At 40.6% G+C, this 103,896-nt stretch overlaps 2 protein-coding genes and 1 non-coding gene across 3 annotated transcripts; 2 read left to right on the forward strand and 1 right to left on the reverse strand.

Annotated features, from left to right (window-relative positions):
* Positions 1 to 15,227: 15,227 nt before the first annotated feature.
* LOC138073276 (Fc receptor-like protein 1) lies at positions 15,228 to 31,004 on the forward strand. Its single transcript, XM_068964893.1, has 11 exons — positions 15,228 to 15,283; positions 19,619 to 19,639; positions 22,309 to 22,578; positions 24,867 to 25,154; positions 25,298 to 25,576; positions 25,916 to 26,032; positions 27,521 to 27,548; positions 28,798 to 28,880; positions 29,091 to 29,162; positions 29,907 to 29,938; positions 30,892 to 31,004. The coding sequence occupies exons 1-11, from the start codon at positions 15,253 to 15,255 to the stop codon at positions 30,961 to 30,963; spliced, it is 1,293 nt and encodes a 430-aa protein (XP_068820994.1). The 5' UTR covers positions 15,228 to 15,252; the 3' UTR covers positions 30,964 to 31,004.
* A 14,093-nt stretch (positions 31,005 to 45,097) lies between these two features.
* Positions 45,098 to 45,169, reverse strand: TRNAC-ACA (transfer RNA cysteine (anticodon ACA)). Its single transcript has one exon. It is a non-coding gene; the product is annotated as a tRNA-Cys (tRNA).
* A 1,302-nt stretch (positions 45,170 to 46,471) lies between these two features.
* On the forward strand, positions 46,472 to 101,004 carry FCRL3 (Fc receptor like 3). Its single transcript, XM_068994095.1, has 15 exons — positions 46,472 to 46,553; positions 49,093 to 49,263; positions 66,708 to 66,728; positions 67,812 to 68,054; positions 68,519 to 68,761; positions 69,000 to 69,284; positions 70,113 to 70,400; positions 70,933 to 71,208; positions 84,586 to 84,864; positions 85,235 to 85,354; positions 93,311 to 93,338; positions 95,489 to 95,586; positions 95,798 to 95,866; positions 100,740 to 100,771; positions 100,861 to 101,004. The coding sequence occupies exons 1-15, from the start codon at positions 46,472 to 46,474 to the stop codon at positions 101,002 to 101,004; spliced, it is 2,379 nt and encodes a 792-aa protein (XP_068850196.1).
* Positions 101,005 to 103,896: the final 2,892 nt, after the last annotated feature.

Consider the following 103,896-nt stretch of genomic DNA (forward strand, 5'->3'; position numbering starts at 1 on the left):
AAAAAATAGGGAAAATTAGCTTCATAAAAGAGAAGAAGGTGACCTAACAGACACTTTGGTATCTATCATGTCTACTCAAAGAGATTTTGCCTCTGTTTGATCAGTTATCTCAGGTCTTCCTGATTTTCCCCACAGATGAGTATCATGTTCCCTAAACCATGTAATATCAATTGAGTTGGCCAAAAGTTCTTTTGGATTTTCCCATAACATCTTATGGACAAATTTAAATGAACTTTTGACCAACAGAGCAATCTAGAGACCTGCTGAACTGCCTTGACTGAGTCATTGAAAAGCTCTTTTATCCTAAGTAGAGTAGAACAAGGTTGGAATTTCACAAAAGAAACTTTGATTTTCTTTCAATTTTACATTAAAATTTCTTTTGTAAAATTCCAACCAGTAAGACACCTGAGAACCAGTCCTATAAAACAACAGTTGTTGGAGGAGGCCAAGTGATCTAAAAAAGCCAGAAGACAAGGCATGACAGAAGCCTAAAAGGTAGTCTTAGAGGTCTAATTAGAATGTGTCATTAAAGAGGAAATTGAGAAGCTGAAGGACTAGGTTGACACTAGCCTGCTAGCACAGTGCAGAAGAAAAGTGTCCCCTGGCCCGAGAATATGGCTGTTTATCTTGATTTCCGAATGCATATGTGTAAAAATAGTGTATCAGAGCCTGAAGAAATTAGCATAGTGACAGCGACTGAGTGCTCATGAACATTCATGTGTGTTTCTTCTTCCTGGACATGCCGCAAGTCTATCCCAGGTTTGCCTTACTAGATGGTACCTCAGCCAGATTCCTGCCCTTGCCCTGGCAAGGCAGTGGAGTAAAGTGGAAACTCAGCATTCAATGAAAATGTTACCCCTTGAGTATTTTAGGAGTTGCCAGTTGGCATATGCATTATTCCCAAAGAACCTGTCCTGTAACTGGCATCTCCTGACCCTTGCCCCATTCCAGATTCTAACAACTTCCAAACTGCTCAGCATGCACATGCTCACTACACATTTCTACAGGAGTCCTGGGCAGCTGTGGGCCTCCAGGCCTGTGGAGCTGGAGCCAAACACCAAGGCACCTACATAATCTCCAGTAGGGAGGAAGACACTTTTCTCCTGGACTCGAAATTTACCCTGAGGCTGCAGCTGCAAATTGGCCCCACTCAGTCCCCATTTGGACTTGTTTCCTGGTGGTCCCAGGTTTCTCCAGCCACCAGGGATGCCTCCTTTTGTCTAGGTGGGGCCGTTCTCACAGTGGAAAGGATGCCACTTCACATCAAGGCAGTTAACAACAGTATGCCTTCTCCATGCTGTTTCTCTTCCTAACTGACTTGTTAGAGAAGACCCCAAGGTTCTAGGGGAGGGCTTACTGAGAAGCTTAAAAGGAGCCTGGATCTTTGAATGATTATGTGAGTCTCTGAATAGTCATACTCTGCTGACTGTGTTATGAATAAAAAACAGACTTTATTTGTATTGTCAGTGAGATGTTGGGGTGGTTTTTACAACAGTTTAGTCTGAATAACAAAGACATAAATAGTATTTAAAAATATCAGTTGCATTCCTTTAAAGTTCACCAGAAAAACATTTTTTTTCTAAATATCATGCATTTTATTTTAATTAATTTTTAGTCGAGTATAGCTGCTTTATAATGTTAGTCTCTGCTGTACAGCAAAGTGAATCAGCTATATGTATACATATATCCCATTTTTTGGATTTCCTTCCCATTTGGGTCACCACAGTGCACTGAGTAGAGTTCCCTGGGCTTACAGTAGTTTCTCGTTATTTATCTGTTTTATACATAGTACTGTATATATGTCAATTTCAATCTCTCAACTCATCCCATCCCCTTGTTCTTCCCTTGGTGTCTATATGTTTGTTCTCTACACCTGTGTCTCTATTTCTGCTTTTCAAATAACTTTATCTGTACCATTTTTCTCAATTCCACATGTAAGCAACTATTATATGATATCTGACTTGCTTCACTCTGTGTGACAGTCTCTAGGTCCTTCAATGTCTCTGCAAATGGCAAAATTTCATTCTCCCCTACCCCAAATTTCTAATGATCATTTGGTTTCCTCAAAGCCTCTAGATATCTAGTATTCCATGCTAATTAGGAAACATGAAATTTGGCCCACTCATTTTATTTTTGCTATAAATTAACTATAATTAATTAATGTATTTTTATTTTGGTGGTCTTCTGAGTCTCCCTTTTTTTCTAGAAACTATGCGAGGTGCTCATGGAGAATTCTTTGCCAACAGTTTAAAGTATATATCTTAAGACTTTAATTTTTTTTAAGAGCAATTTTGGGATCCCAACAAAACAGAATGGGAGGTACAAAGATTTCCCATCACCTTTTGCCCTCACACATGCATAACTTTTCCCATTCTCTGCATTCCCAATAGACTAGTATATTTGTTAAAAACAGTGAAGCTACAGTGAAATATCATTATCACCAAAATTCCATACTTTGCATTAAGATTCACTTTTGATGTTGTTCTATGGGTTTTGGTACATTTATAAACATGTATTTCCCAATATAGTATCATACAGAACAGTTTCATTACCTAAAAATCCTCATTTATCCCTCACTCTCTTCCCACCCCTAGCAACCACTGATCCTTTTACTGAAAAGCTTTAACTTTTCAAGAAAGTTATATCACTGGAATTGTACAGTATATATGCTTCTCAGATTGAATTTTCACTTAGTGCTATCTATTTATGTTTCTTGATAGCTTATTTCTTTTTAGTACTAATATTCCATTGTCTGCATGTGCCACTGTTTTGTATCCATTTATCTACTGAATTCCATGTTGGTGCTTCCAACTTTTGACAGTTGTGAATATAGCTGCTATAAACATCTGTCTGCATATTTTTGTGTGGCTATAACTTAAGCGCAGGTGACGGCAAGCCAGTGCACTTAAGCACCGGCGCTGGCGAGCCGGCGCACTCAAGCGCAGCCGAGAGGAGCTACCCCACGTCTGAGGTCAGGGGCTACCGGGAGAAGCTGCTTCGCGCCCGAGGCCAGGGGCAGGAACCCTTAGGAGCCACCCCGAGCCTGAGGTCAGGGGCGGCAGCTGGGAGGAAGCACCCACACCCGAGGCCAGGGACGGTGGCCGGGAGGAGCAACCCGAGGAGCGGTGGCTGTGCAGGCACAGGAGGGCCTAGAAGAGGTATCCTACGTTGAAGGTCAGGAAGGGCGGCAGGACGAGATACCCCTCGTCCAAGGTAGGAGCAGCGGCTGTGCCTTGCTGGAGTAGCCATGAAGAGATACCCCATGCCCAAGGCAAGAAAAAACCCAAGTAAGATGGTAGGTGTTGCAAGAGGGCAACAGAGGGCAGACACACTGAAACCATACTCACAGAAAACTAGTCAATATAATCACACTAGGACCACAGCCTTGTCTAACTCAATGAAACCAAGCCATGCCTGCGGGGCAACCCAAGATGAGCGGGTCATCGTGGAGAGGTCTGACAGAATGTGGTCCACTGGAGAAGGGAATGGCAAGCCACTTCAGTATTCTTGCCTTGAGAACCCGATGAACAGTATGAAAAGGCAAAATGATAGGATACCAAAAGAAGAACTCCCCAAGTCATTAGGTGCCCAATACACTCCTGGAGATCAGTGGAGAAATAACTCCAAAAAGAATGAAGGGATGGAGCCAAAGCAAAAACAATACCCAGCTGTGGATGTGACTGCTGATAGAAGCAAGGTCCAATGCTATAAAGAGCAATATTGCATAGGAACCTGGAATGTCAGGTGCATGAATCAAGGCAAATTGGAAGTGGTCAAATAAGAGATGGCAAGGGTGAACATCTACATTCTAGGAATCAGCGAACTAAAATGGACTGGAATGGGTGAATTTAACTCAGATGACCATTATATCTACTACTGCGGGCAGAAATCCCTCAGAAGAAATGGAGTAGCCATCATGGTCAACAAAAGAGTCCAAAATGCAGTACTTGGATGCAGTCTCAAAAACGACAGAATGATCTCTGTTCGTCTCCAAGGCAAACTATTCAATATCACAGTAATCCAAGTCTATGCCCCAACCAGTAATGCTGAAGAAGCTGAAGTTGAACGGTTTCATGAAGACCTACAAGACCTTTTAGAACTAACACCCAAAAAAGATGTCCTTTTCATTATAGGGGACTGGAATGCAAAAGTAGGAAGTCAAGAAACACCTGGAGTAACAGGCAGATTTGGCCTTGGAATGCGGAATGAAGCACGACAAAGACTAATAGAGTTTTGCCAAGAAAATGCACTGGGTGTAGCAAACACCCTCTTCCAACAACTCAAGAGAAGACTCTACACATGGACATCACCAGATGGTCAACACCGAAATCAGATTGATTATATTCTTTGCAGCCAAAGATGGAGAAGCTCTATACAGTCAAAACAAGACCAGGAGCTGACTGTGGCTCAGATCATGAACTCCTTATTACCAAATTCAGACTGAAATTGAAGAAAGCAGGGAAAACTCCTAGACCATTCAGATATGCCTAAATCAAATCCCTTAAGATTACACAGTGGAAGTGAGAAATAGATTTAAGGGCCTAGATCTGATAGATAGAGTGCCTGATGAACTATGGAATGAGGTTCGTGACATTGTACAGGAGACATGGATCAAGACCATGCCCATGGAAAAGAAATGCAAAAAAGCCAAATGGCTATCTGGGGAGGCCTTACAAATAGCTGTGGAAAGAAGAGAGGTGAAAAGCAAAGGAGAAAAGGAAAGACATAAGCATCTGAATGCAGAGTTCCAGAGATTAGAAAGAAGAGATAAGAAAGCATTCTTCAGCGATCAATGCAAAGAAATAAAGGAAAACAACAGAATGGGAAAGATTAGAGATTTCTTCAAGAAAATTAGAGATACCAGGGGAACGTTTCATGCAAAGATGGGCTTGATAAAGGACAGAAATGGTATGGACCTAAGAGAAGCAGAAGATATTAAGAAGAGGTGGCAAGAATATGCAGAAGAACTGTACAAAAAAGATGTTCATGACCCAGATAATCATGGTGATGTGATCATTACTCTAGAGACAGACATCTTGGAATGTGAAGTCAAGCGGGCCTTAGAAAGCATCACTACGAACAAGCTAGTGGAGGTGAAGGGATTCCAGTTGAGCTATTTCAAATCCTGAAAGATGATGCTGTGAAAGTGCTGCACTCAACATGCCAGCAAATTTGGAAAACTCAGCAGTGGCCACAGGACGGGAAAGGGTCAGTTTTCATTCCAATTCCAAAGAAAGGCAATGCCAAAGAAGGCTCAAACTACCGCATAGTTGCACTCATTTCACATGCTTGTAAAGTAATGCTCAAAATTCTTCAAGCCAGGCTTCAGCAATACGTGAATCGTGAACTTCCTGATGTTCAAGCTGGTTTTAGAAAAGGCAGAGGAACCAGAGATCAAATTGCCAACATCCGCTGGATCATGGAAAAAGCAAGAGAGTTCCAGAAAAACATCTATTTCTGCTTTATTGACTATGCCAGAGCCTTTGCCTGTGAGGATCACAATAAACTGTGGAAAATTCTGAAAGAGATTGGAATACCAGACCACCTAACCTGCCTCTTGAGAAATCTGTATAGAGGTCAGGAAGCAACAGTTAGAACTGGACATGTGACAACAGACTGGTTTCAAATAGGGAAAGGAGTACATCAAGGCTGTATATTGTCACCTTGCTTATTTAACTTATATGCAGAGTACATCATGAGAAACGCTGGACTGGAAGAAACACAAAGGTGGATTCAAGATTGCCGGGAGAAGTATCAATTATATCAGATATGCAGATGACACCACCCTTATGGCAGAAAGTGAAGAGGAGCTAAAAAGCCTCTTGATGAAAGTGAAAGAGGAGAGCGAAAAAGTTGGTTTAAAGCTCAACATTCAGAAAAGGAAATCATGGCATCTGGTCCCATCACTTCATGGGAAATGGATGGGGAAACAGTAGAAATAGTGTCAGACTTTATTTTTTTGGGCTCCAAAATCACTGCAGATGGTGACTGCAGCCATGAAATTAAGAGACGCTTGCTCCTTGGAAGAAAAGTTATGAGCAACCTAGATAGTATATTCAAAAGCAGAGACATTACTTTGCCGACTAATGTCCGTCTAGTCAAGGCTATGGTTTTTCCAGTAGTCATGTATGGATGTGAGAGTTGGACTGTGAAGAAGGCTGAGAGCTGAAGAATTGATGCTTTTGAACTGTGGTGTTGGAGAAGACTCTTGAGAGTCCCTTGGACTGCAAGGAGATCCAACCAGTCCATTCTGAAGGAGATCAGCCCTGGGATTTCTTTGGAAGGAATGATGCTAAAGCTGAAACTCCAGTACTTTGGCCACCTCATGAGAAGTGTTGACTCATTGAAAAAGATTCTGATGGTGGGAGGGATTTGGGGCAGGAGGAGAAGGGGACAACCGAGGATGAGATGGCTCGATGGCATCACGAACTCGACGGACATGAGTCTGAGTGAACTCCGGGAGATGGTGATGGACAGGGAGGCCTGGTGTGCTGCGATTCATGGTGTCGCAAAGAGTCGCACACAACTGAGCCACTGAACTGAAGTTTTAAACTCTTTCTGGTACACACTAAGAGCATTTTACAACAATGTTAGCATGATCTCTGTTTGTTTCCAAAGCAAACCATTCAATGTCACAGTAATCCATGTCTATGTCTGCCAGGAGCCAGCACGGAAAACCCCACCCATGACAAAGGTTATGTGGAAGAGACCTAACGGGCAAGGTGAATCAGGACTTTAGGGGTCCCCTGGACCTGCTCAAGCATCTACCCCCAAACCAGAGTCTGTCTGTCTTACTATTCTATGTCTTTCACTAACTCCTCTGATACCAGCGGGGGGGCTATCCCTAACCACCTTTCTTTGAAGGAAATCAACTTAGAGCTCTAGTGAATAAGTCTCCTGGGCATAATGGGTGTGTTTCAATTCAAACCCCTCTAATGGCTCTCTAACTTGCCTGACAGGTTTATCCAGAGTTTTACAACTATGCTTGTGAGGGTTTACACCCTCCCAACTGTGAGAGACATGGGAAGCTCAAATAAAGCCTTTCGAGGAGTTAAAACTATTAGAATGGTACTGGTGAAGGGTCTCATTGTTGAGCCAATGTTTGCTGCCAAATTTTCATATTGTGTGCATTATTAACATAGTTGATATACAGAAATATAAGTAGTGGCCTTGATATTAACAACACTAAACCTTGAGTTTATAAATTCTTTCCCTGTTATAGCCCACAGCACCTTTGCCCTATAGGAATGCTACTTTATCTAGTGTTTTTGGAGAATGGTGCCTGACTTTAGAAAAAACACTTTTAGAGAAAATAAGCTTTCTGGTTTACTAACCTTTATCAGAAGAAAGAGTCGTAAAATGTTAGCAAGCCTCCTGGCCAGAGGATGATGTAAATCACCTAAGGCCTGTGTATACAGATAGGTATACAGAAAAAACGCCTGGTTCTGATAAGGGTCAGGGCTGCTGACCCTGCATGACTCTGCATCTTCCATTATTCTCTATGTACCAACTTAAGATATAAAAGGTCTCTGTGAAAATAAAGTTGCGGGCCTTGCTCACTGAAGCTTGGTCACCCCGTGTCATTCTTTTTTCTCTCCCTTCCTCTTTCCTTTTCAGGTTGACTCCCTGGAGCACAGGGGCCCTCTGAGTTCACTTTCCTGCCTGGGCTTCTAAGGCCCTCTCGAGAAGGTGCCCAAGGTGGGGTGCCTTCGCTACACCGAGAAGGTGCCTGTGGCCTATGTGAACAGAGCAAGTCCTGTGCAGTGGCTTTATTGGCTCTCTGCGTAAACCAAGGAATATCAACCTTTTTCTCCTTTATTTTCTTAACAGCAACATCCATTCTTTCTTTCTCCCACCCCCTCGCCGACGCCATCACCCTGAGGATATCCCTGGACCCAACCAGGGCTGGACCTCGGTATATGCCCTCACCAGTAATGGTGAAGAAGCTGAAATTGGATGGTTCTATGAAGACCTACACAAAGCTAGTGGAGGTGATGGAACTCCAGTTAAACTATTTAAACTGGTCCCATCACTTCATGGGAAATAAATGGGGAAACAGTGGAAACAGTGTCAGACTTTATATTTTTGGGCTCCAAAATCACTGCAGATGGTGATTGCAGTCATGAAATTAAGATGCTTACTCCTTGGAAGAGAGGTTATGACCAACCTAGATAGCATGTTGAAAAGCAGAGACATTACTTTGCTGACTAAGGTCCGTCTAGTCAAGGCTATGGTTTTCCCATTGGTCATGTATGGATGTGAGAGTTGGACTGTGAGGAAAGCTGAGTGCCAAAGAATTGATGCTTTTGAACTGTGGTGTTGGAGAAGACTCTTGAGAGTCCCTTGGACTGCAAGGAGATCTAGCCAGTCCATTCTAAAGGAGATCAGTCCTGGGTGTTCATTAGAAGGACTGATGATAAAGCTGAAACTCCAATACTTTGGCCACCTAATGCGAAGAGTTGACTCATTGGAAAAGAGTCTGATGCAGGGAGGGATTGGGGGCAGGAGGAGAAGGGGACGACAGAGGCTGAGATGGCTGGGTGGCATCACCGACTCAATGGTCATGAGTTTAAGTGAACTCCGGAAGTTGGTGATGGACAAGGAGGCCTGGCGTGCTGCAATTCATGGGGTCTCAAAGAGTTGGACACGACTGAGTGACTGAACTGAACTGAACTGAAGCTTTCAATTCCAATATGTAATTTATACTCACAGTGGATCTCAGTTTGGACTAAGTATATTTCAAATGCTCAAAAGACATTCATTGTTAGTTTCTGCTCTGTTTGATAGCAAGTGTAGACTCTCCGCTGTTTCCTCTATACCTGTGACTATTTCAGTCGTCACTAGTCACACTTCACTGTGTTTTGTTTATATATCTCTCTTCTCTTATTATACTGTGGCTTCCTGACACTTACAAAACACGCCTTAAAAATAATTTCTGTAAATCCAGCATGTATGGTTCATGGCACAGGTTGCCATCTTCAGAGACCAATAAGTAACACTGCTTTTTTACTCACTCCAGTTTGAAACAAACTGAGAGTAGCAGGAGTCATGTAGAGGGGAATCAAACTTCAGCTTACTAAACAATAAAAATTATCTGGAGGGAGTGGCTTCAGTTATGTGACCTCAGTGGGTTCTCTGATAATTCACTACTGTACTAGGTAAGTTTACCTCCCAGCCACAGGCACTCTGGACAGCCATGGGCTTCTGCAACAGGGACAGACTCCTTTTGTATGGATGGTGGCAGATTAGAGCATGATGAAGCCTTCTAACTCAAAGAGAAAGCCCAGGTGGCACCAGGGCAGGCATGAGCAATAGTTTCTCCTAAATTTGTTGATCAAATATTAATAAGTCACATCTCCTTGATACTATTCTTCTTGAAGTATGAAGAGAAAATGTCTCCTTTTTATGAAAACAGAGGAATAGAGGAATAACTGTCCAGAGCAGAGATCCAATAAATAAATGAGTAATATTAATTTGAAGACATAGTCAAAGTGATAATGCATATTTGTAGTACCTGGCCACAAATTTGTTGTGTGACTGTATTAGCTTTTACTATGCTAATAAACCATATCAGTATCTCACAACTTACAGTGTAAACTTTTATTTCTTGCCCTGACTGAGGGTTTCCCTGATAGTTCTGTTGGTAAAGAGTCTGCCTGCAATGCAGGAGACCCCAGTTCGATTCCTGGGTTGGGAAGATCTCCTGGAGAAGGGAAAGGCTATCCACCCACTCCAGTATTCTGGCCTGGAAAATTCCATGGGCTGTATAGTCCATGGGGTTGCAAAGAGTTGGACATGACTGAGTGACTTGTGCTTTCACTTTCAGACTAACTGAAGGTGGCAGGTTGTTGTGTTTTGCTGTGTTCCTCTGCCCGCAGCATGGTTTGGTTTTGGTTATGGGCTGGATTCAGGTTTCCTCTGTCATCTCATTCTAGGAAATAGGTTGAAGGAGCAGTCAAGCCAAACCATGAAACTGCAATTAAGTATCTGGATGCAGCAAATACCTTGTGCATTTAAGTCCTTTAGGCCAATGCATGTCCCATAGCCAAGCCCAAAGCCAGTGAATTAGGGACATCCATTTCTCCCAAAGGATACTTGAGCAAATCACCTGACAATAAGAAAGCATATACAATTCTCTTATGGGTAGGAAGCCAATGGTAGCAGTACTCCAGTCTACTACAGTGACTTGTAACAAGTTCCTTCTCCTCTATGGGCCACATTTTCTTCATCCATAATACATAGGAATGAAATTTCCTTTTTTTGACTGCATGTCTGGGCCCCATAGCTCAGCCAAATTGGTTAAAATTAACCAATACAGCTTCCTCTGCAGAAACTGGTGTTTGTTAGATATGATTCACGAGAACTGCAGACATCTACTCTGCATGGTGGTGTGGTACTTCACTCTCTAAATTCTTGAATTTGAGTTCACATCACCTCTGTGCCCTCATGACTGCTCCATGCAGCAAAAGATGCTGATTTTCCAATAGAAGCATCCTTTTGTGTAAATTCTTATTCTGCTGTTGGAGCCCCAGTGACAGCATTCATTTTCATATTCCTCTCCTTTCTTAGTGGTGTGCCCTTTCACCCAGTGCCTCCTTAATCTGCTCATATCCCCATTGACCTCATTAGAATCTTTGCAGGTGGGCTCATGGTTTTTCATTTCATATAGTATTACATAACTTAAATGTGTGTTCCACTTCTTAGTAGATATGTATGGGTTAATGTTATAAAAATAAACATGTTAGAACTTAATAAATAATGCCATTTTTAAACCCATGGAGAAGAAAGGTACAGATATTTTCATCTGAAGAAAATGTAAAGGCACACATATGAGCACAGGAAAGAGGTGTGAAACAGCACAGAGTACGCAGAAACATAGCCTTATGCTCTGAGTTCAAAGGGCTTCACATTGCTCATTGAACTTTATGCCTTGTCCTGAAACTTTAAACTAGGCGAATTCATCCCTACACAGGCTTTCCCAAATCGATAAACAAAGCTGTGGCACACTTGTTTTGTTTGTGGCAATTTCCTGGGGATCTTTAGTCTAGTCCCAACATTGCTCCCTCTTCCTTCCAGATTTGCACATCATTGACCATTTGTTTCTTTCCTTTTCTGTCAGGAACTTCTGTCCATGGGATTCTCCAGGCAAGAATACTGGAGTGAGTTGCCATGCCCTTCTCAAGGGGACCTTCCCAACTCAGGGATTTAACCTAGTCTCCTGCAATGCAGGCAGACTCTTTACCATCTGAGCCACCAGGGAAGCCCAAATATATGCCTACTCTTTTACAAATTCATTAATTATTTAGGTTATTATTAGACCATTTGTTTCTTTTCTTAATCTTCCTCTTTGCACTAGATACCTGGACTTGGATGTCATTACTGAAAATCATCTTCCCATATCCCCTAATACCTTAGCTTCCACACATTCTTACTCCTACATACTCAAAGATTCAAGAAATGTTGAAAATTATTAAGACCATCCCCATAGAAAAGAAATGCAAAAAAGCAAAATAAATGGCTGTCTGGGGAGGCCTTACAAATAGCTGTGAAAAGAAGAGAAGTGAAAAGCAAAGGAGAAAAGGAAAGATATAAGCATCTGAATGCAGAATTCCAAAGAATAGCAAGAAGAGATAAGAAAGCCTTCTTCAGCGATCAGTGCAAAGAAATAAAGGAAAACAACAGAATGGGAAAGACTAGAGATCTCTTCAAGAAAATTAGAGATACCAAGGGAATATTTCATGCAAAGATGGGCTTGATAAAGGACAGAAATGGTATGGACCTAAGAGAAGCAGAAGATATTAAGAAGAGGTGGCAAGAATACACAGAAGAACTGTACAAAAAAGATCTTCATGACCCAGATAATCACGATGGTATGGTCACTCACCTAGAGCCAGACATCCTGGAATGTGAATTCAAGTGGGCCTTAGAAAGCATCACTATGAACAAAGCTAGTGGAGGTGAAGGGATTCGAGTTGAGCTATTTCAAATCCTGAAAGATGATGCTGTGAAAGTGCTGCACTCAATATGCCAGTAAATTTGGAAAACTTGGCAGTGGCCACTGGACTGGAAAAGGTCAGTTTTCATTCCAATCCCAAAGAAAGGCAATGCCAAAGAAGGCTCAAACTACCGCACAGTTGCACTCATCTCACATGCTAGTAAAGTAATGCTCAAAATTCTCCAAGCCAGGCTTTAGCAATACGTGAACCGTGAACTCCCTGTTGTTCAAGCTGGTTTCAGAAAAGGCAGAGGAACCAGAGATCAAATTGCCAACATATGCTGGATCATGGAAAAAGCAAGAGAGTTCCAGAAAAACATCTATTTCTGCTTTATTGACTATGCCAAAGCCTTTGACTGTGTGGATCACAAGAAACTGTGGAAAATTCTGAAAGAGATGGGAACAACAGACCACCTGACTTGCCTTTTGAGAAATCTGTATGTAGGTCAGGAAGCAACAGTTAGAACTGGACATGGAACAACAGACTGATTTCAAATAAGAAAAGGAGTACCTCAAGGCTGTATATTGTCACCCTGCTTATTTAACTTATATGCAGAGTACATCATGAGAAACACTGGACTGGAAGAAACACAAGCTGGAATCAAGATTGCTGGGAGAAATATCAATAACTTCAGATATGCAGATGACACCACCCTTATGGCAGAAATTGAAGAGGAACTCAAAAGCCTCTTGATGAAAGTGAAAGAGGAGAGTGAAAAAGTTGGCTTAAAGCTCAACATTCAGAAAATGAAGATCATGGCATCTGTTGCCATCACTTCATGGGAAATAGATGGGGAAACAATGGAAGCAGTGTCAGACTTTATTTTGGGGGACTCCAAAATCACTGCAGATGGTGACTGCAGCCTTGAAATTAAAAGACGCTTACTCCTTGGAAGAAAAATTATGACTAACCTAGATAGCATATTCAAAAGCAGAGACATTACTTTTCCGACTAAAGTCCGTCTAGTCAAGGCTATGGTTTTTCCAGTGGTCATATATGGATGTGAGAGTTGGACTGTGAAGAAGGCTGAGTGCCGAAGAATTGATGCTTTTGAACTGTGGTGTTGGAGAAGACTCTTGAGAGTCCCTTGGACTGCAAGGAGATCCAACCAGTTCATTCTGAAGGAGATCAGCCCTGGGTGTTCTTTGGAAGGAATGATGCTAAAGCTGAAACTCCAGTACTTTGGCCACCTCATGCGAAGAGTTGACTCATTGGAAAAGACTCTGATGGTGGGAGGGATTTGGGGCAGGAGGAGAGGGGGACGACAGAGGATGAGAAGGCTGGATGGCATCACTGACCCGATGGAGGTGAGTCTGAGTGAACTCTGGGAGTTGGTGATTGACAGGGAAGCCTGGCTTGCTGCAATTCATGGGGTCACAAAGAGTCGGACACGACTGAGTGACTGAACTGAACTGAACTGATTCCCTTCTAATGCACAGTCTGAGTTACATACAGGCTTCAAGTGTGGAGAACTGGTAGTCCCAAGGTGTGAAAGGAAGAAATGGGAGAGATTACAAATATCCTAATTTTAGGTGAGGGGAGGAACAGTGTTACAAATGCCAGGGTTAGTGATAATGGTGAACTTACCTCAAATGCCCAAAAGATAATTTGCATATGCATATTTCCTGTATTTCACTTATAAATGTTTCCTAGTTTGTAATTTCCCATGATTTTATTTTTCAGTTGTTTCATGCCTGCTTATTGGTACACTGTAAAAGTTTAAATACGGAAGCTAGTATCTTATAAACTGTTGTTGTTGTTCAGTTGCTCAGTCATGTCTGACTCTTTATGACTCCATGGACTGCAGCACACAAGGCTTCCCTGACCTTCACCATCTCCCAGAGTCTGTTCAAACTCATATCCATTGAGTCAGTGGTGCCATCCAACCATCTCATCCTCTGTCATCCCCTTCTCTTCTTGCCTTCAATCTTTCCCAGCATCAGGGTCTTTCCAGTGAGTCATCTCTTCACATCAGGTGGTCACAGCTTTGGAGCTTCAGCTTTAGCATCAGTCCTTGCAGTGAATACTCAGGGTTGATTCCCTTTAGGGTTGACTGGTTTGATCTCCTTGCCCTCCAAGGGACTCTCAAGAGTCTTCCAGCACCATAGTTTGAAGGCATCAATTCTTCAGGGTCCAGCCTTTCTATTGTCCAGCTCTTACATCCATACATGACTACTGACATTTGACAACCGTACATGCTAAGCTGCTTCAGTCATGTCCAACTCTGTGCAACCCCATGGACTATAGCCTACCAGGATCCTATCTCCATAGGGTTCTCCAGGTAAGAACACTGGAGTGGGTTGCCATACCCTTTTCCTGACCCAGGGATTGAATCCATGTCTCTTACATCTCTTGAATTGGCAGGCAGGTTCTTTACCACTAGCACCACCAGGGAAACCAGAGCTTTGACTATATGGACTTTTGTAGGAAAAGTGATTTATAAGCTATCTTATATATATAGGTTGACCCTACAAACCACTGGTCTTCCCAGGTGGCTCAGTGGTAAAGAGCTCGCCTGTAATGCAGGAGATGCTGGTTCGATCCCTGGGTCAGGAAGATTCCCCTGGAGGAGGGTATGGCACCCCACTTCAGTATTCTTGCCTGAAAAATTCCAAGGACAGAGGAGCCTGGCAGGCTACAGTCCATAGAATCACAAAGAGCTGGACACAACTGAAGAGAGTGAGCTGCATGCACAAATCATCACGTGCAACGACTGTCACACATTACCCACAACCTGGGTGACAGCCCATTCGTCCCTGCCTTAGTGACACTTGCGTGTGTAGGGTGACTACAGTTGAGGCTGCTGCAAGGCAAAAGGATGTGCTGATTAGATATGGTTGAGAAGACACACTTACCAAAGATGATAAACATGCCATTTGAATTTCATCAGGACTACTGCCTGAGGAGATGCCCATCAAAGTCAGAATCTGCCTTTAGGAAATTTACTTTGAGTTACCTGAGTTCTTAAAGAAGGTGCTGATGTATTAATATGCCCTGTCTTCAAAATTTGGAAATAGAACCAAACTATAAACAGGAGTGTATTTAATCTTCTTGACCTCCAGAGCAGAGGAAATACAGTGGCTCTCAGGAGACGCTTGTTCCTTCTATTTCTGTACATGTATGCTTCCGATCATGTGACTTCTGATCCTGACTTCCTCAAACTTGTGACAAGCCACAGCCTCTTGACTCTAAGATGAATTCTTTTTTTGATGAGAGAGTCCCTTCAGTTCCATGTCCACTCCCCAACCTGGTCTTCATGTTGCTGAGGCTCCTGCTGTTGATCTGTGGTGAGTAGGACAACTCAGAGAAGGGTATGGGATTCTGTTCCCTAGCACTCTGCCTTCTGAAGCTTTGGGGTTTCTCAGGACTGAGTTTCTGCCCAGTGGTGGTCAGGTGTGCTCAGATCTTTACTCCCCACTGAGGGCTCGGAGCTGGGTAGAAAATCATAGATAATGGAGAGCCAGATTTTGGAAGAAAACTGCCATTTTATTTTTTATCTCATAGCAAGTGTTCATGTTCTGTCTTTCTTTCCTCTATTGATTCTGATTTTGTTCTTGGTGGTTTTGATAGCCACAAAGATAATTCATACAACAAATTGGCCTCTTAGTCCCTTTCCCTTTTATCATCAAAATGATTTCCCTATTTTCTTCCTTGTGTTGTGTGTTAGTCGCTCAGTTGTCTCTGACTCTGCAATCCCGTGGACTGTAGCCTGCTAGGCTCCTCTGTCCATGGACTTCTTTCTCTGGGCAAGAATACTGGAGTGGGTAATTACTCCCTTCTCCAGGGGATCTTCCTGATCCAGGGATCACCTGGGTCTCCCACATTGCAGGGAGATTCTTTACTGTCTGAGCCACCAGGGAAGCCCCCATCCTTCCTTGGCTTCCCCTATTTCTACCATCAAACCCCAGAACTTGTGATTACCAACAACTGTCCCACTTCCAAAGTCTTTGATTTCAGCATCCACCTTCCCATCCAATTACAGCATATTTCCAGCTCACTTTGTCTAATGCTCCATATTCAACATGCCTTCCACTCCCCAGTCTTACTTTTTCATTGTCAATTACTAAACTCTGTGTCCTCACTTCTCAGATTTCATCACAATACTCTCAGATACATCATCACCTCTCTTCCTCATAGTGCTCTTCTGACTAATATTCTTTTCTGCATGCTTTACACCTGTGCCTGAGCAACTGAATGTGACCCAAAACAAAAGGCACAATCCTGCTGCCTTTCTTTCTTTCTAAACGTAGTACACCAATCTCAGCTGGCTATCAGAGCTGCCACACAATCCTCCTATTCTTTTGGAGTCAATGCTCTTCCGTTCTTGATGACCACTTCCTCATAGTCCCTCCTTTCTCCTCAAACTTTTCTCTTGTTGCCCTTAATTTAGAACACTGAGGAAAATAAAAGCAATCAAAAGAAAATTTCTTCATCTTTCCACTGCTGTATCTCTGCCCAACTCTGTATTTACATACTGTGCCTTTTCTCCCCCTATTATGGATATATTTTCCCTCATCCTATTGAAGGCAGGACTCTCCACTTGTGCATTGGGCCCAGACTCCCTGGCTCCATCGTCAAAATGTTTCTCCATCCTGGGCTCTTCCTATAAATATACAAATATGCTATAATACCTTCTATTTTAAAATCATAGAAATGTGACCTCCTTTTGCTTCACCATTCAATGTATCCCTTTATAGTTTTCAGTGAGTTGCTATCTTTACCTGGCATCCTCCCATCCTTTCTTTTTAAAATTGTTAACTTTCTTTGTAGTAAGATTCACTTTTTGATGCATTTTGATTTTTGACAAAGGTCATGGAGTCATGTGACTACCACCACAATCAAAATACAGAACATTTCTATCACATAAAAAATTCCCTCAAGTCCTCAATCCCTTTAGAGTCAACTCTTCCTAACCCTTGGATGTTGTTAAACAGTTTTAGGTCCTTATAGTTCTTCCTTATCCTTTCTTGATTCCACTTCAATCAATCTTTGCCTTTACCACTCCACTAAAACTGCTCTGATTAATATCATCAACGACCTCTATGCTACTTCACTCAGGATTCATTTTTTACTTCTCATTTGATTCAACATCTCAGAACATAGTTGACCATTCCAACTTCTGGAAATATTTTCCCACTCGGCTTCTTAATATTATATTCTGTTGGTTTTCTTTCTAACTTAATACCGGATGCTTTACTGGTCTCAAAATGTTTGACTTTCCCAAGATTGGCATATAGACTTATCTCTATCCATACTCATTTCCCCAAGTTATATACTTTAGTCATTTTATGTGCTATTTTAAAGACCTTTAAATCAAGTTACTTGTTCAACTTGATCTCACTTTTGAACACCTTGCATATATTCAACTACTATCCAACTGTCTAATATGTATTTTAATCTCAACATGTCCAAACAGATCCTTTGATTTACATGAGCCACCACCACCACCACCACCATGGAACTTAACCTATTTCTCCCTACCATTCCTCCAGTTTTGTAAACATCACCACCATTCTTCCTAGTATACTCCTAGATACACTTCAGTTCAGTTCAGTTCAGTTCAGTTGCTCAGTTGTGTCCGACTGTTTGTGACCCCATGAATCGCAGCACGCCAGGCCTCCCTGTTCATCACTATCTCCCGGAGTTCACTCAGACTCACGTCCATCGAGTTCGTGATGCCATCCAGCCATCTCATCCTCGGTCATCCCCTTCTCCTCCTGCACCCAATCCCTCCCAGCATTAGAGTCTTTTCCAATGAGTCAACTCTTCGCATGAGGTGGCCAAAGTACTGGAGTTTCAGCTTTAGCAGATACACTTAATTCCTCTCTTTCCTCTATACTTTATATTCAATCCACAAGTAATTCCTATTGATTCTACCTCCAAACTTATACTGAAATTTGTCCCTATCACAGCACCAGTACTGCCTAACCCGAGCCATCATCCTCACTCTTCCAGACTAAATTCCCACTGATTTTCTCCCTGCTTTTCTTGCAAATCTGTAGTTCTTTCCACAGTGGGACAGTGATTTTACAAGTGTATGTCAAGTCAGAACTGTCCATGGTCCCCAATTACATAATGAATGAAATCAAAGCTAGACCAAGTCCACCAAGCCTTCTGTGACTGGCCCCTTCTTACTTCTCACACAAAAATATCAACCACTCTCCCCCTCAGCTAGATAGTTCCAGGTGCACCTGCCTTCTCATTCTGTCTTGGGCAAGCGCATTTCCTCTCGAGGTCTTTGTGTTTACTGTTTCTCTGCCAGGAATGTTTTTTTCCCAAATATTCAGAAGGCTTGGTCTCTAATTTCATTCATGTTTTTACTCAATTGACATCTATCTAAATAGTCAAAACCATCCCAAGATACTCTGAAACTTTATTTTCTGTTTTATTTTTCATATAGCACTGACCATTCTCTGAGATCATGTTGCATATTTATTTATTTATTTATCGAAGGATAATTGCTTTATAGAATTTTGTTGTTTCTGTCAAACTTCAACATTAATCAGCCCATACTTATTTTATAATTGAATCTCTTCCACTATAATATGAATTCCTTAATGGAAAAGATTGTCATTCAAGGTCACTCCTGCAACCTAAGTGCAATGTACAAGGCCTGACATGCAGTAGGCACTCAAAATTATTTGTTGTATGGATGAGTAAATAAAATGTAATGTTTATGCCAGCCCTCATTGATTCCCTTCTTGTACCTGAGGAACTAATTATTCAAATAAACATTTAATCTAAAACTGTAGGCAACTCAGACTAAACTGGGCTAAAATCTATAATAATAGTGAGATAAAATTTACTGAATGCTAGATGAATTCCAGACATCCTTTTAAGCATTTTGTGGATATCAACTCATTTAACCTTCACAAAACTCTGTGAGGTAGGTTTATTATTATCTCCATTTTACAGGAAACTAAAGCACAGAGAGGTAAAGTGTTTTTCCCAGAGTCACACAGCTCATAAGAGGAAGAGTCAGGATTCAAATCAACATCATCTAGCTACAAAGCCTACATTTCCCCCAGAATTTTCCATTTTTAACCATATGCTATAATATTATGGTAAATTCTTGAGTGATAAAAGAATCTTTGGAGAAATCTGAATTCTTTCTCTGGTCCTAAGCCTCCTCTGTCCTGAAGTTGTCAAATAAAGGGGCATCATGTCTTGGGTATGACCCTGTCCACTCTCCTTACTGATGAGTCAGCAAGTCTTTAGATCTGGGTCATCAGACTTTTGAGAGACGAGGTGAGGATGATGTGCTTGAGGATGGAAGTCACTAAGTAGTTACAGAACAAAGACACCATCTCATAATCACAGATGAGAGAAATACTGGGAATTTTGATCACAAAACAGAACTGTGTGTCATTTTGTAGGCAGGTGATTGAAGTGGAATAAGGGAAAAGGAATAGAGAGAAAGGAGAAAGGAAGCAGGGCAGGGAAGGGATAGAAAAATAAAGTGATAATGAGGGAAAAAGAGAAGGACAGAGAGAAAAAGGAGAGAGGAAGGGCACAAGGAAAGGAAGGTGAGCTGTTGGGCAAATTCTCGGGGGAGTTAAACTTTAGGTATGTTTGGGATTTGCCACCTCGTACTGACGGATCTCTGCTGAATTCTCTCCCAGCTCCACTCTGCGAATCAACTGGTGAGTCTCACTTCCTTTTTCTTTTCCATGATCTGTGGGTTACTTGAACTAGTGCAAGAGGTCTGTGGATGGTTGTCTTGTATCTGGTATACAGATGACAGCAGCTCCCTTGGGCCCAGATTGCTTGTGTTTGTACCAGTCTCTGCATGTGACATGTATGTACTCAGCTGATAGAGCAGGTCTTCTTTAGACAGTCTTTTTTACTGGGACATCTCAGTTTAGGGAGGGTGATGCTGTTTGCACAAGGAAGTCAGGGAGTGCTGAAGACTGACATCACAAGAATCTCTGCTCTCTGCTGAAAGAGCTCCAAAGCCCCTGTGTATTCCCTAGTTGGGTGCACCACTAGAAGACTGAAGAAAATGCCAAAGTCATACCACCACAGAGAACGACATTATAGCCAATGCTCGAGGCACATACAAATTGTAGACTGCTGCCTTCTTCCTATTTCCAGTCGTCCTCTGCAGCCATAACTGTTATCTCAGTGCACTTTCTCTCTCAGACTCTGATTTATGCAAGCTTATTTCATTACTTTGCTCCCAATTCAGTCTTGCTTTTACCAGGCAAGGAGGGAAGGAAATTTCCCCGCAGAAGAAATCTTCCACTAAAGTATGAAGCTGAAGTTCCAATCCTTTGACCACCTGATGTGAACAGCTGATTCATTGGAAAAGACCCTGATGCTGGGAAAGATTGAAGGCAGAAGGAGAAGAGGGTGACAGAGGATGAGATGGTTGGATGGCATCACCGATTCAATGGATGTGAACTTGGGCAAATTCCAGCAGATGGTGAGGGACAGGGAAGCCTGGCATGCTGCAGCCCATGGCATACAAAGAGGTGGACTTGAGTTGGCGACTGAACAACAACAACAACAGGTTTAAAATAAGTTATCCTGCTACTCCAACACAGGCTTCATGTGCAACTAGGAAACACAGGACTTTCTATGCCCAGAAATACTCAGTTACTCATCTGATGTTTGTCCAAGACTAATCACACCTTGTGTTAATGCCATGATGCCTTGCGCCTGGCTCTACTTTTACTCCACAAGTGTGACTCATTGTAGCCTCAGAGGAAATTTAAAGCCACATCCAGGATAAAGAATCAATGCTTTGGCCGCCAGGAATTTGCCAGGTAGTCTCTGTGACTGAGAATTTTCTGAAACAAACTGAACTGCAAGACTGACCTTTGGACCTGTGCAAACTGCCCTGTCGGTGTCGTACTCCATCTTTACCCCAGACACATTCAAAAGAGTGGGTTACAGTTGCCTTTTTTTTTTTTTAATTTTTATTTTTACTTTGTTTTACTTTACAATACAGTTGCCTTTTTAAATTCCCTTTCCTGCCCTTTCCTCTTCCCAAGACTGTGTTGCTCCTCAGTCCTCTGGGGACTACAATTTTCCAAGGCGAGAAAATGATTAAATGCACAGGGTGTTCCATGCCTCAGCACAGGCAAACATTTTGGTATCATGAAAGTGAAAGTGAAAGTTGCTCAGTCATGACTGACTCTTTGTGACCCCATGGACTATCTAGTCCATGGAATTCTCCAGGTCAGAATACTGGAGAGGGTAGCCTATCCCTTCTCCAGCGGATCTTCCCAACCCAAGAATTGAACTGGGGTCTCCTGCATAGCAGGCGAATTCTTTACCAACAGAGCTATTATGGTACCACGGTTGAACTGAACTGTTAAAAGTCCAAGGGTAAAGCATTCTGATAGGAAGGCTTGGAGATTATAGACACTGGACCAGGAATCACCCCTCGGTGATCTAGAACACTTAGCATTTTTACCTGATAAGGAGACAAAGAGGCTTTTCTTAGGAATATTCTTAAAACTTCTCAAAGAACAGAGTCTCTGAAGGTTGGATAAACAAATGCCTATGAGCAAATGCTATCAGGGCTTTTGATATTTCATAAATTGTTGCAACTTGCATAGATAAGGATGTAAGATGAAAGCAGAATACAGCTTTATCCATCTTTAGTTCATCCAGAAAAGAGCCCCTATGGCCAAAAAAAGGATACATGGCTTCTGTAGGGGTTTGTATAGAGGTCCCAGAGCAAGGGGTCTGGGCCACATGGATGTGTGGGTGCAGACTATTTCTTGGCAAGTGCATGCTTGTTCCTTCCATTAGGAATAGCAATAAAAGGGGCAGGAAAGACTAGTAAAGAAATCAAGTTCATCTGAGTATTTCCCAAACTGACTGATCTTCCATGTGTCATATTCTACCTCTGAAAGAGATAATGTGGGTCTGAGACATCAGGGAAAGGGGAACAGAAGAAAATGACAAGTACGGCTTATCACAAGGATAAATGAAATATATTTCCCTAAAACTTCGAGCTTCGCTTTCTCCAATGCCAACTCTAGTGACAGTCATCAGTATCCCTGCATTGTCTCCAAGAGTGTTTTCAGTTCATGGATAGAAACTTCAAAGAATAAGACCCAGGTCAAAGGGAAGGGTTTGCCTTGTGGAAGGAAGTGACACTGTGTAGGGGCAGGATGTGAGCAGCTGTGTGTGAGCAGTTGAAAGCCCATGGGCCATGTCCAGGTGGGGTGGTAATGTGAGAAGTGATCTGTGTGTCCAATGAGCTGGTTCTTTGAGTCTTGCTGAGAACACAAAGTGCCTCTGATCAGGATCTCTGAGCTCCATTGCCCTAGAATATGTTTTTATTTCTTCCCTCTAGAACTGTTTCTGATAGTCAGCCCCTCTCGGCCCATAGAGGGGAACACAATGACCCTGACTTGTAAGACCAAGCCCCCTCCACAGAATTTGGATGCCAAGCTCCAGTTCCTCTTCTACAAAGATGGTCGGGTCCTAGGACTGGCCCGGGATAGCCTCCCTGAATTCCGGATTCCTGCTGTGCGGAAGGAAGACTCAGGGTCCTACTGGTGTCAAGCAAAGATAACATCTATCAAAGTCAAATTTAGCCACAGAGTCCAGATAGAAGTTCACAGTGAGTGCCAGTGGGGACCTCTGCTGGGGTGGGCTGAGACGGGCAGAGACATGAGTCTGGTCTTCCCTATTATGTTCTTCTCCTGCATGCATGGATGCCGTCTGAGGCACATACCTAAACTTCTCTTTATCAGAGTCATTAAAAAAATTTTTTTAGTTGATAATTTCTTAAACTATTGGCTACATCCCACAGCATGTGGTGCCTTAGCTCCCCAACAAAGGATTGAACTCATGCCCTCTGCACTGAAAGGCAGAGTCTTAACCACTGGATCCCCAGGGACGTCTCTTTAACTTTTTTAATTAACAGTTTTATTGAGGTATAATTCACATAGTGCAAAATCCACCCATTTGAAGTGCACAATTAGTTTTTGGGACATTCACAGTTAGCCAGCCTTCACCACGATCAGCTTTAGACCATTTCCATCATCCCCAAAACAAATCCCTTATTCATGATCAGTCAGTCTCCATTTTCCCCTCCTTTCTCCCTAGCTCTATGCAGCCACCCATGGATTCTATCTCCATGGATTTTCCTATTCTGAACATGTCATACAAATGGAATCATATAACATGTTGTCCTTTGTCACTGGCTATTTTCACATAGGCAATATTTTCAAGATTCCTTGATGTTTAGATATATCAATATTTCATTCCCTTTTATAGCTGAATAACATTTCATCGTATGAATATACTGCATTTCATTTATCAGTTTATCAGTTGATGGACGTTTGGGCTATTTCCACTTTTGACTATTATAGATAATCTGCTGTGAACACTCATGCACAAATTTTTGTATAGGTATATGCTTTCAGTTCTCTTAGGTGTAGAACTAGGAGTGGAAGTGCTGAGTTATATGGTAACCAAACTGCCAGACTGACTTCCAAAGTGGCTGAATCATTCACTCCACCAGAACTATATGAGAATCTTAATTTTTCCACATCATAAGGGATATTTTAATAGATGGCACCATAAATGCCAAAGTGAGACATGTGAAGTTACGGTTATCTCTTAATTTACTGGCAATAAACTCAAATAACTTTCAACTTTTAAGCCTTGATTGATTCAACCTAAAAGAATAGTATTTAAAATAGATGTTTAGAAAACATCTTAATATTTATTTTATCAGAGTTCTTTTTTCCCCCAAGTTCTTTATTTTTAAATAGAGTTTATTTTTTAGAGTGGTTTTAGGTTCACAGTAAAATTAAGTGGAAAGTACACAGATTTTCTATAAACCTCCCACCCCCACATATGCACAACCTTCAGTCTTCCCTTATTCCTGCTATTCCTGTTTAAGCAAACAAAAGAATGTTTAGGAAGACCTTACTGTATTTCCTCATTGTGCCGGAGGGTGTGGAGGAGAAAGCTGCATAATACACAGTTCCTGACTGTGAGAAGCTGACACTTGGCTGGCGTCCGAAACAACTAGGTGGTCATGCTGTACAGGTTGACTATTGATAGAGACTGTAGAGAAGGGATAAATCTGACTGAGGTGGTAAGAGGAGGCTTTGAGGAAAAGGCTAAGGGGGAAGGGCTTATGGAAGAGAAGTTGAGGTCTGATTTTGAAAGATAAAAGGGAATTGAAGGTGTTTTGTGATTCTGAACCATGTTATCCCATATCAGGGTTGACATTTCTGACATCCTCTCCCACTCTCAAACAAAGAGGTATCCTAGCTACCATAAGCAAATGTTAATACCTCCCAAAAGCTGCACTTTCCCAAACTTGCTCAGAACTGAACACTGTGGACCTGGATCTCTACAGAAGCCACTGGATAGTTCATATGCCACAGGCCCTGTTCTAGTGCCTCCCACATGTTGTTTAATTAAACCCTGCAACTGTAGGAGGTAGCTACCATTATCTTCTCCATTTTACAGGTAGAAAATTGAGTCTCAGAGAACTTAAGTAATTCAAACAAGCAAGCACACACAAGAAGAGTTGGAACCAACATTCCAACCCAGGCAGTTTGCTTTGTAACCTAGACTTTTAACCATTATACTACTGTGCCTTGAAAAATGGGAGTTTGCAAGATCAGGGTTCTGGTAATCACACCGTTCTAGGCAGGGAGAAGACACTGCATCCTCCATAGGAATATTATGGTGTCTTTCTTACCCTGCCATCATCAACCCAACCAGTGCCAATTCCAAATCGGCAGGACTCCTTACCTGTCCCTCATCCCACCTTTACATAAATTTTTGACTTGACCAGAGGTCTTTGCTTCCAGGACTGTCACAAGTACCCTGTCCCTGAAACCTTCCCTACTCAGGGCCTTCCTGTGTCATCTTGTATTCATGTAGGAGTCCCCATTGGTAACGTGAGCTTGGAGATACAACCTCCAGGTGGACACCTGATGGAGGGAGAGAAGCTGGTTCTTGTGTGTTTGGTCACTGGGGGCACAGGAGATATCATCTTCTTCTGGTTCAGAGGAGCTCGGGGTTTAAGTCTGAAAACGAAGACCCAGCATTCACTGATGGCAACGTTTGAGATCCCTGCAGTGAGAGAGAGTGACTCTGACCAGTATTACTGTGCAGCTGACAATGGCTATGGCCCCAGCCTCAGTGAGCTGGTGAGCATCACTGTCAGAAGTAAGTTCCACTGCCCTTCAGCTAGGCCAGCATGTTCCTCTGGGGCACCCTGAGAAAGTTCACTGGGGTTGAGCCTCTGGGGGCAGGGCTTGGGAGTGTGTCATCATCAGATACCCCCTGTGACAGTCTACTATCTCTCTCAGTTCCAGTGTCTCACCCTGTCCTCACCCTCAGGGCTCCTGGGGCCCAGCTGGTGGTGGGGCACATAGTGGAACTTCACTGTGAAGCCGAGAGAGGCTCTCCCCCGATCCTGTACCAGTTTTATCATGAAGATGTTGCCCTGTGGAACAGCTCAGTGCCCTTTGGAGGAGGAGTGTCCTTCAACCTCTCTCTGACTGCAGAAGATTCTGGAAACTACTACTGTGAGGCCAACAATGGCCAGGTGGCCCAGCGCAGTGAGGTGATACCACTCAACATCACAGGTATAGCTTGAGTTGTGGAGCTGTCTTGGTCAATGTTTCTTCTCAGCATCCTGGAAGAGTTTTGCTGACCCTACAATGTCTCTGGTGGGTATGCTACTAAAGATGAGGCTTTGCAGGTAGTCCTGTCCTGGGAGATGTATCCAAGGGGCCAGGAGGACATCAAGGCTGGTTCCTCTCTTCTCCTTTCATCAGTGTGACAAGCTGCAAGTCCCTAGGTGCATAAATAAATCCCACCTGCCCCAGGAAGAGCAGGAATGGCCTCAATCCATGCTCAAAATATCTTCACCCCAAACCCAAGCCTTTCTCCTTGGCAGCTCATGTACAGGTCTCTTCCTTTAGTGCCTATGGAAGACAGAAATGAAGTTCTTACTTCAGGAGTCATTGAGTTGCTGCTTGGCATCCTTGCTCCCACCACTTTGGCCCTATTATTTTGCTGCTGGCTCAAGAGAAAAATAGGTTAGTATTTATAGAGATTGGTATTTTGTTACTGTGATCTTTGTTTACACTGAAGTAAGGCTAGATTTGTGACATCTATACTATTAAGGATGAATATATTCCATTAGATACCTTGTCTACAGATCTGCTCACAGGCTCTCCCCTCAACTTTCCAGCACACAGGTTAGTATCTATTAAAGTAGTGAAAGTTTTTAGTAAAACCCTTCAACCCCACTTATCAGTTGAGGTTAAGCTGATACCTTGAACTTCAGTGGTTTAATGTTTATACAAAAATGTAACTATTTAAAATAACCAGCCACTGGAAGAGAAATACAATGAACAGTTCCAGTTATATTATCTCCCAGTTAAAGTCAATGCACTAATTCTTATTTGCCATAGAATACTGTCACGTGTTTTTTTTTTTCTCCCTGACATGCTTACCCACGCATTCACACAGTCTGTTCATTGCTGTCTTTGTCACTTTTCAGTTTAAATCTCATTTTCTCCAAGAGGCTTCACCTGGCCACACAGCCTACAATTCTCTTCTAGGTGGCTCAGCTGGTAAAGAATCTGCTTGCAATTCAGGAGACCTGGATTCGATCTCTGGGTTGGGAAGATCCTCTGGAGGAGGGCATGGCAACCCACTCCAGTATTCTTTCTTGCCTGGAGAGTCCCCATCGACAGAAGAGCCTGAAAGGCCACAGTCCATGAGGTCACAAAGAGTTGTACACAACTGAATAGTAAATCATAGCACACGTTCTTAATCAGAGTACCGATAGCTTCACATTTCATTTCAACTGATAATTACATATTTATTTGCATGTTTAATCTCAGCTTTCCTGTTATTCACAGAGCCAGTTGGAGATGGGGCAAGAGAGGATGTGAGATTCTCACTTAAATCCCAAGATTTTCAGGCATTTTGGAGACCTCACCCCAACTATAATGTGTCTATGGTAGTGCATTTTGTTATGATAGGACTAGGTTGAAAAGTGAGTGTTAGTTGCTCAGTTGTATCCAGCTCTTTGCAACCTCATGGACTGTAGCCCACCAGACTCCTCTGTCCATGGAATTCTCCAGGCAAGAATACTGGAGTGGGTAGTCATTCCCTTCTTCAGGAGATCTTCCCAATACAGGGATTGAACTTGGGTCTCTTGCATTGCAGACAGATTCTTTACTGTCTGAGCCACCAGGGGAGCACTTTCAGGATTAGATTGTATGGTTGTAAAGCCAAAACCAAAAAGTGTTACAGGTGTGGGTACAGAGGCTTGGGCTCAAGTCCAAAGTCGATATTAACTGCCTTTGGGCAACTCATTTGACTATTCTGGACCTAAAGCTCTTCAACTGCAGTATGAAGGATCTGCCCAAATAATTGCCAGGATGTACTCTGGGAACAAAAGAGCACCTTGCAATGGGCATGCTAGAATAAGACACAGTCCCTGCACAAGGTCTGTGTGAAAACACTGAGAAAGTTTCTCCACTGACATGTATGCTCATTTGTTTGACTTGCAGGAAGACGTACAGCCAAAGATGTAGTCAGGTGAGACCTCTGTTTGCTCCGTGTGCACTGATAAAATATAGATAAATCTATTAAAAAGTTTTTGAACTGTTCTCTCTTGTAAGCTTTTCTCCATGTTTTATCATACCTAAAACTGCCACTCCACAGCTCTTCCACTGGTAACTTCATTTGCTTTTCCTCTTCTTTTATATGTTAACTAATTAATTTAAATCCTTTCATCATTCGTCCTAACTTATCTCTTTCACTAAATCTGCAGAATAAGAAAACTCTACTATATTGACCAGTTTCATACATTTATTCAATCAATTAACCAATATCTGAGAGTATGTAAATCATTTTTTTGAGTTCTAGAAATCATGAACACATGGAAAGATTTTGAGAGCTTTGAAGTATTTTGGAGTAGTTAAGATATACACACATTTCCAGAATACAGGCCAGAGAATAATAAACATACTGTAAAACCATTGATGGCATTTCTTAGAATATTAAAGGAGGAAGATATTTTTTAAAATTTACTTTTGATTTTATTCTATTGAAGTATAGTTGATTTGTGTTACTTTCAGGTGTATAGCACAATTATTCAGCTCTCTTAATACATTTTTTTTTCAGATTCTTTTCCCTTATACACTATTACAAAACACTGAGTATATTTCCCTGTGTTATACAGTAGGCCCTTGCTGATATAGAGGAGAAGATTTTTAAAATACTTTCATTGGGAAATATCAGTATTTATTAGGCACATTTTTATAGCATGTTATTATTTTTGCCAGTAAAAACTAGATTTTTTTCCACATCAAAATAGCTGAAATTACTAATTTCATCTATTTGTAATTCTAATTACAAATCAGATTTACTGAGAATTTTCAGTAATACATGCATATGCAGGACCATTATCTTTTCCTTCCTCAAGCTGCTTGTTCTATGTAGCAACTGGTTTCCATCTGGAGTAAATAACTATTCTTTCATTCAATATTTACTGAGAACCTATGATGCAAATAGCACTATTCTGGGTGTGGGCGATACCACAGAGAGCTGTTAGATAAGGACCTTACACTCCTGGAATATGTACTCTAGGGATGCTCTGCAATTCTCTGTTCACTGCAAGCATAGAGCTGTGGCTTGTACCAGACAGCTGTGCTGATTGCTGATTTCACATAAATTAGCATTCTCTCAGGACATTTCTTCCTTCAGGCTTCTCTCCTTCACTGTTTATGTCTGGAACATCTGGGATTCTATCCCAGATAGATAACGTATGTTTCTGTGTTTGCAGGAGCATTCCCAGCCCTGTACCCCAAGAATTCACCTACTTCAACTCACAAGCCCCAGAGCAACCACATCTTGACTATGAAAATGGTGAGGCTTCCCAAATGACCTGGGCCAAAGTAGGCAGAGGGGGTTGGTGATGTCTATGAACCAAATCTGACTCTGCTGTGTCCCTGCCACCTCTACAAATCAGTGACTCCTCTGTCCTCATGCCTGTGATAGGTGGTAGGTACAGAGTGAATTAAATGCCAAGAAGAAAGGACTGTGTCATATAATGATGCTTCCTTCTTTCTCTTTCAGTGAATATTGTAAGTGGGGATGAGGTTTATTCTTTGGTGTACTGTGTGCAACAGGAACAGCCATCAGCAGCAGGTGAGACATGAGAGAGTGAATTTGTCTCTGATTTTGCCTTTGCTGGAGCCAGAAGGATAATCAGTGACTGTGTATGGCAACATGGCAGCTGGCACTACTGCTTCTATCCTTGGAGTTGAATATGAGCATTGTTACGTCTATCTGAAGATTGGCCTGTGGACTGGAAGCTGCCTTGAGTAGGTCACAGTAATGATGCCAACTTGTGTATCTCACTCCCTGTCTGATGGCAGCCTTGGAAATGGCACCAACTCTTTATTCTCTGTAGCACCCCAAAACTGTTGCCTAGTTGTGTCTGTAGTCCCATTCTGTGCTTGATACACACAGAAATACTAAGAGGTATGGATGCCAGGAGGGCTTCCCTGGTGCTCAGTGGTAAAGAATCCACCCGCCAATGCAGGAGCTGCAGATTCAACCCCTGGGTCAGGAAGATCCCCTGGAACAGAAAATGACCATCCACTCCAATGTTCTTGCCTGGAAAATCCCATGCACAGAGGAGCCTGATGGGCTACAATCCATAGAGTTACAAAAGAATCAGACACAACTTAGCAATTAAACAGAAACAAAAAATGCTAGGAGGGACCATCTGGCCCTCACACTCAAATTTGCCAATTTTCCTAGCCATACTTGTGATGGCAAAAAAGTAAGACAGAAAATATTAATGGATACAAGTTACAGGAAATAGGAGACGAAGAAGTCTTTATTAACATTAATTTAAGGAAGGACTCTTAAATTTTCTCTTCACAGAAGAACCCCTGGGGACACATCCTGGAGATAAGGTGAGTTAGAATCCTTGTTCTTTCTTCCTTGTTCTTTCACTCCTTCTCCTGGGGACTGGGTCTCAAACTTCTAAAACTATGGCCACTTGGGAAAAACAAAAGATCTCGTCATCTATGTCCTATTTTATCTCCCCACACAATGGGGGTAAAAACATCCAATTATAACAGTAAAGTGTCTTTTAACAAGATAATTCTAGAGGCTCTCATATGCATATTTTAAGCAATGGATGTATAAAGGTTTGTAGCTAAACTGTAGTGGATGCTTAGTCTAAAAGTTCTATTGGTTTGAAAATCTTTATTCTGAAATACTGTTGAACCATGCATACATCACTTTGTGCTGTAAGGCTAGGCAAACAACACGGCAAAAACTAAACTGATATTGAATAAGATGAAACTAAGAGTGATTTTTGTCATTGAAAAATTGGTAATTTCTAAACTTTGATCAATTCAAGACTTCACTAATAATACAAAATTGTTTTCAGAAAATTGTAGAAACTCCAACTTCGCATGTGTGCAAATAGAGGAGGTGCTTTGTAATTTTGTCTAGTGTGGTGTGGCAGCCAGTTGTCTCAGAACAGAATTCAAGTCCTTGATAAACTCTAGTGACAGGATAAATTTAGTTTATGAATACAAAATTCTGATGCCCTTAAAAAATTATAGCCTATGGAATGACCTAATAAAGGCCCATAAAAATGAAAGAAGGGTTCGCATAGGTAGTTCAGTTTACAGCTCATCAGGACCATGTCTGTAGCCTAACAATGGGACCCAAGCCCTTTGAAAATGCCTAGGCCTACAGTCCCAGAAAGCTCTGTGTTCTGTCTTGAGTGGTGCACCATGGTAGGGTGTATCCAGGCTGATCAGAAAGAGAACCTGCGGAAGATATGTTCTGTTTGTTTTCCCTGCTCAAGTTCTACCCATGTTCTATTCTGCTCAAGTTCTACCTTTGCTTCTAGGACTCCTCAGCCATATATTCCAGGCTGAAGAAGGCAGATCTTACAGATACGGACTACGACGATGTTATGTAGAGTTACAGAAGATTTAGCTCTTGGAAAACCATCCATGACTTCAAACCTCAGAACTGTTATGTCCTTCAGAGATCCTGGGAGAATTAGCATTCCAGTACACCTCATCTGGGTGCTTTCCTCCATAAAACTATTTCTGCATCAACTGTGAAGTGCAGTTTGCTCAAGCTTTGAAGAGATCATCTAGAAGAACCCACCAGAACTCAGGAGTGGGAAAAACTTTGTTATTAGAACTTGATTCCTATTAGTTCTTTCAGGTACAGGTCAAACTCTGCTCTAAATTCTTTTTATAAGTGGAAACATGATGGGAATAAAAGAACTTGAGATCTTGGAGGTAGTAAGACAGTGAAGCCTAGAGTGCATGAACCCAGGGTTAGTGATTTTGTGGGACTGCTCCATACAGAGAGCTGCATCCATGTATTTTTTTGGCAAGAGCTTTCTCTGAGCAGACAGTACAGAGCTCTAGCCATGTTTCTTACATTGATCATCCTGTTCCTCCATAAAATATGTGACTCAATGAATTTTGGAGTCACTATTACCAAACTAGAATTAAATCAAAGTTACATAAAATTCTGTTGTGGTTGCATTCAGTTTTAATGACATATTTTATATGCACAAACTAATCTATATGCTGCCGTATTTATAATGAGATTTAATGTTTGTAAGTTTCACTACATCCATGGTTCTGTATTTGTTGCAGCTTCTAGAAGTTTTAGGAATACGTTTTCTTCCTTAATTCACACAGTTTGTGAAAATGTGATAATATGGTTTGAAGTCCATATTTTAATTTTAAAACAATCATAAGCTAACACATAAACTAAAACATTTAAAAAGTATACAATGTGAAAGTTAAAGTCTTCCCTATAAGTTAACACCACAGTGGTACCCATTGTTAAAAGCTTAGCATTGTTAAGATCTTAACTCTGCAGATATTTTTCTATTTTTTGTAGAAACACTTCTACATACATGTGAATATATTTAGAAGTACATATATTTAATAAAATGTCATGAAATATTTTAAAGTCTGTACTATTTTAAAAGGCTGTGTAGTATCCTATGATATGATAAATCATAACATTTTTCTTTTAGTAAAATATAAATAACATGAAATTTACCATTTTAATCATTTTTGAGCTACCAGTCTTTTCTTTACTTTCCACTTGTCAAATCCTTTATTTTTTTCTCCTTTGTGTTTCTTCCATTTTTCTTTTTTTATTGGGATAACATTGGTTTATAATATTGTATACATTTTATATGTATATTTATAATTTGACTTACATTTATACTACAGTGTGCTGACCATCAAGAGTTTAGTTTCAATCTATTACCATATAACTAGTTCCCTTACCCACTTTGCTATCTTCACCCCCCTCTTCACCTTTGGTAACTGCTAATTTGTTCTTTGTATCTATGTAATTGTTTTTGTTTTGTTTTGTGAACAGTGTAAAATAGGAGTCCAGTTTCATTATTTTGAATATGAATATCCAGCTTTCCCAACATCATTTATTGAATAAACTGTCCCTTCTTCACTGAGTATTCTTCATTCTGCAGTAAACTATTAGTTGACCATACATGCACGTGTATTTATGGGCTCTCAATTCTGTTTCGTTTGTCCATGTATCTGTTTTTATGTCAATACCATACTGTTTTTATTACAATAGCTTTGCAATATAGTTTAAAACCTGGATATGTGATGTGTTCAGCTTTGTTCTTCCTTCTCAATATTGCTTTGGTTATTTGATGACTCTTGTAGCACCATATACATTTTAGAATTCTTTGTTATATTTCTGTGAAATGAGTGTCATTAGGATATTGATAGGGATTACATTAAATTCAGAGATGGCTTTGGGTAGTTAACAATATTAATGCTTTCAATCTATGAACAAAGGATATATTCACATTTATTTGTGTCTTCTATGTCTTACATCAAGGTTGTACAGTTTTAAATACATAGATCTTTCATCACTTTGGTTAAATTTATTCTTAAATATTTCACTGTTTTTAATGCTATTCTTTTCAGATAATTTGTAATTAATACATACAAATGCAACTGAATTTTGTCTTTATTTTTTAGTTTGAAACTTAACTGTTTCTAGCAATTTTTTTGGTGGAGTTTCAGGGTTTTCTATATATTAATCAAGTTATCTGCAAACAAAAATTTACTTATTTTCTGATTCGGATGCCTTTTATTTATTTTTTGTTTTCTAATTGCTTTGGCTAGGACTTCTAATATTAAGCAGAATACGAGTGATAGGAGTGGGCACTCTTGCTTGTTCCTGGTGTTAGAGGAAAAGTTGCAACCTTTCACATTTAAGTATGATATTAGCTGTGAATTTGTCATTTGTGGCCTTTATTATATGGAAGTACTTTCCTTCTATATATAATTTTAAAAGTTGTTATGAAGCATTTTGTCAAATGCCTTTTCTGTGTCTATTGAGATAATTTTATAGTTTTAATTTTTCATCTATTGTTGACATCCTTTAATGGACCGGAACCTGGTGGTTCAGAGTCAATGATAAGACAGTAAAAGAGAGAGAGAAAGAGGCTGATATTCTTTGGTTTATGCAGAAAGCCAATAAATCCTTTGACACAAGGCTTGCACTGCTCCATGTAGGCACCAGGCGCCCTCTCAAGGGGGTGAAGGCACAGTGCGCCTTCACCAGAGGGTCTTAGAAGCCCGGGCAAGAAAGTGAGCTCAGTGAGCCTCTGTGCTCCAGAGAATTAGTGAGAGAGAGAGAGAGAGAGAGAGAGAGAGAGAGAGGGAGAAAGAGGGAGGGAGGGAGGGAGAGGGAGAGAGAGAGACACGGGGACCCAAGCTCTGATGGAGCAAAGGTATTTTGCTCAACATTGTGTGGGTATTTATACTGTCTTACAAGGTAGCTATTTTCAGTGCAGATAAAAATCAAAAGTCCAGATTTACAAATCGTCATAAGGCAATACATATCAAAGAGAGAGAGGGTTGTAAATAATCACTTTTACCATATAGTTCATAAAAAGAAAGGGGGTTGTAAATAGTTACTTATCACCGTTTGGAAAAACTAATGAAGGAAATGCATTCAATTCCTAAACCCCTGGGAGTAGTTTGCTACTCCACAAAATTCATGAATATTCAGGAATTAATAAGGGACAGAGGATTCATGACAGATCCAAAACAGCACACAGGAAGCCTCCTGTTAAATGCTTCCTGACAATCTATTAAATTAATATGTTGCTGCACCACACCAGGCTTCCCTGTCCTCCACTATCTAGCAGAATTTGTTCATGTCCATTGAGTCAGAAGTGCTATCTAACCATCTCATCCTCTGCCACCCCCTTCTCCTTCTGCCTTCAATCTTTCCCAGCATCAGAGTCTTTTCCAATGAGTCAACTCCTCCCATGAGGTGGCCAAAGTACTGGAGTTTTAGCTTTAGCATCATTCCTTCCAAAGAACACCCAGGACTGATCTCCTTCAGAATGGACTGGTTGGATCTCCTTGCAGTCCAAGGAGCTCTCAAGAGTCTTCTCTAGCACCACGATTTGAAAGTATTCATTCAAATGCATGTTTCTAGGAATCTATTAATTATTTTCTTATGTTGTCCAATTTGTTGTAATATAATTTGTTTATAGTAGTTTCCTACGATCCCTTGTATTTCTGTGGTAATGTCTCTTTTTTTCACTTACAATTTTATTTACTTGAATCCTCTTTTTCTTGTTTAATAGATTTGTCAGTTTTGTTTACCTATTCAAAGAACCTGGTTTCTTATCGTCTTCTACTGTTTTCCTATTCTCTATTTTATTTATTTTTGCATGATCTTTATTATTTCCTTACTTCCACTAACTTTGAACTTAATTTGTTCTTGTTTTTCTAGTTCTTTGAGGTATAATGTTAGGATGTTCAATAAGGTCTTTCTTTCCTTTTTTTTTTTTTTAATTTAGGCATTTATAGCCATAACCTTTCCTCATTAAACTGTTTTTTGTTGCATTCCCAAGTAATGATGTGTTATGTTTTTATTTTATTTTGCCTAAAGATTGTTTTTTTACTTCCCTTTGTTTTCTTCTTTGCTCCATTGGTTGTTCATAAGTGTGTTGTTTAATTTTCATGTATTTGTAAAATTTCAGCTTTCCCCCTGTGATTGATTTCTAGTTTCCTATCATTACAGCAGGCAAGAAAAAACTTGATATAATTTATTTCTCTTAAAATTTGTTGCGAACTTGTATTGTGGCCTAACATATTATCTAGCTTAGAAAATGTTCCATGTGTACTTGAAAATGGTGGGTATTCTTTTGCTGTTGGATGGAATGTTCTATATATGTCTGTCAGGTCTATTAAGTCTAAATCTTGTTCCAGTTTGCTCTTTCTTTATTGATTCTCTGCATGGTCCATTCATTATAGACCCTGGGTAGTTAAGTCCCCAAATATTATTGCATTGGTGCTTATTTCTCCTTTAGTTCTGTCTATATTTGGTTTATGTATTTATGCTGGATACATAAATATTTATAATTGTTATATCTTCTTGGTAACTTGATGCAGAAGACAATGGCACCCCAGTCCAGTACTCTCGCCTGGAAAATCCCATGGACAGAGGAGCCTGGTAGGCTACAGTCCATGGGGTCGAGAAGAGTCGGACACGACTGAGCGACTTCACTTTCACTTTTCACTTTCATGCATTGGAGAAGGAAATGGCAACCCACTCCAGTGTTCTTGCCTGGAGAATCCCAGGGATGGGGGAGCCTGGTGGGCTGCCATCTATAGGGCTGCACAGAGTTGGACACGACTGAAGTGACTTAGCAGTAGCAGCAGCAGCAGCAGATTATACAATGACCTTCTTTGTCTCTCAGTTCATCCCACCCTTTCTGTCCCCCACTGTGTCCAAAAGTTATAGCTTTTGACTTAAAGTCTATTTTGTCTGCTATAAATATAGCTTCTTTCTTTTGGTTTCATTTACTCAGAATTTGTTTTTTCACCCCTTTATTTTGTTCTGTGTGTATCTTTACAGTTGATGTATCTCTCTTCTGAGCAGCATATAGTTAAGCCTTGTTTTATTATCCATTCAGCCACTTGATTGAAGAATTGAATTTTAAATTCAGTCTCTTAAAACAATCATTATCTGAAGCTAAAACTTACTTCTGCCCTTCTCTAATTGAGCAAATATGGGGATAACTCTTTTAGAAGCTGGATCTCTGGAACAGCCTTTATTTTTTTTTTTCTTTTAAGTATTTGGTTGTGCTAAGTCTTAGTTGTGGTACACAGGATCTTTAGTTGCAGCATGTAGGGTCTAGTTCCCTGACCAGGGATTTGAATCCAGGCCCTCTACATTGGGAGTGCTGAGTCTTACCCACCGGACCATCAGTGGGAAAATCCCTGGAGTATCTCCATCTTTACATCTGCCAAGAACTTACAAATGCCATCCCCTGTGGCTCATGGACAGACATCCTGATGGATTCTGTGATGCAGTTAGTAACATTTATGTCCCTTTGGTCCCCTCTGAGAGTCCTTTCTGACACTTTCTGAGTTGCTCCCCACCACTGTCATACCACACATTTAAATATTCCCCTTCAGTCTATCCAACATCTGAGTTTTTGCTCCAATAGTGTGTTGAAAACTGTTGGACTCCTGGATTTCCACAAGGCTCTCTTGTTCTTTGGTGATTGTCTAAGTTGGTGGTCTTAAAGGAAAGACAGAAGAAAATTCTTATTCTGCTATGATGATAATATCACTCTGGTCCAGTTTCTTTCTGCATGAATTTTTACTTTCTAGTTCTTTTTGCTACAGTCTGTGAGTTCATTTGTCCAAAAGGTACAAATGCAGAACTGTGAGGTGAATGAACTGAGAGCATGTGATAGATAGTGAAGAAAGTCAGAACGAGAAAAACAAATATCTTATATTAACACATATATATAATCTAGAAAAATGGTATTGATGAACTTATATGCAGGGTAGGAATGGAGACACAGATGTAAAGAACAAGGTTTTGTCTCCTGATTCAATATGGACTTTAAGCCCATAAAAATTATTTAGTGTAATATTTTCTCCTCCACTCCTCCCCAGGGGAACAGTAATGTAATTTACATGTTTAACACTATGTTTTCACTTCCTTTTTAAAATCTATAATACAGGAATTTCCCTTCTTACCTCTTTGGCTATGCATTTTAAAAATTAGATAAAATTTTTCCATCCCTGAGTGAATGTACAAATGCTTTTTCTGACTGGGGATTATACCTATGTGAACTGGGAAACAGTTGCTAGGAGAGCATGTTAGAAGAGTGAGCAAAAACCTCTAAAGGGAAATCGAGACTGAAAGCCAGGATATAGTTTGGATCTTAGTGCTTATTTATTTTTCTGTCACAAACTGATGTTTAGCTGCCAGGAAGATACCCAAAGAAAGCTGCTGTAGGTGATGCTATTAAGGGATGGGATAGTCAATGACCCATGGTCCACAGTTCTCAGTAATTGTCCTTCCCACATGGAAAGTCATAATCATTCCTCTCCTGGAAAATCCATGAACACACAATTAAAATAGAAAGCAGAAAACTTCAGATTGAATTGTCTGATTCTTGGGGGCCCTTCTGCACCTGCCATCCCCAGGGAGTCTAGGCCACTTACCAGGTGGTGTTTTTACACATGGAGGAAGGGCAGCTCCCTGTTGTAGACGCTACTCAGATATCTGTCAAGAGCCTCAGTAAGTCATCCTGTGCCTCTGTCTCCCCTCAGACTCCAAGATTAGGCTTACCTCTACTCCCCACCACAAAAATGGCAATGCCTTCTGTAGAAGGGGTTTATAGCAACTTTTACCAATACTGAGGAAACTGGTACTCTTTGTGAAGACGAAAAATTTGAGCTCTGTAAAACTTCAGTCTCTTAAAACAATCATTATCTGAAGCCAAAACTTACTTCTGCCCTTCTCTAATTGAGCAAATATGGGGATAACTCTTTTAGAAGCTGGATCTCTGGAGCATCCTTTATTTTTTTCTTTCTTTTAAGTATTTGGCTGTGCTAAGTCTTAGTTGTGGTACACAGGATCTTTAGTTGCAGCATGTAGGGTCTAGTTCCCTGACCAGGGATTTGAATCCAGGCCCTCTACATTGGGAGTGCTGAGTCTTACCCACCGGACCATCAGTGGGAAAATCCCTGGAGTATCTCCATCTTTACATCTGCCAAGGAGGTAAGGGAGAACAACTTCGAGGCATTCTTAGTCTGAAATCTGTGTCATGCTAATTAGCCTATATAGGACCCCAGTAGATTTCTTGAAATTAATTAATTGAATTGTAGAGAATCTGCTGGGCAGAGGGGTCTGTTTCTGCCTAAATAACATCTGTCTGTATAGACAACATCCTTATTCCCACTAGCCAATTCTTTTCCAGAAATTCTCCAACAAACATTACCTCTGTGCATGCATGCGAAGTAGCTTCAGTCATGTCCGACTCTTTGCGATCTTATGGACTATAGCTTGCCAGGCTCGTCTGTCCATGGGATTCTCCAGGTAAGAATACTGGAGTGGGTTGTCATTTCCTTACCATTTCCATACCTATCAAGAGAGACATATCATGTTGTTCAAAATAATTATCAGTTAGTTCAATTCAGTCGCTCAGTCGTGTCCAACTCTTTGTGATCCCATGAATCGCAGCACGCCAGGCCTCCCTGTCCATCACCATCTCCTGGAGTTCACTCAGATTCACATCCATCGAGTCAGTGATGCCATCCAGCCATCTCATCCTCTGTCGTCCCCTTCTTCTCCTGCCCCCAATCCCTCCCAGCATCAAAATCTTTTCCAATGAGTCAACTCTTCACATGAGGCGGCCAAAGTACTGGAGTTTCAGATTCAGCATCATTCCCTCCAAAGAAATCCCAGGCCTGATCTCCTTCAGAATGGACTGGTTGGATCTCCTTGCAGTCCAAGGGACTCTCAAGAGTCTTCTCCAAAAGCATCAATTCTTTGGCACTCAACCTTCTTCACAGTCCAACTCTCACATCCATACATGACTACTGGAAAAACCATAGCCTTGACTAGATGGACCTTAGTCAGCGAAGTAATGTCTCTGCTTTTGAATATGCTATCTAGGTTGGTCATAACTTTTCTTCCAAGGAGTAAGCGTCTTTTAATTTCATGGCTGCAGTCACCATCTGCAGTGATTTTGGAACCCCAAAAAATAAAGTCTGACACTGTTTCCACTGTTTCCCCATCTATTTCCCGTGAAGTGATGGGACCGGATGCCATGATCTTCATTTTCTGAATGTTGAGCTTTAATCCAACTTTTTCACTCTCCTCTTTCACTTTCATCAAGAGGCTTTTTAGTTCCTCTTCACTTTCTGCCATAAGTGTGGTGTCATCTGCATATCTGAGGTTATTGATACTTCTTCTGGCAATCTTGATTCCAGCTTGTGTTTCTTCCAGTCCAGTGTGTCTCATGATGCACTCTGCATATAAGTTAAATAAGCAGGGTGACAATATACAGCCCTGATGCACTCCTTTTCCTATTTGGAACCAGTCTGTTGTTCCATGTCCAGTTCTAACTGTTGCTTCCTGGCCTGCATACAGATTTCTCAAGAGGCAGGTCAGGTGGTCTGGTATTCCCATCTCTTTCAGAATTTTCCACAGTTTCTTGTGATCCACACAGTCAAAGGCTTTGGCATAGTCAATAAAGCAGAAATAAATGTTTTTCTGGAACTCTCTTGCTTTTTCTATGATCCAGTGGATGTTGGCAATTTGATCTCTGATTCCTCTGCCTTTTCTAAAACCAGCTTGAAATAATTATAGTAACTATTAAAATTACTACCACAACTACTACCACACAATGATGATGACCTTGCCAGTGACTACTTCTATACCCATGTGTACTGCATATATATATTATATATATAATGACATTTAATCTGTCAGAGTGACCTTGGAACCCCACATTCAACCAGATACATCCAGAGATCTCTGAAGTTTACCAGCCTAGAGAAGTTTACCTTTTCTATCCTAACTATCCTAGTAGTCAACTTCCTCAAATAGGAGATGCTATGTTTTTCCCTTCTTAGTTGTATTTCATGACAGCACTCTTGGTTTCAATTCTGACATACTCCATCTTGGTTTGGCACTGTACTTTGTGTCCTATTCAAGATATTGAAGAGAATTTGCAGAGATTACTTTTGCTCTGCATCTTAGAAAATATCTTTCTGTACATTACCACCTGTGGAATCTCCAAGTCAAGCATCTACATGGTTGCACCAAGAAACTTTTCTATCTATGCGTAAATCTGCTTTCCTCTGCTATCCGTGACTCCATCTTGCTTGTGGCTAATTATCTCTGCACAAGGGATTTTAAAAAATCTCTTACTTTGGTTTGGAGAAGGCAATGGCAACCCACTCCAGTACTCTTGCTTGTAGAATCCCAGGGACAGTGAAGCCTGGTGGGCTGCTGTCTGTGGGGTCACACAGAGTCGGACATGACTGAAGCGACTTTGCAGCAGCAGCAGCAGCAGCAGCAGCTCACTTTGGTTAACCTCCCCACTCTCCCCCCCCCCCCACAATTTCACTTTTGCTGTTACAGTCTTAAACATTAAGTTACCCTTTCTTCCACTGTACTAGTAGCTTCCTAATCTGGCTGTAGTCCCTAGTTTGCTTCCAATTTTCAGTGTGCTTTCAGTCTGTGTCTTTCCACAGGCAAATGCCTGCCATCTGTCAGACACAAAACAGCATCCAGGAACTTCCTTGATGGCCCAGTGACTAAGTCTCCACACTCCCTATGCAGGGGGCCTAGGTTTGGTCCTTAGTTGGGGAATTAAATCCCACATGCTGCAACTAAGAGTTCACAAGCCACAACTAAAATATTCTGCATGCTGCAACTAAGATCTGATGCAGCCACATAAATAAATACTTATTTTAAAAAATCAGCACCCAGATGGAGCATGTCAATCATCTCAGAGGACTTGTTGCCACTATTGTGGTCCATCCACCTCACTATGACAATGATTGTCTCTAACAACTCAGTATTTCTCCTTTCCACCTACAATACTCACCTTCATACAAACCGTGAATTTTATCCCACACCATTTGTGGTAGTACCTTAGGAAACATTAATTTCCAACCAAACAGGCTACATTTCTGTACAGGACATATTGGAATTAATGAAAGGTTGTGAATATTTTGAAAAACCTCCTCAAATGTTGATGAAAACTTATACCTACCACTAACTCCTCCACCATCTTTTACTTTCTCCTCTCTCTACTCTCTTCTCTAATTTGCTTCCACCCATCAAAATTCTATGACTTTCTTGCTGACCAAGAAGAAGAGGAATTATAGGCCAACTAGGAATACTTCTAGCAGGTAAGGACTTGATGATCGGTTCTGGTCTCAGAAAGAAAACTTACCCTGTTCGAAACACTTAAACCATTTATGCAGATAGTTAAAGTAGCATTGGATGGCTTCTCTGATAGCTCACTTGGTAAAGAATCCACCTGCAATGCAGGAGACTCAGATTTGATTCCTGGGTTAGGAAGATCCGCTGGAGAAGGGATAGGCTTCCCACTCCAGAATTCTTGGGCTTCCTTAGTGGCTTAGCTGGTAAAGAATCCACCTGCAATTTGGGAGATCTGGGTTTGATTCCTGGGTTGGGAAGATCCCCTGGAGAAGGGAAAGTTTACCCACCCCAGTATTCTGGCCTAGAGAATTCCATGGACTCTGTGGTCCATGGGGTCGCAAAGAGTCGGATACGACTGAGCAACTTTCACTTTCTTTTCACTTTCCCCTTAGCAATATATCACAAACATCTTTTATTCCTATAAAATATTCTTCTGAAGAGTCATTTTAATGGCAGCTTGGTAGTCTGTGTATAATTTATTTTCAAACTGCTTTTGTTGGGTGTTTTTAGCATTTTCTTTTTACATGATTATAATGGTTCATAACATCACCTATATACATCAGCATTTTCCAAAATAAAACTACATTTATAGCGAATGATATTAAGTCTTCACCTGAACAGATAACATTGAGTCTATGATTATTATCTAACTATCAGTCAGTCTCCAGGTTACAAACATCTATGATTTTGTGATTTAAAGTTTCATGTTGCATAAGGTCCAAAAACATGACTTGCATCTGCCTGGACACCCTAGCAGTCTGTTCTATATAACATTTATGAGGACTACATATTATCAGGATGAGAATGACAGTAGGCTTTAATATGATGCATGCTTTGTAGGGTATAACCATATTAAGACCAGTCTGTGGTACAAAAAGCAGTATGATTTAGAAATAGGGAAGGGGACAATGTTTGCAATGATATAGAACAAGTGCTTTGAATCTTAGTGAAAATCTCATTCTACAAACTTAGAAAAATTGCACCTAAGACTTAGGAAAATCTCACCTAAGAAACCTGAGCCATTTTAACAATGGCCCTTCTATCTTAAGGGAAAATTAGAGACAATACTTCATAGTAACACATCAAAGTGTTTAAAAGGCAGGCTATGGAACTGAACTGCCTGGGTTTGACTCCAAGTTGTTACTACTAGAAATTGACCATGTTGATCTTGATGGCCTTTTTTCTGGTTTGCCTCAGTTACTTCAATTGCATGAAAGGTAGAGCTCGGATTTTACAAGTTTACTGAGTATTAAAAATAACTTTGTGAACATAAAGCTCTTTGAATGTATTCAGCTTATTAATAACCATATATAAGTGTAAGCTATCATCAGCGTTAAGATGTGGAATTTCTCTGCCATTGAGAGGATCATCTTTAATTTTCTTGGCATCTACAGAAAAGAAGATAGTGATGAGACATTGAAGAGCTCTCTACTTCCTTTTTTGCTAATTGCGCAAAACTTACTTTGAAAAGTAGTTTCATTTCCTGATCATGGAATTCAGCAGGTGGTTGTGAGAACATCTCAACTAGCTGAACCAGGCCTTCACACTGTTATGGTCATTGCTGATAATCTTTGGTGAGCTAACATGAATTTAGAACTGATGTGGAAGCAGGATGAGATCTCCAGCTCCTGAAAGATCCAAGGATTTCTCAGAGCCCAGGGACCAATAGAAATGCTTGGGTCTCTGCTTCCAGCTTAGATTTCAAAGGCAGATGCAAAACAGTGGCCCTGGGAAAATCCTGTTGCAATACATCCTGATTCTAAATGCTCAGGGCAGGCCCCTTTACCATTTATTGACCATGAATGGAGTGAATGAATGAATCTGTTTTATCTTAGATCTCAGAGAGTAATATGTTCTCTCTTTGTGGGCTCTAAGGAATTGTACTGTGATAAACAGATCCCTGTCTCACCTTTAACTGTGAGACATTAATGGAACCGGAATGTATAGGGACACTTACAGGAGTTTTAGCTTTCAGCTTCCTCAGGAGCAAGACTCATCTCTTGCATTCACTCTATCCTTTGAATAATTCTTAGTGACCAACTCAAAGTTTCAGTTAGTCAACTATACCCCAAGCCTGTGAAGTTGCTCATTATGAGCCCTTTCAATAGCATTTCAAACCATGACTTAGAATATTTCCTTCCTATCTTGGAAAGCATTATCCCTGGGAATTTTTTCCAGCTTCTAGGTGAAGACTCTAGTAATGGTTTAAAGACTGGCTTCATTGTAAGTCTCAGGGCCAAGTCCCCATGGGATCAAGTCTCCATCTATAAAGGAGAGCAAAATTCTTGAATTAACCTATTGTTACTGCAATGCACCTTTTCTGCTCTTGTAATTTTATTGAACAACAGATTGTCCCTCAATATTCAACAAGTAAGTCTAGTTTTCCACCTGTATTAGTCAGTAACAAACCTCACGTTTTTCTCAAAAATTAAAATTCTAGATTCCATAAGTTTCTTGTGGCATTTGGCTCTGGATTTACAGTGATACTTCAAGAAGTATGACATCTCTTTTATGACTGACCTTTCCTTCCTTACACTATACATCCAAATTCTGGTAATCATGGTGTAATTGGACAGTAGTATGGAGAATATTTTCATTTGAGATATAGCTTAGTTCCTCACCTTGGGATCAAAATCCTCAACTATAATCTTAAAATATAATGCAGATGTGACAAACACAAAACATAGTTTGGTACCATAAATAAGTGAAGACATAGGGTGGAAATTAGATAATCCATGACCAATCTAAAAAGAGCAGCCCTCGGGGAGGATGTTTGTATTTGGTAATGAAATTTTTTTTTCACAATTATCAGTCACGTAAGAACTAAACCTTGGATTTAAACTCATATCTTCCTCATTATAGATTCAATGAATGGACAAAAAAATTTTGGAAGCATTTAAGAAGAAAGTTCTGAGAATTGAAATTACTGGATCTTATTCTAGTAAGCAGCTTATTCTGCAGTTATCCAGGCCACTTTGTGGTTTCACCTAGCTAGTTAAGAAGAAGGAACAGAATATGAATTTATAATATGGCATAGAGCCTTAAAAGATGGGAAGAAAGCATGAGCTATGGGAAAACAAATGCCCACTAAGGACAATGGTCCCCTGTGTGATGTCACCAATGGAGAAAGCTAAGAAGTAGGAGCTTTAGCAGAATACTTTTTATCCATATAAAAAGTTATTCCCTGCAATGGACTGACTGTTTCAGTCAGTTACCCATTCATGTGTTAAAACCATCTTCCCAAAGTGATAGTATTTGGAGGTAGGATTTTTGTGAGGTAAGGGTAGAGTCTTCATGAATGGGATTAGTGCCCTTATAAGAAGAGGTCAAAACTGGTTAGTTTTCTTCCTGCTGTATGAGAAAACAAGTCAGCAGTCTGCAACTTGGAAAAGGGGCCTCGGCAGAACTAGACCATGCTGGCACCAAGATAGGGCTTTCAGGCTCTAGAACTGTGAGAAATATTTGTGTTACTGATAGCCGCCCCCCCCCCCCCCACCGGTTTATGATGGGGACTTCCCTGATCTGAAGTTAAGGCTATTTAATATGGCAACTTGGTGGCTCAGACAGTAAAGAATCTGCCTGCAATGCAGGAGACCTGGGTTCGAACCATGGGTTGGGAAGATTCCCTGGAGAAGGGAATGGCAAACCACTCCAGTATTATGGTTTATGATATTTTGTTAAGTTCTAAGTGAAGTCGCTCAGGCATGTCTGACTCTTTGCGACCCCATGGACTGGAGCCTACCAGTATCCTCTGTCTATGCAATTTTCCAGACAAGAATACTGGAGCGGGTTGCCATTTCCTTCTCCAGGAGATCTTCCCAACCCAGGGATTGAACCCGGGTCTCCTGCATTGTAGGCAGATGCTTTACCATCTGAGCCACCAGGGAAGTCAGCCCAAATTGACTAAGATATTCCCTCTGGAAAAATAAGATGCACGTCTGTCTGCCTAATGGGTTGCAACTACCATTTCATCTAAAGGTGAAGAGATTATCCCCAGTACCATCTCAATGCCTAAGAGTAAGGGAGCAGGTTAGACATTAGATTCTCTGCAGAAATGAGAAGTCCAGTTCCTACCTCTCCCCTCTCTTTCAGACTGTCTCACCTTCTTGGCTCCTTCTTCTGTCTTTGAATGAAACAGTGTGATTCTGGTACTCCAGAGAGAAAAGGCCTGGAAAACAAAGACTGCAACTTATGACAAAACTGGAAAAGAGTTTTGATTTCCACAAACAAAAGAAAAGAGGTATTTTGTGAATAACTCACAAGAGTTATCTTGTGGAAGGAGTTATTTTTCACAAACGAAGTCTTAAACTTTCCTGTCCAAAACTGGCAGTTGTGAGTGACAGTGGCAAATATTACTGTACTGTTACTGGGAGAAAATTATAAAGAAAGAAATAGTAAAAAATAGTCAGGGGACTTCCCTGGCGGTCCAGTGGTTAAGAGTCTGAGTTCCCAATTCAGGGGGTCCAGGTTCGATTCCTGATCAGAGAACTAGATGCCACAAACCTCAACTAAGAGTTCACATGCTGTAACAAAGGTTGAAGATCTCGTTGCATGCCACAACTCAGACCTGGCACAACCAAAATAATAATAATAATAATAACAAAGATTACTGTCTTTGGTAAAATCATCACTCCTGTGGAAGCTGGGCTGGACAGGAGACAGTGGTAGCAGAGCAGGTGAGAGCCTCCTAGTGGAAACCTAACCATACATCAAATACGAATTGAAGTCCTTGTGGTGTGACCATACAAGGGAGACATGGTAGATGATATATGTCTTGTTATGAATGTCCTCTTTGCTGGGATTGCTTTTCACTAGGTCCTTTCCAGCAGGAACTGTAAGTCACGCTGTTCTGAAAACCATTGTGATCCCTCTTTTCAGAGCTGTTTCCATGTCTTAGGCTGACATTTAGCTCCTCTGGGCCCACTGACAGGTGCCCAGTGACTCCGACCTTTCTTGAGAGACCTAGTCCTTTTTGAAGAGCCCAGATGCCCAACTCTAATTTGCTTCTTAAGAGCCAGCAGGACCCTGGGGTCAGACTAGAGCAGCTCCTCAGAGCTCCAGATATCCAACATACAGAATGAAGACTCAGGATCTTATTGGTGGCAGGGAGAGACAGTGATTCACAGTGTCAGAAACCGAAGCCTCCAACCCTAAATTCATGAGCAGAATAAGTATTAGTGGAGCTGAGCATGGGGGATAACGTGAACACTGTAGCTTCAGCATGGATTTCTAGTCTTCTGTTTCTTTGTGCAATTCCTCTCCTTGTGGAAGGTAGGAGTTGGACTAGAGACATTCTACAAATTTCTGTTGGCATTTCATAAGAATAATGAATGCACTAAACTCCTTATAATCTTTCTCTTTTTCATGAAAGTAATATCATCAATCAAATCTTCATTGATCACTCATTGTGTGCCCTGGCATTTAGCAGTGGGCTGGGGACTTTAATTGTGATTCACACAGTCAGGTCAGGAACCAACAGTTCGAACTGGATGTGGAACAACAGACTGGTTCCAAATAGGAAAAAGAGTACGTCAAGGGTGTATACTGTCGCCCTGTTTATTTAACTTATATGCAGAGTACATCATGAAAAACGCTGGGCTAGATGAAGCACAAGCTGGAATCAAGATTGCCGGGAGAAATATCAATAACCTCAGATATGCAGATGACACCACCCTTATGGCAGAAAGTGAAGAGGAGCTAAAAAGCCTCGTGATGAAAGTGAAAGAGGAGAGTGGAAAAGTTGGCTTAAAGCTCAACATTCAGAAAACTAAGATCACGGCACGTGGTCCCATCACTTCATGGGAAATAGATGGAAACACTGTCAGACTTTATTTTTTTGGCTCCAAAATCACTGCAGATGGTGACTGCAGCCATGAAATTAAAAGACGCTTACTCCTTGGTAGAAAAGTTATGACCAACCTAGATAGCATACTCAAAAGCAGAGACATTACTTTGCCAACAAAAGTCTGTCTAGTCAAGGCTATGGTTTTTCCTGTGGTCATGTATGGATGTGAGAGTTGGTCTGTGAAGAAGGCTGAGTGCCGAAGAATGGATGCTTTTGAACTGTGATGTTGGAGAAGACTCTTGAGAGTTCCTTGGACTGCCAGGAGATCCAACCAGTCCATTCTGAAGGACATCAGCCCTGGGATTCTTTGAAGGAATGATGCTAAAGCTGAAACTCCAGTACTTTGGCCACCTCATGAGAAGAGTTGACTCATTGGAAAAGACTGATGCTGGGAGGGGTTGGGGGCAGGAGGAGAAGAGGACGACAGAGGATGAGATGGCTGGATGGCATCACTGACTCTACAGACATGAGTTTGGGTGATCCCCAGGAGTTGGTGATGGACAGGGAGGCCTGGAGTGCTGCGATTCATGGAGTCGAAAAGAGCGACTGAACTGAACTGAACTGGGGACTTTAAAAGGCAAGGCTCCTACTCTCCAAATGGCTCCATGTGCTGAACTGCAACACATATTTAGCTAAATGAAGTATTAGAGAAAGGGGAAATCAAAGTGAACAGGAGTGGTCAGAGGAGGGGTGACGATTTGTGTTGTCCCTTAGAATTGGGAATAATAGAGGAAGTATTATTATTATTATTAGGAACAGTGTCTTTTTCAAGGTAGAATTGAGGCTACCAGTGACCCTCTTCATTCTATGTGAAAAGTGTGTCTGCACAGAGACTCTTCTAAAAAAATGTTTCTTCTCTCATGGAGTGGATTCATCACAGTTATTTAATAATTGCACCGCAAGAAATTAGCTAAGTCTGGGTCAGGTCATGGAAGCATCAGTATCCACATACTTCAAGGATAATTACCATGAATTCCATACCACTGTGTACTTATTATATGTTACATAGGCAATACCCATATTATGTCTTCTTGCATTAGAGAGTGAAATAAGTCAACCTTCTGGTCCCAGAGTTTTTCATAGTCAAGGTTCTCACATGTCATCTTCTATTCGGATAAAAGTCCCAATCTGTGATGTAAGCTAAGATACTCAGGTCCCTAAAGGACAAGAGATTAGAGGAGGAGATCTCATTCTGTTCTGCTCAGGGGCTGAAGGTATAGGAAACATCACATTTTCCTAGCACTGAGGGGCCACTGGAACCTATTTTGGACAGGAGCCCAGCATTCTCCATCAGCAGACCTGGAGATCCCAGCTGTGAAGGGCCACCATGCTTGCCAGTATGACTCTGGAGCTGACAATGGCCACAGTCCCATCCAGAGCAAGGTGATGAATATCCCTGTGAGAAGGAAGTTTCACGCTCATTCATCTCAGACAGAAATCCCCAAACCAACAGCCAGAAGTCATGAGGAAATCCCAGGAGATCCCAGCAATCAGTGCTGTGGAGAACCAACAACAATTTGAGGATGGGTTTCCTTTACAAGTTAAACTGCTGACATCTTTCTTTTTTTTTTTTTCATGGAAGAAAACACAAAGGGGGCTGACTTGGCATTAGAAACAAATAAGATGAGAAGGACAAATGATCATGTCTCTAGAAAATACCCAGAATTATATTTCCCCAAATTTATAAAGATACTGTTGAGGAAACAACCTCTGATAACACTAGTGGGGATGAGGGAATGGAAGGAATACACAATGACCAAGAGCCAGGCTCTTTGCTGAGATCCTGGTATGGGAATTTGTGAGTCTAATGGGCATCACCAGTCCTCTCTGATAGCCCCACTTTGAGTCTGTTAATTCCAGCGTCTTGTCCTGTCCTCACCCTCAGGTTTCCCAGGACCCAGACTGTCCTGGGGGATGTGGTGGAACTTTGCTGAAAGGTTTGAAGCTGCTCCCACATCCTCCCAGTCCTGTACTGGCTTTATCATGAGGGCATCAATCTGGGGAACAACTTAGCACCCTCTGGAGGAGGAACATTTCTCAACCTCTCCCTGACCACCAAACATTCTGGAAACTACTATAAGGCCGACGGAAGCCTGGGGGTCCAGCTCAGTGAACTGGTGCCACTGTTTGTCTCAGGTGGGTTGACGTTCCCTGGATACAGAAAATGAAAGTGAAAATCGCTCAGTCGTGTCCGACTCTTTGCGACCCCACGGACTATACAGTCAATGGAATTCTCCAGGCCAGAATTCTGGAGTGGGTAGCCTTTCCTTTCTTCAGGGGACCTTCCCAACCCAGGGATGAAACCCAGGTCTCCCACATTGCAGGCAGATTCTTTATCAGCTGAGCCACAAGGGAAGCCCAAGAATACTGGAGTGGATAGCCTACTCTTCTCCAGTGGATCCCCCCAACCCAGGAATTGAACCAGGGTCTCCTGCATTGCAGGTGGATTCTTTACCAACTGAATTATCAGGGAATCCCCAGATACAGGGATAGTATTATAATCAATGACTTTTTATTGGTAACACATGGGAATTTAAGAAAAGAGGTGGAAGTATCTAGGTGATGTTGGCCAAGTGGGAGGAGTAGGAGAAAATGAGCTCATTCCAAGTTTGACTGCTTTTGTTCTCTCTGCACTAACCTGAAAAGTACACACGGTATTTAGATAAAATTACATGAATTTATATTTACCATTCCTGCATAGTATCGGTAAGGATTCCAGGGCCCATTACTGATATAGATTGGATTTGGAAAAAAAAGAGAGAAAAGAAAAAAGAAAACCTTCAAAAATTTGCTCAATTATTTTTATGGTTTACAATATTCTAAGGTTCCATGCAGTGGGCAATGTTGCTCTATTACTAATTTTGCAATATGTCATTTTCCCCTGCATGTAGTCACTTGAGACTAAAATCATTAACACATTCTTCCATGCTTGACTTTTAAATAAAAAGTCCAATTATTAAATGTAATTTAACAATTTCAATAGACAAAATTAGTTTATACTCAATGGAGTAGGATATAATAATGAGTTATATTTAAATAAATTAAAAAAACTTAGTACAATATTTTCTCTTTTACTTATCCATTTCTTTTCAGTTACCCTTCTCATTACAAAAACAGAGACTCCTTTATGAATTCATGAATTTATTTTACAGATCATAAGTGGCCATCTACACCTACATGTCTGGTGGTTGATACTGGGTATGGGTTGGGACCTCGACCAGAACAGTCAATTAGAGAGTGAATGTAAATGTGATCTGGATTCTCGGGAAGTGTGGTGGCCTCAGGGTAGGCCTCAGGGTAGGCCTTTTTACATATTGGCTTCAGTTCAGTTCAGTTCAGTTCAGTCGCTCAGTCGTGTCCGACTCTTTGCGACCCCATGAATCACAGCACACCAGGCCTCCCTGTCCATCACCAACTCCTGGAGTTCACTCAGACTCACGTCCATCAAGTCAGAGATGCCATCCAGCTATCTCATCCTCTGTCATCCCCTTCTCCTCCTGCCCCCAATCCCTCCCAGCATCAAAGTCTTTTCCAATGAGTCAACTCTTCACATGAGCTGGCCAAAGTACTGGAGTTTCAGCTTTAGCATTATTCCTTCCAAAGAAATTCCAGGGCTGATCTCCTTCAGAATGGACTGGTTGGATCTCCTTGCAGTCCAAGGGACTCTCAAGAGTCTTCTCCAACACCACAGTTCAAACGCATCAATTCTTCGGCGCTCAGCCTTCTTCACAGACCAACTCTCACATCCATACATGGCCACAGGAATAACCATAGCTGGCAAAGTAATGTCTCTGCTTTTGAATATGCTATCTAGGTTGGTCATAACTTTTCTTCCAAGGAGTAAGCGTCTTTTAATTTCATGGCTGCAGTCACCATCTGCAGTGATTTTGGAGCCCCCAAAAAATAAAGTCTGACACTGATTCCACTGTTTCCCCATCTATTTCCCATGAAGTGATGGGAATGGATGCCATGATCTTAGTTTTCTGAACGTTGAGCTTTAAGCCAACTTTTTCACTCTCCTCTTTCACTTTCATCAAGAGGCTTTTTAGTTCCTCTTCACTTTCTGCCATAAGGGTGGTGTCATCTGCATATCTGAGGTTATTGATATTTCTCCTGGCAATCTTGATTCCAGCTTGTGTTTCTTCCAGTCCAGTGTTTCTTATGATGTACTCTGCATATAAATTAAATAAGCAGGGTGACAATATACAGCCTTGGTGTACTCCTTTTTCTATTTGGAAACAGTCTGTTGTTCCATGTCCAGTTCTAACTGTTGCTTCCTGACCTGCATACAGATTTCTCAAGAGGCAGGTCATGTGGTTTGGTGTTCCCATCTCTCTCAGAATTTTCCACAGTTTCTTGTGATCCACACAGTCAAAGATTTTGGCATAGTCAATAAAGCAGAAATAGATGTTTTTCTGGAACTCTCTTGCTTTTTTGATGATCCAGCAGATGTTGGCAATTTGATCTCTGGCTCCTCTGCCTTTTCTAAAACCAGCTTGAACATCAGGGAGTTCATGGTTCACATATTGCTGAAGCCTGGCTTGGAGAATTTTGAGCATTACTTTACTAGCATGTGAGATGAGTGCAACTGTGCAGTAGTTTGAACATTCTTTGGCATTGCCTTTCTTTGGGATTGAAATGAAAACTGACCTTTTCCAGTCCTGTGGCCACTGCTGAGTTTTCCAAATTTGCTGGCATATTGAGTGCAGCACTTTGACAGCATCATCTTTCAGGATTTGAAATAGCTCAACTGGAATTCCATCACCTCCACTAGCTTTGTTCGTAGTGATGCTTTCTAAGGCATCCATGTTGGCTTAGGATTCCAAGAAAAAAAAAAATGTGTGTTAGTGAATCTACAACCTCTTGTCAACTAATTTAAAAATTACTGGTATCACTTCCACCACAATTTCACTGGAAATGCAGGAGATACCAATTTGATCTCTGGGTGGGGAGGATGCCCTGGAGGAGGACATGGCAACCCACACCAGTCTTCTTGCCTGGAAAATACCATGGACAGAGAAGCCTGGTGGGCTACAGTTCATGGGGTTGAAAGAATTGGACACAACTTACTGATTAAGCAATAACAACAACAGTGTCCAACAAACTTGTCTGGATGCAAAGAGAGGGAGTATAGACTCTACTTCTAAATAAAGGAACTGTCAAAAATTTTACAACCATATGTATTTTTTTAATTGAAGTATAGTTGGCTTACAATATTACATTAATTTCAGGTGTACAACACAGTGATTTGTTTTTGTTTTGTAGGTTATATTCCATTATAAATTATTGCCAGATATTGAATATAATTTCTGTACTATACAGTAAATTCTTATTGTTTAGCTATTTCATGTATAATAGTTTGTATATGTTAATCCCATACTCCTAATTTACCCCTCCCTCCCTCTCTTTCTTGTTTGGTATAGATCACTTTGTATTGTTTTTTTGACTAGATGTATAAGTGATATAAATTGTCTTGGTCAGACATTTCACTAAGTGTATTATTCTCCAGATCCATCCATGTCACTGCAAATGGCAGTATTTTATTCTTTTTTATATTACATCCATATTTTAAACATCTCCACACACTCACCAACATGAATTCCAATCCATGCCTCCCAACCTCACAGCTGAGTCATGCAGTCGTGTCTGACTCTTTGTGACCCCAAGGACTGCAGCACACCAGCCTTCCCTATCCATCACCAACTCCTGGAGCTTGCTCAAACTCATGTCCATCGAGTCGGTAATGCTATCCAATCATCTCATTCTGTGTCATCCCCTACTACTCCTGCCTTCAATCTTTCCCAGCATCAGGGTCTTTTCTAATGAGTCAATTCTCTGCATCAGGTGGCCAAAGTATTGGAGTTTCAGCTTCAGCATCAGTCCTTCCAATGAATATTCAGGACTGATTTCCTTTAGAATGGACTGGTTTGATTTCCTTGCAGTCCAAGTGACTCTCAAGAGTCTTCTGCAACATCACATTTCAAAAGCATCAATTCTTCGGCACTCAGCTTTCTTTGTGATCCAACTTTCACATCCATACATGACTACTGGAAAAACCATAGCTTTGACTAGATGGACCTTTGTTGGTAAAGTAATGTCTTTGCTTTTTCACATGCTGTCTAGGTTGGTCATAGCTTTTCTCCCAAGGATCAAGCGTCTTTTAATTTCATGGCTGCAGTCACCATCTGCAGTGATTTTGGAGTCCAAGAAAATAAAGTTTGTCACTGTCTCCATTGTTTCCCCATCTATTTGCCATGAAGTGATGGGGCCAGATGACATGATCTTCATTTTTTGAATCTTGAATTTTAAGCCAGCTTTTTTACTCTCCTCTTTCACACTTATCAAAAGGCTCTTTAGTTCCTCTTTGCTTTCTACCATAAGGGTGGTATCATCTGCATATCTGAGGTTAATGATATTTCTCTCAGCAATCTTGATTCCAGCTTGTGATCCACCAAGCCCAGCATTTCAACGATGTACTCTACATATAAGTTAAAAAAGCAGGATGACAATATACAGCCTTGACATACTCCTTTCCTTGTTTGGAACCAGTCCAGTGTTCCAGGTTGTAACTGTTGCTTCTTGACCTGCTTACTAGAAGTATAAAAACATGCACCTTTCATTAACCAACGCTTTCATAAAGGTGTTGTGTTTTTAGCATTTTCAGCATAACTATATCTCTTTGTAGTGTATTAGTTGTAAGTCTAAGAATCTAAAGAATTTCTCCAAATGATATATCATACTGATCCTCATTCATACTCTACTAGCCAAAAATTATTGCCAGTGACCAAGTTCTAGAGCCCTGCTGCATAACTGTTGCATCCATTGTCAAAAACAATGTATCATATAATCAAAAATTCATTAAGAAGATAGACATCATGTAAAGTGTTCCTTCAATAACAGAAAAAGAAAGGAAGGGAGGAAGAAAGGAAGGAGGAAAGAAGAGAAGGCAAGAAGAAAATAAAGAAAGCATGATGGAGAACACACCAGACTCTTCAGCTCCTGTGATACTATAGTTTAAGGAGAGAAAGGAACATCGTACATGTTGAGTCCTGCCCCAGGCCACAGGTGAGATGCCTTGCAAGACCACAGAAGCAGAGCCCAGGGTCATTTCTGAAGCTGACTGAGACCCACTGTAACCATTGTCAAAAGCTCTTGATTATCAGTAGCAAGGTTCCTGACTCCTAGTTAGGCAAAGATGCCCATTCCAGGAAACACCCTATAGTCTCCCAATCAATCACCTAATGCTAACCTTCCAGCAGGAATTTTCTTTGTCTTGAGGCCGTAAGAATTAGCTATTAACCCACAAAAACTGTCTATTCTCCCTGGTCTGTCAGGAGGTCAGCCACTGTGCTCACAGTGCCCACTTTATCTCTGCTCTTTACTCGTAATAAACTTACTCCTTTCTGCAGTACTTTGTGCCTGGAAATTCTTTTCCAACCTGTGCTTGGACTGCCTCAACAATGCAATCATATAAATACATACAGAAAAACAAAATTTCATAAGTGTCATGGGGGGAAAGAATAGAAAGACATTTGTTTAAAGAGGACTTCTTTCTTTTGTAGCCTCAGGATGGCCTCCTCAAAGAAGGGAAACTTCATCAGAGATTTCTCTGTTTCTAATATAAAAATGTCTTTGAATGGTCATAACTTTCTATCCTACTGAGAATGGTCTGTCTCTATGTGTAGAGCATGCTTTCACAGCAGAGGTGATATCAACCTCAAGGCAGCAAAAATTGTTCCTTGTAGAGGTGAAAAAAATTTATTTTTTATGTATAAAGCATATATAATAAATACATAAAGATATATAGCATATCTGTGCTATTGCTTCATACAGTAGGGAGATGGTTAAAAAAAAAAAATCTAAATAGGCCCTTTGGGATGTACTAATGAAATAAATGTCAAGAAATCCTGGTCTAGAGTTTTTCATAGTTTCTTTAAAAAATAATTATTAAATGCCTCCCTGCAAGAGAGAATTGGTAGAGGCACAGGGGATAAGCACGGGTCCTTAAATGTTAGCTGAGGAAAAGACATAAAAGCAAGAAAACAGAGGAAATAATTACAAATTACGATAAATGCTGTGGAAAAAGGGTACAGAGGCCTGAGATAGAAAATAAGCAGCTGAGACCTCTTTGATTGAAAGGTTAGGGCTCTGGCTTTAAAAACAGAAGTTCTGCAGAATGAGGCCTAACACTGGTCTTTCCTTTGTAAGGCAAAACCTAACTTATGCTTTGTTTGCTGAGGCATCCACTTCAAAGAACTACTTTGAATAAATATGTTTCCAGCCAGTGGATAAGAAAGCAGCATGAAAGCCCATCCCCCAATCCCAGACTTCTTAGTTTTAGAGACATTGGTTGATTTTCATTACTGACAATCTGGGCTTTTTTTTTTTTTCCTCTCACTTCTTGTGCTTTAAATTCTGGCTTTTGCATGTTAAATTCACCAATAAAGGCTGAGCCCTCAGAAACACTAGGCTCTCCCTTCCCTGTCAATAAAAGCAGAACCCCAGGCCTTTGACCTCATAGTGTAGCCTCAGGCGAACCATGTGCTTTCCCAGATCTGTGAGTAATAAACTTTTCTTTTTCAAACTTTCTACCTGCTTATTGCTGAGGGTTGTCAACTGCAAACTGGCACTTGCCATCTACCTCTACGAGGATCAAATCGTGTGCTGCTGTGGCTGCCAATTTTCAACACCCTCTGAAAGGAGTTCAGGGTGGAGATCAGAAATGAGGCACTCTGTGCTCAATGAGGGTGGGACCGGCTGGGCAGGTCTTCAGATAGATATTTTTAGGAGCCAATTTTGTGAGCCTGATTCTTGTATCTGCTCATACCTAGAAAAGCACATGATGATGACTATTCCTTACGACTAGCAGAAAGCTTCACGTGACTAGTAGAAACCTTCTGTGAAAATATATGCTTGATTGTAGATATCCCCCCTTCAGCAAAATCACATATATACTGACCTTTCCCCAGTGCCTCTTTGGAGAAGTTTCTCAGAGCTCTCTGACATACTGACTCCTGGGCTGCAGTCCTTATTTTGCCCCCAGTAAAGCTTAACTCACAATTTTCACACTGTGCTTTTTTCTTTTTAAGTCGACAGGGTGTCTTGAGATCATAATCAGAACCACAAGGTTCTGCGCAGCCACACCACTGGTTATATAGGCTGGGTGTGCGAGTGCTAAGTCCCTTCAGTTGTGTCTGACCCTTTGAGACCCTATGGACTGCAGCCATCAGGCTCCTCTGTCCATGGGATTCTCCACTCCATGGAGTGGGTTGTCATGCCCTCCTCCAGGAGATCTTCCTGACAGAGGGACTGAACCGGTGTCTCTTATGTCTCCTGCATTGGCAGGCGTGTTTTTTACCACCAGCGCCACTTGGGAAGCCCAGTTATAGGCTGAGGTGGGCACAAAACCATTTCTTATTTAATGCTTATTCATTTACCTCCTAATTGGCCCAAATCTGGGAGGAATTTAGGGACAGACCATTTAGCTAGTCTGTGAATTTTAAAAAAAAGTCCTCTTCAACAACTTCATGCCAATGTGTATTAGGACAAAAGGTTTTCATGTCTGCTTTGACACTTTGATTTTTTGTGACTCACACTACAAATCATAGTGAGACACCACAGTCTATATTAGGAGCCTCATGCAGAACCAAAAGTTGTATGAATTCAAGGTAATGAAGGGTTTTCCATTTTAAAAAAAGGAAAAAAAAAAGTGATTTAAATACTAGCAAATCCATAGCATGACCAAAGAACCCAGCACAACCTTGGAGACAACTCTCCTAAGAGAGCTGAGCTGTTGAAAGATGACTGTCAACATCTGAAAATGCACAACTGCCGAGGTTGAAATACAAACAACATTTAAAAAGGTAGCTATGTTACTTTTTCAGAACCCAAGGTGAAATATGATTCTTTCACTTCCCCTTTTCTGATTCTTGCAGATCTCCTCTGAGTATCTCCCTTCTGTCTTCTTTGTGGATGGGAAATAAGCCCAGCTTTGGTGAGACAGATTTGCCCTGCCCTCAGCCACGCCAGTTCCCCATGCTTCTGTGGCTGCTGCTGCTGCTGATCCTGGGTGAGTAGATGGGTTGGACTGGACAGTGGCCTCTGTTCCTAATACCAGCCAGGGAAAAACCAAGGAGCTTCTGCCTTTGCTTCCACTCAGGGTTCAGAGACATATAGCTAGTGTCAATCAAAAGAAAAATGTACAATGTAAATGTGAATTAAGGTTATTCGGGAACCTAACTGAGGACCATCAACCAGGAGACAGCCTCTCAGCTAGATCTGAGGAACTGCTCTGAAGAAGTAAGGCAGAAGCCAGGATATATATCAACTTTTTTACTGGGAAAAACATGTAGTCAAACATCAAAAGATCACTGCTAATCACAAAGAATGGGAATCTCAAGTTAGCAATTTAAATGCTTTTCGATGTATGGGAAGATGAAAAAGCTGAGTCATTTGAATTTTTTTTTCTTAGTATGCATCTTAACTATCTAAGGATGAGTAAATCCAAAGCACAGAATGTTTTCTGTTTTTGTTTTTTTTTTTTTTTCATCCTGAATTGTCCTTGGAGCCTAATGCCAGTGGGCAACCGCAGCAGCTAATGGCTTGATCCTTGTAGAACTGGAATAGCAAGCCACAGTTTTTTCCTTACAGTGCCCTTTGGAAAGCGTTTCATGATAGATTTATCCCATGGTGCTAAGAACACTTATTCCTATCTAAGGCAAAGATCTCCACGTTAGGCCATTCATGTACTATACCTGGATTAGGCTCTGTTAGTCACTTTAAGTTCTCTGGATCATCTATCTTACTAATCTATTATGATCCAGGAAATGTTTTTCCCTTGTTACTTTTTCCCATGTCTAGAGTTGCATGATTACAGTTATTCTGTATAGAGTTATATGTGTAATCACTGGACTTTTAGCCACCATTAATTTTGTTGGAGGCTTCATTACACACATTAGGTAATTCAAGAGACAACAATTTTACAAAATAGACAGAATATAAGTAATAGAGCAAGGAACATTAATAGGGTCAGACTAGAGCAGAAAGAGATACAAAGCATAGTTTGAAAACAACAAAGGGAGAACAGATTACAATGATTCCTGTAACTGGATATAACCTGGGTCACAATAAGCCATAAAGTCCAGAGAGGGGCCAGCTGGAAAAGCCAAATTCTGGAGGATCAGTAGAGAGAAAAAGATAAATGTTTCATATTTGTTTACAAAGGTATACATTACCAATTGGTTGTAAGTCATAGTGTTAAAGGAAAGGTTTTCTGGAAAACTAAGGATTAAAAGTCAGCAATACTTCAGGAAAAATATAAATTATAGGGACTTCCCTGGCAGTCCAGTGGTTAGAAGTTCACACTTCCAGTGCAAGGTGTGCAGGTTCGATCCTTGGTTAGGGAACTAAGATCCCACATGGCACATGGCAGTCGAATTAAAAAAAAAAAAAAAATATATATACACACACACACACACACACACACACACACACACACACACATATATATATATATATATTCAAAAGCAGAGACATTACTTTGCCAACTAAGGTCCGTCTAGTCAAGGCTATGGTTTTTCCAGTGGTCATGTATGGATGTGAGAGTTGGACTGTGAAGGAGGCTGAGTGCCGAAGAACTGATGCTTTTGAACTGTGGTGTTGGAGAAGACTCTTGAGAGTCCCTTGGACTGTGAGGAGATCCAACCAGTCCATTCTGAAGGAGATCAGCCCTGGGATTTCTTTGGAAGGAATGATGCTAAAGCTGAAGCTCCAGTACTTCGGCCACCTCATGCGAAGAGTTGATTCATTGGAAAAGACCCTGATGCTGGGAGGGACTGGGGGCAGGAGGAGAAGGGGACGACCGAGGATGAGATGGCTGGATGGCATGACTGACTCGATGGACATGAGTTTGAGTAAACTCTGGGAGTTGGTGATGGACAGGGAGGCCTGGCGCTGTGATTCATGGGGTCGCAAAGAGTCGGACAGGACTGAGCAACTGAACTGAATGAACTGAACTGATTTGACAATATTTCCCATGTATTAATAATTTAACATACCCAACAAACCTAATTAGTTTAATATCTCTCTTTACTTTGAAACATCTCAAAGTTAGCTAGAAGTCTAAAGAGCTTCATTTGGAATTTGACTTTGGAAGTTCATCAAAGATATTAAAATGTTTTTAAAATATTTGGTTAAGTAGGACCATAGGTCACCAATTCTTATTCACCCAACTAAAGTGATAATAAAAGATTTTAAAGGCAAATACAGACAGAAAGTTACAACAAATTACTTAAAAGGTAAAGAAACTTTACAATCCATTAACAAAAGCAGATCAATATTAAAAAAAAAAAAACCTCTGTTCTCTGAACATAAAAAAAAAAATATTCTAGCTTTGTACCAGCTTACTTTTAATATTTAAATTTATTTACTCAAATTTTATTTTAATCTTAGCCAGTCCTGACCATGCACAAAACTCTTTTGAAGCTCGTTTCCCACAAACCTTCTATAACTTTCTTTTTTGCTTTCAGATTTTGCCCAGGGATTTTTCTTTCTTTCTTTCTGTCTGGAATAAAATGACTATTTTTTCCCATAACAGAATGAATGTCCATTCTTTATGTCCTTTTCTTTTTACACAAAGATATTGCCTTTAATAATTTTAGTACTTTAGATTATATATAAATTAGAATTCTTAACTTTTAACCATCAGAGTAAAACAATGATTGTCTATAAAAGACAACAGATTTTAAATGGCATGGTTAAATATCTGATTGCAATGCAACTGACAAAGGATATACAATATTTTGCAATTTACCTTAATTTCTAGTAGACACTAAGAAGTAAGAAATGATGAACTGTCTTTTACATTAGCATTCTGTAGATTGGAAAACATAAATATTATTTATGATTCCTAAAAATTTGTGTTTTTTATAGGATATTTTTTAGTGTGGCACCAAAATTTTTATTAATAGTTCCAAGTATCTTTAGTTTCTCTGTAAAATGAAGCCTATATTTTATAATTAATATTTCATTATTTTATTTGCAAATGATCTGATATTTAATAAATTTTCCTCATTTGAATTCATTTAGAAAAATTCTAAATTTTAAGAAATCAAAAATCTGGAAAAAATATTTTCAAGTAGATGTACCATAAAACACAATTATTTCTGAAGTGTTCACCTCAGTTCTTACCCCATTTGTATGTATTAAATTAATTTATTTTCAGCAGTTCTGTTTAGCTTACCCATGAAAACTTTATGAGACATGAGACCAAGTCAGCCATCATCCCAAGCTATTTTTCTTGCTGATAAATTTTATAACAGAGATAATATGATCTTATTTGAATTTTAGTAAACCTAACTGTAATAAAAGTAAGATATATCTGTATTAATTAAACCAACAAACTTGAATATAATACCAAATATTAATTTAATATTGAATATTTCCCAGATTGTGTGAATTTTAAATTCACTTGGGTAAGTTTCTAAAACATTTAATTTGTAAATATATACTTTTAAGTCAATTAGATAGAGATCTGTTATAAATTTAATTTTGATAATATTATCTGAAGGTAAAGATATATCATCTGTATAACATACTTAATTCAGTTTAGTCACTCAGTTGTGTCTGAGTCTTTGCGAGTCCATGAATTGCAGCACGCCAGGCTCCCCTGACCATCACCAACTCCCGGAGCTTTCTCAAACTCATGTCCATCAAGTCGGTGATGCCATCCAGTTGTCTCATCCTCTGTTGTCCTCTTCTTCTCCAGCCTTCAATCTTTTGCAGCATCAGGGTCTTTTCCAAGGAGTCAGTTCTTCATATCAGGTGGCCAAGTATTGGAGCTTCAGCTTCAACATCAGTCCTTCCAATGAATATTCAGGACTGATTCCCTTTAGGATGGACTGGTTGGATCTCCTTGCAGTCCAAGGGACTCTCAGGAGTCTTCTCCAACACTATAGTTCAAAAGCATCCGTTCTTCCATGCTCAGCTTTCTTTATAGTCCAACTCTCACACCCAAACACAACTACTGGAAAAACCATAACTTTGACTAGAGTGACCTTTGTTGGTAAAGAAATGTCTCTGCTTTCTAATACACTGTCTAGGTTGACCATAGCTTTACATCCAGGGAGCAAGCGTCTTTTAATTTCATGGCTGCAGTTACCATCTACAGTGATTTTGGAGCCCCCCAAAATAAAGTCTCTCACTGTTTCCATTGTTTCCCATCTATTTGCCATGAAATGATGGGACCAGATGCCATGATCTTAGTTTTCTGAATGTTGAGTTTTAAGCCAACTTTTTCACTCTTCTCTTTTACTTTCCTCAAGAGGCTCTTTTGTTCTTCATTTTCTGCCGTAAGGGTGGTGTCATCTGCGTATCTGAGGTTATTGATATTTCTCCCAGCAATCTTGATTCCATCCTGTGCTTCATCCAGCCTGGCATTTCACATGATGCATTCTGCATACAAGTTAGATAAGCAGGGTGACAATATACAGCCTTGATGCACACCCGATTTGGAACCATGTTGTTGTTCCATGTCCAGTTCTAACTGGACATGCTCACAGATGTGTAATAGACATAACTGAGATTGCATAGCTTCATTTTAAAACCATTAAAAAAGCTTCATTTTGTCATGAGGTATTACAATATAAATGTACCAATTTATAAATAATTGTTGTAAAAATTATTTGCTCAGATGATGAAGGCTTTTTACTATTTGTGGAAAAGCCTTTGAGATTTGTATCTGTCCTTGATAAATACTTAAGAAGGCCATTAATTAGATTTGGGGTGAGAGAAACTTTCCAGGAGCTCGGGTTATTTTGTTTGCTTTTGTTTTAGACAGGTAAAAAGTGGATTTATTTAGAGAAACACACATTCCACAGACAGAACACAGTCCATCTGAAAAGGCAAGGAAGGCAGTCCTGAAAGAAAGACACTCTACAGAGTGTGGGCCATTTCAGGAGACAAGAGTGCCAGCAGTTTGAGTTTTAAAAGGTCTCTATTTTCTTTTTTTTCTCTCTTCAGGTTCAGATTCAACCTGATTGATTTCTTAGGTCACTGTGAGTTGTATTTTCTGGTTTGTAGCCATTTGAGGGACAAAGACAGTTGCTTTTAATTCCCCAAAGAACTGGTCTGCTGACTAAACGATTTTAAGAAGTTGATTTTCCCAGCTATATCCAGCTATATTTTCTTTAATTTACTTTTTTAATATATCAACAAGATGATATTCAGCTAAACTGGAAGTCAAGAGTTCTATATTCTAGAACTTTAAGATTCAATTTATTATGTCTTCAAAAGTGTATACAAGATATTCAATAAGGACACTCTGTGAGTTGACAAGTTAAACATAGCAATCTATCCTAGAGAAAAAAAAAATATATATATATTGCTTTTATTAGTCCCTGAATATTAGCCCCAGTTTTCACTTTATACTGTGTGGGCTCAGGTAACTCTATTGGTTTCTTTTAGTATGTTTAACTAATACTGCCCAAGGGGCAGATGTATATGTTTCATCTTATAATACAAGGCAAGGGAAGCATTGCTCAGAGATATAATGTCTATCCCACAGTACAATTAGGTGAAAGAGATGTAACCATCTTATTGAAAGCTCATTCAAATACTCCAGGTTTTTTAAGATTTCATCTCAGTTTTATAACTCCTATACCTTTAACTTTAGCCTCCCTCCGTCAGGACCCCATCAACAAGTCTTGGTCTTAAATGGATTCCTGAAACTTTCCTTTTTATCACCTTGGCCATTTAATCCATTTGTGTGTAAAAGGTTTTTGGCCTCCCAGTGAGGGCTCAAGCCCAGGGACACAGGCCCTTTTGTCAGTCTTACCTTGATTAATTGATCTCACTGTTGTCCCAAGTAAATGCTAGTCAGGTATCTTAGCATAATTTTCTTCCAGCCTTTAAATTTTGTTTTAAAACAGAAATAAGTAGAGTGAACTACACTGTTGCAGGGACCAACTGGGGGGTCCCTTTGGTCTATCCAACCTCAGGTAGTGTTAACCTTTGTTTTAATCCCATCTATTTTATTTATCTCATTTCCTGATAACCATCTAAAGATTTCCATCCTGTTGATATAAGCCCTTTTAAAATTTCCACCTTGTTAGAAAGAAGTCTCTTGACTTTCCCCTCAGTTTCTTATTTCTCTATTAATCTACCTAACTTACATTAATTAAGCTAATTTTTTATTAACATCTTTAAGGCTCTTTGAAGGGAAGCTGAGACCACAAATAAAGCTTCCCCAAACAGTTTTTGTTTGTTCCTTTAAACTAAGGGAGTTTTTAAGATTAGTTGTTACATATGCATAGTATTTTTCATAGGCAACAATAGAACAGCTCTTTAATTTCGGAGCTCCCTAGAAATTTACCAGTTTAGAAGTTTCTCCTATTTAAAGAATCCACTGTCTGGCCATGATGAAGAGTATCTCGTGAGCATGCTAAGTTGCTTCAGTTGTGTCCGACTCTTTGTGACTCTCTGGACTGTAGCCCACCAGGCGCCTCTGTCCATGGGATTTTTCAGGCAAGAATATTGGAGTGGGTTGCCATGCCCTCCTCCAGAGGGATCTTCCCAACCTCGGGATTAAATTCTCATCTCTTACATCTCCTGCATTGGTAGGTTGGTTCTTTACCACTAGAGCCACCGGAGAAGCCCTGAATAGTATCTAAATACTGACTCAAACCAATAAGACACAAGAGGCATTCTAAGAAGAGAACGCAAAGGATGCAGCCTTCATGAGATACAGAAGGTTTATTCCCCCAAACAGTCTAAGACATTAGCGCCTTTGTTGTACAGGTAGACACAGCAAAGGTTGAAATGACAAAGGCCCTTTATGGGCTAGGATTCTTTTTCTTTCTTTCTTTCTTTCTTTTAATTGAAAGCTAATTACTTTACAGTATTGTGGTGGTTTTTGCCATACATTCACATGAATCAGCCACGGGTGTACATGTGTTCCCCATCCTGACCCTCCCTCCCCATCCCATCCCTCAGGGTCATCCCAGTGCACCAGCCCTGAGCACCCTGTCTCATGCATCGAACCTGGACTGGCGAGCTATTTCACATATGATAATATATATGTTTCAATGCTATTCTCTCAAATCACCCCACCCTCGCCTTCTCCCACAGAGTCCAAAAGTCTGTTCTTTACATCTGTGTCTCTTTTGCTGTCTTGCATATGAGGTAATTATTACCATCTTTCTAAATTCCATATATATGTGTTAATATACTGTATTGGTGTTTTTCTTTCTGACTTACTTTGCTCTGTATAATAGGCTCCAGTTTCATCCACCTCATTAGAACTGATTCAAATGCATTCTTTTAAATAGCTGAGTAATATTCCATCATGTATACGTACCACAGCTTTCTTATCCATTCATCTGCTGATGGACATCTAGGTTGCTTCCATGTCCTGGCTATTGTAAACAGTGCTGTGACAAACATTGGGGTACATGTGTCTCTTTCAATTCTGGTTTCCTTGGTGTGTATGCCTAGCAGTGGGATTGCTGGGTTGTATGGCGGTTCTATTTCCAGTTTTTAAAGGAATCTCCACACTGTTCTCCATAGTGGCTGTACTAGTTTGCATTCCCACCAACAGTGTAAGAGGGTTCCCTTTTCTCCACACCCTCGCCAGCATTTATTGCTTGTAGACTTTTGGATCGCAGCCATTCTGACCAGTGTGAGATGGTACCTCATTGTGGTTTTGATTTGCATTTCTCTGCTAATGAGTGATGTTGAGCATCTTTTCATGTGGGCTAGGATTCTTTATAACAAATTTTCCCAAGAGCTGGCATAACCAGACAAAATGACCCCTTGAAATACCAGTTGATTCCATTGCCTGCCAAGTGTACACCATATGTGTACCTTCCCATGGCAGAGACTTAGCTCTCAAAACACAGAATAAAATTCCTAAGAAGCCCATTATATAGAAGTCCTATAGAAATCCAGATATAACACTTACATCTCAAAGGCACAAGGAGAGAAATGCAAGTTCCTCCTGGAAGGGCTTTGTTACAACCTTTTAAGGTCAGAATTTTGAAAAGATGTTTTATCAGGCTGACTTTCTTCTAATCATTCTTGAAATGTCAAAAGAAGCCAATCTCGACCACTTTAGGACAAGATTTCCAATTAAGCAAGTACCTGTAAGAATAAATTCCATAGGGACATAAACAGGCTGGAGTATTAGTTGGGGGCTGACTTTCTGAGGCCCCTCGTTTCACCCAGTCTAGAAGGCTCAGTGTCTTTTAACCAGGCTGCCCCAGTACCTTTAAACTGGGGTTGGGGGAGGCGGAGGCTAGATCCCTGTCATATACCATAGAATAAAACTCAGGACCATCAACCAATAATTGGGGAATCTGAGAGCCAGGAGGGACTCATCCAAGTTTGTCTAAGTTCACAGAGGAGAAGAATGGGCACAAGGGTCCTTGCTGGTGTCAGGGCTCCGGATCTTTGTAGAGTTCAGGCAAAGGAATGACGTCTGCTCTGGGTCCCTTTGTGATCACCAATACCATTGAATGAAAGAGAAGCTCACAATGTAAAATTTGAGTCAAGTTCTATTGGCAGCCTTACTGAGCACTATAGTCTGAAAGACAGCCTCTCAGATAGCTCTGAGGAACTGGTCTGAAGAAGTAAGGCAGGAGCCAAGACATACACAGGAACTTTTTTGGTGGGAAAAACATGTAGTCAAGCATCAAAAGGTTACTGCTAATCACATGGAAGAGAAATCTCAATGATTTTAGTGCTTTTCTCTGTATGAGAAGACTTAAGAATCTGGAGTCATTTGAAAATTTCCCGTAGATATGCATATCTAAGGAGCCAGTATACCCAAAGCACAGAATGTCTCCTGTCTTTCTTTATCCTGAATTTCCTGCAGAGTACACTGTCTGTGGGCATCTGTGGTGGCTAATAGATTGATCCTTGTACAAACTGGAATGGCAGGCAACATTTTTTTCTTTACACAAGGGATGGAAAATGAGCAGAGTTGGGTCGCAGGAGATCTAAAAGACTCTGCATACAATCAGCGTGGCAAATCAATTATATTACCCTTGGTTCCTCAACCAATTTTGTTTTTTATTTTGTAGGAAGTTTGGGTGTTTCTTTCTGTCAAACCCTCTCTATATCTCTCACATAAATAATTATTTTCAAAATTTAGGTGAGTAAGGGAAGATCTACTAAGAAATATGGCTCCCTTCTTGAGACTTGGTGCCATAATTTAACCAGAGATCGAAAAAGGAGGAGGAACAATGTCCAAGTAATGAGGGGAGAATAAACCATTTCTACAAGCCCTTCTCTACATTGCTGAGTTCAGGCTAGAGAAGAGAGGGAAGGAATGGACTATGAAGCTGCTAAAAGATGAGCCAGGGTTGTGGATACAAGTCATTCATATTTATAAAGCAAATTACAGGCTATTCTTTTTTTGTTTGTTTGAGGACTACGGGAATCATAGAAAGGGGGCAAAGAAATGGGAAGCAAAAACTAAAAGAGTGGTGATGGCTGTGTTATTGGAACATTTCTCAGATTGTCTAAGTGAAAAGGTTTGAAAAATTGTGCTCTGTGCTAATCTTTAAATCTTGGCTCCCTCACAGCTCCTGGAAGAGATCAATCAGGTCAGTGTTTCCTTTTCTCTGCTCCTCCCGGTCTCTGGGTGTTGGTCCTCCCAGACAGCACTACCTGTCCCCATAAATGAGGCCTGTGGTAATGCACCAACATCAGTGGTGTTGCTACTCTGAGGTCACACCTGTTGCCGTAGTGGGTGAGCAAACCCTTCTCTGATCTCTCCTGTCTTCAGTTCTTTCCCTATTACTGAATGCCATAGTGTAGAAGGGAAGAAAATGTTTTCAGAAGGAACGACAGAGGCAGGAAACTGATGTTTAAGATCCTTGGATCTAATCTCCTCTATTCCCTAAGGCCCCGCCCTCTGTGTGTCCAAGCCCGTGCCACTATCAAAGAATACAGGAATAGCTCCTATTCACAGAGGGAAATGCTATGGCCAAATCTTTATGTATCTCCAAAAGAAACTCATGTCATTGAACTGTTTCAATTTCTGGTCCCATTGGTCATTTGCAATTATATACACAAATATGATTATGCAAGCAGTCCATGCCCCTTTGTTAAATCTTTTTCTATGTGTCATGTATCAATTGCTGATTATGTTCACCTTAGGTGGAGAGTTGAAAAACATTGCCCTTCCCATAGAATCTAAAATTAAGCAAGGTTTAAAAGAATTGTAAGTGAAAAAGATCTTGCTCATTAAATATTAACAACCAAGGAGGAACTGGTTTTTCAATCTAGAAACTACTTCTGAGGTGTATACATCCCAGGTTCACTTTTATTTTGACAAGAATGTGTAGGACAAGAGCTTTCAGAATCAACCCACTTACAGGCCCTCAACTATAGCTCAGTCTTCACCTATCTGTAAATCATATCTCCTGAACTTTTCTGAGCCCATTCCAGGAATCTACACCCCCACTACCATTAGGCAAAAAAAAAAAAAAAAAAAAAAAGATGAACAGATTCTGAGGTATTTCTCCAAGTTAATACCTCCATTTTGAGGTAATACTCCATTTCCAATCCTGTCCCTAATAGGATTTAGTCCAGAAAAACTCCTAGTTGCAGCTGGGCCTTTCCCTATGTTCCACCCACCTCCCATTCGCCTTCACCTGCCTTCATCTTCCCTATTTCCTCTTTAGGAGTAACTCCAAAAGCTTTCCTTCTCCTCAACCCTCCATGGTCCACAAACTTCCACAAAGACAAAGTGACTCTCACATGCAGCGATTCCCTTTCTCCAGCCCAAGGAGACATAGATTGGTATTATAATGAGAATTTGTTGAATAAAAAATCTGAAGAGATCCAGATAGACAAGACTGGATATTACAAATGCAAGACCCGAAGATCTTCTCTCAGTGACCCCATACATGTGGATTTTTCATTTGGTGAGAAAGGAAAGGGGGTGGTCGCTGAAACTAAACCCCTGGGGGCTGGGGAACTGCAGGGAGCTGAGATAAGATTGTAAATAGGCATGAGAATATTTGATGTACTGACCCCAATGGGGGATATAAGGAGATAAGGCAGCAACGGAATGCTGTCCTGTCCATCGTTTCCATCCAGAGAAGTATAAGTCAGAAATCACCAGGTAAAAGGGATTCAAGTCTGAAGAAAGATGAGGTATAAAATTTCTCTTTTAACAGTATGCATGGGGATTGCTTAAGGACATTTTCTGAAAATGAGTCCATTTTCCTAGGATAAAGGAGAACTGGGTTTGAGGACCATGTAGAAATGTTAATGGAGGGTATTTTCAGGTGTACAGGATCATAGCTTTTTCTTCATGCACAGAAATGAGAGTTTGAAGAAAGAAGCATCAGGGAATAAACTGAGTGTATTCCTCTACTCTTTGCAGACAAGCTGATCCTTCAGGCTCCACACCCTGTCTTTGAAGGAGATGATGTTGTTCTCAGATGCCAGGCAAGAGAAAAAGCAAAAGATATAAGTCTTTACAGAAATAAAACACTAATTCAATCAGACTTCACTCTAAAGTCAGTCTCCAGGAACAATGACACATATCATTGTACTGCTCTCATTCAAGGCATTTTCTGGACATGGACGAAAGAAATTTCAAAACATCTAACGATTCAAGTTCAAGGTAATGGCTGCCCTCTTGTGGGTAACAGGACTCAGCAGGGAACCTGTGTGTAACGATTTAGGGAGTGGCTCATCAATGGGGATTTCATGAAACGCCTCCTGTCCTAGGAGGGAGATGGGAGGTGATTCCACCTGCTTGGGTACTTGTGTTCTACTGGCTGATGCTGAGTGCTCATATGCATCTTTCCAGGATCCCTGAGCTGTGCTACCCTGAGAGCTGTGTTTCTTCTTCTCTCTAGAGCTGTTTCCCCCTCCTATGCTGATAGCCAGCCCCTCCTCACCCATAGAGGGGAGCCCGGTGACCCTGAAATGTGTGACGTGGCTCCCTCCACAGAGGTCACACATTCAGCTTCAATTCTGCTTCTTCAGAGGAGACAAGGCTTTGCAGAAATGCTGGAGCAGCTCTCCAGAGCTCAAATTACCCACTGTGTGGAGTGAAGATGCAGAGTCTTACTGGTGCCAGGCAGAGTCAGTGACTCCATCTATCAGAAAAAGAAGTTTGAGATCCCAGTTATATGTGCAGAGTGAGTATTTATGGAGTTGCTCTTCCAGAGTCAGAGCTGGGGAGGTGAGAGCAGAGCAATGACATTTCCTGCTGCCTGGGACAGTGAACATAACCAAGAGGAGCTTTCTGCTATCCTGATATCCTCCTCACTTCAGGTTCAACACTGGCCTAATGTCCCTAAAACATTCTCTTCCACCTAACTCAGTTAATAGCAATTGTTGATCAATTGCTGGGTCCCCAGCTCTTTGGGGGTGACAGAGCCATACAGCATACATTCATTAAGAGTCACAGATAATTAGAAGCACAGATGACCACATGCAGTCTTTGGAGGTCCCTATGCTTCTCCCATTTGTTGACCTAACCATATTCCAAAATAAAAGAGGAAATTAAACATGAACTGGTGTAGTCAGAAAAAAACATGGGAAGATGGGGGTGAGACTGGAGAAGAGTCTTAAAGGATAGGATAGGGGTTTGAATTTCAGGATAAGAAGTCATATTCTATGGGTTCTGTTTCTTTTGAGCAGAAGTAAGACCACTCTTATTTTGTGGTCATTGGTGCACCAAAGATTCCTTAAGTATAGATGTTCATAAAATGTGACTGCTATCAATATTAGGTTTAAGATCAAGAGTCCATCACCGCATCCTCCAAGGATGGGAACTGTGTGTGCTGGAACTGTTGTGTTTGCTACCTTTATAATAACACACACAATTAATTCCCTGTTGCTCACTTTGGCCCCCTGCATATTGTGTCTGCTGCTATTGACTTATTCATGGCAGAACCAGCCTTTTCCTTGAGCCTGAAGTTTCTGCCATGAGAATCTTCATGTGTCATCTTGTGTCCTCCCAGGAATCCCTGTGTCTGATGTAACTCTAGAGATCCAGCCCCCTGAAGGGCAGCTTATTGAAGGAGAAAATCTGCTCCTTATCTGCTCAGTAGCCAAGGGTACAGGGACTGTCACATTCTCCTGGCACAGAGAGGGCACAGTAAGAAGTTTGGGAACAAAGACCCAGCGTTCCTTGTCGGCGGTGCTGCAGATACTCACTGTGAAGGAGAGCGATGCTGGGAGATACTACTGTGCAGCTGACAACATTCACGGTCCCATCCTCAGTAAACTGATCAGAGTCACACTGAGAAGTAAGTTCTCAATTCCTTCTATTCAGCCTCAGTTCACAAACCAGGGTTTAGCTTACCAATTAGCCATGAAGGTCTTTGGAAGGAGGCAAAGGAATAGAGGTGTAAAGATTTAGAGGCTAACTAATGAATGGCAAAGATGACAAAAGTTGAAGACATCTCATGTCTTATAGAGCAAACTGAAAACAGTAGTAGTGATGAAAGCAAAATCATCTAAGATTACTCTTCATGGTTCAAGTGATATATCTATATTTAGGCTTCCCTGGTAGCTCAGTTGGTAAAGAATCTGCCCGCAATGCAAGAGACCAGGGTTTGATCCCTGGGTTGGGAAGATCCCCTGGAAAAGGAACTGACAATGCTCTCCAGTATTATTGCCCCAAAAATCCCATGGGTAAAGGAGCCTGGCAGGCTACAGTCCATGGGGTCATAACAGTTAGACACAACTTAGCAACTAAACCACCACCAGGCTTCTTGAGTGTGGTTTTGAGTCTGGCACAGCATCAGAGTCCTCTGACAACTCTTTTGTATCTTTCAGTTCCAGTATCTCGCCCCGTCGTCACCCTCACGTCTCCTAGGATGCAGGCTATGGTGGGGGATGTGGTGGAGCTTCACTGTGAGTCCCAAAGGGGCTCTCCCCCTATCTTGTACCGATTTTATCATGAGAATGTCACCCTTGGAAGCAGCTCAGTTCCCTCTGGAAGAGCAGTCTTCAAATTTTCTCTGACTGCAGAACATTCTGGAAACTACTCCTGTGAGGCTGACAATAGCCTGGGGGTCCAGCGCAGTGACAGGGTGATTCTCAGTGTCACAGGTGAGTAGGATATGCCTACAGCAGTTACAGACAAGAACAGAGTATGTCCTCTCGTTTAGGCTACTTGCTGGTGCGACATTCCATCAGACTCTTTGTTTGTCTGCCTCTACCTGAGAGTCCTGGGATTCTTTCTTCTGACTATACATTCAGGAATTTAGGCCATTCCTAATGTTTTTCCCACATTTATTGAGATGATTATATGATTTGTATTCTTCACTTTATTAATATGGCATATCATGTTGACTGATTTGCAAATGTTGAACCATCCTTGCATACATGGAATAAGTCCCACTTGAATATAGTGTACGATCCTTTTTGAAGTATTGTTGTGTTTGGTTTACTAATAGTTTGTTGATTTTTTGTGTCTATGTTATCTGAGATAATGGTCTATAATTTTCTTTATCTGGTTTTGGTATCAGAATGCTGGCTTTGTAAAATGTCAGGAAGTATTCTTTTCTCTTCAGTTTTTTAAAAAATATTTTGAGAACAGGATTTAAATCACCTTTGACTATTTGCTAGAATTTGACCTGTGAAGTCATCTGATCCTGCGCTTTTTTATTCTTGGGAGTTTTTGATTATTGTTTTTCTCTTTACTAGTGATTGGTCATTCAAATTTCACTTTTTACGATTCAGTCTTAGAAGGTTGTATGATTTTAAGAATTTGTCCATTTATTCTAGGTTGCCCAATTTGTTGGCACATAACTGTTCATAATATTCTTATATAATCCTCTGTAGTTTTGGACGTTCATTGTTATACCTCCTCTTTTGCTTCTGATTTTATTTATCAAAGCTTTGTCTCATTTTTCTTAGTGAATGTAGCAAAAGGTTTGTCAATTTTATCTATCTTTTAAAAGAAGTAGGTCTTAGTTTTTGTCACTCTTTTGTATTTTGCTTTTAGTGTATATTTCATTTCTCTTCTAATCTTTATCATTTCTTTCCTCCTACTGACTCTGGGCTTCATTTGTTCTTTTTCTAGTTCCTTTATGTGCAAAGTTGGATTTCTTTATGTCATATTTTCATTGTCACTTGTCTTCATTTTTTCATTTCTCCTTTGCTGTCTTGTTTGACCCAATAGTTGTTCCTCAGCATGCTGTTTAGTCTTCACATATTTGTGATTTTCCAGATTTCTTTTTGTGGTTGATCTCCAATTTCATACCATTGTAATCAAGAAAGATGGTTAATATAATTTCAATCTTAAAGTCATTGAGACTTGTTTTGTGTTCCAATACATGGTCAATCCTTGAGAAAGTTTCATGAGCAGCTAAGTATGTGTATTGTACTGCATTTGAATGGAAGGTTCTATATAAATTTATCAAGACTGCCTGGTCTAATGTTTCTTTTAAGGCTGCTATTTCCTTGTCGACTTTTTGTCTGTATGATCTATTCATTAATGTAGGTGGAGTGTTGTAGTTCCCTACTATTATTGTGTTGCTCTCCATTTCTCCCTTTAGGTCTGTTAATAATTGCTTTGTATATTTGGGTGCTGCTGTGTTAGCTACATATGTGTTTATCACTGTTTTATCTTCTTGGTGAATTGTCCCTTTTACCATTACATAATACCCATTTTTGTCCTTTGTTACGTTTCCTGGTTTGAGGCTTACTTCATTTAATACGAGTGTGGCTGCACCACTTTATTTTGGTTGCCATATGCATGGAGTATCATCTTCTATTACTCTGTCTAGCCACTCTGTGTCTTTTGATTGGTGAATTCAATCCATTTACATTTAAGGTGATTATTGATAAAGGAAAGCTTCAGCGCTGTCCATTTTATTTTTTAGTGCTCCCCTTTTTATTTTCTGGTTGCTCTATACCTCCTTTTTTTTCCTCTTAAGTTTTGCATGTCATCTTGGTTTTGTGGCTTTCTATGATATTTTTCTCAATTTCCTCTTTTTTTTTTTTTTGGGTATCTCTGCTTTAGATTTATGTTATGTGGTTACCTTGGGGGTTGCATAAAAGCTCTCATAGATAAAGTAGTCCATTTTCTGTATTCTGGCCTGGAGAATCCCATGGACAGAGGAGCCTTGGTGGGCTACAGTCCATAGGGTCGCAAAAAGCTGGACACAACTGAAGCACACTGCTGACAGCATTTTATTTTCGTTTACCTATGTAAGCTCCATTCTTTCCCTCTTCCCCTCTTATGCTTTTGCTGTCTCAAATGATCTCTTTTTATGTTGTGAGATTGCTACCAAATTGGAGTAGCAATGGTTTTTTTTTTTTGCTTCCTCCTTTTACCTTTATGCTATAATAAATTATTTAAAGGTTATTCTGAGTTGCAATTTTCTGATTCTATATATAACTTTCCTCAAAGTATTGTGTATTTTTGCCTTTTTGTTTTTAGTAGAGAGCTTCTTTAAACATTTATTGTAAGCAGAACCAGTGTTGATGAATTTCCTCAGCTTTCATTTGTTTGGGAAGATCTTTGTTTTTCCTTCACATCTGAATAATAACTTTTCTAGAAAAAATAGTCTCGAGTGATACTTTTTATTTTTCAGTATTTTGAGAATGTCACTCGATTCCCTCTTGTCCTGTAGAGTTTCTGCTAAAAAACCTGATCTTAGGCTCATGGGGATTCTCATGTAGGTACAATCCTTTTTTCCTCCTGGCTGCCTTAAAAATCCTTTCTTTGTCATTGACTTTTGACAATTTTAATATAATATGTCTTGTGCAAGGTCTTTTGCATTGAGGTAACTAGGTGTTAGCTTTATGAATTTGTATATCCAATTTCTTTCCCAGATTTGGGAAGTTCTCAGCTATTATTTGTTTAAATATACTCTCTCAGTTATTATTTGTTTAAATATAACTGAGAGACTTCCCCTTTCCCTGTCTTCTCCTGGGATACCCCTTACTCTAATGTTGCCTTTCCTAAAAGAGTCATATAGCTTCTGGAGAATTCCCTCATTTTTAAATTATCTTACTTCTCTCTCCGCATATACTTGTGGCATTTCTAAATTTCTATCATCAAGCCTGCTAATTCTCTCTTTCATACAGTCTAATCTATTTCCAAAGCTTTCCAAGACATTATTTTTAACATTTACTGAGTTCTTCATTTCCAAAGTTTCTGTTTGGCTCCTTTTTTAGAGTTTTAATGTCTCTGGTATTTTTTCTGTTTACTAGTTTTATTTCTGAGCTCGTTAGTCTGGCTTTCTGATTTTTCTTGCAGCTTTCTGAGTTTCTTCATGACAGCCATTTTGAATTCTTTATCAGTTAGATTATAATATTTTATGACAGTAAGTTTGATTTCTGGAGAATTGCCATTTTCTTTTTGTGGTACAGTGTTACTGTGATTCTTCATGGTACTTGAGTTTTTCCTCCCCTGGTGCGTTTGATGTAGTTAGAAATTAGAGGCCTTTCTTTTGTCTTCCAGTAGGTGGTGCTATGGCATACGTTTCTGTTTTCTCACACCGAGGCTTACTCTGGTTATATTTGGGAGTAGTCGCTTTCCACCCTTCCCCGTCTCTGCAAAAGGTGAGGCTCTATTATCGCTTCTTGTGTCTCCGGGGTTACTGCTGCTTTACCCCCGAAGGGATGCTGTTATCGTCACCCGGTGCCCCAGGATGGTGGGCTCTTCCCTCATGTCTGGGATCCCCTGAGTCATAGTTTCACCAACGCAGGGAGAAAGAAAGGGCAGGATGGGAGCCAGGGTGAGACTGGCACCTCAGCCCTGTCTCTTGCTGGAAAGTTTGTGGACTCTGCTGCTGCAGGTTAAGGGGTAGGGGCCAGAACTGGGGTCATGGGGAATCCATTAAAAAAAGAGTAAATAGACTTGAATAGGCATCTCTCCGAAGAAGATATATAAATAGCTATTACGTACACACACACACACACACAGCTCGACATTACTCATTATTAGGGAAATTCAAATCAAAGAAAGCTACTATGAAATACCACCTCATACTCATTAGGATGGATACTATAAAAAATAACAGAAAATAACAAGTATTGGCCAGGATGTGGAGAAATTGAAATCCTTGTGTGATTGTTGTCAGTGATCACACCGTTATGGTTATTTGGGTCATGAAGATCTTTTTCGTATAGTTCCTCTGTGTATTCTTGCCACCTCTTCTTAATATCTTCTGTTTCTGTTAGGTCCATACTGTTTCTGTCCTTTATTGTGCCCATCTTTGCTTGAAATGTTACCTTGGTATCTCTAATTTTCTTGAAGAGATCTCTAATCTTTCCCATTCTATTGTTTTCCTCTATTTCTTTGCATTGATCACTGAGAAAGGCTTTCTTATCTCTCTTTGCTATTCTTTGGAAGTCTACATTTAGATGGGTATATTTTTCCTTTTCTCCTTCACCTTTTATTTTTCTTCTTTTCTCAGCTATTTGTAAGGCCTCCTTGGACAACCATTTTGCCTTTTTGCATGTCTCTTTCTTGGGGATGGTCTTGATCACTGCCTCCTGTACAGTGTCACAAACTTCCATCCATAGTTCTTCAGGGATCCTGTCTATCAGATCTAATCCCTTGAATCTATTTCTCACTTCCACTGTATAATCGTAAGGGATTTGATTTAGGTCATACCTGAATGGTCTAGTGGTTTTCCCTACTTTCTTCACTTTAAGTCTGAATTTGGAGATAAGGAGTTCATGAACTGAGCCACAGTCAGTTCCCAGTCTTGCTTTTGCTGACTGTGTAGAGCTTCTCCATCTTCAGCTGCAAATAATATAATCAATCTGATTTTGGTGTCCACCATCTGGTGATGTCCATGAGAGAGTTGTCTCTTGTGTTGTTGGAAGAGGGTGTTTGCTATGACCAGTTCGTTCTCATGGCAAAACTCAGTAAGCCTTTGCCCTGCTTCATTTTTACTCCAAGGTCAAACTTGTCTGTTACTCCAGGTGTTTCTTGACTTCCTACTTTTGCATTCCAGCCCCCTATAATGAAAAGGACATCTTTTTTGGCTGTTCATTCTAGAATGTCTTGTAGGTCTTCATAGAACCACTCAACTTCAGCTTCTTCACATTAGTGGTTGGGGAATAGACTTGGATTTCTGTGATATTGAATGGTTGGGCTTCCCTGGTAGCTCAGTTGGTAAAGAATCTACATGCAATGCAGGAGACCCCAGTTCAATTCCTGGGTTGGGAAGATCTGCTGGAGACGAGAAAGTCTACCCGTGCCAGTATTCTTGGGCTTCCCTTGTGGCTCAGCTGGTAAAGAATCTGCCTGCAATGTGGAAGACCTGGGTTTGATCCCTGGATTGGGAAGATCCCCTGGAGAAGGGAAAGGCTTACCCACTTGAGTATTCTGGCCTGGACAATTCCTTGGATTGTATAGTCTGTGGGGTTGCAAAGAGTCAGACATGACTGAGTGACTTTAACTTGCCTTGGAAATGAACAGAGATCATTCTTTCATTTTTGAGATTGCACCCAAGTACTGCATTTTAGACTCTTTTGTTGACTATGAGGGCTACTCGATTTCATCTAAGGAATTCAGGCCAAAGTAGTAGATATAATGGTCATCTGAGTTAAATTCAACCATGCTGGTCCATTTTAGTTCACTGATTCCTAAAATGTCAATGTTCACTCATGGTGGAGAGGTCTGACAGAATGTGGTCCACTGGAGAAGGGAATGGCAAACCACTTCATTATTCTTGCCTTGAGAACCCCATGAACAGTATGAAAAGGCAAAATGATAGGATACTGAAAGAGAAACTCCCCAGGTCAGTAGGTGCCCAATATGCTACTTGAGATCAGTGGAGAAATAACTGCAGAAAGAATGAAGGGATGGAGCCAAAGCAAAAATAATACCCAGCTGTGGATATGACTGGTGATAAAAGCAAGGTCCGATGCTGTAAAAAGCAATATTGCATAGGAACCTGGAATGTCAGGTCAGTGAATCAAGGCAAATTGGAAGTGGTCAAACAAGAGATGGCAAGAGTGAACGTCGACATTCTAGGAATCAGCGAACTAAAATGGACTGGAATGGGTGAATTTAACTCACATGACCATTATATCTACTACTGTGGGCAGGAATCCCTCAGAAGAAATGGAGTAGCCATCATGGTTAACGAAAGCGTCCGAAATGCAGTACTTGGATGCAATCTCAAAAGCAACAGAATGATCTCTGTTCGTCCCCAAGGAAAACCATTCAATATCACAGTAATCCAAGTCTATGCCCCAACTAGTAATGCTGAAGAAGCTGAAGTTGAACGGTTCTATGAAGACCTACAAGACCTTTTAGAACTAACAGCCAAAAAAGATGTCCTTTTCATTATAGGGGACTGGAATGCAAAAGTAGGAAGTCAAGAAACACCTGGAGTAACAGGTAAATTTGGCCTTGGAATGCGGAATGAAGCAGGGCAAAGACTAATAGGGTTTTGCCAAGACAATGCACTGGTCATAGCAAACACCCTCTTCCAACAACACAAGAGAAGACTCTACACATGGACATCACCAGATGGTCAACACTGAAAGGAGATTGATTATATTCTTTGCAGCCAAAGATGGAGAAGCTCTCTAAAGTCAACAAAAACAAGACCAGGAGCTGACTGTGGCTCAGATCATGAACTCCTTATTACCAAATTCAGACTCAAATTGAAGAAAGCAGGGAAAACCACTAGACCATTCAGGTATGACATAAATCAAATCCCTTATGATTATACAGTGGAAGTGAGAAATAGATTTAAGGGCCTAGATCTGATAGAGTGCCTGATGAACTATGGAATGATGTTTGTGACATTGTACAGGAGACCAGGATCAAGACCATCCCCATGGAAAAGAAATGCAAAAAAGCAAAATGGCTGTCTGGGGAGGCCTTACAAATAACTGTGAAAAGAAGAGAAGCGAAAAGCAAAGGAGAAAAGGAAAGATATAAGCATCTAAATGCAGAGTTCCAAAGAACAGCAAGAAGAGATAAGAAAGCCTTCTTCAGCGATCATGCAAAGACATAGAGGAAAAGAACAGAATGGGAAAGACTAGAGATCTCTTCAAGAAAATTAGAGATACGAAGGGAAAATTTCATGCAAAGATGGGCTCGATAAAGGACAGAAATTGTCTGGACCCAACAGAAGCGGAAGATATTAAGAAGAGATGGCAAGAATACGCAGAAGACCTGTACAAAAAAGATCTTCATGACCCAGATAATCACGATGGTGTGATCACTCATCTAGAGCCAGACATCCTGGAATGTGAAGTCAAGTGGGCCTTAGGAAGCATCACTATGAACAAAGGTAGTGGAGGTGATGGAGTTCCAGTTGAGCTATTTCAAATCCTGAAAGATGATGCTGTGAAAGTGCTGCACTCAATATGCCAGCAAATTTGGAAAACTCAGCAGTGGCCACAGGACTGGAAAAGGTACGTTTTCATTCCAATCCCAAAGAAGGCACAAACTGCCACACAACTGTACTCATCTCACCCGCTAGTAAAGTAATGCTCAAAATTCTCCAAGCCAGGCTTCAGCAATACGTGAACCGTGAACTTCCTGATGTACCAGCTGGTTTTCGAAAAGGCAGAGGAACCAGAGATCAAATTGCCAACATCCGCTGGATCATGGAAAAAGCAGAAGAGTTCCAGAAAAACATCTATTTCTGCTTTATTGACTATGCCAAAGCCTTTGCCTGTGTGGATCACAAGAAACTGTGGAAAATTCTGAGAGAAATGGAAATACCAGACCACCTGACCTGCCTCTTGAGAAATCTGTATGCAGGTCAGGAAGCAACAGTTAGAACTGGACATGGAACAACAGACTGTTTCCAAATAGGAAAAGGAGTGTGTCAAGGCTGTATATTGTCACCCTGCTTATTTAACTTCTATGCAGAGTACATCATGGGAAACACTGGACTGGAAGAAACACAAGCTGGAATCAAGATTGCCAGGAGAAATATCAATAATCTCAGATATGCAGATGACACCACCCTTATGGCAGAAAGTGAAGAAGAACTCAAAAGCCTCTTGATGAAAGTGAAAGAGGACAGTGAAAAAGTTGGCTTAAAGATCAACATTCAGAAAATGAAAATCATGGCATCTGGTCCCATCACTTCATGGGAAATAGATGGGGGAACAGTGGAAACAGTATCAGACTTTATTTTTTTGGGCTCCAAAATCACTGCAGATGGTGACTGCAGCCATGAAATTAAAAGATGCTTACTCCTTGGAAGAAAAGTTATGACCAACCTAGATAGCATATTCAAAAGCAGAGACATTACTTTGCCGACTAAGGTCCATCTAGTCAAGGCTATGGTTTTTCCAGTAGTCATGTATGGATGTGAGAGTTGGACTGTGAAGAAGGCTGAGTGCCAAAGAATTGATGCTTTTGATTTGTGATGTTGATGTTGGAGAAGACTCTTGAGAGTCCCTTGGACTGCAAGGAGATCCAACCAGTCCATTCTGAAGGACATCAGCCCTGGGATTTCTTTGGAAGGAATGTTGCTAAAACTGAGGCTCCAGTACTTTGGCCACCTCATGCGAAGTGTTGACTCATTGGAAAAGACTCTGATGCTGGGAGGGATAGGGGGCAGGAGAAGAAGGGGACAGCAGAGGATGAGATGGCTGGAGGGCATCACGGACTCGATGGACGTGAGTCTGAGTGAACTCCGGGAGTTGGTGATGGACAGGAAGGCCTGGCGTGCTGTGATTCATGGGGTCACAAAGAGTCGGACACGACTGAGCGACTGAACTGAACTGATGCTCAGTAAATCTTTAATCCTACTTTCTGTTGATGGCAGGGCTGTGTTTCCTCCCTGTTGTTTGGCCTGAGGCCAAACTGTCGACCCACACCTCCACTACAGAGTCCTGGAAACTCACAGGCAAGTCTGGTTCAGTCTCTTGTGGGGTCATTGCTCCTTTCTCCTGGCTCCTGGTGTGCACAAGGTTTTGTTTGTGCCCTCCAAGAGCCTGTTTCTCCAGTCTTGTGGAAGTTTTGTAATCAATCCCACTGGCCTCCAAAGTCAAATTCCCTGGGGGTTGTCAGTCCCTTTGTAGGATCCCCAGGTTGAGGAATCTGTTGTAGGTCCTAGAACTTTCTTAACAGTGCAAGAATTTCTTTGGTATAATTGTTCTGCAGTTTGTGGGTCATCTGCTCAGTGGCTCTATGGTGGGCTAATGGCGACCTCCTTCAAGAGGGTCATGCAACAGGCTGCATGACCCAGATCTGCTGCAGCGAGCTAGAGTCCCTGTCCCTGCAGCAGGCAACTGCTGACCTCTGCCTTCACAGGAGATACTCAAACACTCAAAGGCACTCTGGTCTCTGTGGGGTTTCTGGGTCCTGGTGTACACAAGGTTTTGTTTGAGCCCTCTGAGCATCTCTGGCGGGTATGGATTTTGATTCTAAATGTTACATAATTTTGGTGGGAATGTAAAATGATAAAATCATTATTGAGACCACTATAGAAGTTCCTAAGAAAATTAAAAATAGAGCTACCATATGACACATAAATTCCACTTGTGAGTTGTTGTTGTTCAGTCTCTAAGTCATCCCTGACACTTTGTGACCCCATAGACTGCATCACATCAGCCTTCTCTGACCTTCACTGTCTCCCTGAGTTTCCTCTAACCCATGTCCATTGTGGCAGTGATGCCATCCAACCATCTCATCCTCTGTCACCCCCTTCTCCTCTTGCCTTTAGTCTTCTCCAGCATCAGGATCTTTTCCAGTGAGTCAGCTCTTTGAATCAGGTGGCCAAAGAATCGGAGCTTCAGCTTCAGCATCAGTCCTTCCAATGAATATTCAGGGGTGATTTCCTTTAGGATTAACTGGTTTGATCTCCTTCCTTTCCAAAAGTCTTCTCCAGCACCACAGTTTGAAAGAATCAGTTCTTAGGCACTCAGCCTTCTTTATGGTCCAACTTTCACATCTGTACATGTCTACTGGAAAAACCATAACTTTGACTATATGGACCTTTGTTGGCAAAATGATGTCTCTGCTTTTTAATACATTGTCTAGGCTTGTTGTTGCTATTTTCCCAAGGACAAAGCATCTTTTAATTTCGTAGATGCCATCACTGTCTGAAGTGATTTCAGAGCCCAAGAAAATGAAATCTGACACTGTTTCCTCATTTTCCCCATCTATTTGCCATAAAGTGATGGCACTGGATGCCATGATCTTAGTTTTTTGAATGTTGAGTTTTAAGCCAACTTTTTCACTCTCCTCTTTTACCTTCATCAAAGAGGCTCTTTAGTTCTTCTTCACTTTCTGCCATTAAAGTGGCATCATTTGCATATCTGAAGTTGTTGATATTTCTTCCAGCAATCTTGATTGCAGCTTGAGATTCGTCTACCCCAGCACTTCACATGATGTCCTCTGCATATGAGTGAAATAAACAGTGTGATAATATACAGCCTCAGTGTACTCCTTTCCCAGTTTTGAACCAGTCCATTATTCCATGTCCAGTTCTAACTGCTGTTTCTTATCTTGCATACAGGTTTCTCAGAAGGCAGGTAATATGGACTGGTATTTCATCTCATTAAGAATATTTCACAATTTGCTGTGATCCACACAGTCAAAGGCTTTAGCATAGTCAATGAAGCAGAGGAGTTTTTTTTTTTTTTTAATTCCCTGTCTTTTTCTATGATCCAGTGTATGCTGGGAGTTTGATCTCTGGTTCCTCTGCCTTTTCTAAATCCAGCTTGTACATCTGGAAGTTCTTGGTTCACATACTGCTAAAGCCCAGCTTGAAGGATTTTGAGCAAAATCTCGCTAGCATGTGAAATAAGTGCAATTGTACAGTAATTTGAACATTTTTTGGCCTTGCCTTATTTTGGGATTGGAGTGAAAACAGACCTTTTCCAGTCCTGTGGCCACTGTTGAGTTTTCCAAATTTGTTGGCATAATGAGTGCAGTGTGTTAACAGCATCATCTTTTAAGATTTGAAATAGCTCAGCTGAAGTTCTATTACCTCCACTAACTTTGTTTGTAGGATGCTTCCTAATACCCACTTGACTTCAGACTTCAGGATGTCTGGCTCTATGTGAGTGATCACACCATCATGGTTATGGGGGTCATTAAGACCTTTTTTTGTATAGCTCTTTTGTGTATTCTTGCTACATTTTCTTAATCTCTTCTGCTTTCGTTAAGTCCTTGCCATTTTATTGTGCCTGTCTTTGTATGAAATATTCCCTTGGTAGCTCCAGTTTTCTTAAAGAGATCTCTAGTCTTCTCCATTCCATTGTTCTTCTGGATAGTACCCCCTCCCCCCCCCCAAAAAAAGAGAAAAATTTGAAAATATATTCTCACAAAGACATTTGTATACCCATGTACAGAACATTATTCATTATAGCTAAAACATGGAAACAACCCAAGTGTCCATTAAAAGATAAATGGGTAATCAAAGTGTCATATACATATGACATGGAATTTGTTCAGACTTATAAGGAAAGAAAATTCAGATTCATGCAACAACATGGATGAATCTTGAGGTCTTTACGGTAAGTGAAATAAACCAGTCAAAAGTAGACAAATAATATATGATCCTACTTATATAATATATTCAGAGTAATCAAAATCATAGGAACAGAAAGTAGGCTGATGTTTGTCAGGGGCTGGGGAGAAGGAGCATAGGGACTTATTGTTTAATGGGTATGTAATTTCAGTTTTACAAGAAAAAGCTTATGGAAATTGATGGTGTTGGTTTCACAGTGTTATGAAAGTATTTATATCGCTTCACTATACATTTAAAAGGTTTATGGTGGAATATTTTAAGGTATGTATGTATATTTTACAGCAATACAAATTGAATAAAAATATATGAAGTGGTGACACGGGTGAAAAGGCACACTGAGATGCGCAAGCATATAAAGACTTACCCCTGAGACCCTTAGCATTTGGCCCAAGTCACTGTATATTGTAAAGGGTGTACACAAGGGCAAAACCCAAGCCATCTGTATGAATTTTACAAAAGCACGACTTGGCATTTCTACCCAGATGAGACCACTGGTGCCATCTGCCTTACAGCCAGCAGATGGTGCATTTTTCAGTTGAATTATCCCCATTTAACTGGTTGCCTCCATTACCCCTCTCTACCCAATCTCAGATGCAAAGCTAAGCTTTAGATCCTTGCCAAACTTCTCTTGCCAATGAAGCCCACAGTTTATATCTAAAGCACTTGCACACAGATTGGTTTACCTGGGTTTCCTCACAACTTAACAGAATCAGCAATCTTACAGTTGACATTTCATATTAATTTATTATTGATGAATAATTCCATATATTAATTTAAAACATAATGATTTTCTGTTTTTCCTGACTTCCCTATTTCTATAATTACAAATTAAAATGGAAATCTTTCTTGCTATTGCTGTATCTGGATATTTTGGTGCCAAATATAGATTAATTTACTTATCCACTTATTCACCAATTATTGATAAACTATTACATGCCAAGGCAAAATTCTGCTGCTGCTGCTAAGTCACTTCAGTCGTGTCCGACTCTGTGCGACACCATAGATGGCAGCCCACCAGGCTCCCCCATCCCTGGGATTCTCCAGGCAAGAACACTGGAGTGGGTTGCCATTTCCTTCTCCTTCTCCTTGCGTGAAAGTGAAAAGTGAAAGTGAAGTCGGTCAGTGGTGTCTGACTCTCGCGATCCCATGGCTGCAGCCTACCAGGCTCCTCCGTCCATGGGATTTTCCAGGCAAGAGGACTGGAGTGGGGTGCCATTGCCTTCTAGCAGTTGGAAATACAAAAATGAACAACGAGTCAAGTCCTCGTTCTTATGAAACTTACATTCTGTTGGGGGAATCAGATATATAACAATGATAAATAGATACATACATAAATAACAGATTGATAGATGTTAGTGCTAGTGCTAAGTAGAAAAATAAAGCAAGGTAACTGACTAGAGGATACTTCAAATAGGTGTGGATGTCTAGGTTTAAAGCTGTCTCAGGAATTAGTAATATGAAGCAACAAACCTTGCTTTTAGTAATTATTCCTCTCAGCAACAGTAACTAACATCTACTGAGTGCTTTACATACATGATTCTTACTATTACCTTCACTTTATAAGGGAATAAACTGAGACTCGGAGAAAGTAAAATGTTTTAAAACATCAAGATCATAGGGCTAATAAAGGGCAGTGAAAGTGTTATTCACTCAGCTGTGTCTGACCCTTTGTGACCCCATGGACTGTAGCCTGCCAGGTTCCTTTGTCCATGGAATTCTCCGGGTAAGAATACCGGAGTAGGTAACCATTCCCTGCTCCAGACCCAGTGATTGAACCTGGGTCTCCTGCACTGCTGGCAGATTCTTTACCATTGGAGCTGCCAAGGAACTTGAGTTTAAATCCTGTCTCTGCCATTAATAAAGAGCACAGATGGGATTTAAATTCAGGAAAACCTGAATTCCAAGCCCATGCTCCTACTACTGAACTATGATGGATATTTCCTTTATTAAATTATTTTGTACATACTTAACCAAGTCGGCTCATAAGCCATGTTGCCTCTTTCAGTTCCAGTGTCTCATCCTGTCTTCACCTTCAGCCCTGCTGGGCCCCAGGCTGTGGCAGGAGATGTGTTAGAGCTTCACTGTGAGGCCCCAAAAGGCTCTCCCCCGATCCTGTACTGGTTTTATTACAAGAATGTCACACTGGGGAGCAGAGAGGCCCCCTTTGGAGGAGGAGCATCCTTCAACCTCACTCTGATGGCAGAGCATTCTGGAAACTTCTCTTGTGGGGCTGACAATGGCCTGGGGGTACAGCACAGTGAGATGGTGATACTCAGCATCGTAGGTAGGTTGGTGGTACCTGGGCTACAGGTTACATTTATAGTCAATAAAATATTTCTCTAATAGACTGTACAAATCCTCCCAATGTCAAAGAGTTATTAACATGAAACCAAGGCTTGGGGCTTCTGGAGATTGGTACTGATTTCATGGGGACAGAGAAGGGAAAAGAAATAAATTTTAATGTTAGATTCTGGCAATCACTTTCCCTGTGCTATTATTTTGAAAATTACAAATTATACTGGAAATGATTCCAATTGAGAAATCAGAACCTGGCAAAAACCTGTCCTAATATATAGCTAGTCCCACACTTACATAGTTTTTGTCTGGATGAAATATATTTGGCACTGAACTCAAGTATAGGTCTCTTCACTTAGGACCACCCAGTAACAAAACAACACTTATCACTGAGGGAGTTACCGCAGGGCTACTGAGCATCCTTGGCCTTGCTGCTACTGCTGCTCTGGTGCATTACTTCAGGACCCAAAGGAATTCAGGTACGTGGCTATATCTCACTCTTTGATGTTGTGACTTTTGCCATTGCTGTTATTATTTCGACTTGTGTAGTGCATCCTACAAAGGTTGATTATTCTTTTCCAAGTACTGATCACACAGATTGGCAGAGATAAAAAGGCAGAACAAATTTCTTAATGAAGTTGTTATTCCATGTGTTTCATTTGAGTTTTAAATCAAAGAGTAGAGTTTTGTTTCCATTTAAAAATTAGAAGTTAAGTATTTACTGTTCCAACCTCAGTCCAAAGCTTAGTGAAAATAAAAAGAATGAAAGAGAAAGTCTTTCATCTGTAGCCATAGGAACAATCCATAAACTCATATATATTTAAATACCATTTAAATATAGTGATATTTAGATAAAATTAAGATATTCTGAGAATGAAATTATAATTTCAGTTTCTGATTGTTTGTTGCTATTATGTGTGTGTTAGTCACTCAGCCATGTCCAACTCTTTGTGACCCTATGGACTTTAGCCTGCTGGGCTCTCTTGTCCATGGGATTCTCCAGGCAAGAATATAGGAATGGATTACCAGTTCCTTCTCCAGGGAACTGGTTGAACCCAGGGGTTGAACGGGTCTCCCACATTGCAGGCAGATTTTGAATGTTTGATGTTAACATCTGAGCCATCAAGGAAGCCCCTTGTTACTAGTATATAGAAATTCAGTTGATTTTTCTATATTGGTCTCATATCCTACAACTTTGCTAAACACACTTATTAGTTTTGTTGATTTCATCAGATTTTCTACACAGATGATCAAGTCGTCTATGAATAAAGACAATTTTATACCTTCTTTTCCAATCTCGATTCCTTTTATTTCTTTTTCCTTAGTGTACTGGCTAGAACCTCCTGTACAATGTTGAACACAAGTGTTAAGAGAACAGATGTCTTTGTTCTGTTCTTGAGCTTAGGGAGAGGAAAATATCTGAACTTACACCGTTTACATATGATAATCTTAGCTGTGGATTTCTTGTAGCTACTCTTTGTTAGGCTGAAGAAGCCCCTACTAATTGTAATTTACTGACAGTTTTTATAGAACAAATGCTTTTTCTACATTGAGAAAATCATATGATTTTATTTTCTAGTCTACTGATACAGCTTTTGGATTTTGAATGTTGGATGTTGAAACAGCTTTGCATTTCTGGGGTTAACCTCACTTGGTTATAATTTTTTAATTTGATTTTGCTAAAATTTTGTTAAGAATGTTTGCACCTATGTTCATAATGGATATTGGTTTCGTAGCTTTATTTCTTATCATTTCTTTTTCTGGCTGGATGTCAAGGTAATATCCATTTAGTTAAGACCTCCAGAATCCTTCATTCCTCTTTGTACATATATACATCCACATGGTATCATTTTATCCCTGCTTAAAGGATTTCTTGTTAACATTTCTTGTAGTATGAATTTGTTGGTGAATTTGATTGATAGTGTTGAAGTCTTCAATATCTGTACTGTTTTTTCTCCTACTTTATTGATTATTGAGAGAAGGATATGAAAATCTTCAACAGTAATTGGGGTTTTTTTCATTTCTTTTTGCAATCCTATCAGATTTGCTTCATATATCTTGAAACTCTATTATTAGGTGCACAAATATTTATCACAGTTATGTGTTTTTGATGAAATGACCACATTATCCTTTATGACTTTATGACCTTTTTATTCCTGGTGGTATCATTTAACCCTGAAACACTATTTGATATTAATAAAAATTAATTAATGTTGTATTAACTAGAGGGCTTCCCTGGTGGCTCAGGTAGTAAAGAATATACCTGTAATGCAGGAGACCCAGGTTTGATTCCTGGGTTGGGAAGACCCCCTGGAGGAAGGAATGGCTACCCACTCCAGTATTCTGGCCTAGAGAATCCCATGGAAAGAGGAGCCTATATTAATATATTGATATCAAATAATATTTCAAGGTAAATTATACTACCAGGAATAAAAAGCTATATAATTAATGTTGGGCTTCCCAGGTGGCTCAGTGGTAAAGAGTCTGCCTGCCAAAGCAGGAGACACAAGAGACGTGGGCTTGATCCCGGGGTTGGAAAGGCCCCCTGGAGGAGGAAATGGCAACTTGCTCCAGTATTGTTGCCTGGAGAAGCCCATGAACAGAGGAGCCTGGAGGGCTACAGTCCATGAGGTTACAAAGAGCTGGACACAACTGAGCATGTATGCATATAATTAATATGCTTGATATTTCTTTTTTCCACTCTTTAAAATTTTAACCTATTTGTTTTTCTATATTTAAAGCATATTTTTATAGATAGCATATGGTTAATTCTGTTTTTTATCTAATATGGCAGTCTGTTTCTACTTTCTAACTTTAAAAACTTTGACCGTTTACATTAATATGATTGTGGATACAATTAGGTTCCTATGTCTATTATTTTCCTATTTGCTCTCTGCTTGTCTCATTTGTTCTTTGTTTTCCATTTCCTTTTTTTGTCTACCCTCTTGGGTATTTTTGTGATTCAATTCTATTTCCTTTGTTGGTTTATTAGCTATATAACTTTTTGTTTTGTTATTTTAGTGGTTATTTTAAGGTGTATGGTATACATATCTATCTTATCAGTCTACTTACAAGTGGCACTGTATCACTGCATGTATAGCATAAGAATAGTATCATTGTGTACTCCATTTTTCCCTTCCCTGGTACATTGTTATTACTTTTGTAAACAATCAGTTATTTTAAAAAGAAGCTTACATATAGTTTAAAAATATTATACATTTACTCATACAGCTAACACTTCAATGTTCTTCATTCCTTTATGTGTATCCATATTTTCATCTGGTATCATTTTTTTTCTTTTCTGCTTAAAAGATTTTTGTAGGATGGGTCTGCTAGTGATTAATCATCTCAGCTTCTGTATGACTGTAAAAGTCTTTGTTTTGCATTCATTTGTGAGAAATATTTGTACTGGCATAGACTCCTAAGTTGAAAAATTTTTTTTTCTTTCAATATTTAAAAGATGTTGCTGTGCTGTCTTCCTGTGTGCATGGCTTCTGACGGGAAATCTGCCATCATCCTTGACTTTGTTCTTATGTGACTGCTTTAACTTTTCTCTCTGAATGCTTTTTTGTTGATCAGAAATCTTGGGATGCATGGACTGTTTTATTCAGTGCTTTGGGTGCTTGTAAGCTTTCAAGACTTTATATTTGGAACCACTAATCCTTTACTTTTTGTCTTTCTCTGTGGTATAACGCGAACTCTCCTTTTCTATCAGGCCAAATGATTCTGTTTTCCTTTTTTTTTTTTTTTTTTTTGGCTCATACTGAAAATCAAGCAAATAAACAAATAATTGGATCTCAGTTTAATGAAAACCATCTTAATGATGGTGATTAAGCATGTCTTCTTACTTCTACTTTCAGGTCAATCAATGGTCCTTTATCCTTCTGCTTCTTTGTATGAAAAATGGCATCATTTCACATCATTTTGTGACTGATATTTACAGCTACCTAATATTTTTTCAAATGATATTATGTATACAATTTTTATGTAGCACTAACCCTGATCAGTTCAGTTCTGTTCAGTCGCTCAGTCATGTCTGAATCTGTGATCCCATGGACTGCAGCATGCCAGGCTTCCCTGCCCATCACCAACTTTAAGCTTACTCAAACTCACGTCCATTGAGTCAGTGATGCCATCCAACCATCTCATCCTCTGCCATCCCCTTCTCCTCCTGCCCTCAATCCCTCCCAGCATCAGAGTCTTTTCCAATGAGTCAACTCTTTGAGTGCTTCTGTTAGGTCCATACAATTCCTGTCCTTTATTGTGCCCATCTTTCCATGAAATGTTCCCTTGTTATCTCTACTTTTCTTGAAGAGATCTGTAGTCTTTCCCATTCTATTGTTTTCCTCTATTTCTTTGCACTGATCGCTGAGGAAGTCTTTCTTATCTCTCCTTGCTATTCTTTGGAACTCTGCATTCAGATGAGTATATCTTTCCTTTCCTCCTTTGCCTTTTGCTTTTCTTCTTTCTTCAGCTATTTGTAAGGCCTCCTCAGACAACCATTTTGCCTTTTTGCATGTCTTTTTCTTGGGGATGGTCTTGATCACTGCCTCCTGTACCATATCACAAACCTCTGTGTCCATAGTTCTTCAGGTACCGCGTCTATCAGATCTAATCCCTTGAATCTATTTGTCATTTCCACTGTATAATTGTAAGGGATTTGTTTTAGGTCATACCTGAATGGTCTACTGGTTTCCCCTACTTTCTTCAATTTACGTCTGAATTTTGTAATGAGGAGTTGTTTATCTGAGCCACTGTCAACTCCCAGTCTTGTTTTTGCTGACTGTATAGAGCTTCTACATCTTCAGTTGCAAAGAACATAATCAATCTGATTTTGGTATTGGACATTTGGTGATGTCCATGTGTAGAATCTTCTCTGGGTTGTTGGAAGAGAGCATTTACTATGACTAATGCAAAGAGTCTAACCCTGATAGTACTCATCATAAAATCTACCATTCATTTCGAATCTATTATATGTGATTTTTTAATATGTCCAGTTTTGTGTCCATTTGACTTCAATTCAACCACTATTGCTATAACTATATTGAAGATGAAGAAATGAAGAATTCAGGAAGCTAGCAACCTTTCCAGATTCATGTATACCTAGTAAAAGTCAGAGTTAGGGGATAACTGGGGTCTCTCTAGCCCTTAAGTCCGTATTCTCTCCATTACATTTTTTTTTAAAAGTCACTCAGTCGTGTCTGACTCTTTGAGACCCCATGGACTATACAGTCCATGGAATTCTCCAGGCCAGAATACTGGAGTGGGCAGCCTTTCCCTTCTCCAGGGGATCTTCCCAACCCAGGGATTGAACCCAGGTCTCCTGCATTGCAAGCAGATTCTTTACCAGGTGAGCTACAAGGAAAGCCCAAGAATACTGGAGTGGGCAGCCTATCCCTTCTCCAGGGGATCTTTCCAACCCAGGAATCGAACTGGGATCTCCTGCATTGCAGGTGGAGTCTTTACCAACTGAGCTGTGAGGGAAGTCCCCATTACGTCTTGGTGACTTGTAAAATGCTGGTTGCACCTCCTACCTTAAAAAGTTACTTTTCTATATCATTGCCTGTCTGGATTTCATTTATCAATCGGTAATATACTAGACATGCAGACACGGGAACTTCAGTATTGCAGTTGATAATACTAAAAAACAAAAACAGATTGCTGTCAGTACAACACCAAATAACGCAAGAGAAGGAAAGATTACCAATCATTGTTTTATATGGTCCATGAGGGCAGAGGCGCAGGAGGTTCTGTCCTCCAGACTTAGGGGAAATTGTTGTTTTAAATGTCAAACATGACTAAGAAATTCTGACAGGCTACCAATCAGAGGGCCTTTGCCTATCACAACTCAAAATCTTGCCTACTGTACTTCCCTCCAAGCGAAGCCTTCCTTCTCATTATTGACCAGTCTTCTCAGGGAAGAACTCAGGCCTTTCAAATTCTTCCAAAAATGAAGAATTCTGCTCCTTAAGCCTGATTGTTTCCTCCAAGTTACCTAAAGGAGTGGTGTATTTATTAGCTCTATAACTGCTTGGATTAGCATTCTGGTAATATAACACCCTCCAAACCCCAGTCTCCTTAGCTCTGTGATGGTCATGATAATAGTATCTACATTATAGGCACTATGAGACAATCTATGTAAACTGCTGAGCACAGTGCCTGGCCAAAATATCTTCAGTGAATATTAGCTTATATTATAAATAGCCACATTTTGGGTCTGTTTTCCTTCAGGCAAATGAAGAGATAGTCTGACTCTTAGATACACCCTAAACTTAGTTAACCTGTCTACAAGTAAGAATATTGGTTGTTGACTGATGAGGTTACAATTCCAGAGGAGAGAGATACAGGCTAGTATTATGCTTACATGCCTTTAGTTTAACTCAGGACACCTGGTTCCCGAAGTCAGGGTCTGAAGGCATTAATCAGTCATTTTTTGTGGTATGTAAAGGTGGCTCAGTGGTAAAGAATCCACCTGCCAATGCAGGAGACACAGGAAACATGGGTTTGGTCCCTGGGTTGGGAAGATCCCCTGGAGAAGGAAGTGGCAACCCACTCCAGTATTCTTGCCTGGGAAATCCCATGGACAGAGGAGCCTGGTGGGCTACAGTCCATGGAGTCTCAAAGAATTGGATATGACTGAGTGACTGACCACACACACAAGCCTGCAAACATCGACTTTGGGCAATAACCTGTGTTCTCTAAGCCTGGTGAGACAGATACAGTGTGCATGCATGCTTAATTGCCCAGTCGTGTCTAACTCTACGACCTTTATGGATTGACTATGTGACTGTTAAGGAGCCTTATGGACAGGTTCCTTTGTACATGGGATTTTTCAGGCAAGAATACTGGAGTGAGTTGCCATCTCCTCCTCCAGAGGATCTTTCTGATTCAGGAATCAAACCCAAGTTTACTGCCTTGCAGGCAGATTCTTTACCCACTGAGCCAACAGGGAAGCCCAAGACAGATATAGCTGCTGCTGCTGCTAAGTCACTTCAGTTGTGTCTGACTCTGTGTGACCCCATAGACAGCAGCCCACCAGGCTCCCCCGTCCCTGGGATTCTCTAGGCAAGAATACTGGAGTGGGTTGCCATTTCCTTCTCCAATGCATGAAAGTGAAAACTGAAAGTGAAGTTACTCAGTCGTGTCCGACTCTTCGCTACCCCATGGACTGCAGCCTACCAGGCTTCTCCATCCATGGGATTTTCTAGACAAGAGTACTGGAGTGGGTTGCCATTTCCTTCTCCAGACAGATATAGAGTCATAGGTGAAAGGCAAAGGGCAGACGTGGGAAGCTTAGGAGGAGGGCTGTATTGGACAGGCCAGAAAGACTTCAATATTTCAGTGTTGATGGAAATATTATATATTTTTAAGGCTGAGGGGTAGGCTTTCAGATTAGGTTTACATTTAATCATCAGTTAGGTAATTGTCTTCCCTGGTGGCTCAGACGGTAAAGCGTCTGCTTACAATACAGGAGACCCGGGTTCCATCCCTGGGTCGGGAAGATCTCCTGGAGAAGGACATAGCAACCCACTCCAGTATTCTTGCTTGGAAAATCCCATGGATGGAGGAGCCTGGCAGGCTACAGCCTATGGGGTCGCAAAGAGTTGGACACAACTGAGCGGCTTCACTTCACTTCAGGTAATTGTCAACTTGTTTTTTAGTCCTTGTAGTACATAGTTTAATTTGTTCAGTTGTTTAACAAATCTTTATTAAATATTTTCAAACTTCTAAGCACAGGAAATACAAAAACAATTAAGACGAATTTTGTACCTTCAAGTAACACACCCTTTCATGAAGCAGTGTTTGAGGCAAACACAGAATTTGATAATTACAATGCAATATGGTAATTTTAATATAGCAGGGTTCTATGTGCTTCAGGGGAAGCTCTGGAGGAGGAAGGATAAATTGGAATTAGGTGAAAGGGAAGGAAAGAAGGGCTATGGAGAAGACAATATGCATCAAATGCTGTTGAAATGGACTTGCAAGGCCATAGATAAAGCAAGGTCTGACTACAAGAGTCTTGTAGTCCCATTGAATCATACTTGTATAACAATTCGGTATTAACATTAACCCCTCTCTAGGCCATAGTCTGCTTGTCTCCACCTCATGGGGCTGCAGTCAGAATAGAGAGGTGGGAGTAGGGGAAGCACTTGGCCTAGAGTTAAATATTAAGTTTAACTTAATGTTTCTGCTTCTGTTGTCTCAGTTACAAACTACGTAGAGTTCATACTATTGACTGAATGACTGAGAATAATTGTGATTCTGCACAAACATCTCTTCAGATCCCACCTTCCTTCTCTATAACATGACCTATGGGATAGAGCCAGATGTTCTCAAAGATTTGCCATAGCTGAAATCTAGGATGGATTTGATTTCTGGGAAAGGACATTCTCACACAGATCACTTATCATCAATGTTCCTTTGTTGTTTTTCAGAAAGACTTTCCACCACCAGAACACCTAGGTAAGGTTTCTGCTTCTGGTGCTGCGAGCCTTTTCATTTTATTTATGTTTCCAGTATAGAACATGAAACTATGTGCATTTAAAAGTATTTTACTTGATTTCTTATTAAATTTTCAAATGCTTGGTGGGAAGGGATAAATTAGAACAAGATTGATTCACATACATTACAACATATATCAAAAAGATAGATAACTAATAAGGACCTACTGTATAGCACAGGGAACTCTACTCAATATTCTGTATGGCCTACATGGAAAAAGAAGCTAAAAAAGGGTGTGTGTGTATATATATACACACACATATATATATATATATAATAACAGATTCACTTTGCTGTACGCCTGAAACTAACACAACATTGCAGATTATACCCCAATAAATTTTTTTTTTTTTTTTAGTTTCAAATTCTTATGACATAAATGTGGTACTGCAGATGGTGACTGCAGCCATGAAATTAAAAGATGCTTACTCCTTGGAAGGAAAGTTATGGCCAACCTAGATAGCATATTAAAAAGCAGAGACATTACTTTGCCAACAAATGTCCGTCTAGTAAAGGCTATGGTTTTTCCAGTAGTCATGTATGGATGTGACAGTTGGACTATAAAGAAAGCTGAGCACCAAAGAATTGATGCTTTTGATTTGTGATGTTGGAGAAGACTCTTGAGAGTCCCTTGGACTGCAAGGAGATCCAACCAGTCCATCCTAAAGGAGATCAGTCCTGGGTGTTCATTGGAAGGACTGATGTTGAAGTTGAAACTCCAATACTTTGGCCACCTGATGTGAAGAGCTGACTCCTTTGAAACGACCCTGATGGTGGGAAAGACTGAGGGCAGGAGGAGAAGGGGACGACAGAGGATGAGATGGTTGGATGGCATCACTGACTCAATGGACATGAGTTTGGGTAAACTCCAGGAGTTAGTGATGGACAGGGAAACCTGGTGTGCTGCAGTGTATGAGGTTGAAAGGAGTCAGACATGACTGAGCAACTGAACTGAACTGAACTGAAATGTGGTTAGGAAGGCTACTTTCAAACATAGTTATGAATGAGCATACTTATACTTGGACTATAAAGAAGACTAAGTGCCAAAGAATTCATGATTTTGAACTGTGGTATTGGAGAAGACTCTTGAGAATCCCTTGGACTACAAGGAGATCAAACCAGTCAATCCTAAAGGAAATCAACCCTAAGTATCCATTGGGAGGCCTGGTGCTGAAGCTGAAGCTCCAATATGTTGGCTACCTGATGTGAAGAGCTGACTTATGAGGAAAGACCTGATGCTGGGAAAGACTGAAGGCAGGAGGAGAAGGGGACGACAGAGGATGAGATGGTTGGATGGCATCACCGACTCAATGGACATGAGTTTGAGCAAATTCCAGTAGATGGTGAAGTGCGGGAAAGCCTGGCAGGCTGCAGTCCATGGGGTTGCAGAGTCAGACATGACTGAGCAACTGAACAACAAAATACTTACTTATACATGGAATTAATGTTGTTTACTATCCATCCATCTTAATTTATCTTCTTCCATAAGTGTGCTCCAGCAGAGAACTGACCACTTAATGACATCATCTTTCTTAAGACTTTATTTATTTATTCCCTTATTGTTCATTTTCCCACTCATACACTTATTCAGGAGACTATAATTGAATGCTGGCAGTGTTCAACTCACAATGTTAACTGTGGAACGAAATGAAATTAGAAAAAAATACTTTTCCTGAAGAGCTTTCATAGTATTTTACAGGAAAGGTAGATCATTATAATATGAGGTAGAAAACTGAAAGGGACCTTAAAAAAAGACAAAGGCCAATTTCTGAGGGAATGTAGAAGCTTCTGTTAATTCATGCTGAAGCATTTCAACTTTTGAAAATAATTTAAAAGATAGGTAAATACAAGTGTTTATTCTATCAAAGGGATCTTGAACAGTGTAGTCTTTGCCTTCTGATCTTGCCTCAGCTGGTCTTTTCTGTAATGTTGCCCTGGCTATATCTTGCATCATACTTCTGACATTTTCTCAAAAGAGCCATGCAGACTCTTGTAAGTAGCCATGATATTTTACATAACCATGCTGGGCTCTTCCTGCATATTGATTTTCCTGACATGCTATATAATCCACAAATACATTTCTCTTTTTCTCTCTCATCCCCTCATCATAGTTACAGTCCCAGGGAGTTTAAGGAATCTTCCAGAACCTCCAACACAAATCCTCAAGAGCCACCAGACCCAGTGGAACCGCAGCCAGTGTACAACAATGGTGAGGACTTCCTAAGGGACAGAGAGCTCCAGGAATGAATCAGGAGGGAAGAGAGATTGAGCAATAGTCCATGGTTCAGTCGTGTTCAATTTTTAAATGATATTTCTGGCCCTATGTCAGAGATAGTAGGTGGTTATAAACTTGGTGACTGGAAGAAGAGTCTGTAGTGTGAGGTCTTGACTACAGCCAACTGTAATCTATTCCTTCACAGTGAATCCTGGAGATAGTGACCTGGTTTATTCCCAGATCTGGAGTGTCCAACATACAAAAGAAAATTCAGGTAAGACAAACTTGAAATAAGTAGAGGAAAGATGGCAGTGTTTTATCAGATCCAGCAAGGGAGTTTTGATCAAAGAGTCATCTCAAATATGAATCCAACATGAAAGGCATTAACTCTTCTTATAATACAAATCCTATAATCATATCTATTCCTTCTTACTTGTGTACACAGCCATCATTACCCCATAAATTCATTAAGGACAGATACTGTATTTCTTTGCTAATATGTCAATAGCATCTAGTGTTCATGCTTAGAAAACTATAGGCCCCCTAAAATAGTTGTGTGTGTGTTTTTTTGTTTTTTTTTTTACTAAATGAATGAACATAATTACTAAATTAAGCCTTTTATTATCTAATGAGTAAAGAATTGTAATTCTTTTAACTGTTCTTTTTTTTTCCAATATTTTTCTCCTTCCAACCTTGGGTTTGGTCCCCAGGTTCCTGGATTGGGAAGATCCCCTGGAGAAGGGAAAGGCTACCCACTACAGTATTCTGGCCTGGAGAATTTCATGGAATGTATAGTCCATGGGGTTGCAAAGAGTTGGACACGACTGAGTGACTTTAACTTTCCAACCTTCTAACAATCTGTTTCCAGCATGATCCCTCTGAGATGCACAACTGATCACATCATTGTCAAGATTGACTGTCCTCAAAGATTCTTCATTTTAAAGCACGGCCTTTGCCTCCCTCCATGCTTTTGTCCTTCGTCTAAGCTCTGCCTTATGTCCTTGCTTTAGCCATGTTAAACTCTCAGCATTTCCTTGATCAAACTGAGCTATTTTGTGCTTCTTATCTGTCTTGTGAAGAAAGCTGAGCACCGAAGAATTGATGCTCTTGAACTGTGGTGTTGGAGAAGACTCTCGAGAGTCCCTTGGACTGCAAGGAGATCCAGCCAGTCCATTCTGAAGGAGATCAGCTCTGGGGTTTCTTTGGAAGGAATGATGCTAAAGCTGAAACTCCAGTACTTTGGCCACCTCATGTGAACAGTTGACTCATTGGAACAGACTGATGCTGGGAGGGATTGGGGGCAGGAGGAGGAGGGGACGACAGAGGATGAGATGGCTGGATGGCATCACTGACTCGATGGATGTGAGTCTGAGTGAACTCTGGGAGTTGGTGATGGACAGGGAGGCCTGGCGTGCTGTGATTCATGGGGTCACAAAGAGTCGGACATGACTGAGCAACTGAACTGAACTGAACTGAATGTTCTTGCCTCTAGTTGGCCTATAACCCTTAGTCACATTTCTAGGCATAATTCAATTATTACTAAAAAACTCACAATGATTCCCACCAGCCCTCCCTATCTCCAGACCTGAGAGGAACTGATTACTCTTTGGTGCAACAGCATAGTTTAATATGCATTTTTATCTTGGTCCTTATAATACTTGTTGAATTTGTTTTCATCTCTATTTTTCTCCATAATGGTAAGATTCCTGATCATATGCACAGAGTTTGTGTCATTTTTGCTTCCGTATAAATTACTAATGCTTAATAGGAGATCATTATTCACTGAATACTTACTGGGTGGTTACATAAATAAAAGAAATCCAAATAGTCTCTTGGAAGGATTAAAGAAATACACACACTGAATTTTCTCAGTGTTAACATTGCAAATTTTTGTCTTACTGGGAATTTTCTTTGTGATCTTAGAATCCCAAGCTGCTATTGGAGAAGCCTCCTCCAATTTCTCTGTGCAAAGTGAGATGAATCATATTTACTTCCTTCTCCCAAATGACCAATATAGACATTGTTGTTGTTGCTTAATTGCTAAGTTGTGTACAACTCTTTGCGACCCCATGGACTGAGGCAGACGAGATTTCCCTGCCCTTCACTATCTCCCTGAGTTTGCTCAAACTCATGTCCACTGAGTTGGTGACCATCCAACCATCTTATCCTCAGTTGTCCCCTTCTCCTCTTGTCCTCAGTTTTCCCCAGCATTGGGGTCTTTTCCAATGAGTCAGCTTTTCTCATCAGGTGGCCAAAGTTTTGCAGCTTCATCTTCAGCATCAGTCCTTCCAATGAATATTCAGGTCTTATTTCCTTTAGGATTGACTAATTTGATGTCCTTGCTGTCCAAGGACTCTCAAGAGTCTTCTCCAGTACCACCATTTGAAAGTGTCCAGAGAAGAATTGCTTTATGGTCCAACTCTCACATCTATACATGACTACTGAAAAAAACCATAGCTTTGACTAAATGGACCTTTGTTGGCAAAGTGATGTCTTTGCTTTTTAATACATTTATCTAGGTTCATCACAGATTTTCTTCCAGGGAGCAAGCACCTTTTAATATCATAGCGGCAGTCACAATCCCCAGTGATTTTGGAGCCCAAGAAAATGAAATCTGTCCCTGCTTCCACTTTTCCTCTTTCTATTTGCCATGAAGTGATAGGACCAGATGCCATGATCTTCAGTTTTTGAATGTTGAGTTTTAAGCCAGCTTTTTCACTTTCCTCTTTCACCTTCATCAAGAGGCTTTTAGTTCCTCTTCACTTTCTGCCACTAAAAGGTATCACCTGCATGTCTGAGGTTGTTGATATTTCTCCCAGCAATCTTGATTCCAGCTTGTGAGTCATCCAGCCCAGAATTTTGTATGATCTACTCTGCATATAAGTTAAATAAGCAGACTGACAATATACAAACTTCATATATTCCTTTTCCAATTTTGAACCAGTTCACTGTTCCATGTACAGTTCTAACTTGCTTCTTGTCCTGCATACAGGTCTCTCAGGAGGCAGGTAATGTGGTCTGGTATTCCCATCTCTTTAAGAATATTCCACAATTTGTTGTGATCCACACAGTCAAAGGCTTTAGCATAGTCTATGAAACAGAAGTAGATGTTCTGTTGGAATTCCATTGCTTTTTCTATGATCCAGCGTATGTTGGCAATTTGATCTCTGGTTCCTCTGCCTTTTCTAAATCCAGCTTGTACATCTGGAAGTTCTTGGTTCACTTACTGGGAAGCCCAGCTTGAAGGATTTTGAGCAAAATCTTGCTAGCATGTGAAATGAGTGCTGCTGCGGCTGCTAAGTCGCTTCAGTCATGCCCGACTCTGTGCGACCCCATAGATGGCAGCCCACCAGGCTCCCCCGTCCCTGGGATTCTCCAGGCAAGAACACTGGAGTGGGTTGCCATTTCTTTCTCCAATGCAACAAAGTGAAAAGTGAGAGTGAAGTCGCTCAGTCGTGTCCAACTCTCAGCGACCCCATGGACTGCAGCCCACCAGGCTCCTCCATCCGTAGGATTTTCCAGGCAAGAGTACTGGAGTGGGGTGTCATTAAATTGCATAGTAGTTTGAACATTCTTTGGCATTGCCTTTCTTTGACATTGGAACGAAAACTCACCTTTTCCAGTCCTGTGGCCACTATTAAGTGTTCCAAATTTGCTGGTATATTGAGTGCAGTGCTTTAACAGCATCATCTTTTAGGATTTGAAATAGTTCAACTGGAATTCCATCACCTGCACTAGCTTTGTTTGTAGCAATCTTTCCTAAGGCTCACTTGACTTTGCACTCCAGAATGTCTGGCTGTAGGTGAGTGACCATACCATCTTGGTTATCTGGGGGCATTAAGAGCTTTTTTGTACAGTTCTGTGTATTCTGTGTAGTGCTTCCTCTTAATCTCTTCTGCTTCTGTTAAGTCCTTGCCATTTTTGTCCTTTATTGTGCCTGTCTTGGCATGAAATGTTCCCTTGGTATCTCCAATTTTCTTAAAGAGATTGCTAGTCTTCCCCATTCTCTTGTTTCCCTCTATTTCTTTACATTGTTCACTTTAGAAGGCTTTCTTATCTCTCCTTGCTACTCTCTGAAACTCTGCATTCAGTTGAGTATATATGTCCCTTTCTCCTTTGCTTTCATTTCTCTTTTTTTCTTAGCTATTTGTAAGGCCTCCTCAGACAACCACCTTGCCTCTTGCATTTCTTTTTCTTGGGTATGGTTTTGGTTATTGTCTCCTGTACAGTGTTACAAAGCTCCATCCATAGTTTTTCAGGCACTCTGTCTACCAGATCTAGTCCCTTGAATCTATTCATCACCTTCACTGTGTAATCACAGGGATTTGATTTAGGTCATACACGAATGGCCTAGTGGTTTTCCTTGCTGCTGCTGCTAAGGCACTTCAGTCATGTCTGACTCTGTGCGGCGCCATAGACAGCAACCCACCAGGCTTCCCTGTCCCTGGGATTCTCCAGGCAAGAACACTGGAGTGGGTTGCCATTTCCTTCTCCAATGCATGAAAGTGAAAAGTGAAAGTGGAGTCGCTCAGTTGTGTCCGACCCTCAGCGACCCCATGGACTGCAGCCTTCCAGGCTCCTCCGTCCATGGGATTTTCCAGGCAAGAATATTGGAGTGGTGTGCCATTGTCTTCTCTGAGTGGTTTTCCCTACTTCCTTCAATTTGAGCCTGAATTATGCAATAAGCAACTGATGATTTGAGCCACAGTTAGCTCCAGGTCTTATTTTTGAAGACTGTATAGTGTGTCTCCATCTTCAGCTGCAAAGAATATAATCAATCTGATTTCCATAATAACCATCTGGTGATGCCCATGTGTAGAGTCATCTCTTGTGTTGTTGGAAGCCATAGAAGTGCTGAATAGAGGTGGGGAGGGCTTCTCTGCTGTAGTTGTGATGAGCAGTGGAGAAAGAAAGATATTTTCAGGAAAGTAGTTCTGGACCTTTTAAGGGCAGAGGAAAGGCTTTATTGTGTGTTGTGTAAGGATAAGATACTTGGTCTGTGAGGGCTTGAAAGAATTCATCAGAGGAGACAGTTAGGAAATGAGTCAGCAGAGGAGAAATTGGTTTAGAATGCATTGTGAGTATGTTGTAAGTTACAATATATTACCCACAGTTTAATAGTTTTCTTTCCTCTTCCAATTCAACAGCAAATTCACCAAGGAAACATTGGGAAGATAAGGTGAGTCACATTTCCTGGCTTTCTTTCCCCTCTGCTCTTCCTTACTTAATTTTGGTACTAACTGTTTGTGCTTTTTCCCTTCCCACTAGGAACCCACAGTCATCTATTCAGATTTGAAGAAAGCATATCCAGATGACTCCACAGGGCAAGCCAGCATTGGAGACAGTGACCTTGAAGATGCTGTAGAAAACTATGAGAATGTTCCGTGCATATTATCAGCCTTAGACCGCTAGCTTTGTACCCACAAGTGGCTCATAGAGACCCTGTGAAGCAGCCTGTCACTCTCTTGGTTATCTCCAACCACACTTCTCCTTTCCCTGCAGTGCTCAGCATCCCAAAAGACTGGACAATAGGGGGATGGGACTGTGTGAAAGTTCTGCCAACTTCCTCTGTGCCCAAGTCTGTGTATTCTCTAGGAACATAGTGAGCAGCATTTGAGTAAATTCTGCAATCTTTTCACAGTAGGGATACTTGTGAAGGCAAGGCAGGTAGGCCTTCAGCTCCTGGGCCTGTTAAAGAGCAGGGAAAAGCAGTCTAGCCAGGATCACAAGGATGCAGTCATCGAAAGTTGATTGGAGAGGGGTTAAAAACTTCTAGGGTACTGTCGCTACATAAACAGTTCGTTCTAAACATCTTGTTTCCCTTTCCATTTTTGTTGATAGTGTCATTGGTGATGTTCTGGTGCACATGCTTTGTTCCAGCTACCCACTGCAAATGACCAAAAAGCTTTATTCTGTCCACTGATATACTATTTCTTCATGAAATATACACAGTGTTAAGATTTTCGAAAACAACCCATTCTGTTTAATGGGCTGTTGCTGCTGCTGCTAAGTCACTTCAGTGCTGTCCAACTCTGTGCGACCCCATAGACAGCAGCCCACCAGGATGCTCTGTCCCTGGGATTCTCCAGGCAAGAATACTGGAGTGGGTTGCCATTTCCTTCTCCAGTTTAATGGGCAAGAACTTCCAAACTGTTTGACTAAATAGTATTGTGGACCAATTGTATTCTCTCAAAGTTCAGTGTGACCATTCTTGGAGATCGGACCTTTTAGGAGGTAATTACAGTTAAATGAGATTTTAAGGGTGGCCCTTAACTGAAGTGGACAGGTGTCTTTGCAAGAGAAGAGGAGACAACAGAGCCTGCTCTGTCTTTCTTCATGCACACAGAGGAAAGGCCATGTGTAGACAAACAAGAAGACAGGCACCTATAAAGCCAGAGGCAGCAGGAAGACAGATCTCAGCAGAAGCCAAGTTTGCCAGCACCTTGATCTTGGGCTCCCAGAACTAAGATAAAATAGAGTTTTGATGTTTAAGCCACCAAGTCTGTGATATTTTGTTGTGACAGCCAGAGCAGACTAGCACAGATTTATACATAGATAGATGATAAATGATTGAGGATGGTAATCATGATAGATAGATAATAGTTAGGTAGATACATAGATAAGATAGTTGCTGGTGTGTGACAGTGTTTGTACATCCCAGCCCAAACAGAATTTGTAGTCTTCAAGATACTTCCTGTCTCATAAGACCATATATTCCTCCTACCAGTAGCAGCTCAATTTTACTGTTTAATTATTCAACATCCACTATTTGATGTCTACAGAAGCATCAACACCAGTCTTGGAAAGTCATTAGAGGCAGTGATTCACATGACTCAGATGAAAAAGCTTAGTGTCAATCAGGAGCCCTCTTGAGCTGAGCTGGCAGTGTATGTAGACATGGAAGGTAATTAGCAGGCTCAAAGGAGGACAGCCTTTGCATTGCTCACTGACTCCTAATCAATTCCTCAATTGACTGACAGGCTTTCGGTGTCTACCAATGAAGGATAAAACATCTTTTTAAGTATGTCAGAAAAAAATGGCAGAAGCACTTTTATTCCTGAGTCCTGCTGAGGCAGAAAAGAAATAAATCAAATTGCTAGCCTCTATTACCTAGTGTTATACTGAAATATTTTTTATCTCTGGAAACAAAAAATCAGAACTTAAGAAAAGAAGCTAGAAGGTCATTGAGGACTGATGCACCTCAACTGATACAATTTATGGGCATTGTTGATTTTACACCAGGCATTGTTGATAACTGTGAATAAATAATGCAACTACACTTTGTAAACTTGAAAACAACTCAAGCATAAAAGTATTGCGTGTTTCAAGTTTTATACTTACCACCGCCCCACCCCCACCACCGGTGTCAGAAGCTTAGACATCAGAAAGTATAAGATATATCAAAATACAATCTGACTTGAGGCTTTTATCCTCAACTAATTAATTCAACTAGAAGGATCATTGGGCTTCCCTTGTGACTTAGCTGGTAAAGAATCCGCCTGCAATTCAGGAGACCTGGGTTCGATCCCTGGGTTGGGAAGAGCCCCTGGAGAAGGGGATCTTCATATTCATCCTGGAATGCAAAGTCAAGCAGGCCTAGGAAATATCACTATGAACAAACGTAGTGGAGGTGATGGAATTCCAGCTAAACTATTTCAAATCCTACAAGATGCTGCTGCTAAAGTGTTGCACTCAATACGCCAGCAAATTTGGAAAACTCAGCAGTGGCCACAGGACTGGAAAAAGATCACTTTTCATTCCAGTCCCAAGGAAAGGCAATGCCAAAGAATTATCAAACTACCACACAATAGCACTCATCTCACACACTAGTAAAGTAAAGCTCAAAATTCTCCAAGCCAGGTTTCAACAGTACATGAACCGTGAACTTCCAGAAGTTCAAGCTGGATTTAGACAAGGCAGAGGAGCCAGAGATCAAATTGCCAACATCCATTGGATCATTGAAAAAGCAAGAGAGTTCCAGAAAATATCTATTTCTGCTTTATTGACTATGCCAAAGCCTTTGACTGTGTGGATCACAAACAACTGTGGAAAATTCTGAAAGAGATAGGAATACCAGACCACCTGACCTGCCTCCTGAGAAACCTGTATGCAGGTCAAGAAGCAACAATTAGAACTGGATATGGAACAACAGACTGGTTCCAAACTGGGAAAGGTGTATGTCAAGGCTGTATATTGTCACCCTGCTTATTTAACATATGCAGCATATATCATGTGAAATGCCAGGCTGGATGAAGCACAACCTGGAATCAAGATTGCTGGGAGATATATCAATAACCTCAGATA

This window comes from Capricornis sumatraensis, chromosome 2, assembly GCF_032405125.1.
Source record: "Capricornis sumatraensis isolate serow.1 chromosome 2, serow.2, whole genome shotgun sequence".
Taxonomy (NCBI): domain Eukaryota; kingdom Metazoa; phylum Chordata; class Mammalia; order Artiodactyla; family Bovidae; genus Capricornis; species Capricornis sumatraensis.

Excerpts from the sequence above, each read along its gene's own strand:
- FCRL3 (XM_068994095.1), top strand. The coding sequence starts at position 46,472 with ATGGGGGATAACGTGAACACTGTAGCTTCAGCATGGATTTCTAGTCTT. Across the intron at positions 49,264-66,707 it reads GGTGCCACTGTTTGTCTCAG|CTCCTGGAAGAGATCAATCA; the intron begins GTGGGTTGACGT and ends GCTCCCTCACAG. Across the intron at positions 66,729-67,811 it reads TCCTGGAAGAGATCAATCAG|GAGTAACTCCAAAAGCTTTC; the intron begins GTCAGTGTTTCC and ends TTTCCTCTTTAG.
- LOC138073276 (XM_068964893.1), top strand. The coding sequence starts at position 15,253 with ATGTTGCTGAGGCTCCTGCTGTTGATCTGTG. Across the intron at positions 19,640-22,308 it reads TCCACTCTGCGAATCAACTG|AACTGTTTCTGATAGTCAGC; the intron begins GTGAGTCTCACT and ends TCTTCCCTCTAG. Across the intron at positions 26,033-27,520 it reads CTGGCTCAAGAGAAAAATAG|GAAGACGTACAGCCAAAGAT; the intron begins GTTAGTATTTAT and ends TTTGACTTGCAG.